Genomic DNA, 144179 nt, shown 5'->3' with positions numbered 1-144179 from the left:
CAATCTCATCCTCATCAGCCGACTGCAGGTCCATCGTCGTCACCTTTTGCGCCGGGATCTACAGTCACAGATGCTGAGAAATGGGGGACTCATGTGATGGGAGCACCTGCTGTGCCCACGTGCCATCCGGACAACAAAAAAGCAGCCTTGTGGGGCGCTTCTGCTAATAATCAGGATCAACACTATCATCATCCTTACCTTCAGTACTCTCCCGTTGAGAAACCAAGCAGTAGTCCCATGGAATCCATTCTCAATGTCTTCAATTCTTGGGGCAATAAGGCTGAAACCATGGCCAATAATATTTGGCACAATCGTAAGTTCAAAAATAAATTATTACTTTTATTAGCTTCATCAAAAGTTCCGTACTCTTTTAATTAACATTGTTTCTGTTGCTTGCAGTTCGAACGAACTCATCGGTGCCTGAAGCTGCGTGGGGCAAGATGAGCCTGAACGCGAAAGCATTAACAGGAGGTGGATTCGAGACGATATACAAGCAAACTTTCACAACATATCCGAATGAGAATCTGAAGAAGACATTTGCCTGTTACCTGTCAACATCAACTGGACCTGTAGCTGGAACTCTATATCTCTCAAATGTTCATGTAGCTTTCTGCAGTGATCGTCCCTTGTCTTTTACAGCACCTTCCGGCCAGAAGACTTGGAGCTACTACAAGGTATAGCAATTTTTCAATCCATATACATGAACATAACCAGTATGAAATATATGTTTAATTTTATTTGAGTCCAGTTATATCTATTAACAATGGTTGGTTTTTGAATTACAGGTTATGGTACCTTTGGCCATGATTGGCACCACCAATCCTGTGGCGATGAAGGAAAATCCATCAGAAAAATACATCCAGATCGTTACTGTTGATGGACATGATTTTTGGTTCATGGGATTTGTTAACTATGATAAAGCATGTCGGCATCTTTCAGAAAGTATCTCAAATTTTGTAGCACATGGGGTACCAGTACAGCCAACTTCCTAGATCATTGTTTCAGAGCTTCAGTTTCTGTTATTAATGATTTGTTTCTTGTATTTTAGTATTCCCTTTTGAGTATGTAAAATAACATGGATTTTCTTGATTAAGTTTTGTAATTATGTATTAATTTGATTATTTTACTTGAAGAATCTTCAAATGTCTTCTTCATATTTTCGCCAGATTTCTGCTGAATAACACAGATACTGTAATGTCAAAAAAAACATAATTAGCCCACTGTAATCACAACCCAAATTACCTCTAGCAACTCACTCAGTATGAATGCTTAATTACTTTCAAATTGCATGATAAACAGAGGCAATAACTTTTCAATTGAGGTGACACACTTAACTTCTTAAGTATTACAAAGATTGCTATACCTATACTTGCTCTTAATCATCAGAAATAAATTGATTCTCCAGCGCCCAATATTCAAAAGTAGAATACTAGATGTGGGAACAACATTTGATCCCCTGCATATTGTAGGAGTAACAGAGCAGAGTTATCCAACAGAACATAGTATGACATTGAGAGAACTGTTTACTAGTTAAAAAAGTAATATTGGCTAAATATTTTTTAGAGAAAAAAATTATATCATTTACGACATTAAGAATGAAATTAGTAGAATAGACTTGAAGATGATAACGTACAAAATAAGTAATACTGGCGATATTTAAGGGGGTTAATGTACAGACTCTAAAATGAAAATTATAATAACAGCAGGAAATTTTTTTATTTCAGAAACCTCAGGGGGGTTATTGTACTAACTCCGAAATTAAAGGGGAAAAAAGAAAGCAGAAAACTGTAATAATGGTAGAGAGGTTTTATTATTTTAGAAACTTACATTGGGAATTTTGTTATTTAATAAAACTTCAAGGGGCTAATGGATAACTCAAAAATTAAGAGGAAAAAGAGTATCGCCGTTGCCAGGGATCGAACCGCGTGACAAGCGGAAATACTCACCACTATAAATATTGGCCAAACGACTCATGCATACCCAAAGTTTGCCGAAACAACAAGTTGGTACCCAAAAAGTTTTGAAATGACAAATAGGTACCTTCCGTCATGTTCTGTTAGTGATTTTCGTTTGATAATAGTGAAAAGACTAAAATGCCCTTGAAATTTTAGTTTTTTATAAATTTAAAAATTTCTAAAAAACCTCATAGGTTTGCTAATTTGACTAAGTACCCCAATATATAAAAATTTTATAAAATAACAAAAACACCCCCGTCACCCGCAGTGCTAGATTCCAGCCACCACCGCCGGAATCTGGTCAAAAAATTGTGTTACGACACAGACCCGTCGGATCTGTGTCGTAACGCGTAGATCTGGCATTTTCTGGCAAGATTTGTGGCTGGTCTGGCCGGAAAAGGCCAGATCTGTGGCCAGATCTGGCCGTCGAGGCTGGAATCTAGCCGAAAAATTGCGTTATGACACAGACCTGTCGGATCTGTGTCATAACACTTCGATCTGGCATTTTTCGGCCAGATCTACGGCCAGATCTGGCTGTCGAGGCCGAAAAAGGCCAGATCGACACGTTACGACACAGATCCAACGGGTCTGTGTCGTAACGCAATTTTTCGGCCAGATTCCAACGGTGGTGGCCGGAATTTGGCACTGCGGGTGGCGGGGGTGTTTTTGTTATTTTATAAAATTTTTATATATTGGGGTATTTAGTCAAATTAGCAAACCTAAGGGGTTTTTTAGAAATTTTTAAATTTATAAAAAGCTAAAATATCAAACTTTCAAGGGCATTTTAGTCTTTTCACTATTATCAAACGAAAATCACTAACAGAATATGACGGAAGGTACTTATTTGTCGTTTCAAAACCTTTTGGGTACCAACTTATCGTTTCGACAAACCTTGGGTATGTGTAAGTCGTTCTGCCTATAAATATTTTATAAATTAATAAAGTTTCATTTAATGTAAAATAAATCCAATTTAATCTATACTGAACTTATGATTGGGATATGATTTTGAATGCCATACCTTTTATAGTTAGATGTATTAATTGTTTAGGTGTAGATGCCATATATGAGAAAAAAAACTTAATTTACTTAATGAAATTGCCATATATACTGTGTGTTAAGGCTTGCATTTACTCTTTTAACAAATGTCTCGTTTCTTAATGAAACACCTGTTTAATATACCTTTAACACAAGTTATCTTTCTCGTGATGTAATTACCACAATTTTACCTCATTAATTATTCAAAATATTTCGCATTGGTTTTGGATAATTACAACTTACTTATTGGAGATATGAAAAAAAATTAGGAATAAGAAGTTATATTACTCATTTAAAAAAAAAAAAAAAAAAAAAAGGAGAGTAAGGAGGATTAATTCTTACAACTTATACATGAGTTGCATCAATCATGGTTAATTAATTAATAATTTAATTGAGTTAATGATATTTACTTCAATAATTGTTGTTAACATCATGGAGTGTGTTGTATCCAAAAGTTATATATACGAATATACAATTTTCATTTTTTTTTTTTTTTTTGGTAACCGAAATATCGCTCACCTCAACATATTTGAATGATTTATAATTAAGACTAAAACTCTCTTTTAAGTAAATAATTTATTAGGACAGGAAAATTTTCACTCAAACTATTTACATATATTTTTTTCTCTTTTAATTGGATGTCTCCTATAATTTATTACACAGCTTCGTAACACATAGACTTTCACACGTGCATACACGGCTGGTTCTTTTGCACTGAGTCCGAATCTCCAACCCCCAACTCGAGAACCCAACAAACGAGTCAACTCACTTTCACAATCTCTTCTACCCTATAAATACCCTCACTCCATAACCCTTCCATCTCTTCTTGTATCATTTTTCAACTCCAATGGATATTCCTCCTTGGTACACCTTCCTTCTCAATAACCCTGAAGCTCCCATCCCTTTCCCTTGGGAGCGACGCTACGATGTTCAGGTTTAATTTCTTTTGTATAGAAAAGAAGGCTAGCTATATATTCATTCGTCTTGTTATGCGAAATCATTTTATATACTGAAAAACAATATTTTATCCAGTAAACTAATGGTTTATTTTCTTGGGTTGAATATTTTGCAGAATCAAACTTTGCATTACAGAAATGTAATAGATGGAACTGTAATATTTGATCTAAGGCCAATCGTCAATGTTGGTGGCAGTATGTTTTACGTAAACGACTACTGGGACGAACTGAGGAGGGCATATTCGTTTAACAATATTAACTCTCCTCTTCTTCATCGCCAGATGAACCATAGTGGTGATTATCTTGTTCTTGTACCAGCAACCTGTTGTGGCCCTAACGTTTATTTGATTTTGCCCGAGCCCGTCTTCCAGTGCCCGTTTTGCTACGCTTTGCTTCGTCGGATTATCATCGCTTACACATCTGATTCTGATTAAAACTTACTTGTTAGGTTTTAGTTTTATCAGGTGTTGGTCGATCTGTTTGTTTTCTTTTTCTTGTTGTTTATTTTCTTGGGGTCATGCATGGCGTTTGATGTTGTTCCTGTCGCCATAGCTTTTGTTGAAGGGAAGGATCGAGTGTAAGAGTGATGTGATTGATGATTGATTGTGAAAGAAAAGGGGAAATGGCAACTCGACTGGTCTGGACCAAGAGCTCGACTAGGGATGGAGACTATTCCCGACTTTCACAATATAATAATATAGTTTTTATATATGCGAAGATTGGTCAAATCCATTGCTTGCATGAATGTGATCTACAATGACTTAAAAGTGTTTTTCTAATTAATTCCAAAATATATTGTGTGCTTATCATACTTAACGTCTGTATATCAAGAAATCTTGACGATAGTATTCTTCATATGCAATGGAATGAAAAAACAAACCCTGGATAAAATTGATTATATAGAAGCACTTAAAAAAAATTCTTAATTTTGAATAAAAATACATCTTTCTAAAAAGCTAGTCCAATTTGTTGTTTGGAATTCATAAATTTCACCTGACAATACAGATTTTTCATCAAGTAAACTTGGGCCGTTTTTCAACCAGTTTAATGAAAGTATCCTTATTTCTGGTGACTTTGTCTTCCTTCATAATTAGTTGTTAATTGTAAATATTTTATTAATATTATGTCATTCAATTAAAGACTATATATATATATAATATGTGTGTGTGTGTAAATCTTGCTCATATATGCATAAGAATGATTATGATTGAATATGCTGGTTGAATTTCTGGCCATTTATTGTACAAAGTGTCAATAATATGTACTGTTTTGAACCCGGACCGACTAGAAATCGGCCTTTGACTTCGGTTCAATCTACAGTAAAACCCAGCTTTGCATTAAGACCTTCTTTGGACCGGTAATCGACTGGTAAAATAGTGCCAAACCGTCGATTTGACTGGCCCAATGGGTAAACCGGGTCACTTAAAACCCTCGAGAAATTGGATGGATGTATTTGAATTCAAGATGAAAGTGAGAGGAAGTTCTAAAATTAAACTATTCATCCCAAAAATTATGTCAATAATACCATATACAACCATTTTTCTAATTAAATAAACTTTGGCTTATATTTCACATAATCTCCACTTTTTATTCACTGGAGTGATCAACTGGCTTAACTTGTACGATTTAGCTCATATATGCGTAAGAAGAATTACGATTAGTATGTCGCCGTCGGTCGTATCATAATGGTCATGTGTTCGTTTTCTTACCCATTCTCAACCCGTGTCATCCATTTCCAGAGTAAATTCATTATTAAGCATTTATGACACAATCCTAACATTATTTTCATCGAATGAGTTTATGTTGTGTTAATAGCATGAGATTTTATCCAATCTATTATTCTTAATACTATACGTACAAAATGTTCATTCAAAGACTTGTATTCAAAATGACGATAATATAAAATAAATGAAAGTTTGAACATATAAAATCAGGATTGATATAAAATAATTTTTTATTACTTTAAATATAAGAATTTTTTATTACTTCAAATATAAGAATTTGCAATGGAATGAAAAAACAAACCCACTTTCCATCCATTTTCTACCCCACCCGCCACTCCTCTCTCCACCTTCATCATCCATCCTCCACCTTTACCATCAAACACCACCTTTTCCTCTGACCCGACGCCATCATCAACTCCATCACATTCTTCTTTTCACGTTTCCTTCTCCAATCTTCATTTTTTCCCTTTTTTTCTTCCACTTTTTTCTGCTTGTTTTTCTTTTGAGTTTATTCTGGTGTGTTTGCTGGGGTTTTCTCTTTGGAGTGTCTTTGTTCTCCTGGTTTTTTTGGTTCTTTTGGCTGTAAGTTTGGCGTTTGTTCTTGGTTTGTCTCGGCTCTTGTTCATTTGTTGTGGTTGGTAACTTGGTTGGTGCTCGGGTTTTGGTCTTTGTGTGTGGGTTGTTTGTTGTGAGGTTCCTTGTTTAAATAGCAGCAGAACATCCATTAACAGACAACCGGCTGTGAGTTAATGTCTATCGACCACAAAATAGGAGTATAAAGAATATCCATCCATTAACATATTAAAGACCGGAGGATTCAGAGTATTATGCATTATTTGGTGATAATCCTCTGAGTTTATGGTACCCTAATGGAATCTCATCTCATCTGGGTAAAATTGAAACTGTGTACATAGTTGGAATAAAATTTTCTCATTATTTGAGTCTCGATTAGATCTAAAACCCATGCAGTGTTGTGGCCGTTACATGTGTATCACAAGAAGCACACTGTGAACCTGATTGTTCTTGGTCTCTTCACTGTCTCAATAAGCCTACCTATTGCTGTGACCTGCGCTAATAGCCAGGTTTAGCATAATATCTTTTCCTTGTAAACTTTCTCAACTGTGGTAAATGGATATATAATTAGGATATTTTGTAGTTTGTTTTCAAGTCAATAAGGATATTGTACGTAGGCTTCTGGTGAATATGTGCCAATAAAAAACTGGCATATTATTAATTATTTGCCTGCCCCTTAAACAAAACTCAAGTTCCAGTCAGGTGCTTGCTCTAGTTAATTAATGTGTTGAATGCGCAGCGGCTGGGGATATTGTTTTTGACACATAGAAGTTGTTTCTTCATTTCAAAAGTCACTAGGTGCTTCTCACTCAAGGGACAAAAATTTTAACTTTTTATGGCCATCTAGGAGACAATGTCATATAGAGCCTATTGCTGTCATACAATAATGTCATATAGAGTCTATTGCTGACATACATTAAAAGGTAAGCACTCATTAATGCCTTTCTCACCAATTGAATAAGAAATGAAGAAGTGTCCAAAGATGTCATGGAAAAAATCCATATGTTCAGTTGTTTTATTTATCTAGTAGAGCATCTCGTGTTTTGATAAAAACCTATGCCAATTTGTTCTTGTTTCTGATGCATGGGAACACGATGATGGGTTGTATAAATTTTTAACTTTTAACAGGTGGGTTGCCTGCTTGTACTTTCCCAGTAAAATATGTTGTAGATAAAGGACAAATTTGAATTGTTATGAACTTTTACTGAATGCATAATTACTTTGTGAAATCAGGAACAACAGGAGTTGAATGTTTTTTTTTCTGGTGGGGGAGGACAGGATCAAAGGAAGAACTGCAGATTGTATTTGAACTGGATTGATGATGGTATACAGGATTAACAAGCTTATTGATTCGTTTGGAGTTTGTTTGGAATGGATGGCAACATGTTGCTTTGTCTTTGAAGACCTTCAGCGAGAAATTGATGGAATTGAGACAAGTTATACATAGCTGATTAGATTTGATGTTCAGCTTGGCAGCAACCCTGACTAATTTTTTTTGTTTGGCCTGCAATATCTGGTTAATTGGAAGTATAACTGGTTGTATTCACATTCCAGTTTATTTAATCTGTGGTTACTGGTTGGATTTGTCTGCTCATTACATTCTGCATTTTTTTTGTGCTAGTATTTGCAGTGTTGATTTGGATGGAAGTGATGTTGGTTTTTGGGTGGTACTGATGGTGGAAGTTTGCTGGTGTGGTTCTGGCGTATTTTCCGTAGATTTTTGTTGCTGCAGTGTTGTGTTTGGTGGAATAAATATAAAAGACTTTTTGAGTAAATGTAAAAGTCTTTTTTCATTTCTGTGCATTTTTTGGTGGAGTAAACGTAAAAGATCCTTTTCATTTCTACGCACTTTTTGGTCGAGTAAATGTTAAAGACTTTAATTAGTCTTTTTTTTTTTTTTTTCTGCAAATTATGAATGAGCATATACCAAATCTTGACACATTTGTGGGAAAACAGAGGACCCTGTGCAGGAAATTTGTATAACTTCTGTTGGTTTATAGTTTCTTGTAACCAGGAAGCACTAAGGCTTCTTTTTGTTGCCCTTTTCAATAAGACTCCTTTTTCAGTAGTAGGTAATTGAAGTCATATTATGGTGGAAATAAGCAATGGTCTAAACTCTAAAGTTGTTTGTAACCACATTAGGATTCCGGATACTATAATTTAAACCCAGAAAAGCAATTATTTTTAGATGAAGATGGCTTTGAAAACACGAGACTAATCTATCTGTCCATCTTTGCATAGATACACAAGCCAAAATGCAGCCTCACTGCTATAAGCATTAAGCAATCAGAAATCAGAATACACACTAGGAAATATATCTATAATACTCAAGAATAGAAAGACAACACCACCCCTCAAAAAAAAGTCCATCACCTTACACAACCAAAAAATTAGAATATCAGTGAGGCAAAGATCCTATCATTATGACACGTTCGATATATGCCGAATTGAAGAAAGCATCAAAGCATACAGCAGGCAAAGATCCTCTGCCGTTGTTTGTACAGCATTTCATAACATATCATGCTCTGTCAATGAACTTTGGAAACTATGATCAAGTGATGCAGAAACAATTTAGATTTATAACAAAAATTAAACAAAAAAATACCAATTGCTTATTTCCACTATAATATGACTTCGATTACCTGCTGGACAATTACAAATGGCTCAATTTTTTGTCATGAAACTTAAAATGAAAAATACGTTCAATGAACTACAGCAGTAGCATTGTCATTCAACATTAATTTGTTCAATTGCATACCTTACAAATGGTTCAATTGCATTATAAAAACTTGTACACAACATACATTACAGCAGCAAGAATATAAAGTGATGAAGTGGCTGTTTTGATCAGTATCAGTACTCTCCTTTGATGAATATGTCGGTTTATTTTTCGTGGCATATGTTATCGAATCCTGGCCATCCTCTCCCAATGGTTTCTCCTGCTAAAGATTTACAACATCACTCTAAATTATTCATTGACATCAAATGAACTAGTTAACAAAATTTCAAAAGTATAGTAGAACTACATTACCTTCACTGGGCCGGCACCATATTTTGATAAAAAAATTGTACTGCAGGAACTTGATTTTGCATCTCAATCTTTAGGAGTTTGATTTTGAGCTACAATCAAGAACTAAAAAAATTAAACAGCTACATTCATAAACATTTGAACTAACACTAAATTTATAAACATTTGAGGGAAAAAACAAGTCAAAATTACCATAAACTGTAAATCTTATCTGATACATCATTACAGACCCCTGAAAAAGGTAACCAGCTTGAAGTTTGACTATATTTCAATTGCGCGACACTTTTGTCTTGTAAGCTTCACCAAAACCAGGAATATATTAAGAACAATTCAACTGAATTAACATAGAAGCAGACATGAATAAGTGCTTGCAAAGAAAAACATCCGTTTAACTTAGTTCAATGATATCATATTTCAAGGATTACATTTCTTAAATTTGCTAAACAAATTTATAACAACATTATGCAATAATAGTGGTCATATAATTGATTTTTCCAAGTAACAATAGAAAATAATGAATAAATGAAGTACCCTTATTCTGGAAAACCAATCAACATGTTATAAGAAAATTTAAATTTTATTCTTTAAATATTTGTTTCACGGCAAAACAAAACTATTAGGCACATGCTTTGATGAAATATAAATCTTGGACTTATGTTGAATACGTAGGTGCATGCATCAATGAGATGAATTTGTTCAATTCTACTGGGACCAATTCAAGAAACTTTCACCAGGGTTGGTATTGAAACAATTACTCTCATTGACATTTATCAAATCTGATGCCAATAATTCAAATCTAACCAATAACCATACCCGATAAGTAAATCAACATTCTTGTTCCCAAGTAGGCCACCAATTAGTACCATTGAAAGAGTCTCTTCAACACCCAAGTTACCAACCACTGACACTCCTACAAAAAAGCTAATTAGACCTCTAAACTAAACTACGTATTCAAAATGCTTCTCATATAAACTGAACGACATATTTCATTACTAGCGTTTCAATTCGAACACCCAATTCCTATCAAACCAGAAAAATGACACACATATAAATCATAAGGCACTACCACACAATTGGCAAAATCATAACGTGCCACACCACACTAGTTTGTCTGTAGAGTTCGTATTCATAACATTATTCTGAATGAAAACATCATTGAAATCAGAGGTCATATGCGTCCAGAAACATTATCGGGCCAGACAACAAAAAACAGTAACATTTACCAAATATTTAGTATCACAATTTATATATTATCCCCAATTTCATATAAAATGTTACAGGTATGGATGGCATTGCTCATTATTGGACTGATTGTTGGAAATGTACCTAGCATTTCCCATCAAATCATCATACTTACGGAAACAAATAAATAAACAAATTAAACGTACCAATTTTCTCCTCTTCAGGCGTCGCAACATAGTTGCAAACATCAATGTGTTTAGCTTGAAGCGAAATGTTCTGCGCTCTTCAATATGACATTACAAAAAAGAAAAACCTATTAATTAAACTGATTTTATTTAGAGAAAAAACAACATATGGAATAAGTGAGTAAGGGGAGAGAAAAATGGAACCCAAATGAAAAATTTGTGGGAAAGTTGTATTCAAACAAACAAATGGGTCACTCATTTCATTTCATTGTTGTTCCAATTTCTCAGCGTAGTAATAGACGGAAGAACTTGGAATTGATTTTAGTTGGAGCCAGAAAAGTCGAGGAAGAAGAGATGATTGAAGAGGAGAGGCTGAGTCAGAGACATGTTTTGACGAAGAAGAAGAAAAAGATGCCCATAAACTAATGCATGATCATTGAAGCTGTTAACTATCAAGGCCATTATATACTTTGAAGAGGAGAGGTTGAGTCAGAGACATGTTTTGATGAAGAAGAAGAAGAAGAAACAGCTGCTCAAAAACTAATGCATGATCGTTGAAGTTGTTAACTACCAAGGCCATTATATACTTTTCAATAAAAAAAAACGAAAAAAAGAACACTGAAAGGCATCCAGATGGCTAAAATTAATTCCAATCTACCAACCAGAAACAGAAACACTTATAAGCCAGTATAAAGAATAGATCATCCGTCTCAAAGTGTATCAACTTAAACAATATACGCAATCTAAAAATTAAAAAAAAAAAAAAAATACAATAAAAGATCCATCTGAACAGTAGCCTGGTGCAGGGTGGACGTTCGGCGACTTGGTGCGACTCGGCTGACACTCGTCATGGTGGTGGTGTGGTGGACGGTCTGCGACCTCTCGGTGGGCAACGATTAAGATTGGCAATGGTGGTGAAAGAGGAATATTGGAAGTGAAACCTGTTTGGGATGGTGGACGGCGGCGAGCTGATGGGGGTGCGATCAGAGAATGTGGAGGCTAGGTTTTCAAGATTAAAAGGAAATTTGGGGGTGATTTTATTAAAACGCCATTTAAAGTTAAAATTTAATTAAAAGCCTATATAGTTTGTAAATATTAACTAAATAGCCTTGTTTTTTGTTAAACTTAATTAAACATGATTAGGGGTTAATTAAGATTAATGAATAATTGTGTAATCTTTTAAAAATTATAATATGTCTCTAAAGAGTCGAAAATCTTGTAAACAAACCCAAACACCTTCTTCTTTTTCCTCCCGTCACATTAACGCATTCCTTCGCCATTACCATCTTCTCCAACACAGATTCTCCTCCTCCTAACATTTCGTCCATGTATGTGTATCTCTCTTTTCGATTTTATATTTTGGTTTACAAAGATTTAATGATGGATTGGGTTTGGGTTATGATTTTGATTTAGTTGTTTAGGTTATTGGGTTGTGTTTGATGTAATGGAAGTTGAAAGAGTGAAATTTGTTGAAAATTTTCTTGCATTGTGGGTAGCTGAGGGTGGTAGCACCGATTGTAGGTGGAGATGACTGAAAACGTGTTCTGGATATGATGGATCACTTAAGCGATCTAGTACGTCTAGTAATGCGGCAGATAGATCGCTTAAGCGATTAAGTATGTGGCATAAGATCGCTTAAACGATCTGCTAAAAGTCTGGTGTATAGCAACAGATCGCTTAAGCGATCAGTAAATGGCATTATATCGTTTAAGCGATCCATTATATCGCTTAAGCGATCCAGTAAACGATATAGCAGATTGCTTAAGCGATCCAATAAATGATATACCAGATCGCTTAAGCGATACACCACATCTGTCAAGCAACTCTGCAATTGCTTTTTAAAATATTTCAACCCTTAGTACATCAGTTAAGAATATTTTTTTCTTATATTATAGGTAGTTAGCTATTATTAGACATGAGACAAGTTGTTTTGGGTGTTGAATATTTTGGTGAGTGGGTGGAGGAAGAAAGTAGCTGGAGGTGGATTAGGAAGAGCAAAGAAGTTATACCAATTGTTGTGAGCACAGAGGTTAGTTTTGATGAGTTGATTGATGAAATAATTAGAAGAGGTGATTTGAGTTGCTCACATAGCGATATAGTTGTGAAATATGTTTTAAGCTGAGTTCCTGAACATTATAAGGTACCTCCTACTATATTAAAGTCAGATGAAATTGTGAAGTTATATATGATTGATGTGGCCGATAATGGTTCGAAGCCGATTTTAAGGGTTTCTTTCATAGAAAAACCGTTGGAAGTTGGTTCAAAGGAAGGGGATAACAAGGAAGTTGACGGAGATTTGCCTAGTTTTAATTTGAACTACGAGGGCATTGATTTGTTAGCTGAAAAATCAAGAGTAAACGGTGAATTGGGTGGTGAGGAGGACACTGTAGAAGAGGTTGGTCATAGGCAGCAGAATGAAAATGTTGAGGAGGAGGACCCCGTACATGTTCCCGTAGATGTAAAGATTCCTTTAAATACAGATTATGCAGAAGGTGTAGTTTGTGAGGAAGTGAACACTATGGTCATTTATGCAGGTTCAGAGGGGGCAATTGCAGGTAGTAGTGAATCAGCTCATGTTTTTATGGATGGATCGGAGTTGCGCATAAGGTATTTATTTGACAACAAAGAAGAAGTGGTGAGGAAGCTAAAACTTGTTGTCATGAGAGGTAATTTTGAATTCATTAACAAAAAGTCAAATTCATTGGTTGTGACGGTTGCATGTCATGACCGAAAGTGCAAGTGGCGAATTTATTGTAGAAGGTTGGCAGAGTCGGAAAAATTTATTCTTAGCACATATACCCGTGAGCACAAATGTGGTTTTGGACATATTTCAGGTGAGCATCGACAAACCTCTGTTGATGTTATTGGACAATTTGTCAAAAGTCAGCTCATTGAAGGGAAATGTCCATCTCTTAAAGACATTCAGAGACTTGTGCACACAGAGTTGAGATGTGCTATTAGTTACTAGAAATGCTAGAAAGGGAGACAACGTACACAAGATTTTGTGAGGGGCACGCCGGAGCACGGGTACGCAGTATTAGAAGCGTACCGTTATATGCTTGAGTTGACAAACTAAGGTAGCAAGATGACTTTGAAGTGGGACAGGAATATGATGTTTACATATTTTTTTTGTTGCCTACGGTTCTGCTATAAGGGGTTTTGTAAACATGAGAAATGTGTTGGTTTTTGATGGTTGCTTTTTGACAGGAAAGTATAGAGGTACATTATTGGTGGCCACTGCACAGGACAGCGAGAATCACACATATCCTGTTGCATGGTGTGTGGTTGACTTTGAGAATGACAAGTCATAGACTTGGTTTTTTCAACAATTACGTACGATAGTGCCTGACAGTGACGAGTTGTGCATAGTATCCGATAGGCACAACTCTATAAAGAAGGGGATTGCCACTATTTACCCTCAAGCATATCACAGATTCTGTATGAGACACCTTGGTAAGAACATAAAACAAAAGTTTAAGTGTGCTGGCATTCTTCAGACATACTACATGGCAGCAAAAGCTTATTGGGTTGATGAGTTCAAGGAGCACTTCCAGCAAATCAGAATCAAGGATGATAGAGTTGCTAAGTATCTTGAGCATGATGTTGGTTTCGAGCGATGGAGTAGAGCTTACTTTCCTGGAAGAAGGTTTGATGTCATGACCAAGAACATAGCCGAGTCCATCAATTCGAAGTTGTTAATAGAAATAGAGTTTCCAATAGTTGCACTTTTTGATGCAATCCAGAGGACATTGTCACGGTGGTTCCATGAGCGTCGTACAGAGTCAGATAATTTTACTATGACCCTCGTTCCATCAGTTGAAAAATTATTGCGAGAACGTATGGAACTATCAAATGCACTGTTTGCCTATCCTCTTAATGCTCAAGAGTTCACTGTGCGTGGCTATGGTCCGAATGCCTTAGTTAACCTTGTTAGTAAAACTTGCAGTTGTAAAGTGCTTGACATTCCACGTTTACCTTGTCCTCATGCACTAGCAGCACTGAAACACCAACGAAAGCCAGATTTTGGTTCAAAAATTTACATGGAACTTTGCTCCCCTCTCTATATGGCAAATCACTATATGCTAGCTTATTCAGAAACAATATATCCAGTGCCTATAGAAGAGCAGTGGGTAGTGCTGCCAGAGTTGGCTGACATTATCATCCATTCGCCATTCCAGAAGACAACAAAGGGGAGAAAAAGAGTTAAGCGTATTCCATCAGCCTCTAAGGTTCCCCGTAAGATGAATAAGTGCTCAATTTGCAAGCAACCTGACCACAAGAGAAGCAGTTGCCAGAAGTAATCACATGCAGATCCAGAAAATTAGGTTCGAAGAAGGATGAAATTCAGGGAGTTGCCAAGGCCAATCGTTGATGAGTTATTGTTTTCGATTATTGATATTTTAAATTTTATTGTTACATTGAATAAATCATTCTTTTATATTTAGAATTCTTGTTGCATGGCCTAAATATGTGTTAGTAATTTTAGTTTGGAATTAGGTTGTCAAATTGAGGAGAAAGTATGGAATTAATATGTTTTGATAATTTTAGTTTGTCAAAATTCAGGAGAATAGATGGAAAAGTATGTATTGCTCATGATGGCTTAAATGACTAAGTATATTGCTTAAGCGACAAAGGGTTTTTTCATAAAGGATCGCTTAAGCGATATCATGGATTGTTTAGGTGATCGTGCACCTGGGTAGATATTGATTTCGCCCATCACATGATCGCTTAATTGACCAAGTGAAAAAGAGAAGAATCGCTTAAGCGATATCACAGATCGCTTAGGCGATCATGCACCTAGGCAGATATTGATTCTACCTTGGACTTGATCGCTTAAGCGACACTTTGTAAAAGCAAAGAATTGCTTAAGTGAGACCCTAAATCGCTTAAGCGATCTTGCATCTGGTAGATTGATTCTGTGTCGGACTGTGTAAACGAAGTTTGAATGACTAATCAACAGATTGTTTGTGCAAATGGTTTTGCAGAGTTACAACTCTGTACATAAAATTAAATTATCTACAATTATTATATTACTGTTGTTAGTCCCTTTTTATTTAATATTTATTATTATTAATTATTTTTTTCATTTCAATAGAATGTGAAAATAACACTTCGGTCTTTGTCGGTCAACACCGTACATAAAACTGAAAGATCTATTGTTATTCTATTATTTTTGTTAGTTGTTGGCAATAAAGTATTCTTTATTGAACGAATCGTACGGAGCTGTAACTCTGCAAAACCATTTGCACAAACAATCTGTTGATTAGTCATTCAAACTTCGTTTACTCCTTAAAATAACAACTCTTTTAAAATCAGACCAAGAAGAATCTCAAAAGAGTGTAATATTTATCAATGCTCTAAAAATTTCACCGTCTTTTTCTTTATCCATATCTTAACTCTGAAGCCATTTTCTTGCTCGAACTCTTAACATATAGGGTGTACGATTCATTCAGTTGACCATGACCGTTATTATATTTTAATTAAACATATAGTTCTTGTACATCTATATCAAACATATATGGTGTAGAATGTTTACGTCTATAATAAACATATGTCCATAAATTTGGAAAAGAAATATTAAAGTAAATTACCCTTAATCACTTAAGCGATCCCGTTTATTTAGCCTTGGTCGATTAAGAATGTTACAACAGTTGTGTTGAAAACCTTATTGTGATAACAGGAGCCGTTGTTCATAGTGAAAAAGTTTCTGAAAAATTCTGGCACTCTCTTGGTCTACAGAGTGCAGAGCATATGGTTACAAAGTTCAATTTTATATTATTATTATATTTTTTATATATTACTTTCTTGCCAAGAACTAACAAAAATAATAGAATAACAATAAATCTTTCAGTGTTAAGCGAGACATTAAATCGCTTAAGCGATCAAGCGAATTTCCTTTTGTAGAATAATCATTGTCAAATACAGGATCGCTTAAGCGATGTTATATATCGGTTAAGCGATCCTATATACATAAGCCATGATTTGCTTAAGTGATATCTCGCATCGCTTAAGCGATCATGCCTAATTTTCTTTGTACTATACAATAATCATTCTCAAATTCAAGGCTAGAGATTTGGGTTGAAGAGAACTAGATAACCATGCAAGCTTAGTGAACATATCTTCTTCTTCTTTCTTCAGAACATAAAGGGTGCGTTTAGTTGAATATTCCTATCCATATTCCCAATCCTATTCCCAAAATATTTGTTTGTTTAATTATTTAGGAAATATTAGTATATATTTTTTAATTATTTTAGACCCCTTAAGTTTATTAATTTCATTAAATACCCCCAGAAAATAAGTTTAAAAATTAACAAAAACACCCCCATCCACCCATACTTGCGAGATTCCGGCAACCACCATCGGTGGTAGCTGGAATCTGTTACAACGGCCTACAAACGACCGAAACTGGCCCATAATTCACTGATGTAGCCTTTTCCGGCCAGATCCACCAGAAAAGGCCACATATGATGGCCAAAGAAATGGCCGTCGTTGACCAACAACGACGGCCAAATCTTGGCCATCGTTGACCGACAACGATGACCATATATTTGGCCATCTTGATGGCTATTTGGACTTTTGCGGCCGTCGACGGCCAGATCTGGCTGTAAATCCAGCCTTTTCCGGCCAGATTCGTGGTCGATCTGGCTGAAAGGCCATATCGATGCTCTACCCACTAAATTCGACCGGTCTGCATCGTAGTGCCCTTTTTCGGCCAGATTTTGGTGGTGGTGGTGGTGGTGGCCAGAATCTGGCACCATGGGTAGGTGGGGGTGTTTTTGTTAATTTTTAAAGTTTTTTTCTGGGGGTATTTATGAAATTAATAAACTTAAAGGGTCTAAAAGTAATTAAAAAAATATACTAATATTTCCTAAATAATTAAACAAACAAATATTTTGGGAATAGGATTGAGAATATGGATAGGAATATTCAACCAAATGCACTATTTATGTTCTGAAGAAAGAAGAAGAAGATATGTTCACTAAGCTTGCATGGTTATCTAGTTTTCTTCGACCCAAATCTCTAGCCTTGAATTTGAGAATGATTATTATACAGTACAAAGGAAATTAGGCATGATCGCTTAAGCGATGCAAGATATCACTTAAGCAAATCATGGCTTATGTATATAGGATCACTTAACCGATATATAACATCGTTTAAGCGATCCTGTATTTGACAATGATTATTCTACGAAAGGAAATTCGCTTGATCGCTTAAGCGATTTAATGTCTCGCTTAACACTGAAAGATCTATTGTTATCCTATTATGTTTGTTAGTTCTTGGCAAGAAAGTAATATATAAAAAATATAATAATAATATAAAATTGAACTCTGTAACCATATGCTCTGCACTCTGTAGACCAAGAGAGCGCCAGAATTTTTCAGAAACTTTTTCACTATGAACAACGGCTCCTGTTATAACAATAAGGTTTTCAGCACAATTGCTGTAACCTTTTTAAGCGACCAAGGCTAAATAGACGGGATCGTTTAATTGATTAAGGGTAATTTACTTTAATATTTCTTTTCCAAGTTTATGAACATATGTTTAATATAGACGTAAATATTCAACACCATATATGTTTAATATAGACGTAAGAGAACTATATGTTTAATTAAAATATAATAACGGTCATGGTCAACTGAACGAATTGTACACCCTATATGTTTAATATAGACGTAAATATTCTACACCATATATATTTAATATAGACGGAAAAGAACTAATTTAATTAAAATATAATAACGATCATGGTTTACTGAACGAATCGTACACTTTATATATTTAAGATAACGTTAATCGCTTAACTGATCTTCTGAAACACAATAAAAATAATCCAAATATAGTGGATCGCTTAAGAGATTTCATTTCTCGCTTAAGCGATCCTATGTATTTAGACTTAGTTGCTTAAGAGATCTGGTGGTATTTATGATATCGTTTAACCGATTCTAAACTTTGACACTTGGTTGCTTAAGCGATTTACAATCGCTTAAGCGATGGCAAACAAACAATACATAAGTGCCCACACGAGGCAGAATCGGTTCATCGCTTTTACTGTTGGTCGCTTAAGCGACCATGTCTGAGGCAGAATCAACATATGCCCAGATGATAGATTGCTTAAGCGATTAATCGTTTTTTCTCATGGCCGCTTAAGCGATCAATATCGCTTAAGTGACCATGTCCGAGGTAGAATCAACATATGCCCAGATGATAGATCGCTTAAGCGATTAAATGTATCGCTTAAGCGATTCATCGTTTTTTCTCATGGTCGCTTAAGCGATCAGATGATAGATCGCTTAAGCGATTAATCGTTTTTTCTCATGGCCGCTTAAGCGATCAATATCGCTTAAGCGATCAATATCGCTTAAGCGGCCATGTCTGAGGCAGAATCAACATATGCCCAGATGATAGATCGCTTAAGCGATTAAATGTATCGCTTAAGCGATTCATCATTTTTTCTCATGGTTGCTTAAGCGATTCATCATTTTTCTCATGGTTGCTTAAGCGATCCGCTTAAGCGACCATGTCCGAGGTAAAATCAATATATGCCCAGATGATAGATCGCTTAAGCGATTCATCGTTTTTTCTCATGGTCGCTTAAGCGATCTAGGATCGCTTAAACGACCATGTCTGAGGGAGAATCAACATATGCCCAGATGATAGATCGCTTAAGCGATTCATCGTTTTTTCTCATGGTCGCTTAAGCGATCAACTTGATCGCTTAAGCGACCATGTCCGAGGCAGAATCAATATATGCCTAGATGATAGATTGCTTAAGCGATTAAATGTATCGCTTAAACGATTCATCGTTTTTTCTCATGGTCGCTTAAGCGATCCTTGATCACTTAAGCGATCATGTCCGAGACAGAATCAACATATGCCCAGATGCAAGATCACTTAAGCAATTCATCGCTTTTACTCATGGTCGCTTAAGCGACCATGTCCGACACTGAATCAGCATCTGCCCAGATGCAAGATCGCTTAAGCGATTTAGTGTATCGCTTAAGTGATTCATCGCCTTTACCGTTGGTCGCTTAAGTGATCATGTCCGAGATAGATTCAGCATCTGCCTAGATGCAAGATCACTTAAGCGATATTTTGTATCACTTAAGCGATTGCTCACTTTTACTCTTGGTCGCTTAAGCGATTTAGGTGATCGCTTAAGCAATCCTTTCTGGAAAACTCTTTGTTGCGACAGCGATATATTTGGTCGCTCATATATTGCTTAAGCGATCATGGGCCATACAGATTTTTCGACCTTACATGCATTATGTAATAATCTCTCTTTACAGATCTAATTTCTAAATTACTGTGATTGTGATACATTTCGACCTCTCTCATTTTCATTAATATTGATATCAGTTAACATTTGATTCTACTTCCTTTCTATTGCGATGAAATCGGTGCATTCGAGACTGACAAGAGAGTATTTTGCACAACATAAAATTAATGAAATTTGACAAAGATTTGATTGGCCACCAAATCAGATGAATCAAGTACTCTGTAAATTCCTCTCAAATCCGAAAAGACTAAGCAGCAAAATTAAGTAATTTATATCAAGCTAATTCATCACAAATCAAAATATAAGAGACATCAATGTAATTGATAGTTTAAACTTAAAATCATCCATAATAGTGCCAAGACACAATAAATCCAATTCCAAGTACCATTTTTTCCTCTCATTACCCTTCCATACATTATCATCCATGACTCAATGCAAACTAAAATTGTTCCAACAGCAAAACAAAAAGGATTAACAAAATATAGTCTTACGATAAACTTCAAATACCAAAAACCCACACTACTATGACACCCTAAGCCACTTAGAGAAGTTTTTGAATTATGTATAATCACTGTCTGAGATCATTGTTTGGTACCATGCCTTGCCAGCAGCCTCCTTTGACACCCCAAGCCAGTTTGAGAAGTTTTCAAATTTTGTATAATCACTGTGTGAGATCATTGTTTGGTACCATGCCTTGCCAGCAGCCTTGATTGCAGATGCCTCCTCCTCGCCAGTAGCCTTGATTACAGATGCCTTGCTGGTAGCCTATTGTGACACCCCAAGCCACTTTGAGAAGTTTCCTCTCATTATTTGCCAGCAACCTGCAAAATTTTCCAACACACATGCAGCCACAAACAGGTGCTTTTATTGTGTAAAATTTTTGCGTCCAAAAAGGATAAGTTATGGAATGCAAGATTGAGAAGTTCACTGAGTCCGTCTCTTTCGGTAAAGTTATATATAAGCATGACACCTGTAGCACCAGCACCACAACCCAAGTATCAACATCAACATCAACATCACATAAACTACAAAATTCAAAGTCCAATCTCCATACCTTTTTATTAGGTTTTGGTCACTCAAAAGGGATCCATATGCCCATGGAAGCACTCAACAACCCAGCACTCCCGACAGTTGCTCATTGTTTTGTCATTCAAGCCGTCCATCGGGGTGTTAGTCATGTCAAACTGAATAAATTTTAGGGCATATGCCCTACAATCAGCACTACAATAGGAAGAAGACATTAGCATTAGAATCAGCTTATAGAACAATTGTATTATGTAAGTTAGTTTTATACAAAATTTATCTTGACTCATTTGTTGGGATAGGAAAGCGCTTGAGTGACCATTTTCCGGTTAGTACTTGATCATCGAAGTCCTCAAACATCCCGCTGTTGTGCAACAGTTGCGGGAACAACACGGACAGTGGCTCCAACTCGGTCTCCAACTGCTTGTCTCGACAAATAGTTGGGTTGCAGTCAAGGATCTTCAGCAACCCTTCCTCTAGAAGTGCGACGACTGTTATCCAATGCATATCCTTGATGTTGATGATGCAGTAGACTCTTTTAACCTTTGCCCAACTGTGGCCATATTTGGGCCTTTCCCCCCGTACATACTGTATGATCCTGTCATCAAACTTAAAATCATGAGGGACGCAATCTAAGTCTTCTGTGCCCAATCTTTTTCGCTCAGCTCCTTTTGTTGCACCTTTACCAATGACCTTTTTCATTAAACTGTGATATGTCGTTATTAGCATTTGGCTAAAGGCCACATCGGTGATGGCACAATGATACAATAGATCACCATTATTGGTCTGTTATAGCCTCATCAGTGCCAATACCTCATCGATGTGCTGCATCAAATAAAAACAACATGATAAGTATACAATACCTCATGGAAAACATAAACAAAAACCAGGAAAATTAAGCGAAAATAACTCACCGAGTAGTCAAGCCATCTGCCCATCGTCAACATCTTTTCAAACCAGTCCCGAGGATAATCCACGGTCTTACACTTTATATGGGCATCACTTCCAGATTCATTGTAATAGGCATAGAAGAGTTTTTTCTTTTCCTCCTCTATTGGCCTATACAAATCGACCTTTGACTCCATTTTCGCTTTCCTACTTCCTCCCCCTTCCTCCATTTGTACATCCCCACTTCCTTCGCCTCCCGCCTTACCCTCCTCCATTATCACTGCCCCATTTCCTCTAGCAACCTCCTTAACCTCCTCCATTTTTGCTTCTTCCTCAATTTTTTTCTTCATTTTCCTCTTCTTTTCATGTGTTACTACAGTGTAAGGCGATTTGACAAACTTGCTCTTTCGGCTCTCTCTTTTCAGCCCAGGTTGCACTTCAACCGCCTTTAATACTCCACTAACTTCCTCCTCCACCCTACCAACTTTCTCTACCACCTTATCCACTTTCTCCTCCACCATTTTCATCCGCTCTTCCATCTTCTCAAACCTCTCATAAACAGCTATTGTAAAACTCTCAAACAGACCGTTTATGAGGTCAACCACCTCATTCTCCTGACCCTGATGCCTCGACAAAGCGATACTTGTTGTACTGATTTGCTGAGGCATACGAACCTATTCCTCCCTCTCCTCCTCCCTCCAGTCGATTGGAGCTTCATCATCCTTGGCGTCAACCATATTCTCAAGCAGTGGCCTTACAACTGCCTTCACATGTGTGACCCCTTCTAGGTACCGCATCAGGCAGTCTATCCCTTCATCGCTTTCATCCTCTAGTGGTTGGAAAGATGTGTGACATAATGCTATTCCGTTTCACCCCTAGTAGCAGTGAGGAAGGGACGGACGACTCCCTGCAATAAGAAACAAAATCAATCAAATTTAAGCGACATTTTAAAGCAAGTGCATATTCAAAAGCTTAATCCTTTAATCTTACCCAAGCTGCTTGAATTTCAATGTCTGTTTGGTCGTAATCCCAATGGGTACACTTCTCGATGTGCCACCGCAACATCCTAGGAAATTGTTGTCGCACATCCGAAGTCTTCATCCTCCCCCCCGCCTTAGCGAAGACAAGGACGACCTTATACATCCAAGCCTACATTGTAAAAAAAAAATCCATATCATAATTCAAACACATATATTATAAAAAATATAACAAAAAGCTATTAATATTTACCTGCATTGCCCATGGGAAGCCAAACAAATTGTACGTGCTCGGTCTATTCTTCCTGGTCCATTGGGAGTGCTTTAATGCCATGTCTTTTACTTGCAGGGACTCCATGGTTCGCTTAAATGATACCCATCCCCACGGATAAGCATTAAAGAAGTCCAAGTTGCTTGCAAACATCACCCAATCAATATCAATGGCTTTTGTTGAGTCAGCAGCCATTAGGATCGAATGTAAGAACAATACCAAGCACAATTTGAACTTCTCTGAATTGGTTAACCCAACTACTTCTAACCTCTCCTCTAAATCGTGTCCCGTAATAGACGCTTGCCCTTGCAAAACCTTGTTAGCCAACCTTATGGTTGCCCTACTCTCCTTTATTCTTTTTTGCTCAACCGCATCTGGCAATTCCCCACATCTTAAGCCTGTCACCAAGGCATATTCCATCATCCCAAAACATAGTGGCTTTCCATCCACCACGAACCACATTTCTTGCTTTTTTTTGCTTTTTACTGAGTGCAGCAACATATAATGCACTCCCTGCCCCTAGAACGCCTTTTTTCCAATTTGTTCCGATATCTAAAAAATTACCGAAACAAGTCTCTTTGAATCGGTCTTCACTATTCCTCACTCCCTTTAAAATCTCCTTTATTCTCATAAAAACTTCCCAACTCGACCTGATTGTCACCCTTACAAGGAAGTATGGTACCTTATTGCTTACAATCTCCAACCCATAGTCTTTATAGTTTACGCTTCGGAAAATCTGCACAATCGATATAAACAAAATATCAGCAAAAAAAAAAAAAAAAAAAACCCAAAACAACTAATAGGCTGCCAACATACTTTGTAAACAAAGAAAAAGCATCATACAATCAATTTAGAAATTCGCTCTGTAAAGAGAGATTATTACATAATTCAAGAGAAAAGTAAGAAAAATCTGTTTTGACCATGATCGCTTAAGCGATATATGAGCAACCACATATATCGCTTAAGCGACCAAGAGTTTTCCAGAAATGATCGTTTAAGCGATCACCTCAATCGCGAAAGCGACCAAGAGTAAAAGCGAAGAATCGCTCAAGTGATCTTAGATGTGGGCAAATGTTGATTCTGCCTCGTACAAGTTCTCTTAAGCGATCTAAAATCGCTTAAGCGACCAAGAGTAAAAGCAATGAATCGCTTAAGCGATACAAAAGATCGCTTAAGCAATCTTAGATCTGGGCAGATGTTGATTCTGCCTCGAACATGATCGCTTGAGCGATCCTAAATAGCTTAAGCGACAGTACAGAGCAAAGGGATCTTATTTCATGGAATATTATGATTGCTGGCTATACTCAAATGAGCCACTACAAAGAAGCATTAATGTTATTTCGGCAAATGCTACGATCAGATGTACAGCCTAATGATGTCACCTTTTTATGCATTCTTCTAGCTTGTGGTTATTTAGGTGCGATTGATCTTGGCAAATGGATTCATGCTTATATAGACAAGAACTTCCAAAAACTAAACAATATATCCCTCTAGACAAGTCATGTTGACATGTATGCTAAATGCGGAAATATAGAGGTAGCAGCACAAGTTTTTGACACCATGAGTTCCAAAAGCTTGCCTTCACTTTCTAAAACTTAAAAATCAGGCAACATAATCCCCCCCAGAAAATGCCAATGACCAAAGCAACAACACTAGGCTAAAATCAAGCTAAACCATAGATAAAGTTAATCATCTTTATTTTTCCCATGTGATAAAGCTAATCATATATTTTCGCTATCAATAAGAGAACTCTAAGAAACTTTGAATGCAGGGGTATAAAATCAAGTTTGATATTGTTTGGTTTGGTTGACCCAGGATTTTATAACCGATGGAAGATTGAGGTTGGCCTTGACTTATATCTACTACCTACTTCGCAAGTCTAAATTCCATCCTCTGAGACACGACACTCCAAAATGACCCACAACACTTCCAATAAATCTGAAACCCCTCGGTCCGAAGAGGGTGTGCCAAACAAAATTCCATGTTCTTAAACCTCTCGCGCAACAAAATTCCCCCAAATTCGCACAAATCATCCATTTTCTCATCCAATTAAAAAAACAAGTAAAAATACGTACCATTTCTTCGTCGACCTCCTCTTCCTCGCCTGAATTCTTGCCGGTGTCCTCCTCTTCAAAACCGTTTTGCGATTCTTCTCTCTGTTGTTGTGCCGCTGTCGTCTCCTCTACCTGTGGACCACCTTCATTGATCGGATGATCCACCGGAGTAGCCATTGAACTGCTTGCACCGCTGGACTTTAGGATTCGAAGTGGTGTTGGGTTTTCCTCCTCATTGTGAATGTCAGCCATGGTTTTAAGAAAGGAAGCTTTAGGATTGAAAATAGATCGAAAATTTGCAGGAATGTGGGACTATAGTCGTCGGAAATCTCAGAGAATAGGTTTAGGGTTTGTCAGTCAATTTTTGCCTAATACATTTCGATTAAGCAATTTGAATGGGTGGGGCTCATTTTCAAATTTCAAATTTTAAATAACTTTCATTAATTATACTTTGCCCACATATGTTTGAATCTTTTCATTTTAACCCATTTTACATGTTTAATGAATCCTAACTATGCCACGTCAGCTTTTCTAAATTAAAAAATAAATCAAAAAAATGAAAAAGATTTTCAAGGCCATTTTGTTAAATGGAAACTTGGGATGTCCGAGGAGTTAAATTTTCTCAGAAATTTGGGCAAAACTTGTGCTGGGTTTGTTTTTTTGAGAAATGTTAGCCTTAAAAAGAGAAATAAAAAAAGGGGGCATACAAATCAACGTGGCAACTGATGTGGCAATACCACATCACCTGCCACGTCATTCACTTGCCACACAATCAATTTTTTTTCTTTCTAAATTCTCTTCTTCAGTTCTTCTTTCTCTCTCCCCTTCTTCTTCATCTCTCTCTCTCTTTTTCCCTTCTTTCTTTGATTTTTTCTTCTCCTTCCTCTCTTCCCTCTCTCTTTTATTCTCTCTTTACCAATTAAAGAAAACACTGCAGCCATGATCGTATTTGTCTATTTGAGCAAGGACGAGCATGGGTCGCTGCCATGGAAGGTCACAGAAGAATGGCAGCCTGTCACGGCTTGATCCAAGCTCAAGCCTTCAAGTTGTGACTATACTTCTCTTCTAAGTCGCCACACTCAGGTCTTGTGATTTTTATTTGAAAAAAATTATGGCTTCGTTTGTTACGCTCTTGTGAATACTATTATTAGTATTCCCAATAAAGTTAAACAGTAAAATTAACTTATTTTCAAAATATTATTCTATATTATTCAATTTCTTTTAAACCCCCCCTAAATTTGTTAATTTACTAAATACCGCCAAATATTTTTTTTAGAAATTGTAAAAACAGCCCAGCAACCCACATTTACAGATTCCGGCTATCACTGTCAGAAGCTGGCCAGAATCTGGTATAATGGCGCACTATTGGCTGAATCTGGCCAATAATGCGCCGATCTAGCCTTTTCTTGCCAGATCCACGGTGGATCAGGCTAGAAAAGGCCAAATCTATGGCCAAAGATCTGGTTGTCAACGACAGCCAAGATATGGTTGTCATTGACCATCAACGACAGCTGTATCTTTGGTCGTCAACGGCCAGATCTAGCCATAGATCTGGCCTTTTTCGGCCAGATCCACTATGGATCTGGCCGAAAAAAGCCAGATCTATGGCTAGATCTAGCCAACGACAGCCACAAAAGGTCATCTTTGGCCATCGACGACAGCTAGATTTGGCCTTTTCCAGCCAGATCTATTATGGATCTGACCGAAAAAGGCCAGATCGATGAATTACTAGCCAGTTCTAATCATGGTGTAGGCCGTTGTAACAGATTTCAGCTATCACTGATGGTGGTTGTCGAAATCTTGCATGTATGGGTTTAGGAGGTGTTTTTGTTAATTTTTAAACTTTTTTTCTGGGGGTATTTAATGAAATTAATAAACTTAAAAGGTTTAAAAATAATTAAAAATATACTAATATTTCTCAAATAATATATCAAACAATATTTGGGGAATAGAATTGAGAATATGGGTAGAAATAATGTGACAAACACACCCAAAGTTTATCAGTATTTTAAAACAATACAGACATTACCATTTTAAGTATATTAATAAAAAATAATTAAATTTTTTGACTTTTTAAATCTAACACAAGTATAACATTAACAAGGAGATGTGTTGGCATATTTGTCTTGTCTCCTTTAGTCATTGGAAAATAATTCAGTCATCGATAATAGTACATTAAATTTAAACATCAAATGAAGTAATAAAGTATTGATTATTGATTAATTTTAATTTAATATTAATGAACGATTAAGATTTTGTTATGTTGTGTAATTTGTTGTACAAATTCAATGTAATACCGTGGATGACAGCAACATTACTCTTAGTCATTGCGTTACTATTTAATCACAAGCCAAAACCCTCTCACCCCCGACCAACAATGCATGCAAAAACTGACTCAGAGGGGACCAGCATTGACGCCTCATGGCTGCCGAGGTCTCCAAGGAGGCCCATATACTACGTCCAGAGCCCTTCCAACCACGACGTCGAGAAGATGTCATACGGCTCCAGCCCCGCCGGCTCCCCTGCCCATCATTACTACCACTGCTCGCCCATCCACCACTCTCGTGAGTCCTCCACCTCGCGGTTCTCCGCCTCCTTGAAGAACCCCAGAAACCTCTCCCCTTGGAAACACGTGCAGCTTCATCAAGACGACGACGACGACGAAACGGACGGTCGCTATGGAGGGTCTACTGATAAAGTCAGATTGTACTTGTGTATTGGTTTGTTCTTCGTTGNGATTAGTGGTATCTAAAAACACTTTCAAGCCCACTTAAATCAACATTATCATGTCTTGTAAATTAGAGCAAGGACCACATTACTACACATGAAGTGATATATTTATTTAATAATCTAAATCAATTATGTGGAGGAGATGCTCATATCATAGGCTATTATTTAGTAGACTTTTGTCGTTTGTAGCAACTGTCCAGATTATGCATTGTAGTGATTTATATCGTAAATTACAGTTGATAAAGCAGCTTAATTATAAATTAGTGTGTAAATTAGTCACGTTATAACTTATAAGAACATATTGATAAAATATATTGAATTCACATGGACGAGAATCATTTACAATCCAACCATATAATTTGAAAGGCTTTTAATATAAGGGAAGAGTATGCAATAATTGTCACTACTTCGCTAGCTACAAAGTAGTAAGACAAGATTCTGGGTAAAGAGTGATTACAGCGTTTCACCAACCGAATTAGTCGTGGGCTCAACTATAATAAAATCACCAACCTTTTTTTTTTTTTTTTTTTTCCTTTTTCTAATTAAATGCGGGACATTAGCTCACGTTGCTATTCGTCATATAAATTGCAAAGAATACAAATGTTAATGATAACCATAGCAACATGTACATATATATTAGAGTAATATTACACTTACAACCCAATCTCACGACTCCTAAGTGATAGCTTCCAAATTTTTACTAATGAATTCCCCAAAATTCAAAATTCTTTCAAAAGCTTCCATGTAAGGGTTGTGTAAGAGTTAGTGAGAGTTTAATAATAGCTGATTTACTTGCAAAAATTTCAAGTACAAGAAACCCAGAAGCTGTTCGAAGCACTTGTTAGAATAAAATTATTCATATGTTGCTTCAAACTGCATCAAGTTTGAAAGATCCAGATAAAAAGCAGTCGTGTGAAATACAAGCTTGTTGCTACATGGTTTAAATCCAAAAGATTTTCTCATTAACAGAAATTGGATGTGCGCATTCATAGAATTATCTTAAGTCAGAAAAATATAGACATCAAACTTACATATAGTCTAGAATCAAGGTTACGTACAGCACCTATTTGACACCTAGAATACAAATTGGAAACATGAAACACTTCGCTGAGACTTATGCAATCCATGAAAAACTCTAAAAACTCTAAAAATAAATTATCAATATCAATTTTTAAGTTAGACAGCCCTGGAATAATAATACAGATACCCCTCAACCCAGAATATTATGGGGCCAAAAGAAAGGGCCACAAAAAGGAAAAATCTGAAATTATACTTATCTATTCAGCCTTTGGTTCGCATAATTGTGATGCTGCCTTTTCCTCCTTCAGTGCGAATTTTAGTTTTACCAACCACAGGCTTCCCAGAAAATGCCGAAGTGGGGTAGGCAGCAGGATCTTCAATATTTTGCTTTGATTTTGATGGAGTGTGGATCCGCTGGTTTATGTCCTTCAGAGTAACATCTCCTTGGACACCACATGGTTTTATGAAGGCAAACGGATAGGCAACCGAAGAAGCTAATTTAGTTGGAGTCCTTATGATAGACTTTCTACCTAAAGCAAGCAGAACGAAAACAATTAAGAGTGAAGCATCAGCATGACAAAGATAGGATGCTCAATTGGAACGAACAACAAAGAGAAATTATCAAGACCAGAGAAATACCTCTAAAAACAATATTTTGTGGCGTTCTAGGTGCATGCTGTTGAACCATATTAGCATCACATGCAGGTGGTGGATTGTTGAAATCTACAATGGTGAAACACTTATGTAAACTTAAAAACAGGGGGAAAAGGAAGTAACACAAAAAATTTGTAGATGGGTAGCAGGAGAATGGGGCGAAGAAACAGCAATAAACAACAAATGAAAAAATTATCTCATGCACCTGAAATATCAATCTGTCCATCAGATGCCCCAGAGAAGTTCCTGAGACTCGCATGACAAAGTAATCAGATTATAGTGGAATGGGTATAAAAATAAAAAGTAATAGTCCAAAGAAGCATACATATTATCAGGGCTAAAATTCATCTCAGAATCATTTAGGCATTGGGCAAGCCATCCTTCAAATGACTGATCAATGCCCTCAAAACTGGAGCCAGGCACATCCGCTGACACATGTTAATTATTGATTAGAAAAAAGAAGTAAAAATTTCTGTTCATATTTGTATGAAAACAGATCTTGCAGTATACAAACCTGAAAACCCAGAAATCCAAGGTGACGCTTCAGGTAAAACCTCATCTACTGGGTTCTCCCTCTCCTAAACATATAATAAAGAACATAAATATGGGCTACATTGATGGCACAAGTCATTTCCTATTTGCATATAAGAGAAGACAGCTATGTATTAATAATACAGAACAGGATATTAATACACCAATTCTTGAAGAAAGGACACTATTTGGCAGAGGTTCAGAAAAAAAATAATTCTATATTCTGCAATGTCAAATTTTTCTCAAATTGTTAAATATTTCAATATACAATTTATCATTATTTTATTTCACGACCATTCCTAAGCACAGATCACCTAAAAATCTACCATAAATGCTGTCCAGTGCCTTTCTTATGATGGCATTTTTTGTAAGTACTGAATGAAAGTATATATTATGCTTGGCATTCTGCACATATATAACAAGAATCATTTAGCATGCTAATGAATTGGAAAAAAAACAGTTTTTAAACTTAGTAATGTTTCGAAGTTCTCAATCATTAAATATGTATCCAGCGGGTTCTGGTATTTGATACGTGTACAATAAGGATACAGCAGGTACTTATAAATATACATGCTTCATAGTCTGACAGTAAGTTAAGTTCAACACAGTTCCAAGATATCTACTGTTCACCAGAAATACAATTACTTTATATCTCCTTCGATACTAATTCCACTTGGCTGTCAATATGAATAAAATGATATTTGAAAGGGACCAATGCATAGAAAGTAATGAGTCCAGCACATTAAAAAAAAAGGAACTAAGCAAGCTATGAAACTAGTTAACAGCCTATTATTGTTCTAACATGAAATTGCTTCATGTTAAAACAGTAAACCATATTCAAACATTAACATAACAAATCTATGTCAAATGAGTTATATATGGATCCACATAACATGCAGCAAATGACAAATGTTCTACAGGATAGCTTAACAAAGTTCTTAGACTTCACAAATTTCTGGTCCCTTCTTATCAAGTTCTGTTTTCTAAATTTTAATCCATGTCAATTGAGTGAAACGAAGACAAGGCAAATGAAACTGATGTCAGTATAAAAATATCATTGAAGAAAAGAGTTGCCAAGCACTACTGACATTTGGTGCTAGAAATGCAGATGGCATCTCATTGCTGAATAAGGATGAATCTGCTACTTCAGTATCAAACTGTAGCATTCTTCGCCTCTTTACTTGTGAAGATGTCTCCCTTCGTTCTATTTGTTCCTTGTCTATGTTATCTGAAATCCACTTTCAGATTAAGAAAACACTGTCCAACAACTTGGTCTTTCAACAAAGTGAAAAATATTGAAGTCAAGAAACAAACCCCTACCACTATGAGTAGCATGATAAGCCAATTCCTCACATGCCTTAACAGGGGTAGTTACATCATCAAGCATGTAGGAAAGATCTTCCTCATTCAAAGTCACTTCATTCCATTGGCAATCCGACATGTCTGCTGAAAATAATAACACCCAACTGAGAAACATTACTACTGTCTTATCCTTCCTTATATCTTTGCCTGAAGAGACCAATATTATTGAAATATTTGGCTTAGAAGTCAACTGAGAATAGGGGGCCGTGTACTCACCAAAATTCGAACCTTTTTGGAGACAATATTCCTCTCTTTGCCAATTTCGAGGCTCAAGACTGTACAGATATGAAAAACGCAAAGATTGAATCTCAAGGAATAGCCAATAAGGAAAACATTCACAAGGAAACACAGAATCTTATGACAAAAACTGGAACCTGTGCTACATACTATTAGCATTTATTAAAATCTCAGTTGGCTCAATGGAAACATTCAAAGTCCAGTTAATAAATAACAAAATGACAAACCATTATACTCAAAGTTTGCATCAACATCAAGTAATTTCAATAATCACAAAAAAAAAAAAAAAATGGCGCAATCTATCTGGATGCTGCGCTACCTCAAATTTTTTGTTGAAACTTCTTTAATGACTAAATTACGTTTTAAATTAATCACATGTTACTCGACCACAGTACATAAAATATCATTGCAGAATCCACGGCAGGTAATGTATCCGCATCAGTGATCAGCGGCCTGTATTTAACAACGAATTTTTTTCTTCGCATGAGCCATACATTAACACTCTCGATTATAATTTAAATTCTAGATTTTATCAAATAATGACAGAAGAATCAAAAGCATGAACTTGAAACACCAAATCAAACAACTCAAAACCAAACTACGCAAATCTGAAAAACACAAACAACAGCAAACAAAAAAGAAACGAAATTAACAAAGATCAAACAAATCTGCAAATTCTTATAAACTTAACATACATCTCGTTTGATCCACCGGCAGGACCTCTAGTTGTTGACATTCTCATAGATTTCTAGGGTTTTGGTCACTCTCATTCCTTCTCTGTCACTACTAATAAGCACTCACTGACTGAGCCACGCCCAACGGCACTATGACGACCAAAGAAAAAAATAAAAATGTTATTATTTATTAGAATTATCTAATGCTGCGCGCCTGCGCCTAGTGTTGTGTATTACCTTTATGAACTCCCACGTCACTCGCACCATCAGTAAGTTAGCTGAACGTAAGGGTAGTTTTGGTAATTCAGGTGAAATAGCTAGATTCAAGTCACTTGTTTACCAACGTGTCTGTTGGATGCCGCGTGTTTTGGGTCTACTCTTACGCGCGGAAATGAAGGGTCAGTTTATGGGAGTTGGCGCGTGGAGTAAAGTAAATTTGGTAACTCGGGATATAAAAGGGTAAAAGTGCGTTAAGTGGTGCCATTATTGACGGTCGATATCGATTTACGGGCAGAAATCAAGCGGTTACAGATCTAGTATCCATATTTCCTTATAGGCTCAGATTCTTGTTCAATACACCTAGATTACAAATTCAATCTAAATTTTTTGGTAAAACCCGTCATTGTTTTAAAACCCGGATACGAGGGCAATGTGTTTTACTGTCTGGGTCACGAGTCAACTGATTGGATGATGATGTCAGTAACAATTTTATTTTTAAAAAATTACTATTAATCCCTTAAATTTTAATATATTACAAAAATTCTCCTAAAAAATGTTTAAATTAATCCTTAAAATTCTTATTTATTTCAAAAATGCCCCTAAAAAATTATCAATTATTCCTTAAACTTTTGACATATATCTAAAACACCCTTATAAAATTACAAATTAATCCTTATAATTTTAAAATATTACAAAAACTCCCCTAAGACCTGAACCGGACCAAAAAAGCTATTGAGTCCCGGTCCGACTCGCCAGTCCGATTTTTAAAACAGAGAGACCCGTTGGATTTTACATGTGTTTACAGTTGTAATTAAGTAAAAGATTTTTTTCCCACCCAAGGTTTGAATGATGTGCATGCACCACCCCTGGTTTCAGTAACTGCAAATTTGAACCCTTAAATTAACAACGTCACTAACGTTTGCCCTCTAACACAGGTGCAGAGGGTCTCATTACCAAATTACCCTTGAGCTTTTGACTTTTTATTATTTGATAATAAAATATTGAATGAACATGTGAAAAACCAAGAATGCCCCCATAATTATTTTTATGTACCCATAATGACCTTGTATGAAAAATAACTTAATTAAGTGAAAATACCATAATGCCCCTTTCTTTTTGAAAGTTTGTTTTTTAAATGAATGTCTAAGGATATTGTATAATGGTAATTGTTCAAAAATTTCAACTTCTTCTTCTCCATTACTACTCCTTCATTACTTCTTCTTCTCCATTACTTCCAGAAAGACATCTAGGACACACCAAATACAACCTCCATAAACACATCCTGTGCACACCTAATACAACCTCCACAAACACATCTTGGACACACCTAACCTCTGTATACACATCCTGGACACACCTAAACACATATTGTCTAACTTTTTCAAAAATCACGAGGATAAAAAAATTGTAGCACCTGGAACTCATATAGTATAATCAAGATCAATAAACATATCACATTAAAAAGTAATACTCCATACAAATATATTAAGCCATAAACAGGCCAGTAATAATGTAGATTACATCAAAAAACCCTCTGCAACAGTGACAACCTTTACAAAAACAACCTGAAAGACCATTTCTATCTACATGCACATGTCTATCTACTGCTGCACATTTCTACAAGTTGTTGCACATTTCTAGAAGTTGACGCACCACATTCACCAAACTGTTGCACCAAATTCACCCAAAAACCGCTGTACCACATTCACCATGGAAACCCTCCACATTTCAAGTTCCATGTGAGTTAATTTTGTGGACCAGTAGCTCCACTACCTATAACAATCATAAACCATGTATTAGAGCCCTAAAATTGTAAAACAAACCATTTAACAAGAATTTGAAGCACAAATGTAATACTAACCTGCTACCTTTGACTGTTGCCAAACACTTGAACGTTCACCCGCTTGACTTGCTTAGGGCGATAAAATTTGTCCTCTTTAAAAAAGGCAAACACACATACATAACAGCATATGAGAGTCCAAATCAGAAAATTGGATGTAATAATCAGAATTAAAAAAAAAAAAAAAAAAAAAGCTTTAAATTACCTTTTGCTTCTTACCGTTGAGAGGATTTTACAGGCAACTCCTCCTATTATGTCCCAGAGTTTTAAAAAACCCACACCTCAATGTTGTAGCTCTGGTCAACCTTGGTTCTTCATCAACATCTATCTTTCTAGCCTTTTTAGATCTTCCAATCTTGTTATGCTTGATAGGTGGGTACAACTTGCGACTCCCAATATCAGGCTAACTAAGTGGGTCAAGTATAGGGAAAAAAAAAAAAGAAAAAAAAATAAAAAAAGAAATAAAAGAAAAAAAAAAAAAAAAAAAAATTTTTCATATTTGTGAATCTTTTAAAAAGTAGACAACTCACTCGATGCACACAAGGGACTCTAGAGAGCTGCCACATTCCACAATCACAAGTTTGAGATTGTATATTTAAGATGTGACGTCTATTGGGAAGAATATTGTTATCCTTGACTTCAAACTCCTCACTTCTTGGCCAGATAACATCAGCACTCATAACATCCTCAAATAAACTATTGATTTTCTTATGTATCATAGAAGGTACAATAGTGACCTAATCAACCCCACATTTTGCCCTAGCTTGCATCCTTTTTATAACCCTCTTCCTATAAAATTCTAACAAGCTTAATATAGGTAATTCTTTATTGTCTCCCAACTAGCTATTAAAAACTTCACACATATTATTTGTAACATGATCAGACTTAGATTCAAGGTCAAATGCATGCATTGACCAGCTAGTAACCTCATTATCAATCATCCACCAATGAGCATTCTCATCTACGGCTCTAACATCATTTATGGCCTGCTGAAAATCAATGGGTATTGGCAGCCCTATAACAACCCAAAACAATTTCCTCAACTGTAGCCTAGGGAAATTTTTCCTAAAGTTAGCATATACATGCCTAGCACAATGTCTAACCCTTTTAATCCATGTCAATTGAGTGAAACGAAGACAAGGCAAATGAACTGATGTCAGTATAAAAATATCATTGAAAAAAGAGTTGCCAAGCACTACTGACATTTGGTGCTAGAAAGCAGATGGCATCTCATTGCTGAATAAGGATGAATCTGCTACTTCAGTCAAACTGTAGCATTCTTCGCCTCTTTACTTGTGAATGTTCTCCCTTCGTTCTATTTGTTCCTTGTCTATGTTATCTGAAATCCACTTTCAGATTAAGAAAACACTGTCCAACAACTTGGTCTTTCAACAAAGTGAAAAATATTGAAGTCAAGAAACAAACCCCTACCACTTGTAGTAGCATGATAAGCCCATTCCTCACATGCCTTAACAGGGGTAGTTACATCATCAAGCATGTAGAAAGATCTTCCTCATTCAAAGTCACTTCTTCCATTGGCAATCCGCATGTCTGCTGAAAATAATAACACGCAACTGAGAAACATTACTACTCTCTATCCTTCCTTATATCTTTGCCTGAAGAGACCATATTATTGAAATATTTGACGAGAAGTCAACTGAGAATAGGGGGCCGTGTACTCACCAAAATTCGAACCTTTTTGGAGACAATATTCCTCTCTTTGCCATTTCGAGCTCAAGACTGTACAGATGAAAAACGCAAAGATTGAATCTCAAGGAATAGCCAATAAGGAAAACATTCACAAGGAAACACGAATCTTATGACAAAAACTGGAACTGTGCTACATACTATTACATTTATTAAAATCTCAGTTGGCTCAATGAAACATTCAAGTCCGTTAATAAATAACAAAATGACAAACCATTAACTCAAAGTTTGCATCAACATCAAGTAATTTCAATAATCCACAAAAAAAAAAAAATGGCGCAATCTATCTGGATGCTGCGCTACCCATCAATTTTTTGTTGAACTTCTTTAATGACTAAATTACGTTTTAAATTAATCACATGTACTCGACCACAGTTCATAAAATATCATTGCAGAATCCACGGCAGGTAATGATCCGCATCATGATCAGCGGCCTGTATTTAACAACGAATTTTTTCTTCGTATGAGCCATACATTACACCTCGATTATAATTTAAATTCTAGATTTTATCAAATAATGACAGAAGAATCAAAAGCATGAACTTGAAACACCAATCAAACACTCAAAACCAAACTACGCAAATCTGAAAAACACAAACAACAGCAAACAAAAAAGAAATGAAATTAACAAAGATCAAAACAATCTGCAAATTCTTATAAACTAACATACATCTCGTTTGATCCACCAGCAGGACCTCTAGTTGTTGACATTCTCATAGATTTCTAGTTTTGGTCACTCATTCCTTCTCTGTCACTACTAATAAGCACTCACTGACTGAGCCACGCCCAACGGCACTATGACGACCAAAGAAAAAAATAAAAATGTTATTATTTTTAGAATTATCTAATGCTGCGCGCCTGCGCCTAGTGTTTTGTATTCTTATGAACTCCCACGTCACTCGCACCATCAGTAAGTTAGCTGAACGTAAGGTAGTTTTTGGTATCAGGTGAAATAGCTAGATTCAAGTCACTTGTTTACCACGGTCTGTTGATACCGCGTGTTTTGGGTTACTCTTACGCGCGGAAATGAGGGTCAGTTTATGGGAGTTGGCGCGTGGAGTAAAGTAATTTGTAACTCGGGATATAAAGGGTAAAAGTGCGTTAAGTGTGCCATTATTGACGGTCGATATCGATTTACGGGCAGAAATCAAGCGGTTACAGATCTAGTATCCATATTTCCTTATAGGCTCAGATTCTGTTCAATACACCTAGATTACAAATTCAATCTAAATTTTTTGGTAAAACCCGTCATTGTTTTAAAACCCGGATACGGGGCAATGTGTTTTACTGTCTGGTCATACTAATGAATTCCCCAAAATTCAAAATTCTTTCAAAAGCTTCCATGTAAGGGTTGTGTAAGAGTTAGTGAGAGTTTAATAATAGCTGATTTACTTGCAAAAATTTCAAGTACAAGAAACCCAGAAGCTGTTCGAAGCACTTGTTAGAATAAAAGTATTCATATGTTGCTTCAAACTGCATCAAGTTTGAAAGATCCAGATAAAAAGCAGTCGTGTGAAATACAAGCTTGTTGATACATGGTTTAAATCCAAAAGATTTTCTCATTAACAGAAATTGGATGTGCGCATTCATAGAATTATCTTAAGTCAGAAAAATATAGACATCAAACTTACATATAGTCTAGAATCAAGGTTACGTACAGCACCTATTTGACACCTAGAATACAAATTGGAAACATGAAACACTTCGCTGAGACTTATGCAATCCATGAAAAACTCTAAAAACTCTAAAAATAAATTATCAATATCAATTTTTAAGTTAGACAGCCCTGGAATAATAATACAGATACCCCTCAACCCAGAATATTATGGGGCCAAAAGAAAGGGCCACAAAAAGGAAAAATCTGAAATTATACTTATCTATTCAGCCTTTGGTTCGCATAATTGTGATGCTGCCTTTTCCTCCTTCAGTGCGAATTTTAGTTTTACCAACCACAGGCTTCCCAGAAAATGCCGAAGTGGGGTAGGCAGCAGGATCTTCAATATTTTGCTTTGATTTTGATGGAGTGTGGATCCGCTGGTTTATGTCCTTCAGAGTAACATCTCCTTGGACACCACATGGTTTTATGAAGGCAAACGGATAGGCAACCGAAGAAGCTAATTTAGTTGGAGTCCTTATGATAGACTTTCTACCTAAAGCAAGCAGAACGAAAACAATTAAGAGTGAAGCATCAGCATGACAAAGATAGGATGCTCAATTGGAACGAACAACAAAGAGAAATTATCAAGACCAGAGAAATACCTCTAAAAACAATATTTTGTGGCGTTCTAGGTGCATGCTGTTGAACCATATTAGCATCACATGCAGGTGGTGGATTGTTGAAATCTACAATGGTGAAACACTTATGTAAACTTAAAAACAGGGGGAAAAGGAAGTAACACAAAAAATTTGTAGATGGGTAGCAGGAGAATGGGGCGAAGAAACAGCAATAAACAACAAATGAAAAAATTATCTCATGCACCTGAAATATCAATCTGTCCATCAGATGCCCCAGAGAAGTTCCTGAGACTCGCATGACAAAGTAATCAGATTATAGTGGAATGGGTATAAAAATAAAAAGTAATAGTCCAAAGAAGCATACATATTATCAGGGCTAAAATTCATCTCAGAATCATTTAGGCATTGGGCAAGCCATCCTTCAAATGACTGATCAATGCCCTCAAAACTGGAGCCAGGCACATCCGCTGACACATGTTAATTATTGATTAGAAAAAAGAAGTAAAAATTTCTGTTCATATTTGTATGAAAACAGATCTTGCAGTATACAAACCTGAAAACCCAGAAATCCAAGGTGACGCTTCAGGTAAAACCTCATCTACTGGGTTCTCCCTCTCCTAAACATATAATAAAGAACATAAATATGGGCTACATTGATGGCACAAGTCATTTCCTATTTGCATATAAGAGAAGACAGCTATGTATTAATAATACAGAACAGGATATTAATACACCAATTCTTGAAGAAAGGACACTATTTGGCAGAGGTTCAGAAAAAAAATAATTCTATATTCTGCAATGTCAAATTTTTCTCAAATTGTTAAATATTTCAATATACAATTTATCATTATTTTATTTCACGACCATTCCTAAGCACAGATCACCTAAAAATCTACCATAAATGCTGTCCAGTGCCTTTCTTATGATGGCATTTTTTGTAAGTACTGAATGAAAGTATATATTATGCTTGGCATTCTGCACATATATAACAAGAATCATTTAGCATGCTAATGAATTGGAAAAAAAACAGTTTTTAAACTTAGTAATGTTTCGAAGTTCTCAATCATTAAATATGTATCCAGCGGGTTCTGGTATTTGATACGTGTACAATAAGGATACAGCAGGTACTTATAAATATACATGCTTCATAGTCTGACAGTAAGTTAAGTTCAACACAGTTCCAAGATATCTACTGTTCACCAGAAATACAATTACTTTATATCTCCTTCGATACTAATTCCACTTGGCTGTCAATATGAATAAAATGATATTTGAAAGGGACCAATGCATAGAAAGTAATGAGTCCAGCACATTAAAAAAAAAGGAACTAAGCAAGCTATGAAACTAGTTAACAGCCTATTATTGTTCTAACATGAAATTGCTTCATGTTAAAACAGTAAACCATATTCAAACATTAACATAACAAATCTATGTCAAATGAGTTATATATGGATCCACATAACATGCAGCAAATGACAAATGTTCTACAGGATAGCTTAACAAAGTTCTTAGACTTCACAAATTTCTGGTCCCTTCTTATCAAGTTCTGTTTTCTAAATTTTAATCCATGTCAATTGAGTGAAACGAAGACAAGGCAAATGAAACTGATGTCAGTATAAAAATATCATTGAAGAAAAGAGTTGCCAAGCACTACTGACATTTGGTGCTAGAAATGCAGATGGCATCTCATTGCTGAATAAGGATGAATCTGCTACTTCAGTATCAAACTGTAGCATTCTTCGCCTCTTTACTTGTGAAGATGTCTCCCTTCGTTCTATTTGTTCCTTGTCTATGTTATCTGAAATCCACTTTCAGATTAAGAAAACACTGTCCAACAACTTGGTCTTTCAACAAAGTGAAAAATATTGAAGTCAAGAAACAAACCCCTACCACTATGAGTAGCATGATAAGCCAATTCCTCACATGCCTTAACAGGGGTAGTTACATCATCAAGCATGTAGGAAAGATCTTCCTCATTCAAAGTCACTTCATTCCATTGGCAATCCGACATGTCTGCTGAAAATAATAACACCCAACTGAGAAACATTACTACTGTCTTATCCTTCCTTATATCTTTGCCTGAAGAGACCAATATTATTGAAATATTTGGCTTAGAAGTCAACTGAGAATAGGGGGCCGTGTACTCACCAAAATTCGAACCTTTTTGGAGACAATATTCCTCTCTTTGCCAATTTCGAGGCTCAAGACTGTACAGATATGAAAAACGCAAAGATTGAATCTCAAGGAATAGCCAATAAGGAAAACATTCACAAGGAAACACAGAATCTTATGACAAAAACTGGAACCTGTGCTACATACTATTAGCATTTATTAAAATCTCAGTTGGCTCAATGGAAACATTCAAAGTCCAGTTAATAAATAACAAAATGACAAACCATTATACTCAAAGTTTGCATCAACATCAAGTAATTTCAATAATCACAAAAAAAAAAAAAAAATGGCGCAATCTATCTGGATGCTGCGCTACCTCAAATTTTTTGTTGAAACTTCTTTAATGACTAAATTACGTTTTAAATTAATCACATGTTACTCGACCACAGTACATAAAATATCATTGCAGAATCCACGGCAGGTAATGTATCCGCATCAGTGATCAGCGGCCTGTATTTAACAACGAATTTTTTTCTTCGCATGAGCCATACATTAACACTCTCGATTATAATTTAAATTCTAGATTTTATCAAATAATGACAGAAGAATCAAAAGCATGAACTTGAAACACCAAATCAAACAACTCAAAACCAAACTACGCAAATCTGAAAAACACAAACAACAGCAAACAAAAAAGAAACGAAATTAACAAAGATCAAACAAATCTGCAAATTCTTATAAACTTAACATACATCTCGTTTGATCCACCGGCAGGACCTCTAGTTGTTGACATTCTCATAGATTTCTAGGGTTTTGGTCACTCTCATTCCTTCTCTGTCACTACTAATAAGCACTCACTGACTGAGCCACGCCCAACGGCACTATGACGACCAAAGAAAAAAATAAAAATGTTATTATTTATTAGAATTATCTAATGCTGCGCGCCTGCGCCTAGTGTTGTGTATTACCTTTATGAACTCCCACGTCACTCGCACCATCAGTAAGTTAGCTGAACGTAAGGGTAGTTTTGGTAATTCAGGTGAAATAGCTAGATTCAAGTCACTTGTTTACCAACGTGTCTGTTGGATGCCGCGTGTTTTGGGTCTACTCTTACGCGCGGAAATGAAGGGTCAGTTTATGGGAGTTGGCGCGTGGAGTAAAGTAAATTTGGTAACTCGGGATATAAAAGGGTAAAAGTGCGTTAAGTGGTGCCATTATTGACGGTTGATATAGATTTACGGGCAGAAATCAAGCGGTTACAGATCTAGTATCCATATTTCCTTATAGGCTCAAATTCTTGATCAATACACCTAGATTGCAAATTCAATCTAAATTTTTTGTTAAAACTCGTCATTATTTTAAAACCCGGATAGGAGGGCAACGTGTTTTGCTATCTGGGTCACGAGTCAATTGATTGAACCGATGATATCAGTAACAATTTTATTTTAAGAAAATTCTATTAATCCCTTAAATTTTAATATATTACAAAAATTCTCCTAAAAAATGTTCAATTAGTCCTTAAAATTCTTATTTATTTCAAAAATGCCCCCAAAAAATTATCAATTATTCCCTAAACATTTGACATATCTCTAAAATATCCCTATAAAATTACAAATTAACCCTTATAATTTTGAAATATTACAAAAACTCCCCTAAGACCTGAACCGGACCAGAAAAGCTGTCGGGTCCCAGTCCGACTGGCCGGTCCGATTTTTAAAACATAGAGACCCGTTGGATTTTACATGTGTTTACGGTTGAAATTAAGTAAAAGATTTTTTTCCCACCCAAGGTTTGAATGATGTGCATGTCACCACCCCTGGTTTCATTAACTGCAAATTTGAACCCTTAAATTAACAACGTCACTAACGTTTGCCCTCTAACACAGGTGCAGAGGGTCTCATTACCAAATTACCCTTGAGCTTTTGACTTTTTATTATTTGATAATAAAATATTGAATGAACATGTGAAAAACCAAGAATGCCCCTATAATTATTTTTATGTATCCATAATGACCTTGCATGAAAAATAACTTAATTAAGTGAAAATACCATAATGCCCCTTTCTTTTTGAAAGTTTGTTTTTTAAATGAATGTCTAAGGATATTGTATAACGGTAATTGTTCAAAAATTTCAACTCCTTCTTCTCCATTACTACTCCTTCATTACTTCTTCTTCTCCATTACTTCTAGAAACACATCTAGGACACACCCAATACAAACTCCACAAACACATCCTGTACACACCTAATACAACCTCCACAACACATCTTGGACACACCCAACCTCCGTATACACATCCTAGACACACCTAAACACATATTGTCTAAATTTTGCAAAAATCACGAGGATAAAAAAATTGCAGCACCTGGAACTCATATAGTATAATCAAGATCAATAAACACATCACATTAAAAAGTAATACTCCATACAAATATATTAAGTCATAAACAGGCCAGTAATAATGTAGATTACATCAAAAACCCCTCTGCAACAGTGACAACCTTTACAAAAACAACCTGAAAGACCATTTCTATCTACATGCACATGTCTATCTACTGCTGCACATTTCTATCTACTGTTGCACATTTCTACAAGTTGACGCACCACATTCACCAAATTGTTGCACCAAATTCACCCAAAAACCGCTGTACCACATTCACCATAGAAACCCTCCACATTTACCATAGAAACCCTCCACATTTCAAGTTCCATGTGAGTTAATTTTGTGGACCAGCAACTCCACTACCTATAACAATCATAAACCATGTATTAGAGCCCTAAAATTGTAAAACAAACCATTTAACAAGAATTTGAAGCACAAATGTAATACCAACCTGCTACCTTTGACTGTTGCCAAACACTTGAACGTTCACCCGCTTGACTTGCTTAGGGCGATAAAGTTTGTCTTCTCTAAAAAAGGCAAACACACATACATAATAGCATATGAGAGTCCAAATCAGAAAATTGAATGTAATAATCAGAATTAAAAAAAAAAAAAAAAAGCTTTAAATTACCTTTTGCTTCTTACCGTTGAGAGGATTTTACAGGCAACTCCTCCTATTATGTCCCAGAGTTTTAAAAAACCCACACCTCAATGTTGTAGCTCTGGTCAACCTTGGTTCTTCATCAACATCTATCTTTCTAGCCTTTTTAGATCTTCCAATCTTGCTATGCTTGATAGGTGGGTACAACTTACGACTCCTAATATCAGGCTAACTAAGTGGGTCAAGTATAGGGTGAATGTGATCAGCATAAGTCTTCATGTAGGAGTTGATGGCCAATGAAGAGTCTATATACTTTTTTCATATTTGTGACTCTTTTAAAAAGTAGACAACTCACTCCATGCACACAAGGGACTCTAGAGAGCTGTCACATTCCACAATCACAAGTTTGAGATTGTATATTTAAGATGTGACGTCTATTGGGAAGAATATTGTTATCCTTGACTTCAAACTCCTCACTTCTTGGCAAGATAACATCAACACTCATAACATCCTCAAATAAACTGTTGATTTTCTTATGTATCATAGAAGGTACAATAGTGACCAAATCAACCCCACATTTTGCCCTAACTTGCATCCTTTTTATAACCCTCTTCCTATAGAATTCTAACAAGCTTAATATAGGTAATTCTTTATTGTCTCCCAACTAGCTATTAAAAACTTCACACATATTATTTGTAACATGATCAGACTTAGATTCAAGGTCAAATGCATGCATTGGCCAGCTAGTAACCTCATTATCAATCATCCACCAATGAGCATTCTCATCTACGACTCAAACATCATTTATGGCCTGCTGAAAATCAATGGGTATTGGCAGCCCTATAACAACCCAAAACAATTTCCTCAACTGTAGCCCAGGGAAATTTTTCCTAAAGTTAACATGTACATGCCTAGTACAATGTCTAACCCTAGCATTTGGCCCACAAGCTTGTACAACATCCACTAAACCTTTCTACCTATCACTCATGAAAATGATAGGGTCAATGCCTATTAAAAATTCATACAATAAAGTCATAAAGTATCTCTATGAATCTTTGTTTTCTATCTCACAAATGCCTATTACTAATGGGAAAATGCCACCGTTAGCATCCATAGAAACTGCTGAAAGTAGTACACCACCATAAGAGCCTTTAAGGTGACACCCATCCACACCTATGAAATGCTTACAACCTTCTATGAACCCTTTCTTTTGTGCTGCAAAGCCTAAGAAACACCTGTGAAACTTAAAAACTTCAGGAATCCCCTCTAGACTAATTGTCTTGACACTATACATAAAACCTGGATTGGTGTGTTTCACAATGTAATCATATTTTAATAGCCACGAGAATGACTCTGCATGGTCCTTGTCTAACCTCCATTTTGCCTGCCTATTAGCCCTATAAAGTTTATGTTTAGACAAATCTAGATAGTGTTTCCTGCTCAACTCCTCATACAAAGGCTTAATTGATGATCCCTTTTGTGATCTGATAAAGTCTCTCATTTTCTCAGCCACCCAAGTACTTGTTGCACCAGGATTATTGTAAACCCTCAAGCAAGTATGTGTTTCTATGTACTTCCTAATTTGATAAGATATTTTATCAGTCATCAGAGTAGCGTATATATGAAAGGGACAACCAGGTTGTTTACATTTTGTCTTAAATCTTATTTTCTCATTGTGTATCTTATCCACAACAAACCCTCTCTAAATTAAGCAATCCTGAAACACCTTCCTAAAATAATAAACTCCTTCAAACACTTGACCAACTTTGAATTGGATTTTCCTACCAGCCCCATATGCAAACTATTGACTCTTCATATTCTTGCTAAATCATCATCCTTACTAGACCATGACCTGACTACATTCTCACTGTCCTCTTGGTATTCAGATAAATTCCCCCCCCCCCCCCCCCCCCCCCCCCCCCCCCCCCCCCCCCCCCCCCCCCCCCCCCCCCCCCCCCCCCCCCCCCCCCCCCTTCCCCCCCTTCATGCCTTTTAACCTAACCACTTTGATTCTCTTCTACCCCACCACTTCTCTGCCCATCTTAAGCACCGTGTTCATTCCTCTCCTCAGCACCAGTTCCCTCCCTGCCCAACCTCATTATCTCTATCATCATCACCTAGATCACTTGAGTATAACTCATCTGCAACACCCCCTTCATCTAGATTAGCAGTTTGCCTCACAGGAGATTCAGACTCACTATCATTCTCACATTGATTAGGTGCTTCTAATAAGCTTATACCTTCAACACATTCTAATGGTTTGACTTCTACATAAACCCTAATTGTTCTCATGCATTTAATCTCATATTCTTGAAAAATGAAGTTCATATAATTATCTCCATTCAATAAGTACATAGCTCTTGATAAGGGTAACTCAACCTCAACCTTGAACTCTTCATCAGGGTACAATTGGACAACCTCATTCTCATCAACCACACAATGCTTCATATATTTAATAAAACATATATAACTATATTCTTCTGAATCAACATTCAATATCTCTTATTCAGAACCAAACACTTGAATTTTAAGGTCAAACGACTTTGGTTTTAGCCTAAATAAACAAACACAAACAACAAAAACATAAACCAAACATGCAGTAACAACATAACACAAACATGCCTAAAAAGATTTCTAAGTATGCGGCATTATTACACCAGAGGTTGTCAAGATCTGCTAGGTAGTTTTTAAGACAATCATTGGTTTCCAACCAAACTACCCTTAAAAACATAAACATGCAGTAGCAAAACTGAACCTAAACATGCAACATAAATTGAACTCAAACATTCAACAATAACATAAACCAAACATTTAGCAAAAACATAAACTTGCAGCAATAAAAACATAACCCAAACAAGCCAAAAAATCTAACATGCATCAGCATCATAACAGAAATACCCAAAAGGATTTCTGGGTATGCGGCATTGTTACACCAGAGGTTGTCAAGATCTACTAGGCAGTTTTTAAGACAATCACTGGTTTCCAGCCAAACTACCCTTAAAAACATAAACATGCAACAACAAAAACTGAACTCAAACATGCAGCAAAAACTGAACCCAAACACGCTGCATAAACTAAACCCAAACATGCAGCAAAAACATAAACATGTAGCAGCGAAAGCATAACCCAAACAAGCCAAAAAACTTAACATGCAACAGCAACATAAAACAAACATGCCCAAAAACATTTCTAGGTATGTGGCATTGTTACACCAGAGGTCATCAAGATTTAGTAGGCAGTTTTTAAGACAATCACTCATTTCCAGCCAAAATACCCTTAAAAATAACCAACCACTACCCTAACACCACCACTACCAAACACTAACCACCAACGGTAACCCTAATCTACCAACAAAATCACCTAACATCACCACCACTGTACCACCACCATACCATCATTTTGTCAGCCACCAACCATTGCCTTACCATTACCCTAACACCACCACCACCACCACCACCATAACCCTAACACTGTGACACAACCACCATCACCACCATACCATTACTCTGCCACTATCCTGCCACCATCATCACCATACCAAACACAGAGCACCCACAAAATCACTTAACAATCACCACGAACACTACAACAAATCCCCAAACACAGATATAGACATAAAATTAAAAAAAAAATGGTGATGCAATACACTTAAATGCAGACCACATCGTCATAGCCTGCCGGTTGAAGGAGGTGGTTTTCATTTACGATTCTGGTTTAGGGTTATTTGTATTGCCAACGCCTACAGTCGTCTACCGGTTGATGGAGGAGGTTTTGGTTGTCGTTTACGATTCTAGTTTAGGGCTTTTGTCGGGTTTTGGTCTACTCGTGTCCACGATTAAAAAAGGAGGTTTAGGGCTGTCATTGAGTTTTTTGGGTTAAGGTTGTTTAGTATCGTTAGGTTTTGCTCCACTCGTCGTCCACGATTGAAGGAGGAAGTTTAAGGCCTTCGTCGGGTTTTATGGGTTAGAATTATTTGGTTTTGTTGGGTTTTGCTCCACTCGTCGTCCACGGTTGAAGGAGGAGGTTTATAGGTATTGTCGAGTTTTCTAGGTTAAGGTTGTTTGGTGAAAGGGTTGAGACCTTGAAGGAGAAGGTGAAAGGGTTGCATCATTTTTGTTTTCCTCAAGAGTGCGAATGAGAAGAAAGAGATAGAGTTATGGTTGGGTTAAACGAGAAGAGACACAAACATTTAATTCAACTGCCAAATCCTACACGTTTTGCTACGTTTTCCTATGGTTGAGTTGACATTTTAATTCAAATTAAAGTTAATTGATTAATCCGCTCTTCCACTGTTAACAGAAACGAGATTCTATTTATTTAAGGGTTCAGATTCGCAATTAATGAAACTAGGCGTGGGAACATGTAGATCATCCAAACCTTGGGTGGGAAAATGTCTTTTACTCGTTGGAATTATTAAATTACCTTTTGCTTCTATGTTGAGAAGATTTTGTAGGCAACTCCGCCTGTTAGTCCAGAGTTTTCAAAAACCCACACCTCAATGTTGTAGCTTGGTCAAACCTTGGTTCTTCAACATCTATCTTTCTAGCCTTTTTGATCTTCCAATCTTGTTATGCTTGATAGGTGGGTAAAACTGCGACTCCCAATATCAGGCTAACTAAGTGGGTAGGTTGGGGTGAATGTGATCGCATAAGTCTTCATGTAGGAGTTGATGGCAATGAAGAGTCTATATACTTTTTCATATTTGTGAATCTTTTAAAAAGTGACAACTCACTCGATGCAACAAGGGACTCTAGAGAGCTGCCACATTACAATCAAGTTTGAGATTGTATATTAAGATGTGACGTCTATTGGGAAGAATATTGTTATCCTTGACTTCAAACTCCTCACTTCTTGGCAGATAACATCACACTCCTAGCATCCTCAAATAAACTGTTGATTTTCTTATGTATCATAGAAGGTACAATAGTGACCTAATCAACCCCACATTTTGCCCTACTTGCTACTTTTTATAACCCTCTTCCTATAAAATTCTAACAAGCTTAATATAGGTAATTCTTTATTGTCTCCCAACTAGCTATTAAAAACTTCACACATATTTTTGTAAAATGATCAGACTTAGATTCAAGGTCAAATGCATGCATTGGCCAGCTAGTAACCTCATTATCAATCATCCACCAATGGCATTCTCATCTACGCTCAAATCATTTATGGCCTGCTGAAAATCAAGGTATTGGCAGCCCTATAAAAACCAAAACAATTTCCTCAACTGTAGCCCAGGGAAATTTTTCCTAAAGTTAACATGTACATGCCTAGTACAATGTCTAACCCTAGCATTTGGCCCACAACTGTACAACATCCACTAAACCTTTCTACCTATCACTCATGAAATGATAGGGTCAATGCCTATTAAAAATTCATACAAAAAGTCATAAAGTCTCTATGAATCTTGTTTTCTATCTCACAAATGCCTATTTAATGGGAAAATGCCACCGTTAGCATCCATAGAAACTGGAAAGTAGTACACCACATAAGAGCCTTTAAGGTGACACACCATCACACTATGAAATGCTTACAACCTTCTATGAACCCTTTCTTTGTGCTGCAAAGCCTAAGAAACACCTGTGAAACTAAAACTTCAGGAATCCCCTCTGACTAATTGTCTTGAACATATACATAAAACTGGATTGGTGGTGTCACAATGTAATCATATTTAATAGCCACGAGAATGACTCTGCATGGTCCTTGTCTAACCTCCATTTTGCTGCCTATTAGCCCTATAAAGTTATGTTTAGACAAATCTAGATAGTGTTTCTGCCAACTCCTCATACAAAGCTTAATTGATGATCCCTTTTGTGATCTGATAAAGTCTCTCATTTTCTCAGCCACCCAAGTACTTGTGCACCAGGATTATGTTAAACCCTCAAGCAAGTATGTGTTTCTATGTACTTCCTAATTTGAAAAGATATTTACAGTCATCAGAGTAGCGTATATATGAAAGGACAACCAGGTTGTTTACATTTTGTCTTAAATCTTTTTCTCATTGTGTATCTTATCCACAACAAACCCTCTCAAATTAAGCAATCCTGAAACACCTTCTAAAATAATAAACTCCTTCAAACACTTGACCAACTTTGAATTGGATTTTCCTACCAGCCCATATGAAACTATTGACTCTTCATATTCTTGCTAAATCATCATCCTTACTAGACCATGACCTGACTACATTCTCACTGTCCTCTTGGTATTAGCAGATAAATTCCCCCCCCACATCAGCGGCCTGTATTTAACAACGAATTTTTTTCTTCGCATGAGCCATACATTAACACTCTCGATTATAATTTAAATTCTAGATTTTATCAAATAATGACAGAAGAATCAAAAGCATGAACTTGAAACACCAAATCAAACAACTCAAAACCAAACTACGCAAATCTGAAAAACACAAACAACAGCAAACAAAAAAGAAACGAAATTAACAAAGATCAAACAAATCTGCAAATTCTTATAAACTTAACATACATCTCGTTTGATCCACCGGCAGGACCTCTAGTTGTTGACATTCTCATAGATTTCTAGGGTTTTGGTCACTCTCATTCCTTCTCTGTCACTACTAATAAGCACTCACTGACTGAGCCACGCCCAACGGCACTATGACGACCAAAGAAAAAAATAAAAATGTTATTATTTATTAGAATTATCTAATGCTGCGCGCCTGCGCCTAGTGTTGTGTATTACCTTTATGAACTCCCACGTCACTCGCACCATCAGTAAGTTAGCTGAACGTAAGGGTAGTTTTGGTAATTCAGGTGAAATAGCTAGATTCAAGTCACTTGTTTACCAACGTGTCTGTTGGATGCCGCGTGTTTTGGGTCTACTCTTACGCGCGGAAATGAAGGGTCAGTTTATGGGAGTTGGCGCGTGGAGTAAAGTAAATTTGGTAACTCGGGATATAAAAGGGTAAAAGTGCGTTAAGTGGTGCCATTATTGACGGTCGATATCGATTTACGGGCAGAAATCAAGCGGTTACAGATCTAGTATCCATATTTCCTTATAGGCTCAGATTCTTGTTCAATACACCTAGATTACAAATTCAATCTAAATTTTTTGGTAAAACCCGTCATTGTTTTAAAACCCGGATACGAGGGCAATGTGTTTTACTGTCTGGGTCACGAGTCAACTGATTGGATGATGATGTCAGTAACAATTTTATTTTTAAAAAATTACTATTAATCCCTTAAATTTTAATATATTACAAAAATTCTCCTAAAAAATGTTTAAATTAATCCTTAAAATTCTTATTTATTTCAAAAATGCCCCTAAAAAATTATCAATTATTCCTTAAACTTTTGACATATATCTAAAACACCCTTATAAAATTACAAATTAATCCTTATAATTTTAAAATATTACAAAAACTCCCCTAAGACCTGAACCGGACCAAAAAAGCTATTGAGTCCCGGTCCGACTCGCCAGTCCGATTTTTAAAACAGAGAGACCCGTTGGATTTTACATGTGTTTACAGTTGTAATTAAGTAAAAGATTTTTTTCCCACCCAAGGTTTGAATGATGTGCATGCACCACCCCTGGTTTCAGTAACTGCAAATTTGAACCCTTAAATTAACAACGTCACTGACGTTTGCCCTCTAACACAGGTGCAGAGGGTCTCATTACCAAATTACCCTTGAGCTTTTGACTTTTTGTTATTTGATAATAAAATATTGAATGAACATGTGAAAAACCAAGAATGCCCCCATAATTATTTTTATGTACCCATAATGACCTTGTATGAAAAATAACTTAATTAAGTGAAAATACCATAATGCCCCTTTCTTTTTGAAAGTTTGTTTTTTAAATGAATGTCTAAGGATATTGTATAATGGTAATTGTTCAAAAATTTCAACTTCTTCTTCTCCATTACTACTCCTTCATTACTTCTTCTTCTCCATTACTTCCAGAAAGACATCTAGGACACACCAAATACAACCTCCATAAACACATCCTGTGCACACCTAATACAACCTCCACAAACACATCTTGGACACACCTAACCTCTGTATACACATCCTGGACACACCTAAACACATATTGTCTAACTTTTTCAAAAATCACGAGGATAAAAAAATTGTAGCACCTGGAACTCATATAGTATAATCAAGATCAATAAACATATCACATTAAAAAGTAATACTCCATACAAATATATTAAGCCATAAACAGGCCAGTAATAATGTAGATTACATCAAAAAACCCTCTGCAACAGTGACAACCTTTACAAAAACAACCTGAAAGACCATTTCTATCTACATGCACATGTCTATCTACTGCTGCACATTTCTACAAGTTGTTGCACATTTCTAGAAGTTGACGCACCACATTCACCAAACTGTTGCACCAAATTCACCCAAAAACCGCTGTACCACATTCACCATGGAAACCCTCCACATTTCAAGTTCCATGTGAGTTAATTTTGTGGACCAGTAGCTCCACTACCTATAACAATCATAAACCATGTATTAGAGCCCTAAAATTGTAAAACAAACCATTTAACAAGAATTTGAAGCACAAATGTAATACTAACCTGCTACCTTTGACTGTTGCCAAACACTTGAACGTTCACCCGCTTGACTTGCTTAGGGCGATAAAATTTGTCCTCTTTAAAAAAGGCAAACACACATACATAACAGCATATGAGAGTCCAAATCAGAAAATTGGATGTAATAATCAGAATTAAAAAAAAAAAAAAAAAAAAAGCTTTAAATTACCTTTTGCTTCTTACCGTTGAGAGGATTTTACAGGCAACTCCTCCTATTATGTCCCAGAGTTTTAAAAAACCCACACCTCAATGTTGTAGCTCTGGTCAACCTTGGTTCTTCAACATCTATCTTTCTAGCCTTTTTAGATCTTCCAATCTTGATATGCTTGATAGGTGGGTACAACTTACGACTCCAAATATCAGGCTAACTAAGTGGGTCAAGTATAGGGAAAAAAAAAAAAGAAAAAAAAATAAAAAAAGAAATAAAAGAAAAAAAAAAAAAAAAAAAAATTTTTCATATTTGTGAATCTTTTAAAAAGTAGACAACTCACTCAATGCACACAAGGGACTCTAGAGAGCTGACACATTCCACAATCACAAGTTTGAGATTGTATATTTAAGATGTGACGTCTATTGGGAAGAATATTGTTATCCTTGACTTCAAACTCCTCACTTCTTGGCTAGATAACATCAACACTCATAACATCCTCAAATAAACTGTTGATTTTCTTATGTATCATAGAAGGTACAATAGTGACCAAATCAACCCCACATTTTGCCCTAACTTGCATCCTTTTTATAACCCTCTTCCTATAGAATTCTAACAAGCTTAATATAGGTAATTCTTTATTGTCTCCCAACTAGCTATTAAAAATTTCACACATATTATTTGTAACATGATCAGACTTAGATTCAAGGTCAAATGCATGCATTGACCAGCTAGTAACCTCATTATCAATCATCCACCAATGAGCATTCTCATCTACGGCTCTAACATCATTTATGGCCTGCTGAAAATCAACGGTATTGGCAGCCCTATAACAACCCAAAACAATTTCCTCAACTGTAGCCTAGGGAAATTTTTCCTAAAGTTAGCATATACATGCCTAGCACAATGTCTAACCCTAGCATTTGGCCAACAATATAAGCATCCACTAAACCTTTCTACCTATCACTCATGAAAATGATAGGGTCAATGCCTATTAAAAATTCATACAACAAAGTCATAAAATATCTCCATGAATCTTTGTTTTCTATCTCATAAATGCCTATTGTTAATGGGAAAATGCCACTGTTAGCATCCATAGAAACTGCTGAAAATAGTTTACCACCATAAGAGCCTTTAAGGTGACACCCATCCACACCTATGAAATGCCTACAACCTTCTATGAACCCTTTCTTTTATGCTGCAAAGCCTAAGAAACACCTATGAAACTTAGGAACTTCAGGAATCCCCTCTGGACTAATTGTCTTGACACTATACGTAGAACCTGGATTGGTGTGTTTCACAATGTAATCATATTTTAATAGCCACAAGAATGACTCTGCATGGTCCTTGTCTAACCTCCATTTTGTCTGCCTATTAGCCCTATAAAGTTTATGTTTAGACAAATCTAGATAGTGTTTCCTGCTCAACTCCTCATGCAAAAGCTTAATTGATAATCCCTTTTGTGATATGATAAAGTCTCCAATTTTCTCAGCCACCCAAGTACTTGTTGCACCAGGATTATTGTAAACCCTCAAGCAAGTATGTGTTTCTATATACTTCCTAATTTGATAAGATATTTTATCAGTCATCAGAGTAGCGTATATATGAAAAGGACAACCAGGTTGTTTACATTTTGCCTTAAATCTTATTTTCTCATTGTGTATCTTATCCACAACAAACCCTTCTAAATTAAGCAATCCTGAAACACCTTCTAAAATAATAAACTCCTTCAAACACTGACCAACTTTGAATTGGATTTTCCTACAGCCCATATGAAACTATGACTCTTCATATTCTTGCTAAATCATCATCCTTACTAGACCATGACCTGACTACATTCTCACTGTCCTCTTGGTATTCAGATAAATTCCCCCCCCCCCCCCCCCCCCCCCCCCCCTTCCCCCTGCCTTTTAACCTAACCACTTTGATTCTCTTCTACCCCACCACTTCTCTGCCCATCTTAAGCACCGTGTTCATTCCTCTCCTCAGCACCAGTTCCCTCCTGCCCAACCATTATCTCTATCATCATCACCTAGATCACTTGGTATAACTCATCTGCAACACCCTTCATCTAGATTAGCAGTTGCCTCACAGGAGATTCAGACTCACTATCATTCTCACATATTAGGTGCTTCTAATAAGCTTATACTCAACACATTCTAATGGTTTGACTTCTACATAAACCCTAATTGTTCTCATGCATTTAATCTCCTATTCTTGAAAAATGAAGTTCATAATATCTCCATTCAATAAGTACATAGCTCTTGATAAGGGTAACTCAACCTCAACCTTGAACTCTTCATCAGGGTACAATTGGACAACCTCATTCTCATCAACCACACAATGCTCATATATTTAAAAAACATATATAACTATCTTTCTGAATCAACATTCAATACTCTTATTCAGAACCAAACACTTGAATTTTAAGGTCAAACGACTTTGGTTTTAGCCTAAATAAACAAACACAAAACACAAAACATAAACCAAACAGCAGTAACAACATAACACAAACATGCCTAAAAAGATTTTAAGTATGCGGCACTTATTACACCAGAGGTTGTCAAGATCTGCTAGGTAGTTTTTAAGACAATCATTGGTTTCCAACCAAAACTACCCTAAAAACATAAACATGCAGTAGCAAAAACTGAACCTAAACATGCAGCATAAAATGAACTCAAACATTCAGCAAAACATAAACCAAACATTTAGCAAAAACATAAACTTGCAGCAATAAAAACATAACCCAACAAGCCAAAAAATCTAACATGCATCAGCATCATAACAGAAATACCCAAAAGGATTTCTGGGTAGCGGCATTGTACACCAGAGGTTGTCAGATACTAGGCAGTTTTAAGACAATCATGGTTTCCAGCCAAACTACCCTTAAAAACATAAACATGCAACAACAAAAACTGAACTCAAACATCAGCACAAAAACTGAACCCAACACGCGCATAAACTAAACCCAAACATGCAGCAAAAACATAAACATGTAGCAGCGAAAGCATAACCAAAACAAGCCAAAAAACTTAACATGAACACAACATAAAACAAACATGCCACCAAAACATTTTAGGTATGTGGCATTGTTACACCAGAGGTCATCAAGATTTAGTAGGCAGTTTTTAAGACAATCACTCATTTCCACCAAAATACCCTTAAAAATAACCAAAACCACTACCAACACCACCACTACCAAAACACTACCACCAACGGTAACCCTAATCTACCAACAAAATCACCAACATCACCACCACTGTACACCACCATACCATCATTTTGTCAGCCACCAACCATTGCCTTACCATTACCCTAACACCACCACCACCACACCACATAACCCTAACACTGTGACAACCACATCACCACCATAACATACTACCATATCCTGCCACCATCATCACCATACCAAACACAGAGCACCCACAAAATCACTAACAATCACCACGAACACACAACAAATCCCAACACAGATATAGACATAAAATTAAAAAAAAAATGGTGATGCAATACACTAAATGCAGACCACATCGTCATAGCCTGCGGTTGAAGGAGGTGGTTGTCATTTACGATTCTGGTTTAGGGTTATTGTATTGCCAACGCCTACAGTCGTCTACGGGTGATGGAGGAGGTTTTGGTTGTCGTTTACGATTCTAGTTTAGGGCTTTTGTCGGTTTTGGTTACTTGTCCACGATTAAAAAAGGAGGTTTAGGGCTGTCATTGAGTTTTTGGGTTAAGGTTGTTTAGTATCGTTAGGTTTTGCTCCACTCGTGTCCACGATTGAAGGAGGAAGTTTAAGGCCTTCGTCGGGTTTATGGGTTAGAATTATTTGGTTTTGTTGGGTTTTGCTCCACTCGTCGTCCACGGTTGAAGGAGGAGGTTTTAGGTATTGTCGAGTTTTCTAGGTTAAGGTTGTTGGTGAAAGGGTTGAGACCTTGAAGGAGAAGGTGAAAGGGTTGCATCTTTGTTTTCTCAAGAGTGCGAACGAAGAAAGAGAGAGATAGAGTTATGGGTGGGTTAAACGAGAAGAGACACAAACATTTAATTCACGCCAAATCTACACGTTTTGCTAGTTTTCCTATGGTTGAGTTGACATTTTAATTCAAATTAAAGTTAATTGATTAATCCGCTCTTCCACTGTTAACAGAAACGAGATTCTATTTATTTAAGGGTTCAGATTCGCCAATTAATGAAACAGGCGTGGGGAACATGTAGATCATCCAAACCTTGGGTGGGAAAAGTCTTTTACTCGTTGGAATTATTGGACCTAAGAAATTGATTTAACTTTGTTATAAAATATTACCCGATTAGATTAATGCCATAATGACTAAAAAAAAAAAAAAAAACAAAGTAATGCCAAGTAGTCAGAACAAAGAAAAGAGTGGTCTAAAAGTTTCTGCTACTGCAATGGCACTGCTACTGAAAAGTTTCTAATCACATTTAAATGTCTTTTTCAAACAGTGCATGGCCTAGGTGTGACTCATTCGGGACTTTCCTCGAGCTTGTTTTCCTCTCATTTACCGCTTGTCCTTGACATCGAACCCTGATTTAAAAGCAGAATCACATATAATATGAGTTAATATTGGCTATCTTTGTCTTCCCCACCAGAACTAATCAGATTTTAGTAAATGGTTTATACATTTAAATTGATAAATTTACAATAAAATATATGCTAAAATAAAACATAAAAATTGTAATTTAAAAGTTATTCTATCAAATTATTATACTACAATTTGGGTTAAAACATCTAAATAGGAAAAGTGTTAATAATTCAAAATTTTGAGGGGTCAAAATTGTAAATCAATATATATAAAGATTTTTTTATTTTTTTAAAAAATTGAGTGGGTTCAAATGAACCCACAATTGTGTATGTGGCTATGTGCCTAATCCTGACACAACTTATCATGAATCAGTTTTAGTCAATAAAAGATTAATTTTTATGAGAACAATTAATAGGGTGAATTAAAGATACTTCATTTCTGTCAAAAGTTCGTTAGCTGAACCTATTCCAATTGACAACTTCGATAACAACCAACCACGCCTTGTAGTGAGGTGGACAATAGAGATTCTTAGATATATATTAAAAGATCTTAAGTTTGATATAAGGGTCGTCATGAAGGGTTTCTCGGTCATTAATTAACAAAGGGAGAAAAATGAAGTTCTAAGAACCAATTTAGGAGTTCATGGATGTGAAAAACATAGTCGTGTAGTATCATCTATCACTTTGCAACTACAATCGTACCATAAAGGGGACATTTGGATTATATAATGTTTATTATAGAAGAATGTTATATTAACAAAAGATAAATCACCTTGAAGACTGACAATGTTTAGAAAAGTTTTTGATTGGTTCAAATAAATTGGTAAATAAATTTGGTTGGAGGATAAATGGGTAGGTATGTTATAAAATTATTAAATTGTCTTCTTTATAAATATTAATATAATATATTTTAGAATAATTTTAACCCTTACATTTGAAATTTTACTAAAACACCCAAAAAACTTTAATTATAGCAAAATCACCCCCACCCACCCCAAGCCACTAATGGTAGCTAGCCACCACCGCGACAATCAACTGAATGGCGCACGACTGATCGTATATGATGGCCGTGCACCAACAAAGCCATTTTCGACCATGGATCACAAATCCATGGCCGTGAAAATGCCAGATCTTGACCATAAAACGCCATAGAAACGACCAGATGGTTGTTCTTGACACAGGAAAGACCTTGTTGGCCCACAACCGACTAAATCCCCCAATGTGCACCATTACGACGATGACGCTAGCGACCAACGATGGTGAGTAACTGTCGACGACGGTCTTGGGTGACTGGAGGAATTTTGTTAACTTTAAACTTTTTTGTGACTGAGATGTTTTAGCTAATTTCTTAATGTAAGAGGGTGGTAATTTATTGGGAGACATTTGGGGTGTCTGAAAGGTTTTTAATTATGGGTAAATAGGTATAAAAATCAGATTATCCTAATAATGTTTTAATCTCAGGTGTGGAGGAGGGGTGTTTTAATCCCAAGGGTGGGGGAGGGTATCGGATTTGCCCTCACATATTGATAGTAAACACTATTTGCAAAAAATATTCATGTAATATTTTATTACTGCAAACCAAATACCGAAATCTTGCAAAATCAACGAATATACTCAGTTATCTTATATGCCGCCGATTCAAATGCACCCAAAATGGTAAATTTAATTCCTAAGTAATACAAAAAAGAGGGTAGATGTAGACACTTTCGTTATTTCGAAAATCATGCAGACTTACCATTGCTTTCTCAGATGTTGAGCCAACACGCTGTTTATCATCTCCACTCAAGGTGACCTCAACAGTTTTTTCTTCTTTTCTGGCTCTTCCTCAATAGGTTGCTTCACTTAAATGGGCCTTTTTCTGCAAGTGTTTTGATTGCAGTCGTTTCGATTCACGGCTTCGCTTAGAAGAACCTGTTACTAACACTAATTAATAATTTTTCATACACAATAATTTTATTTTAGGCATAGATTGTAGTGCACTAACATGCAACAATTTGATTTTCATTACCATGATTGGTCTGAGATTGCTCTCGGTTTGGATTGCACTCACTAAAACCTGCATCAGTTTTATTTTTTTGGAGTTCCAAGCCATCAAGAATTTTCATCATTTCACCGAATGTGCTTGGGATGCCTTCGCTTTCCTTGTCTGGGAGTGTATCTTTTGCAAATTCAAGTAACATTGTACCGATATATCAGTCCATCCATATCGACGCTTAATCTGATTATTCTGTCAAGGAAAAAATCAACACTCATTCTCGTGACAGGAGCCTCTGAACTCTCATTGGGAACTTGACTATGTTCATTGTGCATGCTTGCCACGATTGAGACTTCTAAACCAAATCAGAATTGGTATCTGAAAATTAAAAATGAAATCAATATGCTTGCAATAGCAATGAGGATATGATACCCACTGGTCAAGAAATGAAAATACATTAGTAGATTATAACCCTGCAAAATTTAATGAGCAAAAAATTATTGTAATAAAGATCTCCACCAAAAAAAATTAAGAAGAAAACAACCATGGCCACACAACATGGAAAAAAAAAAAAAAAAGAGAATAGTTATGTTCATTAATTGTTGTAAAGTGCTAATAGGTTAATTCCATCTAAATGACCATATAAAGATGGTCTTGTAGAAATCAATTTTAAAGAGATTATTGTCAACTAACAAGACAAGTCTCAAAATTTTAATCACTCCGCCTTTACAGCATTCATGACTCCATAGTTTGAAATTATGACCACAATTCAGTTCAATATGTCCTTTTTTTACCATATTAAAGGTGGTCTTATCGTTTTAAACCTGGGAAAGCAATAACCTAGAGGCAGCTCATTTCTGAACTCCAATATAAACAAATGCAAAACATAGCTATTCCTGCAAGGAAAAATGTTCACCTTTAATTTGGCAACTCATTAGCCAAAATTAAGCATACAAAAAGGTGATAGAAATACTGACTGTCAAGTCAAATACTAATTTGAGGGATTCCTTATGACACTTTCGGAACTCTCCATTCAATGTAAAATTGCTTGCTGAAGAATCATGGGAGAACCTCAAGCTAACACAACATAACCACTCCAAGCTTATTCAGCACAATGTAGTAGGACTTTAAGTCACAAGTTACTGCTTAAAAATATAAACAAAAAGTCTCAGGACATGCAAACACTACTACCAAAAAGAAAGAGAAGTTTGCTTCTCATGGCCTACTTATTGTACTTGTTCCCTGTATCTAAGACATCAAACAGAATTTCAACATAAATCACTAAAATATGCAACAATCATTGAAGTAAATCCATGTTTCAAATAAATTGGCTTAAACAACAGCACCCAATACAAGAGAACGTCCCAGATAAATAAACATAGAAATAAAAAATCTAAATGTTTTATGCTATTGAAGTCATTTGTTTAGGCTAACCAATCAGGATATTGGTTGAATTAAATTACTATTCTTGCTTATGCTTGATGTAAAAATATAAAAAAGCCATTAGAGTTATATGGGTCATCAAAAAGCAAGCAAATGATAACAACAATCTTTTCTTGCATAAGTCTGTGTAAGAAATAGATTTGCATCGAGATTCTCCATTCAGGGGATTTTGGATTTCGAACCCATAAAATCCGAACAGACGCAAAAGAACAATAAGGTTTATTGCTCGGAAAGATACAAATCTTTGTTTTTACAAATAGACATACCAAAACATGATAGTGAAAAAGCATGGTTGGTTCAGAGTAGTCATATAGAATCTAGAAAAGCATTTATTTAAACTAAAAGTAAGAAACTATTCCGACTGTTAATTGAATATAATATTAAAAAGAAATATATATGTACATTTTTACAACCTGGTTCATAATTAACAGTCACGGCATGAAAAGTTAAAGAGAGGATAAGGAAAATCTTACTGCAGAAGCGAAAGCGCCAAGAGGTTGAAAAACGTGGGAAAGCAAGTAAAAGTGTAAAACGAGAACCAACTTTCTTATACAAGAGTGAGAGTAAGTACTAAAATTTTGCCCTAAATCTTTGAATTGCAACGACACCGTTTTGTTTTTACTTCAACTGGCTTTGCATTTTTTCAATAACACGAACTTTATAGATGGGCGGCGGGCCCATCAGTTTGCATTACTAAATATATAAGGAACCCGTTTGTCCATCGGATAAAATTTTAACATAAAATTTATTTTATTTTATTAAATGGTGTGTATAATATGAGCATTTATAAGGATAATTTTTGGTATGAAATCCTCCATTGGACAACACTGAACTAAATTACCAAAATACTAAGTGGGAAAGATTTCTTAAGTGAACATGTATTCTAACCTTGAAGATGATAATTTACATGAACATTATGACATATTAGCAGGAAAAAAAAGTTCCAGAAAATGCAAACATTCACAAGCTTTAACAATTGTTCATGCTAATTAAACAACTAAAACGGAAATTTTATTCTAAAAACTGAAATTTCAAAAGAACAACTTGAGTTTCTACGCCTTTGAAGCACGATAACGAAATAGAACCCACCAAAGATGATTTCAAAAGAACAACTTGAGTTTCTATGCCTTTGAAGCACGATAACGAAATAGAACCCACCAAAGATGATTAACCAACCTACCTGTCTCTCCAAACTACATCAATCTGGTCTTGTTCATAATATACCTCTGGGAATAGAAATGAGAAGTAAATTGCATTTACAAACTACTTGAGGTACAGAACAACAGTTAGTTCCTCCACTTGTACTGACGGTTGCAAATACAGAAGAGCTACATTGTATCAGGGAAACCCGCCATTTCCAGAAGAACTGATTTGATTTGTTTGGGCAACACATCCTGGCCTTCCCTCCATTGCTGATAAAGAAAGAAAAAATCAGTCTCTTGATCGTATTATTAGCCTGAGATGCTAAGCATTAGAAAACATGAATGATCAAGCCTCAGGCCACAAAACATAAGCAAACCCACGGTGGGCTACTAGGAGATGTAGATGTGATGATTGTTGATTTTGTAGCGCATAGTGTCCAGATCAGTTTATTATGCTGTACCAAAAGATTGGAAATGACTGCTGTTTCTAGATGATAAAATTGACAGACCATGATAACAATACTTACACCATGTTTGCTGTAATCAGTTTAATCAATGATAATTGATCATTGATCTTTAGAGAGGGCTGGGCATGAAAGAGAGGAGGGCAAGGAAATCCTTGGATGATCAATGGTATAAACAATCACTAGTTGCAAAAATTTAAGTTGAGAGAGAGAGAGAGAGAGAGAGAGAGAGAGCAACAAACATAAAGTGAGAAGGTTTATACATTATACTAGATGTAGCGTGCCAAAATCTGCGAGACTTACCAAATCCTCTACAATAAGGTCAGTAGAAATTATTACCCTCAATCATATGCTAATGCACCTATGCAAGTGCATGCAGAGATAGCACTTTATACAAGAATAAACTCACAGGGAACATCCAAGTAAACAATTATTCAATTAACTGTAGAATAATCCAAACTACTGGTTCAATATAGATAATTTCTGTGTGGTCATATGGGTTCAAACACAACAGACAAGCTTTCACCCACAATTTACATGTTCTCCATCATATTTGAGGAACAATTTTTATACAAAATTATTGAGTTTGAGAGATGTCAGTTCCCAGATTTATGTTAAACACGGCTAAATGAGCTGAATGTCAGAGGCTAGTTAAAAATTATCTTCCAGCTATGCATTATTATCAAAAAAAAGAATTTTGAAAAGGAGATGATAAAGAAGTGCACCTCTGCTCGGAAGACATCCAGTGCAAACCCATTGAAACAGCTGATGACAGCCTGCTGAATGTCCAAACCCAGGTTATCTAGAGCCCTCATGGTGGAGAGCAAAAGACCTGGTCTCCGGGCACAAAACATGTGGATGTTGACAGCCCTTCCTTCCCTTACCCTAACCTCCACCTAGACAATTTAGAATATCAAAAATGTATGATTTAGTACTTTCCTAATGCTGTCATATGACTGCTTAATTGCTCCAAAAAGATACAATTAATAATTGCTTTCAATTCCATGTCATATGAACTGAAGTATACATGTTGGGCAACATGATAATCTATCCATATCTATATTCAAGGTTGATACATGGTTGAATGGGAACTACCTTTTTTTAGAGTCCATGTAAAGTATAAGAGTCAACATAAAGTAGTTTGAATGCACAGGTCTCAGCAAAACCAAATTACAAGAAATAAAACACAGAAAAATAGATATAGGGAGGCTGCAGCCAAGCATTTATAAGAACCACAAGTATTCATCTACCCAAAGAAATGTATTATGCACAGCATCTCATGGTACAAATCTGGATAAAAAATACAAACAATTGATAAATAAACTCCGTCTATGTAATTTTATCTAACTAATCTTATAATATTCATCCCTAAACAGTATATCAAAATTTCAAAATCACTTATCCTCCAATCACCGAAAGTTTGTGATTCTATAACATGTGACCACTCATTGTCAGTTCAAGTCATTGTATAGAAAGGACTAAACATTTGGACCCCATTGTTCACCAAGTACATTCACATGCAGGCAGACACTGTTAAGGCTACTAAATCAACTCTGAACAAGATTGACAAAACCACTTCCATTAAACGATAAAACGTGGTGGAGTACAAATCCACATAACATGCTCGTTTCCCAGATTGAGAAAACTTATATTATGCATGCTAGACACCATTGAAAAACAAAAGAACACATTTTCAAAATTAAGACATTTCAATCAACATTAATTATCATGTTAATGTCCTAAATAAGTGTTAAATTAGGATACCAAAAAGAATACCTCCATTTATAACAGAATTTTCCTTGAGCATATAAGCATCGAACAGTTAAGAGAAGACAAAATAAAAGCCATTTAGCTAACATTTGGAATAGAATTACCCTTGCAGGTTCGCCTTTAGGACTCGGGCATAGCTCTTCCTTGACGCGGCAAGGAAGAGTAGGTGGAGTTGGGGTCATAGGCTGAATGCTTGTAGAAGGCAACGTCAAAGAACCAGTTGGTGTTGACTCTAATTCATTATGGAGATCATTGATCCTCTGAAGCAGCTCTTTCAAGTAATCAATGGCATCCCCGAGTATGGAAGCCCTATCCATCTGCCAACATAACAAACACAATCACATAATCTAACAAAAAAAAAAAAACATTAATAATGCATTTTAAAAACATTTTAAACAAAACCCATTACCTTGCTAATCTTGGGTACAACAGACCTGAGCATGTAAAGCCTGTCATTAAGCTTCTTCCTTCTCCTCCTCTCAGCCATCAAATTTTTTGCAGGCAAACCCTTCTTTTTCCCTTTATTATCCCCACCACTCACACTACTATTTCCATTCCAATTTTTCACACTCTCCTCAACCTTAGTAGTATACTCATCAGACTCATAATTCAAACCCGAAATGTCAATACTGGCCTCCTCATTTTTCTTACTCTTACTCTCCATCAAATTCCCTCCCAATATATCTAAATTTTCCAATTTACCAGAGCTCTGCCTCAACGCAGCTCGCTTCTCAAACAGTGTCGGCTGTGAACATACTTTAGACCTGTTAATGTTACTGTTGTTGTTGAAATATAAACCGTCAAAACCTTCAAAACAAGTAAAAGGATTAAACCCATGAAACTCAGAGTCAGGAGTAGTACAAATCTGAGGCGTTAAGCCCATCAAACTGGACCCTGGAGCCTGGTTCAACTGCTGAATAAAACCACCTTCACAACCCAAATCAAAGCCACTCACAAAGGGATTGTTGTTGCTGCTATTGTTGTTGTGATTGAGGAGAGTGAAAGCCTGCGAGTCCAAAGGCTGGAGAAGAAGATTGCTTTCAGAGAAGGCGTTTAAACCTCTGAGCTCTGGGTGAGTTTCCATGCTGGTGGCGTTGAGAGAATCTTGGTGAGGTGGTGGTGGGTTCAAAGTGGTGTTGATGAACCAGTCAGTGTCAAGCATAGGTTTGGAACCAGAGAGAGAGTCACCAGCCATAACTAAGTCGTCCACTTTAGGCGGTGGCTGTGCTTCGTCGATGGTGGTGTTGGTTCTGGGCCAAGGAACCGAGTGTTCCTGATCTTGACCTTCCATCCAAACGATGCCGTTTGGTCCCAAAACCATTTGAGAAGAAAAAAAAAAAGGGGAAGTGAGAGGGTGTTGAGGAAGAGAAAGAGGAAATGGACAGAAACAGGAACACAAATAGAATGAAATAGAATCCAAGTTTGAATGGAGACCGCTCTATGGTTATCTACTGGTTACTTCTTCCTCCAGTTTTGTTACGTTAACTTCTTTATTCAATTTATTTTTAAAAATATCTTCTGTTATAACTTATAATATGGCATTTTTTTTCTTTTTAAGAAGAGGGGGCGGGCGGGGGGTAGGGGGGTAATTGCATGATAAGAGTGAAATTTGAAGCAAAGAAAATTATTTTGTTTTTTGATATAATAGCTTCAATAAAAGCATGAGACAAGCCATCAGAATTATTTTTGGCACGTTTAAATTTAATAATGGGCATGAATAGTTGGAAACAAAGAGTTCAAAAATGATATACGGAGTAATAAAGTTTTTATTTAATGAAGTCACACACATGTTACGTTGTCCTAGCTTTCATGGATTTGCATCCTATTAATTGCATAATATCTTGTAAGATTTCAAATAATTCATGAGAGAGAAACAACAGTTATGAAAGTAGATACAATTTGTTTACTTTGGAATTCCACCACACATTAACTCTGGTAAAATTTAATCTCTATTGTCTTCTACTGTTCCAAATGCAGAAAGAAAACCTAAATATTTGAGATTTTAGATTAGAAGTAAGATTGAGATTTATTAATCATCAACTCGAAAGGGTTAGCCTAATGGTTAACAAGATTTGTTTATTTTATTGATTTCTTAAATTCGAACCTTTTGGTGTTACTTACGATATTGAATTTGTAAAATATTTAATAGATCCTAATGACTAATTTTGTGATTATNAAAAAATTGAGTGGGTTCAATTGAACCCACAATTGTGTATGTGGCTATGTGCCTAATCCTGACACAACTTATCATGAATCAGTTTTAGTCAAATAAAAGATTAATTTTTATGAGAACAATTAATAGGTGAATATAAAGATACTTCATTTCTGTCAAAAAGTTCGTTAGCTGAACCTATTCCAATTGACAACTTCGATAAACAACCAAAAACGCCTTGATAGTAGAATGGGACAATAGAGATTCTTATATATATTATTAAAAAGATCTTAAGTTTGATATAAGGGTCGTCATTGAAGGGTTTACTCGGTCATTAATTAACAAAAGGGAGAAAAATGAAGTTCTAAGAACCCAATTTAGGAGTTCCATGGATGTGAAAAACATAGTCGTGTAGTATCACCTATCACTTTGCAACTACAATGGTACCATAAAGGGGACATTTGGATTATATAATGTTTTATTATAGAGGAATGTTATATTAACGAAAAGATAAATCACCTTGAAGACTACTAAAAATGTTTAGAAAATGTGTTTGATTGGTTCAAATAAATTGGTAAACAATATATTTGGTTGGGAGGATAAATGGGTAGGTATGTTATATAAATTATTAAATTGTCCTTCTTTATAAATATTAATATAATATTATTTTTAGAATAATTTTTTTAACCCCCTACATTTGAAATTTTACTAAAACATCCAACCATATAAAACTTTAATTTATAGCAAAATCACCCCCACCCACCCCAAGCCACTAATGGTAGCTAGCCACCACCGCCGACAATCAACTGAATGGCGCACGACTGATCGTATAGGANTCATTTGCTTTCACCGCACCTACCACCCAATCAAATGCTTTGATTACTTTTCAATTCCCTCTCCTTCAATTCAAAGGTAGCTAGCTACACTTACACTTGTCCACTTATTCAAACTTTAACTCCCCTCTTAGCATTCCTGCGAACTCCAAGTTTTTATCAAAAAAAAAAAAAAAAAAAAAATCAAACCCAGCTGAGCTGAAATGCATATCCTCTGGTTGCGTGGCTAATTAATCTAAAATTCTGATTGGATTTGGCAACTTTATTACCTTCATTCACGTGATAACTCTAGGCATAAAACAAGTTTATAAACAAGTACACGTGGCAGACATGCAACTAGTTGGAGAAGGGAGAAGAGAAGTGGAGTGGGGGATGGTGATGAATGAAGGAGAAGGAGGAGGAGAAAGAAGCAAACAAATTCCATGGCTGTTCCCGCCGTTTAGTTGTGTTATATTATGAATGATGAATTATTATTATAAACTTGGCTGTTAGCTAAGTCTGACATGTGAAGAGGCTGGCCTCTCCATGTGGTCATGCCTACCTTTGTCTCTCAAACTCAAAGCTCTTTTTCAAGAACAAGTTTTGATGTTAAAGACATCACAGAGGGGACCATTACCATACATATTTTATCTACCATATTATTGTTATATTTATATACTGCTTCAAAAAAATTTAATCTGGGTTCAAAATATTAAGCATCAATCTCAATTTTCTGTGCCTTGGAAGTGAAAGTTGTCACCCAGCTAGCCATATAGTACATGTAGATTTGCAGTCCACTGAAATTGTCATTTTGATTGGGGTCCCTACAGATTATAAAAATCACACATGTTTTTCACTTTCAACAAATTGGGGAACAGATGCAACGTTGCAAGCTCATTTTCTTGGCAAACTGGAACAGGGCATGGGTGCTTGTCGTAGCTACTTGGGCTGTTGGGTCATTAATATCCAGGGCAACTCTCGTGACAAAAATTAAATCTTTAGATTCTATACAACTAACTTTTAATTATACTCATCACCAAACTTACAAATAGCGCCCTCTGTCATACCAAATCAAACAAAAATTTTACATCTCCCTAGAATTTTAATCTAATCTTTACAGCTTTTGAGATTAATGGCATTCATGTGATAAATATCATCATTAAAATTTCAAACCACACAGGTTACCTAAAAAAGATACCAAGTAATTTTGAAAGCTGTAGAAAAAGAACAGTAACATTACACAACCTGATCAGGAGAAGGAAAGTTTAGAGCTTTAAAGCAAGTGAACCCGCCATCCACAACAAGATTATGGCCTGTTATATATTTGGCTTCATCTGAGGCCAAATACAAAGCAGCCCTTGCCACATCGATTTCTTCACATTTGGCTCCCTTCAGCTCCCCAACCCCATTGATGATTTCAATTATTTGCTCTTCTGTGGCCCCTGGGTAAAATTTGCCTATGTTGGTCACTGCCATTGGGGTGGCTATTGGAGCTGGCGAAATGCAATTGATCCTCACTCCGGTTCTGCATAGATCACTGGCTACTGACTTCACAATTCCTGAAATGGCAAATTTTGAAACTGTGTATGGATGTGGGCCTAGCCCACCCATCAGCCCACTAATGCTTGATGTGCAAAGAATGGAGCCTGAGCCCATCGGAACCATCACTCGGGCTGCATGTTTTATCCCGGCCATTGTGCCACGGATGTTGACCTGCATCACCCGGTCAAATTCTTCTAAGTCGAGCTCTGCGATTGTCTGTAGGACCAACCGGCCTGCTGTTCCAGCGTTGTTGTACATGATATCAAGTTTTCCGTATCGAGACATAGCTGTTTCGACAGCTTCTGCAACATGGGACTCAACAGCCACATCACATTGGACGAAATGGGCTGCAGGGCCCAGGTCATTGGCTACTTTTGGGCCTATTTCAGAGTCAATGTCTGCAATGAAGACTTGGGCCCCATTTTTGATAAATTCTTGGGCCGTTGCTTTGCCAAGCCCACTTGCACCTCCTGTAATTAGGGCTACTTTACCTTCCAGTCTGTCCAAAACAAACCAATACTATTATTCATGGGGTCGAGATAGACACAAAACTAGTCGTTTCTTTTGAAAAATGCCAACGGACAAAGTAGATGAAAAGGTTTATAATGATTAGAGAGTCATTTATCAACGTCCAATCAAATGATTATTTTAGGCGGCCGGTGATGGAATGTGAACCAAACCTTCGCATTCATCATCAAACAAAATGCAGGTTTGAATTTTAACTCTTATAAATATTATCCTATATTATATAGTTCTAAAATGAAAATAAAATAAACTCTGAAGCCTGCAGATCTTGAGTTTCGCGAGGCATTAACGTTCTCTTTCCTACCATTGATTTTTTTTCCAACTATCTGTTATTGAATTAATATGAAAACAGTTGTGAAGTAATTCAGAGTCCTGGTTTGCTAGATCTGGGGATTGAGAACGTGCATAAACAAAGGAAGTTTGTCTCTGTTTAAATGAGGAACAAAAGGGAGAAATTTCCGGATTGTTTACTAAAATATATTACTAATCTTGGTCATATGTTGTTTGTTTTGTTCTTTGAATTTCACGTTTTGATGTTTTTGAGCTTGTCAATCTAAATTTATGCAGAATTTATTAGCTCGAGGAAGTTAAAGGAAGCAAACAGTATCGAATTATGTGGCTGATTGCACCTATCTAGTTGTGTTTGTGGCCATAAAAACAGAAAAAAGAGAAGCACTTTAACATGTTGGTAAACATTTTGTGAAAGCTAATACTAATCCTTTAACGAAGCAACTGTTTGACCATTTCTCATGATAATGTTTTAAAAAACAGCTGTGATAGTCGATCATAACTGTTGCAAAGAGAAGCACTTTAATCTGTTGATAAACATTTAGTTTCCTGATCTCTTCTTCATTTTGAAAGAACAAACAAACATCAAGAATGAAAATGCTAAGTAAGTACGTTCGAATTACATATCAAAACTTTGTTTTTGTATCAGAATTCTGAAAAAAGAATAACCAAATAATGGCGATATAATTGAAAAAAAAAAAATGTCATATCTATCAGAAATATTAGATTAAAACCACTAAATGATTTTGATAAAACTTTCAGTTTTCTGGCAATGCCCATGTGGTAAAAGCTTCAAGAGTTTGTTTTGCAGAGACCGAGAGACTTCATTCATTGTTTCTGATCAAGAAAAATATAAACACAGACGACTGCTTCCCTTCATATAAACAATAAATTACTAACCTTCGATCACCAACTGTGGAGAGAAATCTCGCACGCTTAGTGAACAAATCATCGGCAATAAACTTGAACTCTCTGCAGTAAAGAAATGGAAAAACTTACATGGTCTCAGTCAACCCAGAAAGTGAATAAATCAAATAGACAAATAGAATAAGCTTAAACCAAAGAAGAAAGAAAGCCGAACTAAAAGTTGTTCAACGACAATGACCTGGCTAATGATCTCAGCATATCTAAACACCACACAGAGATATAAATTGTGATGAGATGAAAGAGATAGCTAGCAAACTAGCTCTTGTCTGGATCTGCAATGAAATTTAAGAAAGAATTTGTAATCAAAGGTTGTGCAGTTTGTGTACACAAATCTCCATGCAGAAGAGAAGACACTCTCAACTAATAAGAGAGAAAGAGAGACGATGACTCTATCAGGAATGACCTGTCCTACTTATTTATTTAATGATCTTTACCATGAAACAGGATACCAAATTCATAATGTTTTTTTATTTAATTTTAAAAGGGAGCACTATTGGTGCCTTTAGATTTTATTTATTGCTTTCTTGCATGCATCACAGTTGTGCGGATAGGGATGAATTCAAACTTATTTATCATTACATTTATATGAGGTGCATATTACATAAGTCAAAAAATAAATTCATAAAGTATATACTTTTACTTTATACCTGGAATATGCAACATTATGTAACGGTTCATTTAACTTCGTTAATCTTTGACTAATGCTGCATAACTTTTTTTTATTAACCACTCCTGGATGGTCGAATGGTTCAAAAAAGACTCTTAGATGTAGTACGTAAGAGGTTTTGAGTTCGAATCACCCCTTGATTATTAATAGAAATAACAACTAGAGTTTTTATCCGACCAATAGTTTTAGAGTCCTAAAAGATTAGTTGAAGTATACGTAAATTAGTCTAGACATCCCCGGTCATTAAAAAAAAAAAAAAAAAAAAGCTGCATATTTTTTCTCTTTTCTGGGTTTGAATTATAACGAAAATATGAAGAATATAGAGTTATATCAATTTGCTACAGAAAATGAAATGAATTTGAGTATAAGCCAGCTGTAGCATATGAAATAATAAAAATTATTTAATTAATAATATATATAGTGAAAAGAGATCATGATTCATTATCAAGAAGATTTGGATTCTCACGCAAGAGAGAATGCTTGACCGACCATATATGTCAACCACATAGTTTATATAATTATTTATTATCATTAAGAACAAAATTAAAGGGAAAGTAACCTTTTTAAAAAGACTAATCTACACTTGTAGTACTCCTTTCCCATTAAATAAATTTCTCTTTTTATTTTTTCTTTGCTTTTGTACAAAGAAGTGCATGATGATGAAGAGAAAGAGACCATTAATCATGCGCTTCATAATTATATGAACCAGTGAACGGTCTAGATCAAAAGATATAGGAGCCACTGGGCAGTGAACCATGATGAATGAATTACATTGCAAGATTATTCAAGTTTCAACCCTTAACCATAAATTAACCAAAAATTAATACGTCTATGTACTGTAATTGCTGCATTTTTGCGTCATAACCCCATGTGAAAAACGTGGATAAATAGTAAATCAGTAAATCTAAATCTGGCTTAAAATTATACAATCAATAGTCAACTGAAGCCAACCGGTGATTACTGATAATAATGTAATCTGTTCAGATTTTTTTTTAAATTTAATTAATTTGACTTGTTAACAAAAAATCATTGTTTGTAGATATCCTAAAATATTCTTTTTCTTAATATAATAAATATTGATGCGATTTTCTTCATAATGTTTTTATCTGAACTTATAAAAATTAGCTTATAAGCAACAAGTATTTATAAACTAATTTTAGTTTATAAGCATTTGAAATTTTAAGTAATTATGGGTGCGTTTGATTTATTATTTTGGATAGGATTTTGAGAATAATATTGGGTAGTTGAATAGGAGAGTATTACGAGATAAAATTTAAAAATTTATAAAAAAAACCCCTAAGTTTGCTAATTTAATTAAACACCCCAACATATAAAATGATAAAAACATTCCCACCACCCGCAGTGCCAGATTTCGGCCACCACCGCCAGAATCTGGCCAAAAAATTGCGTTACGACACAGACTGGTCAGATCTATGTCGTAACGCCTCGCTATGACCTTTTTCGGCCAGATCCACGGCCAAAAGTGGCCGTCGACGACCCAAAAAGGCCAAAAAAGTCCATCTCAGATCGGTGAACTACCAACCATTTCTGGTCGTGGTGTAGGCCGTCGTATAGATTCCGGCTACCACCAACGGTGGTTGCCAGAATCTAGCAAGTCTGCGTTGATAGGGGTGTTTTTGTTAATTTTTAAACTTTTTTTCTGGATGTATTTAGTGAAATTAATAAACTTAAAGGGTCTAAAAGTAATTAAAAAAATATAGTAATATTTCTGGAATAATGTGTCAAACAATATTTGGAGAATAGGATTGGGAATATGGGTAAAAATAATGAGAAAAACGCATCCTACGTGTTTGGTTAAAGTACTTATAAGTGACTGATAAGTAGTTGACATGTTTGGTAAAATATGGCTTATAAGTACATTTTATTATAAAATGACTAAAAAGGGTATTACATTAAACAAGGGTATACTATGAAATTTTAAAATTAAATAAAGATAATGTAGTAATATATTTGGTTAAACTAGCTTATAAACAGAGTACTTATAAACAAAAAAAAAAAAAAGTATCTTCCCCCAACTTATTTTTTTTGGCTTATAAGCTCAACTTATAAGTTCAAAAAAGTTATAAACAAACATGTTAGCTTAATTTTAGAACTTATAAGCTAGTTTGATCAGCTTATAAGTTTAGACAAACACCCCCTAAGAAGTACATATGATCCGTGGTGGAATTTACTCATGAGTTTGTATTAAACTCATGATATTGATGCTGGATTAATGAACAAAATGAAAGTACAACAATAACACAAGAAAAAAAAAAATTAAGTGGTTCAAATGCTTGGTGTAAATCTTATGTCCACTATTTTTTACATTGTTTTCTTTGTATTTAAGTGTGGCTTGCGCAAGTTATGAATAAGCCTCCCTCAATCAAGGTAAAAGTAAATTTATATAGTGTTACAATGGTAGACTTACACATGGAGTAATCCTCACATAGAGTGACACATAGTCTGATTGACAACACATCTTTGAGAATTATTGAGAAGTAATCTTTGATAGACTTACAAATGAAACAACTCTTTCATAGAATAGAATGACATACAACCTAGATTTTAACATAACTCTGGGACACATTGTGTAAATCCATGCTGAATGAATTTACCACACCACAATAAATAAAACAAATGTATCGTATGTTATCGATGAAATCTCATTAGTGTTATATATCTCATAGGTATAGATAAAATGCTAATCTAAACATGATTTTAGTTTAATCTTCCCTTAATTACTATCTACAATGGATGAGTTACTATCATCTTTTTGTCTCATATATATGTATATAAGCATAAAGTAATCTGTCATCTCATCATATAATATTCAAATACCTTACGTAGTAGATTAATTAATCAGTGTTAATTAATTAAATCAACATTAATTAACAAACGAATGGGTTAAGTTTAAAGAGAGTAGAGTGGAGGGTCCGGGGTCCCACTGGTCTGAGCGCTGTTGGTGTCAACGGTAGCTTGCCTAACCAATAAAATGCAAAAACAAAGGCACGAAAAGAGACAGCCAGAATAAAATAACATTAAGCACATAACATAACACTAAATCATGTAAAGTAAAGAAAAAAAAGAAATAATAACAAGGTTGTCATCTTATTGAGACTGCGGAGACAACCCAGAGACAACTCAATAATCTAACGAGCTGGATTGTTTGATTAATGTCTGTTAAAACGAGATTATGTGGGTTTATTATAAAAAGTGTTTAAGCAGTGTATAATATAATTAGGGTTTGTGTGTTCACTTTAGGAGGAAAATAATTTAAGTGTTGTATAGTTGAGTTTGCATACGTGTGATCGGTTTTTGATCTTCTTTTAAATGGCTCCATGTGGATCCATGTGCTTCTGTGCAGGTTCTGCTCCTTCGACAAATCCAATCAATGCTCTTCCACTAAATAATGTTCACTTTTTCTGTGATTAATTCTAATTCAGATCATAATGTAACGGAACCTCTTGGATTTTGATTTAAATAATGCTCAATGTATATGATTTAAACTATCATATTATATATGGTATTGTACTTGTACTGATAGTTCGATTTTTGAATCATGTGACATGTGTCCAAATATCATTAATTTAATGGTTGACTTGTTAGATCCACATCATGCCGTGTATGTCGAGCACTGGAGCTTATGCTTAACCTTTTAATTATAATTTTATTTAACTTCGAAATATTAGCGTTCCAAACGTAGTACCATAAAAATCATTACATTATAGAAAACAAATTAGATCCTGTGATGTAGTTCCCGGGAGCCCATGTTTACGTTTACACCATTTTTATTTAAATTAATACGAGTTAATTTTTTTTTATTAGAAAAATATAATGCATTTGATATATGATGCTTGCTTAATTGTGCATTATTGTTGAAAGTGGTTAATTTATGAGGCACAGATAAGCAGGCAAATCCCTATTGTCCGTGACACTCTCCAATGAATATCTTTTTATTTTTATTTTCTATGATATGGGTGTTCAGACTAATTTACATATAGAAAAATACTATCATTACAAAGGCCTATACAAAGAGGGCTACAAATAGGGGTGCAGTCGAACCGAGTAGCTTGTGAGCTACTCGGATTTGACGAGCTCAGACTCGACTCGTTGGAGAACGAGTAGTTCACGAGTTCGAGCTCAACTTCAAGCTCATGAAAAATGTCGAGCTTTTCGGGCTCAATTCGAATTGTTCGCGAGCTGTTCGAATCACTCGAGACGTCATTCGAGTAGGAGAGCTTGTGAGATTGATCAGTAAGGTTTTAGCTCGCGTGTTCATATTTGCCCTAAAATCTGAAATAAAGTCATTCATTCGGCCGAAAACAGAGAGAGAGTCAAGGCCACTGACGTAGGTGCCGCATGAGAGGAGGTCGGAGGTAAAGCTGAGATCTCACGAGTTCAATGACGGTGGGGTGAACTCCGATGGTGGTGAGTAGTTTCCTCATGACGTGGCACATGCATCAGGAAGATCGACTTAAGATTATGACTGGGTGGAGATGAGGCGTTGGATTTTGGTCTCAGTAGATTCGACTGAGAAGTTAGTGGGAGGGGTGATGGAAGAAGAAGTAGGTGGGTTCAAAACGACGTCGTTTTCTTAAATCCTTATAAATAGCTGAGCCGAGCCGAGCTCGAGCCGTTTATTTTTTTAAACGAGCCGAGCTCGAGCTCGTGCGCCAGAGCTCGTCGAGCTCGAGCCTCATCCTAATACATTCGAGCCAGCCACTACTCGACTCAGCTCATCCCTAGCTACAAAGTGAGGTGAGAGAGAAGAAAAAAAAAAAAAAGAGCGGAGAGAGAGAGAGAGAGAGAGAGAGAGAGAGAATCATGAAGATCAAGGATGGTAATTGTCTTTGTATGCCCCTTTTGTATTTGTCTTTGTAAGGGTAGCACTTCTCTTGTATGCACCTTTAACTAATCTTTAAGATTCATTGAATATCTACCTTTTAGGGTAAACTATAAATGTGTTAGATGGTCTTAAAGTGATTAGAATTTTAAACCTAATAAATCAATGAAGGGAACAAACTTTTTTAACCACCGATAAATATCTAGTATCTATTTAGTTGGAGGTTTTATTTAGGTTTATATTAAACTTGTAATGAGTATTGTGATCTAATTACAATTTACACAATCTAAGAGAAGATAGTGTTAAATGTCATCACTGATCCCCTAAGCATTTCTGATCTCTCCTTTCTTTGTTTATTAGGTACAATTCATCTTCTTAAAACAAGATTAATACTGTTTAGAAAATGGACTGGCCTGAAATGTGCTTTGGGATCAACAATTGGATCATAATCCAAGGCTGATACCAGTCCGCTAACAATATTAAATCAGAAAATAACTTTGCAGGTTGAAATCTCGGTCGATTTCAATTGGCTTGGAGGATGAATGAAACAAACACGTGGCCTAATGGGTAAGGTTGATGAAGCTATTGACATCTCACTAGTGAATTAAAGAACTAATCATCTCTTAGGCTACTCTATAAATACTTTACATTCTATTTTTTCAGTTTATATATTTTAAAAGAGTTAACATTTTTTTTTTTTTTTTTAACTTATGCTATATAATCCTCACTATCTATATTTCTAAAATAAAATTTTAGATAATTAAATTAAAAATTTAGAAAAAATTAAAGCTAAAAAAAATCCTTACAAATAATCTCAATAACATAATAATAAATTTATATGTGAATCAATTAAAAATTTATAATTTTGTTTTGCTTGTAATTTGATATATCCCACTTTAAATATTCTTCATTCATGAAACTATCATTTCGTTCTAAGAATGATTTGAATAACATTAAAAAATTAAAGCTTATGAGATAATAATGGGTGTTAAAAGTATTTATAAAGAAGAGGAAATTAAAATAAAGATAAATTTGTTATTATGAAATTTATTAAAAAGTGAGGTGGGATACCAATAGATCCACGCATCAATTATATACTCAAACAGTTAGGCATAAGACGATGCCACATTCGGATGGAATTTAGGGAGACAAATTATCAGTGACCCCAGTTGATGAAGTATTCAATACACTCCCTGAACTGCACGTAAACCGATCTGCGTAAGGTAGGATCACGATGAAAACTGCTATTTTTGGGACTTTTAAACAGTTTAAGAAGACCAGGGGACAGCACTTGGAGAAGAAGAAAACATGATTAGCAGTAAATACATGCATAAAAATATGTAAATGAATCTGAGAAGTATTATGGTCTTGGACTCTTTGGAAGCCGTACCCTCAATTTGATAACCAACAGAGAGAGGGAAGGATGGGAGTCATAATAACGAGTTAATTAAATTAAAGCATCTGATGATGTGCATTGGATTTTGTAATATGCCTGAGAAATTGGATGCATACATTTCAGTATAAAACAGGAAATATGCATACTCTTGTAACAATATAATTCCATAAAATAAAACTATAACTAGGTAGTGAGTCAAATGGAGAAACTTGAGAAACAAGGTCCTGTTCAGCTGGAAATGCTAAACAAATATGCTACAGACTTAAACAAAATGGCAAAAGAGGTAAATTAATTGATCCTTCATTGCCTAGTCTTCAATAATTTAATGGTGTTCTCTCCTGGTCTCTGGCTGATAGAAATATGATTTCTTGTTTAGGGCAAGTTGGATCCTCTCATCGGAAGGCAACAGGAACTTGAACGTGTCATCCAAATACTGTGTAAAAGAAGGAAGAATAACCCATGCCTTATTGGCGATCCTGGTGTTGGAAAAACTGTAATCGTTGAAGGCTTAGCACAGAGGATTACAAATAATACTTCTCCAGTTAAACTCCAGAGAAAGAAGCTTAATTCTACACAATAATTAATGTTTAAAAGATTTTAGTCTTTTGTGTGAATATTCCTGAATTTCAGATATATCCCTTGGACATGGGGCGGCTTATAGCTGGGGCATCGAATCGAGGAGAATATGAGGAGAGGTTGACGAAATTGATAGATGAAGTAAAACTGAGTGAAGGATCCATCATCCTCTTCATTGACGAGGTGCACACTCTTATAGGTGCTGGTTCTTGAGGACAAGCAGTAGATGCTGCTGACATAATGAAACCTGCCCTTGCAAGAGGAGAATTAAGGGTGAATTAATTGAATATGATTCTCAATTCGTTTTTAAATATCATTATAATTTGCAATTTGCTTGGTGTAGTGCATTGGTGCCACAACATTTGATGAATACAAGAAGTATATTGAGAAGGATGCTGCCTTGAAAAGGCGGTTTCAGCAGGTTTTAGTGCCTGAACCATCAGTGGCTGGGACAATTGAGATTCTGCTAGGTTTGTGCTCAAAATATGAATCTCATCACAATGTTAAATACACATCGAACGCTTTAGCAGCAGCCGCTCAGCTTTCGCATCAGTATATCAGGTCAGGTCCCTTAGAATTTTGTTGCTCTAATTGTGTGTGTATATAATGATCTTGTAATAACTTGTGTATTAAATGTGATCCAGTGATCGGTTTAATCCCGACAAATTGATAGACTTGATTGATGAAGCTGGCGCCAAATTGGTTATACATCAAACAAAGGGATCACTAGGAACAAAAATGTTGATAACTGAAGATAATATAAAGGAGATGGTCTCTACCTGGACCGGAATTCCAGCGGAGAAAATTTCCAGTGAAGAATCTCACCAGCTTTTGCAAATGGAAAAGACTTTGCAGAAGCACATTATTGGTCAGGCCGAAGCTGTTGAAGCTATAAGCCGTGCCATCCGTAGAGCAAGAGTGGGAATCAGAGACCCAAGTCGCCCGATATCAAGCTTCTTATTCACTGGTCCTATTGGGGTTGGAAAAACAGAACTTGCAAAAGCTTTAGCAGTCGAATATTTTGGGTCGAAAGACGCCATGATAAGAATCGACATGAGCGAGTACATGGAGAGACATACTGTTTCCAAGTTTTTTGGTTCGCCTCCGGGTTATGTTGGCTCTGTAAATGGTGGCCAACTTACAGAAGCTGTACGCCACCGGCCTCACAGTTTGACCCTCTTCGATGAGATTGAGAAGGCTCATTGTGATGTATTGAATATTATGCTTCAGGTTTTAGATGGTGGTCGTTTAACAGATAACAAAGGGCAGACCGTGGACTTCAAAAACACCATTATAATAATGACCTCAAATATCGGTGGTAATTTGATTTTCAAGAAAAGTCATCTGGGGTTCGACCATGTGGAGATGAAAGTTGCAGAGTAACTGAAAAAGAATTTCAAGCCAGAGTTCTTGAACAGGATTGATGAAGTGATTGTTTTCAGGCCATTGAGTAACTCGCAGCTGAAAGAAATCGTGGAGATCATGCTGAAACAAGTGTACGAAAGACTGAAAGAAAAGAACATAAAGGTTGAAGTCACAGAGAGATTCAAGGAAGAAATTGTGAAAGAAGGTTATAATCCCAGCTATGGAGCGAGGCCTTTGAGAAGGGCAATTGGGAGCCTCTTGGAGGACAATTTGGCAGAGAGGATATTGAATGGAAGCATTAAACAGGGCGATTCAGTGACAATACATGTTGATTCAAATGGCAAAATATTGGTGCAGTACTAATTTAATGCAGTTCCCGTAATCAATTGAATAAATATAAGAAAGTTTAATAGGTTTCATCCAAATATTTTACTTGCATATTACGCTTTTACGCACGCGAAATTCATCCACCAGAAATCCATATTCGGAATTAACACGGAGAAACTTTCAGTTGCAAAATCTCAGCGACTTTTGGGAATGGAAAAGGCTCTCTGCAGAGGAATATAATTGGGCAGCTAGAAGCTGTTGAGGGCGTCAGCCGCGCCGTGCGTAAAGCTAAAGTGGGAATTAGAGACCTGAGCCAACCTTTATCAAGCTTTTTATTTGCTGGTTCTAATGGCGTTGGAAAAACAGAACTTGCAAAAGCCTTGGCAGTTGAATATTTTGGGTAAAAAAAATCCTTAATCAGGACAGACATGAGTGAATATATGGAGAGACATACAGTTTCAAAGTTCTTGCGCTCGCCTCCGGGCTATAGGGGCTACGAAGACGATGGTCAACTGACTGAAGCTGTATATAAGAAGCCTCATAGTGTGGTTCTCCTTGATGAGATGGTGAAGGCTCATCCTATTGTGTAGAATGTTATGCTTCAGGTTTTGGGTGATGGTCGTTTAACAGATAACAAAGGAAAGACTGTGAACTTCAACCACACTTTCATAAAAAGCTTATTGAGAAGGATGCTGCCGTGAAAAGGCGGTTTCTGAAGCAGCGAGCTAGCATGAATAAACAAGGGTAGCACTTGACCACACCTTTACACCTTTACAACTAATAAACAAGTCTCAATCTAGAAACTTAAATTGTGAAATCTGAAGAAAAATTTGAATAATGCATTGAATTGTTTCCAAAATGAAAAATCAGTTTATATAGGGTGACAACCAATGCTAACAAGAATCCTAATAACAAAAGGAAAATAAACTAAATCAATTAAAAAAGGAAAATCCGAAATAAAATAGGAAAAAAATGTGCAAATAACAAAAACAGCCCCGAATCATTAGAAAATGGTGGATTTTGACCTTGAAAATGACCTCCAACCAGCTAAAGCAGGTTGCCACATCGACAGGCTCTAAATGAGCTTTCCAACGATATCTTACAGGCCCCGTAACTCTTCCCGGATAAAAAGTTATGATTGTCTGAATGGGGCATGCTCATTTAAGCCCTTCGGGCCTTACGCATGGAGTTCTGACATTCGGGTCGCTCCATGAATTCGTCCTTCAGACATCCTGCATCAATCTAACTCGACGAGCTCTGAATGAGCTTTCCAACGGTATCCTACAGGCCCCGTAAATCTTCCCGGAAAGAAAGTTATGGCCGTCTGAATGGGACATGCTCATTTAAGCCCTTTGGGTTTTACGCACGGACTTCTTATGTTCGGCCTGCTCCGTGAATTAGACTGCCAGAGGCTTTTATGTTAGTCGACATCGATGGGCTTCTGATGGGCTCTGAATGAGCTTTCCAACGGTATCTTACAAGCCCCGTAACTCTTCTCGGATAAAAGGTTATGGCCGTCTAAATGGGGCATGCTCATTTAAGCCCTTTGGGCTTTACGCACAGAGTTCTGACGTTCGGCCCGCTCCATGAATTTGTTCATCAGATATCCTGCATCATTATATGTTGACGGGCTCTGAATGAGCTTTCCAACGGTATCGTATAGGCCCCGTAACTCTTCCCAGATAAAAAGTTATGGCCGTCTGAATGAGGCATGCTCATTTAAGCCCTTTGGGCTTTACGCATGGAGTTCTGACATTCGGCCCCCTCCATGAATTCGTTCGTCAGACATCCTACATTAGTATAGTCGACGGGCTCTGAATGAGCTTTCCAACGGTATCCCACAGGCCCCGTAACTCTTCCCGGAAAGAAAGTTATGGCCGTCTGAATGGGACATGCTCATTTAAGCCCTTTGGGCTTTACGCACAGACTTCTGACGTTCGGCCCGCTCCACTAATTAGATTGCAAGAGACTTGTATGTTAGTTGACGCTGAGGGCCTTCTGACGGGCTCTGAATGAGCTTTCTAATGGTATCTTACAGGCCCCGAACTCTTCCCGGATAAAAAGTTATGGCCGTCTGAATGGGGCATGCTCATTTAAGACCTTTGGGCTTTACGCACAGAGTTCTGACGTTCGGGTCATAACATGAATTCGTCTGTCAGACATCCTGTATCAATCTAGGTCGACGGGCACTGAATGAGCTTTCTAACGGTATCTTACAGGCCCCGTAACTCTTCCCGAATAAAAAGTTATGGCCGTCTGAATGGGACTTGCTCATTTAAGCCCTTTGGGCTTTACGCACGGACTTCTTACGTTCGGCCCGCTCCTCGAATTAGATTGCCAGAGGCTTGTATGTCAGTCGACACTGATGGGCTTCTGACTGGCTCTGAATGAGCTTTCCAACGGTATCTTATAGGCCCCGTAACTTTTCCTGGATAAAAGGTTATGGCCGTCTGAATGGGGCATGCTCATTTAAGCCCTTTGGGCTTTACGCACGGACTTCTTACGTTCGGCCCGCTCCGTGAATTAGACTGCCAGAGGCTTGTATGTTAGTTGACGCTGATGGGCTTCGGACGGGCTCTGAATGAGCTTTCCAACGGTATCTTACAGGCCCCGTAACTCTTCCCGGATAAAAAGTTATGGTCGTCTGAATGGGGTATGCTCATTTAAGCCCTTTGGGATTTACGCACGGAGTTCTGACGTTCGACCTGCTCCATAAATTTGTCCGTCAGACATCATGCTTCAGTCTAAGTCGACGGTCTCTGAATGAGCTTCCTAACAGTATTCTACAGGCCCCGTAACTCTTCCCGAAAAGAAAGTTATGGTGTCTGAATGGAACATGCTCATTTAAGCCCTTTGGGCTTTGTGTACAGACTTCTGACGTTCGACCCACTCCATGATTTAGACTGCCAGAGGCATGTATGTCAATCGACGCTGATGGGTTTCCGACGGACTTTGAATAAGCTTTCCAATGGTATCTTACAGGCCCAGTAACTCTTCCTGGATAAAAAGTTATGGCCGTCTGAATGGGGCATGCTCATTTAAGCTCTTTGGGCTTTACGCACTGAGTTCTGACATTCGGCCCGCTCTATGAATTTGTCCGTCAAACATCCTGCATTAGTCTAAATCAACGGGCTTTGAATGAGCTTTCCAACGGTATCCTAGAGGCCCTATAACTCTTTCCGAAAAGAAAGTTAAGGCCGTCTGAATGGGTCATGCTCATTTAAGCCCTTTGGGCTTTACGCACGAACTTCTGACGTTCGGCCCCCACCATGAATTAGACTTCCAAAGGCTTGTATGTCAGTCGTCGCCGATGGGTTTCTGACGGGCTCTGAATGAGCTTTCCAAAGGTATTTTACAGGCCCCGAAACTCTTCCCGGATAAAAAGTTATGGCCGTCTGAATAGGGCATGCTCATTTAAGTACTTTGGTCTCCACGCACGGAGTTCTGACATTCGGCCCGCTCCATGAATTCGTCTGTTAGATATCCTGCATCAGTCTAAGTCGATAGGCTCTGAATGAGCATTCCAACGATATCTTACTGGCCCCGTAACTCTTCCCGGAAAGAAAGTTATGGCCGTTTGAATGGGACATGCTCATTTAAGCCCTTTGGGCTTTACGTACGAACTTTGTAGGTTTGGCCCGCTCCATGAATTAGACTGCCAAAGGCTTGTATGTCAGTCAAAGCTAATGGGCTTCTGACGGGCTCTGAATGAGCTTTCCAACGGTATCTTACAGGCCCCGTAACTCTTCCCAGATAAAACGTTATGGCCGTCTGAATGGGGCATGCTCATTTAAGCCCTTTGGGCTTTACGCATGGAGTTCTGACGTTCGAGTCACTCTATTAATTCATCCGTCAGACATCCTGCATTAGTGTAAATCGACGGGCTCTGAATGATCTTTCCAACGGTATCTTACAGGCCCCGTAACTCTTCCCGGAAAGAAAGTTATGGCCGTCTGAATCGGACATGCTCATTTAAGCCCTTTGGGCTTTACGCGTAGACTTCTGATGTTCGGCCTCCTCCATGAATTAGACTGCCAGAGGCTTGTATGTCAGTCGATACCGATGGGATTCTGACGGACTTTGAATGGGCTTTCCAACGGTATCTTACAGGCCCCGTAATTCTTTTCGGATAAAAAGTTATGGCCGTCTGAATGGGGCATGCTCATTTAAGCTCCTTGGGCTTTACGCATTGAGTTCTGACATTGACCCATTCTATGAATTTTTTCGTCAAACATCTTGCATCAGTCTAAGTCGACGGGCTCTGATGAGCTTTCGAACGGTATCTTACATGCCCCGTAACTCTTCTCGGAAAGAAAGTTATGGCCGTCTGAATGGGACATGCTCATTTAAGCCCTTTGGGCTTTACGCACGAACTTTTGACATTCGGCCTGCTCCACGAATTAGACTACCAAAGGCTTGTATGCCAGTCAACGCCGATGGTCTTCTGACGGGCTCTCAATGAGCTTTCCAACGGTTTCTTACAGGCCCCGTAAATCTTCCCGGATAAAAAGTTATGGCCGTCTGAATGAGGCATGCTCATTTAAGCCCTTTGGGCTTTACGCACGGAGTTCTAACATTCGGCCTGCTCTATAAATTCTTCCGTCAGACATCCTGCATCAATCTAAGTCGACAGGCTCTAATTGAGCTTTGCAACGGTATCTTACAGGCCCTGTAACTCTTTCCGGAAAGAAGGTTATGGCCCTCTGAATGGGACATGCTCATTTAAGCCCTTTGGGCTTTACGCACGAACATCTGACGTTCGGTCTGCTCCATGAATTAGACTGCCAGACATCCTGCATCAATCTAAGTTGACGGGTCTGAATGAGCTTTCCAACGGCATTTTACAGGCCCCGTAACTCTTCCCGGAATGAAAGTTATGGCCGTCTGAATGGGACATGCTTATTTAAACCCTTTGGCCTTTACGAACGGACTTCTGACGTTTGGTCTGCTCCATGAATTAGACTACTAGAGGCTTGCATGTTAGCCGACGTTGATACACTTCTGACGGGCTCTGAATGAGCTTTTCAACGGTATCTAGCAGGCCCCGTAACTCTTCCCAGATAAAAAGTTATGGCCGTCTGAATAGGGCATGCTCATTTAAGCCCTTTAGGTTTTACGCATGGAGTTCTGATGTTCAGTCTGTTCCATGAATTCCTTTGTCAGACATCTTGCATTAGTCTAAGACGATGGGCTCTAAATGAGCTTTCCAACGGTATCTTACAGGCCCCGTAACTCTTCCCAGAAACAAAGTTATGGCCGTTTGAATAGGACATGCTCATTTAAGCCCTTTGGGCTTTACGCACAGACTTATGACGTTCGGCCCGCTCCACGAATTAGACTGCCAAAGGCTTGTATGTTAGTCGACGTTGATGGGCATCCGACGGGCTCTGCATGAGCTTTCCAATGGTAGCTTACAGGCCCCGTAACTCTTCCCGAATAAAAATTTATGGCCGTCTGAATCGGGCACGCTCATTTAAGCCCTTTGGGCTTTATGCACAAAGTTCTGACGTTTTTCCCGCCCCATGAATTCGTCCATCATATATCCTGCATTAGTTTATGTCGACGGGCTTTGAATGAGCTTTCCAACGGTATCTTACAGACCCCGTAACTCTTCCCGAAAAGAAAGTTATGGCCGTCTGAATGGGACATGATCATTTAAGCCCTTTGGGCTTTACGCATGGACTTCTAACGTTCGGCCTGCTCCACAAATCAGACTGCTAGACGCTTGTATGTCAGTCGACGCTAATGGGTGTCTGACGGGATCTGAATGAGCTTTCCAACGGTATCTTACAGGCCCCGTAACTCTTCCCGGATAAAAAGTTATGGCCGTCTGAATGGGGCATGCTCATTTAAGACCTTTTGGCTTTACGCACGGAGTTTTGATGTTCGGCCTGTCCTGTAAATTCTTCCGTCAGACATCCTGCATCAGTCTAAGTCGACGGGCTCTGAATGGGCTTTCCAACGGTATCTTACAGTCCCGTAACTCTTCCCGGAAAGAAAGTTATGGCCGTCTGAATGGGACATGCTCATTTAAGCGCTTTGGGTTTTACGCACAGACATCTGACGTTCGGCCCACTTCATGAATTAGATTTCTAGAGGCTTGTATGTCAATCGACGCTTATAGGATTCTGACGGGCTTTGAATGAGCTTTCCAACGGTATCTTACGGGCCCCGTAACTCTTCCCGGATAAAAAGTTATGGCCGTCTGAATGGGGCATGCTCATTGAAACCCTTTGGGCTTTACGCATGGAGTTCTGACGTTTGGCCTACTCCATGAATTCATCCGTTAGACACCCTGCATCAGTCTAAGTCAACGGGCTCTGAATGAGCTTTCCAACGGTATTCTACAGGCCCCGTAACTCTTGCCAGAAAGAAAGTTATGGCCGTCTGAATGGGACATGCTCATTTAAGCCCTTTGGGCTTTACACACGAACTTCTGACATTCGGCCCACTCCATGAATTAGACTGCTAGAAGCTTGTATGTTAGTCGACACTGATGGGCTTCTGACATGCTCTGAATGAGCTTTCCAACGGTATCTTATAGGCCCCGTAATTCTTCCCAGAAAGAATGTTATGGCCGTCTGAATGAGACATGCTCATTTAAGCCCTTTGAGCTTTACGCACGGAGTTCTGACGTTTGGCCCACTCCACGAATTAGACTGCTAGAGGCTTGTATGTTAGTCAACACCGATGGGCTTCTGACGGGCTCTGAATGAGCTTTCCAACGGTATCCTACAGGCCTTGTAAGTCTTCCCGGATAAAAAGTTATGGCCGTCTGAATGGGGCATGCTCATTTAAACCCTTTGGGCTTTACGCATGGAGTTCTGACGTTCGGCCTGCTCCATGAGTTCGTCCGTCAGACATCCTGCATAAGTGTAAGTCGACGGGTTCTGAATGAGCTCTCCAACGGTATCCTACAGGCCCTATAACTCTTCCCGAAAAAAAAAGTTATGGCTGTTTGAATGGGACATGCTCATTTAAGCCCTTTGGGCTTTACGCACGGACTTCTGACGTTCGGCTCGCTCCACGAATTAGACTGTCAGAGGCTTGTATGTTAGTCGACACGGATGGGCTTCTCACAGGATCTGAATGAGCTTTCTAATGGTATCTTACAGGCCCCGTAACTCTTCCTGGATAAAAAGTTATGGCCGTATGAATAGGGCATGATCGTTTAAGCCCTTTGGGCTTTACATACGGAGTTCTGACGTTCGACTTCCCCCATGAGTTTGTCTGTCAGACATCCTGCATCAGTCTAAGTCGACGGGCTCTGAATGAGCTTTCCAACGGTATCCTAGAGGCCCTATAACTCTTTCCGAAAAGAAAGTTATGGCCGTCTGAATGGGTCATGCTCATTTAAGCCCTTTGGGCTTTACGCACGGACTTTTGACGTTCGGCCCCCTCTATGAATTAGACTGCCAGAGGCTTGTATGTCAGTCGACGCCAATGGGTTTCTGACGGGCTCTGAATGAGCTTTCCAAAGGTATCTTACAGGCCCCGAAACTCTTCCCGGATAAAAAGTTATGGCCGTCTGAATGGGGCATGCTCATTTAAGCCCTTTGGTCTCCACGCATGGAGTTCTGACGTTTGGCCCGCTCCATGACTTCATCTGTTAGATATCCTGCATCAGTATAAGTCGACAGGCTCTGAATGAGCATTCCAACGATATCTTACTGGCCCCGTAACTCTTCCCGGAAAGAAAGTTATGGTCGTTTGAATGGGACATACTCATTTAAGTCCTTTGGGCTTTACGCAAGGACTTCTGACGTTTGGCCCGCTCCACGAAATAGACTGCCAGAGGCTTGTATTTCAGTGAACGCTATTGGGCTTCTAACGGTCTCTGAATGAGCTTTCCAACGGTACCTTATAGGCCCTGTAACTCTTCCCGGATAAAACGTTATGGCTGTCTGAATGGGGCATGCTCATTTAAGTCCTTTGGGCTTTACGCACGGAATTCTGACATTCGACCTGCTCCATGAGTTCGTCTGTCAGACATCCTGCATCAGTCTAAGTCGACGAGCTCTGAATGAGTTTTCCAACGGTGTCCTAGAGGCCCTATAACTCTTTCCGAAAAGAAAGTTATGGCCGTCTAAATGGGTCATGCTCATTTAAGCCCTTTGGGCTTTACGCATGGACTTCTGACGTTCGACCCCCTCCATGAATTAGACTGCCAGAGGCTTGTATGTCAGTCGACGCTGATGGGTTTCTGACGGGCTCTGAATGAGCTTTCCAAAGGTATCTTACGAGCCCCGAAGCTCTTCCCGTATAAAAAGTTATGGCCGTCTGAATGAGGTATGCTCATTTAAGCCCCTTGGTCTCCACGCACGGAGTTTTGACGTTCGGCCCGCTCAATGACTTTGTCTGTTAGATGTCCTGCATCAGTCTAAGTCGACAGGCTCTAAATGAGAATTCCAACGATATCTTATCGGCCCTGTAACTCTTCCCGGAAAGAAAGTTATGGCCGTTTGAATGGGACGTGCTCATTTAACCCCTTTGGGCTTTACGCACGGACTTCTGACGTTTGGCCCGCTCCACGAATTAGACTGCCAAAGGCTTGTATGTCAGTCAACGCTGATGGGCTTCTGACGGGCTCTGAATGAGCTTTCCAACCGTATGTTACAGGCCCTGTAACTCTTCCCGAATAAAACGTTATGGCCGTCTGAATGGGGCATGCTCATTTAAGCCCTTTGGGCTTTACGCACGGAGTTCTGACGTTCATCCCGCTCTATGAATTCATCCGTCAGACATCTTGCATTAGTCTAAGTTGACGGGCTCTGAATGAGCTTTCCAACGGTATCCTACAGGCCCCGTAACTCTTCCCGAAAAGAAAGTTACGACCCTCTGAATGGGACGTGCTCGTTTAAGCTCTTTGGGCTTTACGCATGGACTTCTGACGTTTGGGCCGCCCCATGAATTAGACTGCCAGAGGGTTTTATGTTAGTTAATTCTGATGGACTTCTGACGGGCTCTGAATGAGTTTTCCAACAGTATCTTACAGGCCCCGTAACTCTTCCCGGATAAAACGTTATGGCCGTCTGAATGGGGCATGCTCATTTAAGCCATTTGGGCTTTACGCACGGAGTTCTGACGCTCGACCCACTTCATAAATTCATCCTTCAGACATCTTGCTTCAGTCCAGATCGACGGGCTCTTAAAGAGGTTTCCAACGGTATCCTATTGGCCTCGTAACTCTCCCCGGAAAGAAAGTTATGGCCGTCTGAATGGGACATGCTCATTTAAGCCCTTTGGGCTTTACGCACGGACTTCTGACGTTCGGCCCGCTCCACGAATTAGACTGCCAAAGGCTTGTATGTTAGTCAACACCGATGGGCTTCTTACGGGCTCTGAATGAGTTTTCCAACGGTATCTTATAGGCCCAGTAACTCTTCCCGGATAAAAAGTTATGGTCATCTGAATGGGGCATGCTCATTTAAACCCTTTGGGCTTTACGCATGGAGTTCTGACTTTCTGCCTATTCCATGAATTCGTCCGTCAGACATTCTGCATTAGTCTAAGTCGACCGACTCTGAATGAGCTTTCCAACGGTATCTTACAGGCCCCGTAACTCTTCCCGAAAAGAAAGTTATGGCCGTCTGAATGAGACATGCTCATTTAAGCCCTTTGGGCTTTACGCACGAATTTTTGACGTTTGACCCGCTCCAGGAATTAGACTGCCAGAGGCTTGTATGTTCGTCGATGCTGATGGGCTTCTGACGGGCTCTGAATGAGATTTCCATCGGTATCTTACACGCCACGTACTTCTTCCCGGATAAAAAGTTAATGTCGTCTGAATGGGGCATGCTCATTTAAGCCCCTTAAGCTTTACGCACGGAGTTCTGACGTTCGGCCCCCTCCGTGAATTCAACCGTCAGAGATCCTGCATCAGTCTAAGTCGATGGGCTCTGTATATTCTTTCCAACGGTATCTTACAGGCCCCGCAACTCTTCTCGGATAAAGAGTTATGGCCACCTGAATGGGGCATGCTCATTAAAGCCCTTTGGGCTTTACTTTTGGAGTTCTGACGTTTGGCCCACTTCATGAATTCGTCCTTCAGACATCTTGCATCAGTCTAAGTCGATGGACTCTTAATGAGCTTTCAAACGGTATCCTATTGGCCCTGTAACTCTTCCTGGAAAGAAAGTTATGGCCGTCTGAATGGGCCATGCTCATTTAAGCCCTTTGGGCTTTACGTACGGACTTCTGACGTTCGGCCCGCTCCACGAATTAGACTGCCAGAGGCTTGTATGTCTATCGACGCTGATGGGCTTCCGACGGGCTCTGAATGAGCTTTCTAACGGTATCTTACAGGCCCCGTAACTCTTCCCGGAAAGAAAGTTATGGCCGTCTGAATGTGACATCCTCATTTAAGCCCTTTGGGCTTTACGCACGGACTTCTGATGTTCAGTCCGCTCCACGAATTTGACTACTAGAGGCTTGTATATCAGTCGACGCTAATGGACTTCTGACGGGCTCTGAATGAGCTTTCCAACGGTATCTTACAGGCCCCGTAACTCTTCCCGGATAAAAAGTTATGGCCGTCTGTATGCGACATGCTCATTTAAGCCCTTTGGGCTTTATGTACGGAGTTCTGACGTTTGAGCTGCTCTGTGATTCGTCCGTCAGACATCCTACATCAGTCTAAGTCGACGGGCTCTGAATGAGCTTTCCAACAGTATCTTACAAGCCCCGTAACTCTTCCCAGAAAGAAAGTTATGGCCGTCTGAATGGGACATGCTCATTTAAGCCTTTTGGGCTTTACGCACAGACTTCTAAGGTTCAGCCCGCTCCATGAATTAGAATGCCAGAGGCTTGTATGTAAGTCGACGCTGATGGGGTTCTGACGGGCTCTGAATGAGCTTTCCAACGGTATCTTACAAGCCCCGTAACTCTTCCCGGATAAAAAGTTATGGCCGTCTGAATGGGGCATGCTTATTTAAGCCCTTTGGGCTTTACGCACGGACCTCTGACGTTCGGCCCGCTCCATGAATTAGATTGCCAGAGGCTTGTATGTTAGTCGACGTCGATGAGCTTTTGACGGTGTCTGAATGAGCTTTCCAATGGTATCTTACAGGCCCCGTAACTCTTCCCGGATAAAAAGTTATGGCCGTCTGAATGGGGCATGCTTATTTAAGTCCTTTGGGCTTTGCGCACGGAGTTCTGACGTGCGGTCCGCTCCACAAATTAGATTGCCAGAGGCTTGTATGTCAGTCATGAAAGAACCAGCATGCATGAAGAGTGGTGGAGATGGAGAATGAAAGCATGGATTAAAAAAAGAAAACGGTTTACATGCAAAGCTTGGATATGAGATTATACCTACTCCTTTGCTTTGGATTGATGAAGATTAGCTTCAAAATGATGAAACCTCCACACTTTAACACCACCTTGAGAGGATTAGAGAGTGGCCGTGGCTAGGGAGAGAGAGCTTTTAGTTTGTGTTTGAGTGAACAAGTGAATAATGAACAAAAATGCAACCTTTTGCACTTATATATACTTGGGCTATTTTGCAATTATTTATTTTTCACTTCCAAGCCCAATAAAATCTTATTTTATAAAGGGACCCCACGAATTTAATATGCTACCCTTTGAATAATCAATATTATTCAAGGGCCCATGTAAACTAAACTAGTTTACATTAACAACCCATAAATTTACCCTTTTTACCCTTTAACTATTAAAAGGTTATTTTTGTTCATCTCATTAATCTTAACACTTTAAGATATAATAATTAAATATAATTAATTATTGCTTGACCATTTTAACCCTTAAAATGTCACAAATTGTTTTCTATGTAACTATTACTATAGAAATCCCGTTATTACCCTCGGAAGGTGCTAGCCCTCTTCGGATAATCATTTCTCTCTCTCATCATTCTCTAACTTCTCAAGGCTATTGGTGTGACCATGTAGGTCCACCGTGGATTAGCCGTGAGCCGGTTCTGGATGAATCCGGAAACCCGTCCGGAGGCCCAACGACTATGGTAAACATCTAGCAATGTGCCATAGTCCCTAAACCACGATGAAGAAATACTTCATCGAACCCATTTCAGATCATACGTACCATGCAGGTAAAGTCCCTCCATTGAGATATCCTAATCGAGTATGGATTCATGGAACGTCAAAATCCTAAACTCGATCTTCTACCGAATTGTCGATCAATATGTCCGGAACTTGTCATCACAAACTTACTTTTGTATGACTAATAATAGACTCTGGCCAGAGATTCAGTTTTCCGACATTTATCGATGTTCGTCTAGGAACTCGAATCCGGATGGAGTCAGCGGTACTCCCGATCCTATATTTCCGAGTCAATGGATCCCCTCTTGACCATCGTTCGTTTCCGCATATGAACAACGCATGACCAAATAGGCTTTATTGTACGAAACATGATTAGTCTCGTACTTATACACCGTATGAACCATACACATCCATATCAGATCCGACTACAATGTCTCAGGTCAAAGGACTACATCGTGCACTGATAAAAAGTTATGGCCGTCTGAATGGGGCATGCTCATTTAAGCCCTTTGGGCTTTACACGCGGAGTTTTGATGTTCGGGTCACTCCATGAATTCGTCCGTCAGATATCTTGCATTAGTCTAAGTCCACGGGCTCTAAATGAGCTTTCCAACGGTATCCTACAGGCCCCGTAACTCTTCCCGGAAAGAAAGTTATGGCCGTCTGAATGGGGCATGCTTATTTAAGCTCTTCGGGCTTTACGCGCGGAGTTCTGACGTTCGGGTCACTCCATGAATTCATCCGTCAGGCATCCTGCATCAGTCTAAGTCGACGAGCTCTGAATGAGCTTTCCAACGATATCCTACAAGCCCCGTAACTCTTCCCGAAAAGAAAGTTATAGCCGTCTGAATGGGACATGCTCATTTAAGCCTTTTGGGCTTTACGCACAGACTTTTGACGTTCGGTCCGCTCCGTGAATTAGACTACTAGCGGCTTGAATGTCAGTTGACGATGATGAGATACTGACGGGCTCTGAATGAGCTTTCCAACGGTATCTTACAGGCCCCGCAACTCTTCCCGGATAAAACGTTATGGCCGCCTGAATATGGTATGCTCATTTAAGCCCTTTGGGCTTTACGCGCAGAGTTTTGACGTTCGGGTCGTTCCATGAATATGTCCGTTACACATCCTGCAGTAGCCTAAGTCGACAGGCTCTGAATGAGCTTTCTAACGTTATCCTATAGGCCCCGTAACTCTTCCCGGAAAGAAAGTTATGGCCATCTGAATGAGACATGCTCATTTAAGCCCATTGGGCTTTACGAACGGACTTCTGACGTTCGGCCCGCTCTGCGAACTAGACTACCAGAGGCTTGTATATCAGTCAACACAGATGGCCCTCTTACAGGCTCTGAATGAACTTTCGAACGGTATCTTATAGGCCCCGTAACTCTTCCCGGATAAAAAGTTATGGCCGTCTGAATGGGGCATGCTCATTTAAATCTTTTGGGCTTTACGCGCGGAGTTCTGACGTTCGGGTTGCTCCATGAATTTGTATGTCAGACATTCTGCATCAATCTAAGCCGACGGGCTCTAAATGAGCTTTCCAATGGTATCCTACAGGTCCCGTAACTCTTCACAGAAAGAAAGTTATGGTCGTCTGAATGGGGCATGCTCATTTAAGCCCTTTGGGCTTTACACGTGGAGTTCTGACGTTCGGGTCACTCCATGAATTCATCCGTCAGACATCCTGCATCAGTCTAAGTCGACGGGCTCTGAATGAGCTTTCCAACGGTATCCCACAAGCCCCGTAACTTTTCCCGGAAGGAAAGTTATGGCCGTTTGAATGGGACATGCTCATTTAAGCCCTTTGGACTTTACGCATGGACTTTTCACGTTCGGCCCGCTCCGCGAATTAGACTACCAGAGGCTTGTATGTTAGTCGACGCTAATGGGCTTCTAACGAGGTCTGAATGAGCTTTCCAACGGTATCTTACAGGCCCCGTAACTCTTCCCGGATAAAAAGTTATGGCCATCTGAATGGGGTATGCTCATTTAAGCCCTTTGGACTTTACGCGCAGAGTTCTGACGTTCGGGTCACTCTATGAATTCGTCCGTTAGACATCTTGGATCAGCCTAAGTCGACGGGCTCTGAATGAGCTTTCCAACGGTATCCTGCAGGCCCCGTAACTCTTCCTGGAAAGTAAGTTATGGCCGTTTGAATGGGATATGCTCATTTAAGACCTTTGGGCTATACGCACGGACTTCTGACTTTCGGCTCGCTCTATGAATTAGACTGCCAGAGGCTTGTATGTTAGTCAACGCCAATGGGTTTCTGACGGGATCTGAATGAGCTTTCCAACGGTATCTTACAGGCCCCGCAACTCTTCCCGGATAAAAAGTTATGGCCGTCTGAATGGGGCATGCTCATTTAAGCCCTTTGGGCTTTACGCGCGGAGTTCTGACATTCGGGTTGCTCCATGAATTCGTCCATCAGACATCCTGCATCACTCTAAGTCGACGGACTCTGACTGAGCTTTCCAACGGTATCCTACAGGCCCCGTAACTCTTCCCGGAAAGAAAGTTATGGCCGTCTGAATGGGATATGCTCATTTAAGCCCTTTGGGCTTTACGCACGGACTTCTGACGTTCGGTCCGCTCTGCGAATTAGACTACCAGAGGCTTGTATGTTAGTCAACACCGATGGACTTCTGACAGGCTCTGAATAAGCTTTCCAACGGTATCTTACAGGCCCCGTAACTCTTCCTGAATAAAAAGTTATGGCCGTTTGAATGGGGCATGCTCATTTAAGCCCTTTGGGCTTTACGCGCGGAGTTCTGACATTCGGGTTGCTCCATGAATTCGTCTGTCAGACATCCTGCATTAGTCTAAGTCGACGGGCTCTGAATGAGCTTTCCAACGGTATCTTATAGGCCCCGTAACTCTTCCCGGATAAAGAGTTATGGCCGTCTGAATATGGCATGCTCATTTAAGCCCTTTGGGCTTTACGCGCGGAGTTCTGACATTCGGGTCTCTCCATGAATTCATCCGTCATGAAAGAATCAGTATGCATGAAGAGTGGTGGAGATGGAGAATGAAAGCATGAAAGCATGGATTCTAAAACCGGTTTTCAAACAAAGCTTGGAAAAGAGATTATACCTACTCCTTTGCTTTGGATTGATGAAGATTAGCTTCAAAAGGATGAAATCTCCACACTTTAACACCACCTTGAGAGATTAGAGAGTGGCCTTGGGTTTGAGAGAGAGTTTTTGGTTTGTGTTGTGAACTAATCAAGAAGAACAAAATGCATCCTTTTACACTTATATATACTTGGGTAATATTGCATTATTTATTTTTCACTTCCAAGCCCAATAAATCTTATTTATAAAGGGACCCCATGAATTTAATATGCTACCCTTTGAATAATCAATATATTCAAGGGCCCATGTAAACTAAACTAGTTACATTAACACAAAAAATTTACCCATTTTTACCCTTAACTATTAAAAGGTTATTTTTGTTCATCTCAAATCTTAACACTTTAAGATATAATAATTAAATATAATTAATTATTGCTTGACCATTTAACCCTTAAAATGTCACAAATGATTTCTATGTAACTATTACTATAGAAATTCCGTATTACCCTCGGAAGGTGCTAGCCCTCTTGGATAATATTTCTCTACATATTCTCTAACTTCCCAAGGCATTGGTGTGACCATGTAGGTCCACCGTGGATTAGCTGTGAGCCTGTTCTGGATGAATCCAGAAACCTGTCCGGAGGCCCAACGCTATGGTAAACATCTAGCAATGTGACTAGTCCTAAACCACGGTGAAGAAATACTTCATCAAACCCATTTCAGATCATACGTACCATGCAGGTAAAGTCCTCCATTGAGATATCCTAATCGAGTAGGATCATGGAACGTCAAAATCAAACTCGATCTTCTACCGAATTGTCGATCAATATGTCCGGAACTTGTCATCACAAACTTACTTTTATATGACTAATAATAGACTCTGGCCAGAGATTCAGTTTTTTGACATTTATCGAGTGTCGTCTAGGAGCTCGAATCCGGATGGAGTCAGCGGTACTCCGATCCTATATTTTCGAGTCAATGGATCCCCTCTTGACCATCGTGTTTCGCATATGAACAACGCATGACCCAATAGGCTTTATTGTGCGAAACATGATTAGTCTCGTACTATACACCGTATGAACCATACGCATCCATAGGATCCGACTACAATGTCTCAAGTCAAAGGACTACATGTGTACTGATATAATCAAACGATAAATCATTGACTACTTGCTTTCCAAGGTATTGTCGTTATTCGGTCACATTCGAAAAACAGTTCATCAAACCGTTAATCCATACCAATGCCAGTGACATGAATATCATCGTCATCCGTACTTATATCAACTCATGATATCTTTCGGAGCATCGGTATGCTACTGTACAATATAGTTGCCCAAATTTATATTGCTTCCGTAGGGAACCCTTTTCGATAATTATTTACCTATTAAATGAATCATTTGGACAATTCATATACATACTTTATTTTAATGCATGACTGAATAAAGGAAGCAATTTACAATATGAATTGAAGAACTCTTTTTCTATTATTATGTATATATAAGATACAAGACAAAATGCTCTGAAACCGACAAAAAATGGTTTCTAGGGCATACACTAATATACATAACAAACTCCCACTTGCACTAAAGCCATTCGATGTTGTATCTCATACCCATCTTCTCAAGATGATGGTCCAATTGCTTCAGTGTATCGCCTTAGTCAGTGGATCAGCTACATTTTCGTTGAAGGAGTCTTCAGAATCAAAATCTCTCAGCTCCAACGAATTCTCTCAAAATGTGATACTTACGCTGAATGTGTTTGGATTTTGGTGTGCCCTTGGTTCCTTTGCCTGGCAAAGCTCCAGTATTGTCACAGAACATGCTTATCGGGTAAGCCATGTTCGGAACCAACCAAGTTCAATTACGAACTTTCGCATCAAACAGCCTCATTCGCTGCTTCCGAAGCAGCAATGTATTCAGCTTCGTAGTGAGTCAGCTGGGTTGTCTGTTTGGAACTTTTCCAACTAACAGCACCTCCATTACATACAAAAATGGACCCTGACGTAGACTTTATATCATAATATCTGATTGGAATCGAATCTGGTATCCTTGAATGTTTAAACTCGGAACATCCAAACTCAGAACTAGATCTTAGTTCTTCTCAAGTACTTAAGGATCGTTTACAACCAATGTTTCTCCCTGGGTTTGACTGATATCTGCTCGTAACACTTATATCATAAGCTATATAGGTCTTGTACATAGCATTGCGTACATTAAGCTACCTACGGCAGACACATAAGGCACATTACGCATACTGCCGCTCTTCATCGGTCTTTGGACCATCTCCTTAGAAAGATGAAGACCATGAGTGAAGGGCAAAAGACCTCTCTTAGAGTTCTCCATGCTAAATCTTTTAGCATTTTCTCTATGTACAATTTTTGGGATAATCCAATTCCCTTTCGTTCTATCTCTATAGCACGAATGCCAAGGACAATGTCGCTTCTCCTAAGTCTTTCATCGAGAAGGTTTTGGACAACCAACCTTAACTCTGTCATCATGCTATATATTCCCATCAAAAGTATGTATCACATATAATATGAGAAACGTGATGGCATGATCTTTAAACCATTTAATACACAGGGCTCATCCGGATCTTGACAAAACCAAACGATTTGATATGTCGTCAAATCGAATGTTCCAGCTTCTTGAAGCTTGCTTCAATCCATAAAGGATCGATGCAATTTGCATACTTATGTCTTTCAGCAGAGGATACAAAACCTATCGGTTGTTCCTATAGATGTTTTTTTCAATAAACCCATTGAGGAAAGCCGTTTTGACATCATCTGCCAAATTTCATAATCATGGTATGCTGCGATGGCTAGCATTACACGGGGATTTAATCATAGCTACAGGCGAGAGTTTTCTCATAATCCAATCTTGTTTCTGAGATAACCTTTCGCCACCAGTCGAGCTTTGAAGGTCTCTACCTACCCATCCTTGCCAACTTTTTCTTGTAGACCCATTTAAAACCTATAGGAACTATTCCTAGGTGGATCCACAAGCGACCATACTTGATTGGATGCATTGATTCATCTCAGAGTCCATCGCTTCCAGCCATTTCCTGAATCTCTATCCAGTATTGTTCTTTGTAGCTTCTAGGATCATCGCCATGATCATCTAATCCCACTAAGTAAGATTCAAAATCTTGCTCATGTAGGAACCCATATCTTCTAGAGTTTCGACATTTAGAAGACTTTCGTACTGGAACCATAGTATTGATACTGAGGTTCGCTGATGGATGTTCCATCTTTAGAAACTCGGTTCTTGGCTTTCGAATCTCCTTGAGTTCAATATTTTTCAAGCCGCCTTCCTCCAAGAACTCGTTCTCGAGAAGGGCATTTCTCGCTCAAACTCTCTGATCACTTGGGAAGTAAAAGCAATATCCTAAACTATCTTTAGGATATCCAAGAACCGACCCTTCTCGGATTCAACATCAGCTTATCAGATTTAACCAATTTAACATAAGCTGGCAGCCCCAAATCTTCATATAATTCAGACTTGGACGTTTCCATACCATATCTCTCATCGGTGTTTTCTGGACAGTTTAGACGGGACCCTATTAGGATGTGCCACACGGTCTAGAGAGCGTACCCCCACAGAGACATAGTAAGTTTGTAAACTCACTATCGATCGTACCATATCCAATAAGGTACGATTTCTCCTTTCAGACACTCCATTAAGCTGAGGTGTAAAGGAGGAGTCAATTGTGAGATGATCCCTTTTCTTTAAGAACTCTTGAAACTTGTACTCAAGTATTCCCCCCACGATCTGATCGTAGTATTTTAATACTCTTTCCAGTTTGATTTTCTACTTCATTCTGAATTCTCTGAATTTTTCAAAGGATTCAGATTTGTATTTCATTAATACAAATACCCATATCGTGACATATCATCTGTAAAGGTAAGAATATTCAAACCTCCTAGCTAAAGTACTAAATGGTCCACACACATCTGTATGTATGAGTTCTAAAAGCTTTAGCTGCTCTCCTTACATCTTAAAGGGAGTTGGTCATCTTTCCTTGGAGACATGATTCAAAGGTTGGATAGGGTTCAGAACCCAATGAGTTTAGGATCCACTTTCTCCAAGCTGTATTAATCTTCTCTCTCTCCTATATGACCCAATCTATGTGCCATAGAATTTTAGGATTTGATTCAGATCGAGTTCTTTTATTAGAAATGGTATTGATTGAAGCATAGTCATTCAATTCTAAGACATATAAACCCTTGTATTCACAGCTTTACCAACTAAACATTTCCAAAATGTATTGAACATTCATTTCATTAACAGTACATAATAACCTGCCTTACACAAAGCAGAAATAGAAATGATGTTTTGTGGCCTTTTCAAAGTACAATACTTTAAACAAATTCAAAACATGTCCTGAAAGTAGTCTTAGTGAGCAAGTCCCATGGCCTCGGCTGCAACTGTGCCCCATTTGCCATCCTAAAATGATCTCGCCCTTTGTCACCTCGAAACTATTTTGAAGTACTGCAAAGACATAAAACATGAGATGTGCTGCTGAATCTAATATCCAGAAATGACTATCTGATTAACACTTAATTCATATTCAATCATAAGACATTGGTTCGTACCTGCTTTTCCTTTGCCTTTCTTCAGACTGTTCAGGTATTGAGGACAGTTCCTCTTCCAGGTCCATTTTTCCACAGTGGAAACATTTCCCTTGCACGGCCTTCTCTGCTTTGCCGCTGGCTTCTTGAAGCTCTTATTTTTGGGTCCAACTTTTGGACCTTTCTTTGGTAGCATGGGCTTTTATTGCCCTGCTAGTAGAGGCGGCAAAGACATCCTCATGTCCTTTCCCTTTCACATTCTGTCTGTGAAATTCTTTAGCTCATTAGCAGTTCAGAGAGGTTTCTCTCAATCCTATTGAGATTGTAGTTAGTTATAAACGGTTTAAACTTGGAGGAAGGGATTGTAGAATCAAATTCACTTTGAGGGGTTTGGCCAGACCACCCCCATATCCATCCAGTCGTCTAATCCATTGATCATTTAAGAGTATGATCAGGGGAGTTCCCCTTCCCTCAACTCATGCTAAAGAGGGATGCACACAATTCATACTCAACCACTTGGATTTTCGCTATACACACTTGTAGAGACTATGAGGATATCATAGCATTTGAAACCTCTTACTTAGTTTGAAGTTCTCTATTCATGGAGGCTAACATGTAATTTTTAGCCCTCCGTTATCTCCTCTCCATTTTTCAAGAGCATCAAGCTCAGCTTGTGGATCATCCGGTCCAATACCAAGTGGAAGAGATGCTTCAGGACATAGGCAATTCTTTCAAATCTAGAACAATTCTAAGATTTCTTAGTATTTTTAGGTTAGGTCGGTTAACATGTTATTGTCCATTATCCTTAGGGAACATTGTTGGCCATTTTTTTTTTTTTTTTTTGATTATTATCACAAAGATGAAACTGCAAAGAAAAGTAATTTTATTAGTGTCTTGTAATCTTTTAAACCTTCTAATGCATAATAAATAGCTCCCACTATTTTATTCGAGTCTACACTCCCTTAAATAGGATCCGGAATTTCGTTGGAATAAATTTCTTAGGGGGAATCAATTTCTCATCAAATTCAAAACCTCACATATAGAATTTGGTTAATTAAGTCTAATAAGTAGGAAACTCTTTTCCTTTTATATCACTATATAAGGTTTGATTCAATTCCTTGTTAGCTTCGGATACCTACATAATAATTCTGGTACCCTAGGCTAGTTAAATCCGAACCATTGTGCTTCTTTTAGGATGACATTTTCATCATGTCCTCACATAATAGAATTCTTGGTCAAGGTGGTAAATATCCATCCAAGAACAAGATCAACTTAATTCTATGATATAAAGATTATATCCCTCACATAAGAAATCTTGGGATTAAATTTATATCAAAGAATTTAGTTATCCCACAATGGGAGACTTGGATTTAATATTTTAAATTGGGGAGATTTAGGTTTAACTTTAGTTAATATTATTTTAGCATGCATGTTTAATTAACAATTCATACATATCACAAATTTGCATAAATTAAAGCATGTGGGTTGACCATGGGGCTTTTCGAAAATACATCCAAAGGCAAACTATTTACCAATACTATCTCGATTGGATCGTCATCGGATGATCTTCGGTTCCCGTCTAGCCGATTCCATTACATATGGATTTAGGCAGTAGGCCGATTAAAATAAAAAAATAAAATTTAATTATTAAAGTATTAATAAAAGAATATTACAAACACTTTTGAATATTTGAAAACCAAATGGCGCCCATGATCAACTCTAATCTAATATTCATTATCAATAAATAATATAAACATTCATACCAAATAATAAACAATTATTTAAAGGCATGATATAAATAATAAATATCTCATATATTAATAGATATTATATTATATATCATGTGGTAATTTAATATAACTTTGGGTCATGCAACAATTACACATTTCATAGGAATAATTACACAAACACTTTTGTATATTCCACCCAAGATATATATTATTAACTATTATCATCATTTCAATACTTTTCCAAAAGTCATGCATGGCATAGATAAATGGGATATATTACTCCAAGAGTAATCGTCTATGACACAAGTTACTTTTAACTAAAGTAATACTTTTTATGACACATTGTCTTTAAAGACAATCATGTCATCTTGCATCATCAATTTTTGAAACCTTCAAACAACCAAATTATTACATTTCAAAAATATAATAATTTATGTCATGCAATGATGCATATAAGATAATTTATCAAATTAAATATCCTACATTAAAATTACCACCATATATATAATATAATTCATATGAATGAATAATCCTAACTTTATGCTAACATCAAATTCCACCCACTAAACACTTGCAACATTTGCATACATCATGCAAAAATATACTTTAATCAATTAAAGGATAACACTTTTAGCATGTCAAGCATAATCATTTAATCAAAGTCATAGAAGAACATGCATGAACATTTTTTAATAAATCATCATGCAAAACACATCATCAAGCATACATTTCGACCCTTTATGGAACAAACTTCCAAAACACATTACAAACTTATTTATTAAAACAAGAATCAAATGAACAAAGAACATGCATGGCCGAATCTAGCAAGAAATTTCTATGCACTTATCAAGGCATGCATAACACTTTTGTCACCAAAAATATATATATTTATAAATTAACATATAATGATTCTTGCATGCTTCAATTAAAAATTAAAAACATCTTTATACTTTTATGTTATGGCGAATCTGATTCCAATGGAAAAATAATAAACATTTCATTATCATTACTAGGCCAAAACAGAACATGCATGTCACTTTCAACATGATTAACACAAGAACACTTGGAAAATGTCATTTTTGCTTATAAATTGACATGCAAGGAGCTTTTAGCTCTGATACCATTTGAAAGAATCAGCATGATGAAGAGTGGTGGAGATGGAGAATGAAAGCATGAAAGCATGGATTCTAAAACCGGTTTTCAACAAGCTTGGAAAAGAGATTATAATCCCTTTGCTTTGGATTGATGAAGATTAGCTTCAAAGGATGAAACCTCCACACTTTAACACCACCTTGAGAGATTAGAGAGTGGCCTTGGGTTTGAGAGAGAGTTTTGGTTTGTGTTTTTGTGAACTAGTCAAGAATGAACAAAATGCAACCTTTGCACTTATATATACTTGGGCAATATTGCAATATTTATTTTTCACTTCCAAGCCCATAAAATCTTATTTTATAAAGGGACCCAGAATTTAATATGTTACCCTTTGAAAATCAATATTATTCAAGGGCCCATGTAAACTAAACTAGTTTACATTAACAACCAAAAAATTTACCCCTTTTTACCCTTTACTATTAAAATGTTATTTTTTTCATCTCATTAATCTTAACACTTTAAGATATAATAATTAATATAATTAATTATTGCTTGACATTTTAACCCTTAAATGTCACAAATGATTTCTATGTAACTATTACTATAGAAATCCCGCTTACCCTGGAAGGTGCTAGCCCTCTTCGGATAATCATTTCTCTCTCTACATCATTCCTAACTTCCCAAGGCTATGGTGTGCCATGTAGGTCCACCATGGATTAGCCGTGAGCCAGTTCTGGATGAATCCGAAAACCTGTCCGGAGGCCCAACGACTATGGTAAACATTAGCAATGTGCCATAGTCCCTAAACCACGGTGAAGAAATACTTCATCAAACCCATTTAGATCATACGTACCATGCAGGTAAAGTCCCTCCATGAGATATCCTAATCGAGTATGGATTCATGGAACGTCAAATCCTAAACTCGATCTTCTACCGAATTGTCGATCAATATGTCCGGAACTTGTCATCACAAACTTACTTTGTATGACTAATAATAGACTCTGGCCAGAGATTCCGTTTTTTCGACATTTATCGATGTTCGTCTGGAACCCGAATCCGGATGGAGTCAGCGGTACTCCCGATCCTATATTTTTGAGTCAATGGATCCCCTCTGACCATCGTTCGTTTTCGCATATGAACAACGATACCAATAGGCTTATTTGTACGAAACATGATTAGTCTCGTACTTATACACCGTATGAACCATACGCATCCATATCGGATCCGACTACAATGTCTCAAGTCAAGGACTACATCGTGCACTGATAACCAAATGATAAATCATTGACTACGTTTTTTCCAAGTGATTTGTCGTTATTCGGTCATGTTCGAAAAACAGTTCACCAACCGTTAATCCATACCAATGCCCTAGTGACATGACTATCATCGTCATCCGTACTTATATCAACTCATGATATCTTTCGGAAGCATCCGGTATGCCTACTGTACAATATAGTTGCCCAAATTTATATTGCTTCCGTAGGGAACCCTTTTCGATAATTCATTTACATATTAAATGAATCATCTGGACAATTCATATACATACTTTATTTTAAATGCATGACTGAATAAAGGAAGCAATTTACATATATGAATTGAAGAACTCTTTCTTCTATTATTTATGATATATATAGATACAAGATAAAAAGCTCTGAAACCGACGACACGAATGGTTTCTAGGGCATACACTAATATACACTAACACGTCAGACATCCTGTATCAGTCTAAGTCGATGAACTCTGAATGAGCTTTCCCACGGTATCCTAAGAGCCTAGTAACTCTTCCCGGAAAGAAGGTTATGGCTGTCTGAATAGGACATGCTCATTTAAGCCCTTTGGCTTTACGCACGGACTTCTGATGTTCGGCCCGCTCCCCGAATTAGACTACAAAGGGCTTGTATATCAGTCAACGCCAATGGACTTCTGACGGGCTCTGAATGAGCTTTCCAACAGTATCTTACAGGCCCCATAACTCTTCCCAGATAAAAAGTTATGACCGTCTGAATGGGGCATGCTCATTTAAGCCCTTTGGGCTTTACGCGCAGAGTTCTGACGTTCGGGTCGCTCCATGAATTCGTCCGTCAAACATCCCACATTAGTCTAAATCGACGAGCTCTGAATGAGCTTTCCAACGGTATCCTACAGGCCTCGTAACTCTTCCCGGAAAGAAAGTTAATGCCGTCTGAATGGGACATGCTCATTTAAGCCCTTTGGGCTTTACGCATGGACCTCTGATGTTCGGCCCGCTCCATGAATTAGACTACTAGAGGCTGGTATGTTTGTTGATGCCAATAGGTTACTGACGGGCTCTGAATGAGCTTTCCAACGGTATCTTACAGGCCCCCTAACTTTTCTCGGACAAAAAGTTATGGCCGTCTAAATGGGGCATGCTCATTTAAGCCCTTTGGGCCTTACGCGTGGAGTTCTGACGTTCGGGTCACTCCATGATTTTGTCCGTTAGACATCCTACATTAGTCTAAGTCGACGGGCTCCGAATGAGCTTTCCAATGGTATCCTACAGGCCCCGTAACTCTTCCCGAAAAGAAAGTTATGGCCATCTGAATGGGACATACTCATTTAAGCCCTTTGGGCTTTACGCACGGACTTCTGACGTTCGTCCCACTCCGTGAATTAGACTACCAGAGGCTTGTATGTTAGTCAACGCCGATGGACTTCTGACAGGCTCTGAATGAGCTTTCCAACGGTATCTTACAGGCCCCGTAACTCTTCCCGAATAAAAACTTATGGCCGTCTAAATGGGGCATGCTCATTTAAGCCCTTTAGGCTTTACGCGCAGAGTTCTGACGTTCGGGTCACTCCATGAATTCGTGTGTTAGACATCCTGCATTAGTCTAAGTCGACGAGCTCTGAATGAGCTTTCCAGCGGTATCTTACAGGGCCCGTAACTCTTCCCAGAAAGAAAGTTATGGCCGTCTGAATGGGACATGCTCATTTAAGCCCTTTGAGCTTTACGCATGGACTTCTGACGTTCGGCCCGCTCCGTGAATTAGAATACCAGAGGCTTGTATGTTAGTCGACGCCAATGGCCTTTTGACGGGCTCTGAATGAGCTTTCCAACGATATCTTATAGGCCCCGTAACTCTTCCCGAATAAAAACTTATGGCCGTCTGAATGTGGCATACTCATTTAAGCCCTTTGGACTTTACGCGCGGAGTTCTGACGTTCGGGTCGCTCCATGAATTTATCAGTTAGTCATCCTGCATTAGTCTAAGTGGACGGGTTTTGAATTAGCTTTCCAACGGTATCCTACAGGCCCCGTAACTCTTCCCGAAAAGAAAGTTATGGCCGTCTGAATGGGACATGCTCATTTAAGCCCTTTGGGCTTTACGCACGGACTTTTGACGTTCGGCCCGCTCCACGAATTAGACTACCAGAGGCTTGTATGTCAGTCGACGCCAATGGCCTTCTTACAAGCTCTGAATGAGCTTTCTAACGGTATCTTACAGGCCCCGTAACTCCTCTTGGATAAAAAGTTATGGCCGTTTGAATGGGGCATGTTCATTTAAGCCCATTCGGCTTTACGCGTGAAGTTTTGACGTTCGGGTCGCTCCATGAATTCATCCATCAGACATCCTGCATTGGTCTAAGTCGACGGGCTTTGAATGAGCTTTCTAACGGTATCCTACATGCCCCGTAACTCTTCCCGGAAAGAAAGTTATGGCCGTCTGAATGGGACATGCTCATTTAAACCCTTTGGGCTTTACGCACGGACTTCTGACGTTTGGGCCGCTCCACGAATTAGACAACCAGAGGCTTGTATGTCAGTCGACGCTGATGCACTTCTGACGGGCTCTGAATAAACTTTTTAACGTTATCTTACATGTCCCGTAACTCTTCCAGATAAAAAGTTATGGCCGTCTGAATGGGGCATGCTCATTTATGCCCTTTGGGCTTTACGCACGGAGTTCTGACGGTCGGGCCGCTCCATGAATTCATCCGTCAGACGTCCTGCATCAGTCTAAGTCGACGGGCTCTGAATGAGCTTTCCAACGGTATCTTACAAGCCCCGTAACTCTTCCCGGAATGAAAGTTATGGCCGTCTAAATGAGACATGCTCATTTAAGCCCTTTGGGCTTTACGCACGGACTTCTGATGTTCGGCCCGCTCCATGAATTTAACTGCCAGAGGCTTGTATTTCAGTCGACGCTGATGGGCTTCTGACGGGCTCTGAATGAGCTTTCCAACGGTGTCCTACAGGCCTTGTAATTCTTCTCAGATAAAAAGTTATGGCCGTTTGAATGGGGCATGCTCATTTAAGCCCTTTGAGTTTTACGCACGAAGTTTTGACGTTCGGGCCGCTACATGAATTCATTTGTAAGACATCTTGCATTAGTTTAAGTCGACGGGCTCTGAATGAGCTTTCCAACGGTATCGTACAGGCCCTGTAACACTTCCCGAAAAGAAAGTTATGGCCGTCTGAATGGGACATGCTCATTTAAGCCCTTTGGGCATTACACACGGACTTCTGACGTTTGTCCCGCTCCATGAATTAGACTGTCGAAGGCTTGTATGTCAGTCGACGCTGATGGGCTTCTGACGGGCTCTAAATGAGCTTTCCAACGGTATCTTACAGGCCCCGTAAGTCTTGCCGGATAAAAAGTTATGGCCGTCTGAATGGGGCATGCTAATTTAAGCCCTTTGGGCATTACGCACGGAGTTCTGACGTTCGGCCCACTCTATTAATTCATCCATCAGACATCCTACATTAGTCCAAGTCGACGGGCTCTGAATGAGCTTTCCAACGGTATCTTACAGGCCTCGTAACTCTTCCCGGAAAGAAAGTTATGACCGTCTAAATGGGACATACTCATTTAAGCCTTTTGTGCTTTACACACGGACTTCTGATGTTCAGCCCGCTCCAGGAATTAGATTGACAGAGGGTAATATGTCAGTCAACGCTCATGAGCTTTTGACGGGCTCTGATTGAGCTTTCCAACGGTATCTTACAGGCCCCGTAAGTCTTCTCGGATAAAAAGTTATGGCCGTCTGAATGGGGCATGCTCATTTAAGCCCTTTGGGCTTTACGCATGGATTTCTAACGTTCAGGTCGCTCCATGAATTCGTCCGTCAGACATCATGCATCAGTCTAAGTCGACGACCTCTGAATGAGCTTTCCAACGGTATCTTACAGGCCCTGTAATACTTCCCGGAAAGAAAGTTATGGCTGTCTGAATGGGACATGCTCATTTAAGCCCTTTGGGCTTTACGCATGGACTTCTGACGTTTGGCACACTCCATGAATTAGACTCCCAGAGGCTTGTACGTCAGGCGACGTTGATGAGCTTCTGTCGGGCTCTGAATGAGCTTTCCAACGGTATCTTACAGGCCCGGTAAGTCTTCCCGGATAAAAAGTTATGGCCGTTTGAATGGGGCATGCTCATTGAAGCCCTATGGGCTTTACGCACGGAGTTCTGACTTTTAGCCCGCTCCATTAATTCCTCCATCAGACATCCTGCATCAATCTAAGTCGACGGACTCTGAATGAGCTTTCCAACGGTATCTTACAAGCCCCGTAACTCTTCCCGGAATGAAAGTTATGGCCGTCTGAATGGGATATGCTCATTTAAGCCCTTTGGGCTTTACGCACTAACTTCTGACGTTCGGCCCACTCCATGAATTAGACTGCCAGAGACTTGTATGTCAATCGACACTGATGGACTTCTGACGGGCTCTAAATGTGCTTTTCAACGGTATCTTACAGGCCCTGTAAGTCTTCCCGAATAAAAAGCTATGGCCGTCTGAATGGGGCATACTCATTTAAGCCCTTTGGGCTTTACGCACGGAGTTCTGACGTTCGGCCCGCTCCATTAATTCATCCATCAGACATCCTGCATTAGTCTAAGTCGATGGACTCTGAATGAGCTTTCCAACGGTATCTTACAGGCCCCGTAACTCTTCCCCGAAAGAACGTTATGGCCGTCTGAATGGGATTTGCTCATTTAAGCCCTTTGGGCCTTACGCACGGACTTCTGACGTTCGGCTCACTCCATAAATTAGACTGCCAGAGGCTTGTATGTTAGTCAACACCGATGGTCTTCTGATGGGCTTTGAATGAGCTTTCCAACGGTATCTTACAGGCCCCGTAACTCTTTCCGGATAAAAAGCTATGGCCGTCTGAAGGGGGCATGTGTATTTAAGCCCTTTGGGCTTTACGCATGGAGTTCTGATGTTCGAGACGCTCCATGAATTCATCCATCAGACATCCTGTATCAGTCTAAGTCGGCGGGCTCTGAATGGGCATTCCAACGGTATCTTACAGGCCCCGTAACTCTTCCCAGAAAGAAAGTTATCGCCGTCTGAATGGGACATGCTCATTTAAGCCCTTTGGGCTTTACGCATAGACTTCTGACGTTTGGCCCGCTCCATGAATTAGACTGCCAAAGGATTGTATGTCAGTCAACGCTAATGGGCTTCTGACGGGCTCTAAATGAGCTTTCCAACGGTAGCTTACAGGCCCTGTAACTCTTCCCGGATAAAAAGCTATGGTCGCCTGAATGGGGCATGCTCATTTTACCTATTTGGGCTTTACACATAGAGTTCTGACGTTCAGACCACTCCATGAATTCGTTCTTCAGACATCTTGCATCAGTCTAAGTCGATGGGCTGTGAATGAGCATTCTAACGGTATCTTACAAGCCCCGTAACTCTTCCCGGAAAGAATGTTATGGCCTTCTGAATGGAACATTCTCATTTAAGCCCTGTGGGCTTTACGCACGGACTTCTGACGTTCGGCCTACTCCGCAAATTAGACTACCAGAGGCTTGTATCTTAGTCGACGCTAATAGGCTACTGAGAGGCTCTGAATGAGCGTTCCAATGGTATCTTACAGGCCCCGTAACTCTCCTAGGATAAAAAGCTATGGTCGTATGAATGGGGCATGCTAATTTAAGCCCTTTGGGCTTTACGCACGGAGTTTTGATGTTTGGGCCGCTCTATGAATTTGTCCGTTGGACATCCTGCATTATTCTAAGTCGACAAGCTCTGAATGAGCTTTCCAACGGTATCTTACAGGCCCCGTAACTCTTCCCGGAAAGAAAGTTATGGCCGTCTGAATGGAAATGCTCATTTAAGCCCATTGGGCTTTACGCACGGACTTCGAAAGTTCGGCCTACTCCACGAATTAGACTACCAGAGGCTTGCATGTCAGTCGACGTTGATAGGTTTCTGATGGGCTCTAGATGAGCTTTCCAACGACATCTTACAGGCCCCGTATCTCTTCCCGGATAAAAAGCTATGGCCGTCTGAATGGGGCATGCTCATTTAAGCCCTTTGGGCTTTACGGACGGAGTTCTGATGTTCGGGCCGCTCCATGAATTCGTCTGTTAGACATCCTGCATCAGTCTAAGTCGACGGGCTCTGGATGAGCTTTCCAACGGTATCTTACAGGCCCTGTAACTCTTCCCGGACAGAAAGTTATGGTCATCTGAATGGGACATGCTCATTTAAGCCTTTTGGGCCTTACGCATGGACTTCTAACGTTCGGCCCGCTCCATGAATTAGACTGCCAGAGGCTTGTATGTCAGTCAACGCTAATGAGCTTCTGATGAGCTCTGAATGGGCTTTCCAATGGTATCTTGCAGGCCCCGTAACTCTTTCCGGATAAAAAGTTATGGCCGTCTGAAGGGGGCATGCGCATTTAAGCCCTTTGGGCTTTACGCATGGAGTTTTGACGTTTGGGCCGATCCATGAATTCATCCGTCAGACATCCTGCATCAGTCTAAGTCGACGGGCTCTGAATGGGCATTCCAACGGTATCTTACAGGCCCCGTAACTCTTCCCAGAAAGAAAGTTATAGCCGTCTGAATGGGACATGCTCATTTAAGCCCTTTGGGCTTTACGCATAGACTTCTGACGTTTGGTCCGCTCCATGAATTAGACTGCCAGAGGCTTGTATGTCAGTCGACGCTAATGGACTCCTGACGGGCTCTGAATGAGCTTTCCAACGGTATCTTACAGGCCCTGTAACTCTTCCCGGATAAAAAGCTATAGCCGTCTGAATGAGGCATGTGCATTTAAGCCCTTTGGGCTTTACGCACGGAGTTCTGACGTACAGGCCGCTCCACGAATTCATCTGTCAGACATCCTCAATCAGTCTAGGTCGACGGGCTCTGAATGAGCTTTCCAACGGTATCTTACAGGCCCCGTAACTCTTCCCAGAAAGAAAGTTATGGCCATCTGAATGGGACATGCTCATTTAAGCCCTTTGGGCTTTATGCACAGACTTCTGACTTTCGACCCGCTCCATGAATTAGACTGTCAAAGGCTTGTATGTCAGTCGACACTGATGGGCTTCTGACGGGCTCTGAATGAGCTTTCCAACGGTATCTAACAAGCCCCGTAACTCTTCCCGGATAAAAAGTTATGGCCGTCTGAATGGGGCATGCTCATTTAAGCCCTTTGGGCTTTACGCATGGAGTTCTGATGTTTGGCCCGCTCCATGAATTCATCCGTCAGACATCTTGCATCAGTCTGAATCGACGAGATTTGAATGAGCTTTCCAACGGTATCTTACAAGCCTCGTAACTCTTCCCAGAAAGAAAGTTATGGCCGTCTGAATACGACATGCTCATTTAAGCCCTTTGGGCTTTACACACGGACTTCTGACGTTCGTCCCGCTCCACGAATTTGAAAGATTCAGTATGCATGAAGAGTGGTGGAGATGGAGAATGAAAGCATGAAAGCATGGATTAAAAAAAAACGGTTTACATGCAAAGCTTGGATACTAGATTATACCTACTCCTTTGCTTTGGATTGATGAAGATTAGCTTCAAAAGGATGAAACCTTCACACTTTAACACCACCTTGAGAGGATTAGAGAGTGGCCGTGGCTAGGGAGAGAGAGCTTTTAGTTTGTGTTTGAGTGAACAAGTGAATAATGAACAAAAATGCAACCTTTTGCACTTATATATACTTTGGCTATTTTGCAATTATTTATTTTTCACTTCCAAGCCCAATAAAATCTTATTTTATAAAGGGACCCCACGAATTTAATATGCTACCCTTTGAATAATCAATATTATTCAAGGGCCCATTTAAACTAAACTAGTTTACATTAACAACCCATAAATTTACCCTTTTTACCCTTTAACTATTAAAAGGTTATTTTTGTTCATCTCATTAATCTTAACACTTTAAGATATAATAATTAAATACAATTAATTATTGCTTGACCATTTTAACCCTTAAAATGTCACAAATTGTTTTCTATGTAACTATTACTATAGAAATCCCGTTATTACCCTCGGAAGGTGCTAGCCCTCTTCGGATAATCATTTCTCTCTCTCATCATTCTCTAACTTCTCAAGGCTATTGGTGTGACCATGTAGGTCCACCGTGGATTAGCCGTGAGCCGGTTCTGGATGAATCCGGAAACCTGTCCGGAGGCCCAACGACTATGGTAAACATCTAGCAATGTGCCATAGTCCCTAAACCACGATGAAGAAATACTTCATCGAACCCATTTCAGATCATACGTACCATGCAGGTAAAGTCCCTCCATTGAGATATCCTAATCGAGTATGGATTCATGGAACGTCAAAATCCTAAACTCGATCTTCTACCGAATTGTCGATCAATATGTCCGGAACTTGTCATCACAAACTTACTTTTGTATGACTAATAATAGACTCTGGCCAGAGATTCAGTTTTTTGACATTTATCGATGTTCGTCTAGGAACTCGAATCCGGATGGAGTCAGCGGTACTCCCGATCCTATATTTTCGAGTCAATGGATCCCCTCTTGACCATCGTTCGTTTCCGCATATGAACAACGCATGACCAAATAGGCTTTATTGTACGAAACATGATTAGTCTCGTACTTATACACCGTATGAACCATACGCATCCATATCGGATCCGACTACAATGTCTCAGGTCAAAGGACTACATCGTGCACTGATATAACCAAACGATAAATCATTGACTACATGCTTTTCCAAGTGATTTGTCGTTATTCGGTCACGTTCGAAAAACAGTTCACCAACCGTTAATCCATACCAATGCCCTAGTGACATGACTATCATCGTCATCCGTACTTATATCAACTCATGATATCTTTCGGAAGCATCCGGTATGCCTACTGTACAATATAGTTGCCCAAATTTATATTGCTTCCGCAGGGAACCCTTTTCGATAATTCATTTACCTATTAAATGAATCATCTGGACAATTCATATACATACTTTATTTTAAATGCATGACTGAATAAAGGAAGCAATTTACATATATGAATTGAAGAACTCTTTCTTCTATTATTTATGATATATATAGATACAAGACAAAATGCTCTGAAACTGACAACACGAATGGTTTCTAGGGCATACACTAATATATACTAACAGGTTCTAGGTTCTGGGTTTAAGGTTCAAGGTTTAGGGTTTAGAGTTTAGGGTTTTTTAGGGTTTAGGGTTTAAGGTTTAGGGCTCAGGGTTTAGGGTTTAGAGTTTAGGGTTTAGAGTTTAGGGTTTTTTAGGGTTTAAGGTTTAGGGTTCTGGGTTCTCAATTCAAGGTTCTAGGTTCTGGATCCTAGGTTTAGGGTTCTGGGTTGGGTTTAAGGTTTAGGGTTTTTTAGGGTTTAGGGTATAGGGTTTTTTAGGATTTAGGGTTTATGATTTAAGGTTTTTTGGGGTTTAGGGTTTTTTAAGGTTTAGGGTTTAGGGTTTTTTAAAGTTTTGGGAATTAGCCAACAAGCCTTATGATGGGCAGTGTTCTGCAAGCAACAAAGGCTGCCTGCCCAACCTTGGCACCTCTCTATTTCAACATATATGTTACAGGAGACTAGGACGTGGACTCTTCTCAGGTGTACCTGCAGTCTAGTTGCAATGTTGTTTGTGGTTTGGGGAGAGCTCGGGCATTGTTTCTCATTTTTGGTGTGTTGGTTGCAAGAGCAGCCAACTACTTCCAAGTGCATAGCTAGGTGTGTTGCAGGTGATTTTGGGTTGGTTGTTGGCTGCTGATGTGAGCTTTGGCAAACCTGGTTTTGTGTCTTAGCAATCTATACAGTGGATGTTGCATCTTAGCAGCTTGTGCACTTTTTGATCAACCGCAAGGAGCTGATTTTTGGTGTTTCCGCGGGTGTTTTTGCTGGTTGTGTATAGGTTTTGTGTATAAAGGGTGTAAATCCTTTTGTTGCTCTTGGTTTTTTTGTGTAGCTTAGTCTCTTGTGCATGTCCTAAGAACTTGGTTCCTTTGGGGAATTCCCATTTCTTACTTTGTATCTTTTATTCTCTATAAAATTACCAGGTGTATATCCTTTTGGCTATTGAATAGTGATTGAAATTTCAAATATCATTGAATTTAATTTTGCATATTATGATGTTGAGTTAAGTTGATTAGTTATGTAAATCTAATGTTGAAAGTCTAGGTGCCGAATTTCTTGAGTTTTAATATCGCATTGTCTTCTTTATATACGTCTTGATATATATAAGGTGTAGATTGATGGGTTATGTCCCCTGTAAAAAAGAGGAATGGGTCGCAAGTGCAGTTTATGCAATGTTTAGTGGGCTGGTGGTGCAGGTTGTGCATTTGCAGTTGTGTAGTGTGTAAAGTGTTGGTTGTAGGTTATGCATTTGTAGTTTTTGTAGTGTGTAGTGTAATGTTCTTCTTGTTGGAGTGTTGGTTGGGCAGGTTGGAGTGGTAGCAGCAGCTTTTGTTATGCTGCATCCTTTTCTCTTTGTTGGTAGTGAAGTTGTTTTTTTTTTTTTTTTTTTTTTNAGTTATCTTACTAACACCCCTGACAGAACAGAGCATTCCCTTTAACACCCAAAATCTATCCAGGAAGCACACGTCTTGATCCAAACTAAGATGTTGAACAGAGCACTACCTTAAAAATTTGCAATCCCCTCAACACAATTCTTCTTTTCCAACTCAAACTCCATCAACAATTCAACATCAACACCAACTTTTCATCCTTCTTTCATACCAACCACTCTCACAACATTAACAATAAAAGATTTCAACTACACTTGGTTCGATCTCTTCACTCAAAATCAAACCTTTCCCTCAATCGTTCCATCAACTAAGGAGCTTTTAGTGCTGGAGAAAACATCACGGATGACCAGCACTTTCAGGTGCACATAAGAATATTTCTGTTTATTAATTTGCAGCTTCTGTGTTTGGAACTTATGGCTGATAAATTTGCATTTTTTTTTTTTTTTTTTTTTTTTGTGTGTAGTTTTTTTGCTATTGTTGGGATAACTGGGCAAGTTAGGGTGTGTCTTGTTTCCCTTGTTGGTTTTTTGGTAAAGGTTCTCAAGATGGTAGAGTTTGGTTGTCTTGTGTTTGTGTTGCTTTTGTGTATAAGGATGTATATCCTTGGTGGATGTTGTTTCTTTTTGCATTTCAATATTGCATTATGTGATTTTATGTTTAATGTCCCTTTCTGAAGAGCTGTTCCATTTCCCTGAAGTATCATTTACACAAGCAATTATCTTGTACATGTAACATAAAACACTACAATCGAAACAATGCATTTTGTGTATTTCTTTATTTCTTTTCCTCCCAAAATTGGGTAAGTTTACAAATCCTTGCATTAACCAAAAGCTCTCATAAAACTAGTAAAATAAAACTCTATAGATTACATCCAATAAGGCATCAGATATATAGAGTACACAAACAACTTGCACATGGATTCACTCGGCCACTTTACATTGCTCAACACCATCTTCAACATACATCATATTCAAACAATAATGCGCAAGGTCAGACATCAGACTTTCTTCTTGCTTAAGCTGACCTAGTTCAATTTTCAACTGTCATGAACAATCGACCAAAAATAAACAAAAACAAAAGAAAAAAACACTGTCAGAATGCAACTGGACTCCTCAAATGCTCGAATATACCTCCTCAAATGCACAAAAACAATGTCAAAATGCAGCTTGACTCCTCAAACACCTGGATATACCTCCTCAAATGCACAAAAACAGGTCCAGCCATCACTTCCAGCACACAAACACTACACCGAAAACACTTTTGGAATCTGCCTATAGTGCAACAATGTAGCTGCAACAGCTGCACCAAAAAATTCTGCATTTTCACCAAATCCAACCAATATGCAAATTTAAATTCAATGAAATTAACCTCCATACCCTGCATTTACTACACTCTCCACAGCAAAAACTCTCTTGGAACCAAACACCAAAACCCCACAAACAAGCGCCCCTAAAATGATTCCCCCTTTCATCAAAATCTTAACTTTCTCAAAATATGAATCCAAAACTTCATTTTTTTCACGACCCAGTTTTGCAATGAGTAATGACTTTGGTTATTTAAAAATGAAGATTGAGATATGTACAAGAACTTATGGGTTTTGGGATTGAATTTATTAGTGAAAGTGAAAACAGTCAAGGTACACATACAAGCAGTGGCGATGGCTGTGGTGATTGAGCTCTGGCGGTATGCGGCGGCGGTAGGAGCCGTTGAGAGTGGTAGTCACGAGGTAGGAGTGGTGGTCGCATGGTGGTTATCCCGAGTGAATTCAGTAAAATAGTTATGTATATCCTCTTTTTTGCCCTTAAAGCTTCTTCCTTTGCCACCAATGCGGGTGGATTGACAAGATCAATGGCTGGCTACTAGTCTTGTTTGTTAAGTGAAGCCGCTGCTCGATCAATGCTAAGAGATGTTGGAATAGGCAAGGATGCTGGCATTAGTCTCGCTGCTGGTGATGGCTCTTTAACAGATGCAACTCTTTTTTGTTGCTTCACCTCAACCAAATCAATAGGATCTTCTGTTGAGGGTGGCTTTTTGGGAAAAATTGGAATTTCATAAATTAATGGAAAGGTTGATGACGTAGGAATTGTAAAATTTGATTTGAGATGAAGATGAAATTAGGGAAGGGAATTTGATTTAGGTCGTGCAATGTGGGAACTGGGAAGTTTGGGTTTGAAATTATATATATATTTTAAATTTTTGGGGATTAAGAACTGTGGGCCACATGCCACATGTCATTGATACGCCACGGCGTGCCACGTCAATGCGTACGCTCTCTCTTTGTAAGAGACAGCGTACACGTAGTGTTGTTGTTTTATATTCTTATATTTTTTTAAAGTCGGTTTCAAACTCGGTTTGGTTAACTGGTTTAATATTACCCTTAAATTATTAATCAAATTGGAAAATTAGTTTAATAATTTTTAAAAACCAAAACCGAACTGACTAATTCGAAAACCGATTTTTTTGTCGGTTTTGGTCCGGTTTTCGGTTTTTTTTTTTTTTTTTCAGCCCTAAATTCCTAAAACAAATCACCTGTAAATACCTGTCAACGAAGGTTTCAAAACGACACGGTTTCTAGTTGAATATGGAATCCACGTTTTCTTCCTCACTTTTTCATCAAACCGATCTGTCAGCTATCCTTTTCTATTTTCCCCCTCATATTCTCAAGAAATTTGAATCCGCAACTGCCTTCTCCCTCTTCTTTCATTTCATCAAAATGACACCGTTTTTGTCGTATACATATGATCCCGCTTGGCATCTCTGTAGGTATTGTTTCCTTTCATGTTTTGCTGTAATTGTGTATTGTATATTTTTATTATTATTTTTTCTTACGTTTTAGTTGTATATGTTTTGGTGAATATTTTTCAGTACGTAGCATTTATTGATATAATTGATTTTTCGTAAGAAATGGGGGTTTTCTTGATTGATCCAAAGCAAAGTAGTAATCTAATGCTTGTAATTTATAATTACTGATTCTTGACAAACTTTTGGAATCTAGAACAAAAGTAAAGAATGGAGAGACAAGAGATTTCCCCTGAATTGCAAGTGGAAAGCCGTAGCATGGGAGACAAGAATTAGGTTGGGGATATTATTTTCTTGGAGGTTATTCTTTGAATAGAGTAAAATGTCAACATTGAGTTTTAAAGTTGCTTTAGCTACATAGTAGAGGAGAAGAGGTAATATTTGGTTATTTCTACCTTCCTTGAATTGAAACTCTCTTTATATATTCCGTGAAAGGGTCCTTTTGGTATAGATATAGGTTTTTTATTATATATATGTGTGTGTGTGTGTGTGTCTATATATATATGTGTGTATATATGTGTGTGTGTGTGTCTATATATATGTGTGTGTATATATGTGTGTGTGTGTGTGAATATAATCCTTAAAATTAGTCAAAAAATGGAAAGCAATCAAAAGTCGTTTACACAGTTTTCTGTAATTTTTAATTTGAAAACAATTTTAAATATTATATCAAACAGATCGAGTGTGTGTGTGTGTTCAAAATCTGTTTGTGAATATAATCCTTAAAATTAGTCAAAAAATGGAAAGCAATCAAAAGTCGTTTACACAATTTTCTGTAATTTTTAATTTGAAAACAATTTTAAATATTATATCAAACAGATCGAAGCTTTTTTCTATGAGATTATCTATTTTGAACTTTTAGATTAAGAATTTTTTGTTAGCTAGAATTTTTGTAACCCTTATATTCACAATTCTTTTTGATAGAATCTCTTTTTGGTTTCTAATTCTCTGTGATTCAAATTATAAAGTTAAGTTTATTTTGACTTTTGCTAGAAGGACGTTAAGCAATAGAAGAAATGGCTGAGGAGAAATGCAATATGGAAACTGAAACGAAAGACTCTAATGCTCCATCTGTGGTAGAAATAAAGAAGCAGAGGGGTATTGTTTCTCATATTTGGAACAGTATCTTTAGACTTAGGAGGGATGATTTTGAGAAGAGATTGCAATACATTTCTAAGGAAGAAGCTGCAGTTCTTGCCAGATTGCAAAGGCGATCACAGACTTGGAGGAGGATGACTAAGCATCTTATCATATTCACTGTCATTTTTGAGGTGTCCTCTCCTTTTCACTTGTTTCTTACCTTTTTATACCCAGTATCTACAGTGTTTTTTCCTTTTCTTTTCCCTAGTAATTCAATGTCACTTTCATAACAAGTTGTGTTAAAATTGACTGTTACCAGTAATAGGTGCTTTTATGATTGATAAACAGTCTTAGTTGAAATTTATTGTTTCTTTAGCAAGCGACTAAATGAAATTAATCATGTCCATCAGAATTTTTTTTTATTTTTTTTTTTAAATTTTGCTTGCTTATTTACTTAGAAAAAGGTGTTTTAATATTTAGATGTCTAATTGCTATGATTCTGCCCAAATGGGAAGCTTGTCTTATCTGAGTTTTAATATTTGATTACTCTCATGACAAATCCTCCATTGCCAAATAAGTTCCAGTGGTAGAGTTGTTTATCGTTGTTTATCTAATTTATAAGAAATTATAGATTTGGTATTGATAGTGAAAATAAGATGAAGTTACACAAGTAGCCTAAAAAACCGTAATGAGAACTAAGATCTTATTGAAGAGCTGATTACCTTATGCAAAGATAATAAATACAACTTGTCTTCATCTCCAATAGAACCAGCCCCCCAAGAATTTTAATCTGTACAATAAGCAAATCAGAACTCCTTCATTAATAAGATTTATTAATTTCTCTTAAGCCAAAGCCATAAAAAACTTGCATCTTATGAGGGACTTTGCCTTTCAAATAATATTGAAAGGGCTTAAGGCTACTGATTAAGAGTCAACTATCAACCCACTCTTTGATGTAACTTGCAAGAATAGTCACCTGAACTCTTATCTTCCAAGTCATCCTATCGCCTTCAGGAAAAATATGCTGTACTAATACAGGAATTGGGGGACTTAGGATATTTCATATTTAGGAAATTCATTTGATTATTTATTTATTTTTTTTATAATGCTTTATTTATCTTTTCAGGTATTGAGATTAGATTTCTATTTTGATAGGCTTATCATAGTTCATCTAGATAGTTGATTTTCTTTACCATTTTAATCTCTGCCTAGTTTCTTCTCTTATTTCTCCCATTTCTTTTTGATCTGTATGTACTCTCATATTAGTGTGTTATTTTAGTGACTTGATGGGCATATGGGTTAGTTTGCAGGTGGTCTAGTTTATATTTATCATTTGCATTCACTTAGTTTATAATTATCATTTAGTAGATTTTGTCTAATTTTAGTAGCTATTTTCTACTCCTATTTTACAAAAAGAGCCATCGAGACCTTAAACAATCTACTTAAACAAACAAGACCAAATCAACAACCAACAAGCACAATTCAATGCCCTTACAAATGCTGTGAACAACTTTAAACAAATGATAGACTAATGAGATAGGAGTTTTGATGCTCTCAATAGCTAATTGGATGACTATATATTTTGAGAATAATTATCTGGGATATTTGATTTAATGACTATATATTCCTAGAATAATTATCTGGATAATCATTTTAATGACTGTATATTCCTAGATAAATTGTATACCATGTAAGGCTAAGGTTTGGTCCTATAAGTAGAGCCTTACTTCACTGTGGAAAGACAACTTTTGGATGAAATAAAAAACTTGTTCTTCCTTTCTAATTCTCTCTCAATTTTCCTTCCCTTTCTTCGAAGCTCTCCCTCCTTTCTCTTCCCTGATCTACATCATAATGGGAATTTCTTTATAATCCTGGGACTGTTGTAGTCTAAAGTTTGACTTAAGTCTTTTCTCTAGCCCTACTCTACTGCTCTATACCAAGACCCTATGTCTATACTGTCGGAGTATGTTATGAAATGCTTTCTCTTATAGAAGCGTCTCTCTTCTTGTTTCTCATTTTCTTGCAATGTCTGCGCCACCAATTAACAGACTTCTCAATACCTCTTCCATTCTTCTCCAGTCTTAAGAGTCTAATTATTGAGGGATGATAATCCTCTGTAAACCCCTACCTCCACTTCTGAAGATGCCAATGAAGGTTCTTTTTTGCTACTATATTTCTGAAGCCACACCAAGGCCCTTCTAAATGCTGTCAAAGTATTTTGTGATCTCTCCTCCATAACTTCTAAGATTTACCCCTAAAATCTATTTCATGCAGTCCCACTAACAGAATTCTAGAGATTCTAAACTTGACTTCTCTCTTAAAGTTTGACAAGACTCCCTTTGCACTCACCATCCTCCTCTAGCCAAAAAAAAAAAAAAAAAAAGAGACAAACAACTTGCTCAATCTTATGTAATCTAGACAAAGGATTAAAATCTCATGATTCTTACGGTGCAGAGTTTGAGCCTACCAGTTGAAATGCTCTTTCTCAACAAATAGGTCTTTTGACTGAGAAGTGATGAACTGTTATTACTGCAGGGCTACAATCACTATCTTGTTTATTTTCCTTCTAGCTCATGCTTAGATTTAATCATTACTCTTCTTACTGTTATGATTGTATTTCCTTTTGGCTCCACCTAAGATTTATTAATGTCTGGAAAAAAAATTAGTGGATAATATGCGATGGGAACATGAAAAGCAAAGTGGCTATATTTTTTAATACAATCAGAACAGTAGGGTTGGAAGTTATTCTCTTGTCCAACCATTCTCTTAACTTGATGGCGGTCTTTTGCATTATTTGATTGTAAAGGGATAGAAATTCATTTATGATGCTACATACGAAGACACTAAAATTTTATGGGACAGGGCCATTTTGTTTTGCTTATCTTTGGGTGTTAGTTTTTAATGAATTCAAGGATTCCTTTGTTTTTATTTAGGATAATTGGGGAGCTCTAGTTAGATGACCTTCGGTTTGGGTTTCCTTTTGTACCTGTAATGGATTTTTTTTTCCCCTCTAGTGGACTATTAGACCACCTTTTCGTGATTCTTTTTTTTTTTTATAATTAAAATTTCTTTTTCTTATAAAAAATTAAGATAACTATAATAGTAATAGTTCTCTTTAGTTGATGTTGGTACTTTTTCGATATGATTTTTTTATTGATTTTCCAAATTTGATCGATTTTCAGGTTATTGCAGTTGGTTATGCCATCATGACAACAAGATCAATGGACTTAAATTGGAAAATGAGGGCATTTCGAGTTTTGCCGATGTTCCTTTTGCCTGGTTTATCTTCTCTTGCATATTCGGCATTTGTAAGCTTTACAAGGATGTGTAAGTGTTTGACTTTGAAATTGATCTCATTTATTGCAATTTTTTTTGTTAGAATACTTCAGTATTTTGTTGGTCTCTCCTCTGTCTTCCTTTAATTACTGTGCATTGAAACCTATATGCTGCGCATAATTTCCACATATGCTTGTTTCTGTTGAATAAATTTGGATAGTGACCTGTTTCTGGGCAATTTCTAAGTCATTGGAATGAGAGGTTTTGAGTTTATTTAAGATGGTTTTCATTTGTTTTGGAAAGAGTTCATATTTTTGTTGAATAAGATAGTGACTTGTCTTTGTGGACTTTGGTTTTTAAACACTTTTGGACATCTTTCTTTTTATTCAAAGAGATTGGGGGGCTGTGTTTCCTTGGTTATTATTTTCCTCTGTGCTTCTTTGTATTATCTTTTTAATTTTCATCCAGTGATTTCTGGTACACTAGATCTCAGATCTTATGATTTTTTCTTTCAATAAAATTGTTATTTCTTATATCCCACAATAATATAGAATTAAAGAAAAGGATGGTGACTGCCATGACTACGTCCTATACTATATCTATTAGGATTGATGTATAAATGAACCTATGTTGTCCTTTTATGTTATAGGTGATCACAAGGACCAGAAAACTCTGGAAAGGCTTCAGGCGGAGAGGCAAGCAAAAATTGATGAACTTAAAGAGAGGACTAACTATTATACCACTCAACAGCTCATTCAGGTAGGTTATAAGCTAGTTATATTACCCATATATGTTGTTTGAATTGGTAACTTAGTCATAATTTCAGAAATTGAAGAATTTTGTGTTCTCTAAAATGAGGCTGAGAGTCATTAGTTCTCTGTGTTCTCTTCCAAGTAATGATCAAGGACACTGTTAATTAGAACCTGGTCAAAAGAGATGAACAAATGTCCTCTTTTTTTTGAGTTCTTAATTTACCACAAGTGTTTTTTATTTAACTTCTGAAGGCATACTGTTGACTGAAAGAATGGGCGTGTCTTTTGCAACCGTATGATAATTTTTTTACAATTAATTGTACCAAGTGTAAGCTCTGTTATGCAGAGATACGATCCTGACCCAGAAGCAAATGCTGCTGCTGCAACTGTCCTGGCATCTAAGCTGGGTACAGATTCAGGCTTGAAAGTGTAAGAACAACATGTATGAAGAGTGGTGGAGATGAAGAGTGAAAGCATGAAAGGTTGGATTTCAAAAACAGTTTTCAAACAAAGCTTGGAAAAGAGATTATACCTACTCCTTTGCTTTGAATTGATGAAGATTAGCTTCAAAATGATGAGACATCCACACTTTAATACCACCTTGAGAGAGTTACAGAGTGGCCGTGGCTAGGGAGAGAGCTTTTTAGTTTGCTTTGAGTGAACTATGTGAATAATGAACTAAAATGCAATCTTTTGCATTTATATATACTTGGGCAATTTTGCAATTATTTGTTTTTAAATTCCAAGCCCCAATAAAAACTTATTTTAAAAGGGACCCCACGAATTTATTGTGCTACCCTTTGAATAATCAATATTATTCAAGGGCCCATGTAAACTAAACTAATTTACATTAGCAACCCATAAATTTACCTTTTTACCCTTTAACTATTAAAATGTTATTTTCGTTCATCTCATTAATCTTAACGCTTTAAGATATAATAATTAAATATAATTAATTATTGTTTAACCATTTTAACTCTTAAAATGTCATAAATAATTTTCCATGTAACTATTATCATAGAAATCCTGTCATTACCTTCGGAATGTGCTAGCTCTCTTCGGATAATCATTTCTTTCTCTCATCATTCTCTAACTTCTTAAGGCTATTGGTGTGACTATGTAGGTCTACCGTGGATTAGCCGTGAACTAGTTCTGGATGAATCCGAAAACCTGTCCAGAAGCCTAACGACTATGGTAAACATTTAGCAATGTGTTATAGTCCCTAAACCAAGATGAAGAAATACTTTATCGAACCCATTTCAGATCATACGTACCATGTAGGTAAAGTCCCTCCATTGAAATATCATGATCAAGCACGGATTCATAGAACGTCAAAATCTTAAACTTGATCTTCTACGGAATCGTCGATCAATATGTCCGGAACTCGTCATCACAAACTTGTTTTTGTATGACTAATAATAGACTATGGCCAGAGATTCTGATTTCCGACATTTATCGACGTTCGTCTAGGAACTCGAATCCGGATGGAGTCAGCGGTACTCCCGATCCTATATTTCCGAGTCAATGGATCCCTTCTTAACCATCGTTCATTTCCGCATATGAACAACACATGGCCAAATAGGCTTTATTATACGAAACATGATTAGTCTCGTACTTATACACCGTATGAACCATATGCATCCGTATCGGATCCAACTACAATATCTCAGGTCAAATGACTACATCGTGCACTGATATAACCAAACGATAAATCATTGACTATATGCTTTCCAAGTGATTTTTCGTTATTCAGTCACATTCCAAAAACAGTTCACTAACCGCTAATCCATATCAATGTCCCAGTGACATGACTATCATTGTCATCCATATTTATATCAACTCATGATATCTTTCGGAAGCATCCGATATGCCTACTGTGCAATATAGTTGCCCAAATTATATTGCTTCCGTAGGAAACCCTTTTCGATAATTCATTTACCGATTAAATAAATCATCTGGACAATTCATATACATACTTTATTTTAAATGCATGACTGTATAAAGGAAGCAATTTATATATATGAATTGAAAAACTTTTTCTTCTATTATTTATGATATATAGATATAAGACAAAATACTCTAAAACCGATAACACGAATGGTTTTTAGGGCATACACTAGTATACACTAACAGAAAGTGTATGTGGGGAATGAATCTAAACTCAATGTTCTAATAGGTAAGAGCAATGATGTCGAGGTTGTGCAATCTAGCGGTCTTCGTAAGCGAAAGCAATCACTCACAAGATCAAATAATGCGGGTAGCAATCCATTGCATCATCCTGATGAGGAAACCCCCCATTCCATCGAGACTGAAGGTCCTCAAACATCTGGTTATAGTCAACTGGTTGTCAATCATCATGATCCTCAGGGGTCTACCTTGAATAACGGAGGATGGATTGCTCGAGTTGCAGCATTACTTGTAGGGGAGGATCCTACACAATCTTATGCTCTGATATGCGCCAACTGCCACATGCATAATGGTGGGTTGATCTATATTAGTAAGGAAAATGCAACCCAACATGTATACCAGCAAATGCATTGACACATCCCTACATTGAACTATCCTTGGTAAAAATTTGGTGGCTTGAAAATAATCTTGTGTTTTTTTGTATTTATGTAGGACTTGCCAGGAAGGAGGATTTCCCATATATTACTTATTACTGCCCACACTGCCATGCCCTAAACAAGCCAAAAGAATCAAAAGAGTTTGTTTCTAGCTCGCCTAATACGAGCACCTTGACAACGGATTCGATCATCAGTGCCAGTAGTTCGGTGAGGGAGAGCGAGGAAGTTGCAAAGGTAAGAGTAAACGCATATCTTTAGTTATTGGGTGAGATATTCTGTTCTATATGTTCTATAGGTATTGGCTTTCACTTTGGGGGTTGTTAGGGTCGAATTCATAGCGGTTTTCCTTCTTGGGTGTTTGATATTGGCTTCTAATTTTTCTGGTTTGGGGATTTAATTCTTTGTTGGTTGGGTTGCAAAAAGGGTTGAAATTTCATTTAAAAAAAAAAAAACTACTGTGCTTTATGATGAAAGAGTGTATTTTTATCAGAAATTATAGGCTTCAAATACTATCCAATGCTGTTGCTATATCCTTGATTAGCGTTATCATAAAAAGAAAACTTTTAAGTGGATGATGTTGTAGTACCTTAATTGAATTTATAAAGGTAGAGCTCTAATGAAAAGAGAAAAAAAGAAATTGTTGGTTATTGAGTGTATACATTGGAGGGACCTCTATATTAGTAATTATTTTTGAAAGAAATTCTTTGGATTTTGAAATATATTAATAATAATGTTTTAAAATTATTAACAAAAATGGAAAAATTGGTTGGCGGATGGCAACCGCCAGTTGGGAATCGTCGCCAGAAGCTGGCTGATGACTGCTAGTTAGTTTAAGTATTTAATTTTTTTTATTTTAAAATTTATTTATACGAAATTAGAATTTATATTTAATTAAATTACAACTTATATTTAATCTTAGGGTATTTTTGTAATTGATTTTTCTAAAATCTGATTTTGAATTTCAAAAGCGAAAAATACTTGCTTTTAGAATCATTCAATAAAATAAATTATGGAAGAAGTAGATTATTCCATAATTATTTTTTAAAAATGTTTACAAAACATATTTTAGATCATTGTTTAAAAACATAAGCGATTATGAGCAGTGTTTTAAAACCTGGCTCGACCCGGCCAGTTGAATCGGTACCTAGGGTTTTCATAGGTCGGGTTACCAATTTTACTAGTCATCAAAAACCTTAGAAATTAGGATGACGATCGGCAAACAACTAAAGATTAGGATGTTGGGGGTTTTGAAGAGGAAGGGTTAGTGAGTGGAAAGGTGATAACGGAGGTGATTTTCGGTGAGTGAAACGACTGAAAATCGCAAAAATAAATCGGTAGTAACAATTGGTTGGTGTCGGCGATTGGCAAGGCGAACAAGGGTGGAGTGAGATGGGTTTTGGTCAAGAGGTTGAGGAGAGAGTTTTCGTGGTGATGGAGTGTGTTGTCAACGCCGGAAATAGGCCCTATTTGGCTTGGGTTGTTGACACCAACAATGTAATTGGGGTGTTTTTGTAAGATTTCAAACCTATAGGGACTTATAGTAATTTTTATTGGTGTCTTTGTTGGCTTTCAAACTTTTTACCTGTTGACGTCACCGGTTTGACCCGCTAGTAGAACTAGTTCAACTGGTCAACTTGAGACTTGGCCACTTTGTCAGATTGTACCCCAAGCCGAGTTTTAAAACCTTGATTATGAGAGACTCCAAACTCACCCTCAATATGTTAAGTACGTAGAATTAAGGAATTTCTATACTTTTAAGCTATATCATATTAAAGGATGCAATTACATTGTCAAATTTGGATTATATAAACATCATTTATTTGGCAATAGATATATGTGGAATGTTCTTTATATTACATCATAGTATGTTTTTGTTCAAATTCTAATGCATTTATAGAAGTGGTTCCAACTATACATATACTCTCTCTACTATTGTCATAAAATTGTGACTTAGTACAACGAAAACTTATAAACCTAATTCAAGTTTATCATAAACCTAGAAGGTCCTGGACCGTGAGGAATTACCAGAACAAAGGCGAATTTCACTATGTAAATTAAAGTTTAATCGCAAAAGGTAAATATAATACAATATCGTATCAAGCATCATATTATATTTGATATAATTTTATTATTAAGTATTATCCAAGACAATATCATACTTAAGGATGGCAATGATGCGAGGCGGGCCGAGGATTAGAATACTTGTCCCCAAAAATTAGGCAACCCTATCCATTGTAAAGTTGGGATCAAGCCGGGGATCCAGTCGATCGTGCACCATTACGGTGACTTTTGGCCACCCTTCGACGGTGGTGATTGACTGGACTATTTTAAAAACTGGACCGGATCGGGAACCGGTCACGTGTCCGATTCGAGTCAACATTAAAACCGTCATTATGCATTAAACCGCTTTAACCCAGTCAAAACCCAGATAAAGTCAATGAACCGCCGGTCCAACCGGACCGGCGGATAAACCGGTCTGATTTCAAAAAGCCCTAACACTACGCAATCGCACTATCGCAGCCCATTCCATTGATTTCCTTTCTCTGTTTCTCAGCTTCTTCTCTTTCTCAGTTTCTCTACTAAAATTTCTTAGATTTCTCAACTTCTCTTTGAAAATTTCTCTCTGAAATCCCACTCAAATCGCAATCATCTCCACTCCTCAAGTCTGAAATCGCAACCATTCGGCATTCACCAAATCGCAAGTCGCAACTGAACTCCCTCGCCGGAAATCGATGACGTCTTCCTCCCTCGCCGAAAATCGACGACGACGGCTCCGTTCCTCGCTGGAAATCGACGGCAACAGCTCCATTCCTTGATCCAGGTAATAAACACGTCATTCCTTGATCCAGCTTCAATAATGATTTCATTGCAAACTTTATCTAGAGCAATGTGTATGTGCATGTATTTTTTGAATTCACGTGTCCTATTATATCTTAGGAAATATTATGTTCAAATTAGTAGAAAAAGTGGTGTGAATCAGCTATATAATTTGTGGATGAGCAATTTTGTCAATTCTGTATTGACTGAATGATATTTTATTCTATTGAAACCTATATACAATTCAGCTATCAAAGAGCTCTCTTTTTCAATGGAAAAGCAAATAAATTGAAAAGGCAAGGCTCTTGCAGTTTTGATCCTTGAAATCGAGTACCCTTTTTTTTAGTTTTCTTGATGGGTTCTCACTCTTTTACCTTGTGATCTTGCTTTATGTATCTGGGTTTACGTTGTTGCTTTGGATCAATGCTTGGTCTGGTCAGAAAGCTGTGATTTTTGTGATCAAGATCTGGTTTTTGTGTTCATTCGAGCCTTGATCATGTTCATATCGTTTGTTTTGATGATTTATGGTTTCCAGATTAAGTAGCTAAGGTTTGTGTATTCTAGTTCTTGGCTGCATGCTTCGTGGTATCAATTCTGATGGACTCTTTGCCAGAATCAGCTAAAGCCTCATACGCGTCCTTCCGAGGTTCAATGGATGCTTCAAGCAGACCCTACGGAGCAATGGATTCTCCAGTAGAAATTACAGAGGTGCAAACCAACAGGATCCCCTAGTTTTTCACGGCAAAGGTGCAAATAAAATTTAGTGTGTAAACTGTAAACCAACAATTTTTGTCAACATGATTTTCCCAATCCCGTGTGTATGCTGAAGTGTTGTATTTTAATTGTTCATACATTTTATTGAATGAAATCATTATTCTTTCTATTGTAAATCTCACCTTACGAGTATATTTGATTTTGGAATGTTGTCCCTGCCGTATTTTGGTTATATTCTCTAACCTTGATTCAGAAATTTCATCATCAAATTATAATTTGATTACCTTTATGTTAAGTGGCTTCTGATCTGGGAATTATATTCGTACTTATTATATATTTTGTCATATATAACATCATGTTTGGATTTGGACTTTGGATTGTTGTTAAATACTTAAATTATATTGAGATTGTTGTTGAATTTGAACTTTGAATTATGTTGGACAGTAATTAAATTGTTATTGTCTTATTAAAAAATAGAAATCTAAAAAAAAAAAAAAACAGGTTTTTTTAAATATATGTTGACATCATCATGATGTATGATGACGTCATCGATCCAACCGACGGTCCAACCGGTTGGACCGGTTGAACCGTGACCTAGGCAGTAGAGCGAGTTGCCCTCCGGTCCGGCTTTTAAAACAGTGACTAACTATCAGCTTTTAATAGGTGGATGAGGGTGTTTTTGTTAGTTTTTAAAGTTTTATTGTAATGAGTGTTTAACTAAATTAACAAACTTAGAGGGTTTAAAAATAGTTTAATAGAATTGGATTAAATTTTGATAATTGAGAATCAAATATGTATTTTGAGTAGAATAGGAAAACAAACGGAGCCTGGTACGTTTGTTTAAATATCTTATTCATATTCCAAATCAAAATGCATATTTGTTTCCCTATTCTCAAAATACTACTCCAAATTATTCAACTACCTTTAATTTTTAAATTCTACTTCGCAATAATTACCCAACTACCTTATAATAACCACCTAACTTTACTTAACAATAATATTTTTAAAATACTACTTTAAATAACTAAAATACGCGTTTGTTTCCTTTTCCTATCCGTATTCCAAATCTTAATTCCTTCTGAAATCACTTAGACGCTTACGACTTCCCTATTTCTAAAGGTCCAATGACATTAAATATACGATGGAGTTGTACAGGCAATGATCAATAGAAATTTTAGAAAAGCAAAAGGTGATATATGACACTGAAAAAACAGAAACGGAACACCCAAAATCTATTACAGTTTGTGGTTGCCACTTACATCCTCAATGTCTAAACAACTCAAAAACTAGTAAGTGACAATAAAATGATTTCAAACTGACCATTTTGAAGCATGTATCTTACACAGGAGACAAAATTTTCACTACGAAAAGTTTGGAGGGAACCTCCTGTTAGAATTGGGTTTCTCTCGCGAATGCGGATTGGCCTCAACCCCAAATATTGTATGCGCACTTTTCTTGTTTCCGCCACTGGCCTGCTTGAGGAGCAATAAAAATGAAGGCAAAGCTTTGCCACCCTAAATACTGCATATATAGACCAATTTAGCATTGACACCTGCAACAAGTTTTTCTTCATAACACCAACCTGAAATCAACAATATACCAGTAGTTAATAACACACTTTTGGAAACATTGAGTGATAAAAACCAAATTAAATACTACTATTAACATAAATCATACAGGAAATACAAAGTTGAAAGAAGAAATGCCCTCAAACTGCATAGATATTATAAACATTTTGAGTTGAGGACGTTCAACAAAATACTTACATAAAATTTATAAAATTCATGTGATGCAATAACTGAACAGTCAAGTGCCCTCATCTAGATCGTCAACCTCCTCTAGGATAACATATTTTGCAGAAACGTTTGCTGTGGGTGAACTCAAAATGTCATCTTCACTTGCATGACCCTTCTTTAGCTTCTGGTATCTGAAAGAGGATAGCATCAACAAAAATAAATAATTAGAAAAATATTAGGAAAACTTGACTGGAAAGCAAAATATAGCAATAAGTTGCCAAGCTTATGTAGGTAAAAAATCAAAATTTTCCATTTTGTACCTTCCACAACTAAATATATAATTCACACATTTTATTATCTATAAGCTCAAAAACCATGAAGTGAACTTTAAAATTCTACCAATTTAGGCTTATCAAGAAAAATATCGATACCAAAAATGAAAAAGAACTAAATAGAGAGCTGATAAAATATCAATTCACGTTGCCATAAGAAAAAGCATAGAAGCATATAATTCTAGTTCAAAACTATATTACGGACTTACTTGAACCAGTTGAACAAACTGACACCAACCATGATTGTAAAGAGACCAATGCCCTTTAACCAAGTAAACTTGTCATGGAAGTAGAAAACTGCAACCTACACGTTTCCAAATTGAAGTCAGCAGAAGTATTTTTTTAATGAAAACTTGATACTTTGCAACCATTAACACAAAGATAACATGAAACTAAAGAGGAAAATCTTTACAATGCATCTATGCAAACATTTTCAGATTGACTGATAACCAGACAAACGATACAGCATAGACAAAGGCCAACATTCTGCACAAATAATTTGTAAGAATAGAGGTTTAGAGAAGAGCTTTACCAATATTGTTACAGATTCCTTAACAACACCTGCTATTGTTACCGTGACAGCACTTGTTACTGAGACAAGTACATATTCTGTCAATACCTGAAACAAGAGTTAATAGCTTAACTCCTTGGGCACCCATGAGAGTCAGATAAAAAGAAATGTGTTTAGCATAAAAGCTTATCAGACAGAACATGAAAAGCATCCAATATTTGCCAACTACTATGTAAAACTTTCCCACACCCCTTTCATGCAAGAAAAATAGAAGGTTTAACTGAAATTCATACCATGAAAAAGGCTAAAGTTCCACCAAAAAGCATCAGCAAGCAACTTCTAGTGACATGCCACGAGTTATTGAAGTAATTGTTCTCTCTGAATTCATGCCATGGATCCAAAAAAAGGGAAAGAAGAGCAGTCACCACTGCCATCACAGGAGTCAAGTAGCTCATCAAGGTAAGTGGATTTTTAAGACCTGAAAGTAGAACAATTTAGAAACAAATTCTTCAGTTAAGCATACAATTGTGACAAAATATTTACGAAAGAAACATGATAAATATTATTGTGTACATGTGCAGTCAATTAAAGCACTACATGCAAATCTAATCACAAGAAATATCAGCTAAAACTTCAAATCAAATGGAATAGTGAGAAATAGCACCTACCATAAGCTTCTTTCTGTATGTACATTTCCATTTCACCATGCACCGCCAACAGAAAAACAGTAAATTGAAGTCAGATTGTATAACTATGGAATCAAAAGTATTGGAGTTATGCCTCAGATTATATAAACTCATTAGATAATGAAAATTGAGGAAACAACTAAACAATACCTGTAGAAGAATTTGAGTCATGCACCAGCGAAACCCAGACATCACAGCAGCAAGCATAACAAAAATAAAACCCCAAAACTCAAAGTCCGTCTCCTTTGCAACTAGTGTTTGAAGTGATAAAAAAGAGCATATCAGAACACTCAGTTTTTTATTGGGGGCATTATAATGCTTGAGAACTGCAATAAATTTTAGCAAGGACCCTCCCAATGCCCACACCTCGAAAAAAAAGAGAGGAGGGGTGGGGTGTGTTCACGGCCAATAATAGTAATGATGGTGGAGGTCACAGGAAAAGCTAGGAACTTCCATCAATACATAATTGTAAAGTAATACAATCACAGATGATCAAACTCATCAAACCTAAAAGCCAAGTCATTTGTGAAAGATTATTGCCTTTCCGCTTCCTTTTGGCCTTTGGTTGCTTAGAAATTTTAGGAATTTTTTTCTTCATTCGTCTCAATTAAGGAGTTTTCAGTTGATTTTGTATAAATTGCGGACATTTTTGTTCTGGGAAGGAACAATTACTGTAGTTTATAGAAACATTTTGCCTCCCATGGTATTTTTGATACTTGGTAGACATCTGATTGCTGCATCTCCTCACCCTTTTTTCATTAATATAAAATTCATAGTTTCATATAAAAAATGGTGTCATGTCATTTAATTGTTGTTAGAAGTTGAATTTGTCCCACATCGTCCCAATTTCTAAAGGTCCAATGACATTAAATATACGATGGAGTTGTACAGGCAATGATCAATAGAAATTTTAGAAAAGCAAAAGGTGATATATGACACTGAAAAAACAGAAACGGAACACCCAAAATCTATTACAGTTTGTGGTTGCCACTTACATCCTCAATGTCTAAACAACTCAAAAACTAGTAAGTGACAATAAAATGATTTCAAACTGACCATTTTGAAGCATGTATCTTACACAGGAGACAAAATTTTCACTACGAAAAGTTTGGAGGGAACCTCCTGTTAGAATTGGGTTTCTCTCGCGAATGCGGATTGGCCTCAACCCCAAATATTGTATGCGCACTTTTCTTGTTTCCGCCACTGGCCTGCTTGAGGAGCAATAAAAATGAAGGCAAAGCTTTGCCACCCTAAATACTGCATATATAGACCAATTTAGCATTGACACCTGCAACAAGTTTTTCTTCATAACACCAACCTGAAATCAACAATATACCAGTAGTTAATAACACACTTTTGGAAACATTGAGTGATAAAAACCAAATTAAATACTACTATTAACATAAATCATACAGGAAATACAAAGTTGAAAGAAGAAATGCCCTCAAACTGCATAGATATTATAAACATTTTGAGTTGAGGACGTTCAACAAAATACTTACATAAAATTTATAAAATTCATGTGATGCAATAACTGAACAGTCAAGTGCCCTCATCTAGATCGTCAACCTCCTCTAGGATAACATATTTTGCAGAAACGTTTGCTGTGGGTGAACTCAAAATGTCATCTTCACTTGCATGACCCTTCTTTAGCTTCTGGTATCTGAAAGAGGATAGCATCAACAAAAATAAATAATTAGAAAAATATTAGGAAAACTTGACTGGAAAGCAAAATATAGCAATAAGTTGCCAAGCTTATGTAGGTAAAAAATCAAAATTTTCCATTTTGTACCTTCCACAACTAAATATATAATTCACACATTTTATTATCTATAAGCTCAAAAACCATGAAGTGAACTTTAAAATTCTACCAATTTAGGCTTATCAAGAAAAATATCGATACCAAAAATGAAAAAGAACTAAATAGAGAGCTGATAAAATATCAATTCACGTTGCCATAAGAAAAAGCATAGAAGCATATAATTCTAGTTCAAAACTATATTACGGACTTACTTGAACCAGTTGAACAAACTGACACCAACCATGATTGTAAAGAGACCAATGCCCTTTAACCAAGTAAACTTGTCATGGAAGTAGAAAACTGCAACCTACACGTTTCCAAATTGAAGTCAGCAGAAGTATTTTTTTAATGAAAACTTGATACTTTGCAACCATTAACACAAAGATAACATGAAACTAAAGAGGAAAATCTTTACAATGCATCTATGCAAACATTTTCAGATTGACTGATAACCAGACAAACGATACAGCATAGACAAAGGCCAACATTCTGCACAAATAATTTGTAAGAATAGAGGTTTAGAGAAGAGCTTTACCAATATTGTTACAGATTCCTTAACAACACCTGCTATTGTTACCGTGACAGCACTTGTTACTGAGACAAGTACATATTCTGTCAATACCTGAAACAAGAGTTAATAGCTTAACTCCTTGGGCACCCATGAGAGTCAGATAAAAAGAAATGTGTTTAGCATAAAAGCTTATCAGACAGAACATGAAAAGCATCCAATATTTGCCAACTACTATGTAAAACTTTCCCACACCCCTTTCATGCAAGAAAAATAGAAGGTTTAACTGCAATTCATACCATGAAAAAGGCTAAAGTTCCACCAAAAAGCATCAGCAAGCAACTTCTAGTGACATGCCACGAGTTATTGAAGTAATTGTTCTCTCTGAATTCATGCCATGGATCCAAAAAAAGGGAAAGAAGAGCAGTCACCACTGCCATCACAGGAGTCAAGTAGCTCATCAAGGTAAGTGGATTTTTAAGACCTGAAAGTAGAACAATTTAGAAACAAATTCTTCAGTTAAGCATACAATTGTGACAAAATATTTACGAAAGAAACATGATAAATATTATTGTGTACATGTGCAGTCAATTAAAGCACTACATGCAAATCTAATCACAAGAAATATCAGCTAAAACTTCAAATCAAATGGAATAGTGAGAAATAGCACCTACCATAAGCTTCTTTCTGTATGTACATTTCCATTTCACCATGCACCGCCAACAGAAAAACAGTAAATTGAAGTCAGATTGTATAACTATGGAATCAAAAGTATTGGAGTTATGCCTCAGATTATATAAACTCATTAGATAATGAAAATTGAGGAAACAACTAAACAATACCTGTAGAAGAATTTGAGTCATGCACCAGCGAAACCCAGACATCACAGCAGCAAGCATAACAAAAATAAAACCCCAAAACTCAAAGTCAGTCTCCTTTGCAACTAGTGTTTGAAGTGATAAAAAAGAGCATATCAGAACACTCAGTTTTTTATTGGGGGCATTATAATGCTTGAGAACTGCAATAAATTTTAGCAAGGACCCTCCCAATGCCCACACCTCGAAAAAAAAGAGAGGAGGGGTGGGGTGTGTTCACGGCCAATAATAGTAATGATGGTGGAGGTCACAGGAAAAGCTAGGAACTTCCATCAATACATAATTGTAAAGTAATACAATCACAGATGATCAAACTCATCAAACCTAAAAGCCAAGTCATTTGTGAAAGATTATTGCCTTTCCGCTTCCTTTTGGCCTTTGGTTGCTTAGAAATTTTAGGAATTTTTTTCTTCATTCGTCTCAATTAAGGAGTTTTCAGTTGATTTTGTATAAATTGCGGACATTTTTGTTCTGGGAAGGAACAATTACTGTAGTTTATAGAAACATTTTGCCTCCCATGGTATTTTTGATACTTGGTAGACATCTGATTGCTGCATCTCCTCACCCTTTTTTCATTAATATAAAATTCATAGTTTCATATAAAAAATGGTGTCATGTCATTTAATTGTTGTTAGAAGTTGAATTTGTCCCACATCGTCCCAATAGTGAGTTGTTATGGTGTATATAAGTGATTGGGCTCCCTCCTCCTTTGAGCTAGCTTTTGGGAGTGAGTTCTACCCAAGCCCACTTTATCAATTGTAAATCCCACATAAATAGACACATAGATTTCTAAAGTTGGAGGGATCTGGATACTTTTATCACTCAAGCAATTCGCAGAAAAGTAACAGAAAGTCCTAGTTTTTTTTTTTTTTTGGTAAGTGGAATTCCTAGTTTCCCTACTAGTGTAATCTCCCAACTCTGCATCTCATGAAATAAGCATATATAACTATATAAATGTTATTTGTAGTCATTCATTACAAACATTCTATGCCTCAAAGGCTATTCGTTTTCACTTTACCCAGTTTCAGATATTTTGTTGCAACTGAGAGATTTAAACAAAATAAGGAAGAAAATAAATGTTATTCAAATCCTGATATTACACAACGTGAAAGAAAGAAAATGATTACACTGCATACCTGTTAATAAGATTCCAACAGAGATAACCACTGTGATACCTAAAAGTTTAAAGCTCGGAGACTCCAGCCTACAAAAGGTAAAATGAAAGATGGCAGAGAATTCTGTGTCATAATATTTTGCATTAAATATCAAAAGTTCGGGGAAAAAGCATATAATTTTGTACACCTTTGCAGTCAAATTTATAAAACAAAGCAGCCTTATTCTCACACATTTTGTACTTCATAACCAGATTAGGCATTCCCAGAACACAAATCTCTATTAGAGTAGGCAACCAAGAGGAATGAAACAAGGCAAAGGTTTAACAATAACCATCATGCTCCAAACACATCCCTGTAACATCTATATGATGGTTAATGTGCAAAACACCAGTTCTGAGGGAGAGTTGGAACCCACTCCTCAATCAATTCAGATAAAGCAGAGATCAAACACTTTAAGCAATAAAAATCAGAATATAAGGCTAACAACGGGAAACACCAGAACTGAAGAACCTATCTATATATATATATATTAACAAAAGAAGAGGATAAAAGCTATACCAAGAAGGAATTAGACAACCTCAATCCAAACATGAAAGAAAAATAACAAAACAGACAGAAAAAGATTAAGAAACAGGCTGAACTTCCGAGGGTCAGCATCCTCCCCTGTTTTCCCTTCCAATTTTCCAGATATCCTCCTCTCCTTTTACCTCCCTTTTTATTCTCGTTTCTATCTAACAAAATCCTTCTCCTAATCCACCTATTGCTGCCATCTGTCCACTCAATAACTAATTTTTAACACCTCACTCAGCCGGATCTGCTTGTTACAATGCTATAATCCCCTACTTGCCTCTCTTGGACTTCCTATTGTACACCACAAATCTGACAGTCTCATCAGAAAGCAGGGGAAATGAAGGAGATATTTTTCTTTTGATCGCTAGTAATATAGTAAAACAAGGGGATATCATTTATAAAGTTTAAGTGCCAACAAATGAGGATATTTGAGCAAAAAATGTTAATGATCCGCAACGGAACATTATTTTTGAAAAGCGCAATCATTTAATTCTAATTTCTAAGGTAGCTCCAATAAAGACTTTGGGATGCCAGTAAATAATTAATTCATAACTTCCTCCCCCCTCCCCCAATTTATTTATTTTCTAATATACAAGACTTTAAAATTATATTAATAAAAAGAAGGGTATAATGTGGATCAAATGTCTACTCATTAGCACAAAGACTCATGATTGGGGTATGAAAAGCTATTCAAAACCGATATAAAAAACACTTCCCTCAATTAAGATGAATAAAGAAAAATATGTATCCTGGAATTCTTTAGGGACCAACCTCCATAGAGAAGTGAAAAGAATAACTCTGTCCCAAAATGATTAATATCTTCCTCTCTTCTATCCTCAAAAGCAAAAATGTTCTCCATAAGAGTCAAAAGAACTCATATTAACCCACAAACCCAACTTCAATTAATTAAGTCCATGCAGACTAAACTAATGCTTTCTCTAATATCTTCAAACTCATTTTTATTCCATACTTCCTTTTCCGCTAATAGTGCCTCCCTAACCCTTCACTTTACAGTCTCCATGTCAGCACGATAGAACATGAGATGAATAAGGGAGTATCATAACTTTCTGACACATGAGCACAATGATATTGATAGCATATATAATACATGTGTCACACACATACAGGCATACACAGCAAGGGCACATGCAAAGATTATAGGCACATATATACATAATCCAGGCATACATAAAAACACACTCATAAGTTTAACATAATAAGTTTTCGTATGTATGTATTAATAAAATACTCATAAAAGACAACACTACATTCACGTGAGATATTTATATTGTTAACAGTAAAATTGGTGAGATTGGCAAAAACTTGGATGATTAGACATTTACCTGAATGCGAAAGCAAATAAAATGAGGAATATAGGAGCAGCAGATTTACACTATAAAACAAAACAAAGATTGAAGTCAGTAAACATTCAGCATGGCATGAAAAGGAAGTTCAAAACTAATTTGACAGAGAAATACAACCGACCATTGTGGCAAAAGTAACAGAGATGAAAACAAGGGATGCATTGCTCAAGTTAACATCCAGTGCTGTTGCTAGAGCCGTTGGTACAACTGTTAAAGGCAAAGTCCATCTGTAGCATTAGCTGATAGAAAAGTTAATAAGTAATAAAGAATTCACCAGTAGAAGCATGGAAGGAAAGAAGAATAGCATTCACAAACACTAGAGGTTGGTTAAAGGGAGATGATACACAACAAGTTTAAATGATAAGCATTTAGATCAAAGATGGATACCAAATACTTTAATAGATTAAGAAAATAAAAAATAAAAAAAAAATCAATCAAATATTTTGAATGTTAATATCACCATGTATGCAACTGGTGACACAAATGTGATTTGGAACACTTTTGTCTCAGCACTTATTATTCAAAAGCATTGATGATTCATTCTTTCTATTATCACCTCATAAAATCTTAATTTGAATTCACATTTGTACAGTGAATGTTTACTTCCCCTCTACAATCAGTACTAGGCAAGGTCGACATTTTCAAAATAGTGTTGTTAAAAGAAATAATCTGATAGACAAAAACAACATAGCATTACCCACATAAAAAAAAAAATGAAAAATTAATGTCAAGGAAGCATCAACCTCCCAACCATTCCTCTCTCTGCTTAGTATTACAAATAAATAATAAGCAACAGATTAGTTGGCAACAATATACCAAAGCCATAAGAAAAACTTGCTAGTTGCATTGGCGTGATCTAAAAAAAGTAAAAACAACAATGACAACAAGGAAAAGAAGGATAGAAATTTGTTGAGGTTACCTCTGAAAAGGTAATCCCTCCATGACATAGCAACAGAAGGTTGAAACCTATGAGACCAGAACCAAGTGATTGCTTTTGATAAAACAGCTTGCATTGTAAAATGGACAGTATTCATCAATAAAGGAGCAGGGAACTTTCCCATATCATCTCCCAACAGAGTTTTGTTATACCTACAGAGATCAACCAAAGAAAAGAAAAAAGAATAAGCTCACAACAATAAAACATATGCACTATAAGTCCCATGATTGAGTAAAGCATGAACTTACAAGGTCAAAAATGTGCTGAAAGTGTACCACATAAGTATGAAAAACAATGTCTTCAACACATCAGCGGCAGAAACATAGCTCCTAGAATGTGGTGGCAATGTTCCATTATCACCACTCGATCTGGGGCCATCAACACCAATATTTGATAAGCTTATCTCCCTTACAGAACCATTTTCAATATCAAACGGCACATACTTTTCATCTCCACTCCTTTTATCAAGTACGGAATCATCAACCATAGTATTCCCTCCATTCAGCTTCATCCTTTTTTCTAACTCACCCTCTTGAAGCGAAGGCAATTCAAAATCAGAGTCTTCTACACTTGCTTCAGAATTTTGAAGCTGACGATGCATATGTGGTAGGTCATGTTCTTCACACCAGCCCGAGAACGAAGGCTCCCTAGGAAGTAAAGAAGCTTGGTTTGCGCTATCAATGTAATAAACTTCTGTAATATTCTCAACCTTTTCTGGATCTAAAATACCCTCTACCATCTCCTAATTCCTCATCTAAAAGCCATATCCCAAAACTCGAATTGTTAATTAAAACTCAATTTCAATTATTTTCGAGTTTGAATTGTTAAGATATTATGCTTCAATCAAAATTGCTACCTGTTACAATTAAAAAAAAAATTCATGACTCAGTGACAACTTAAAAATTAAAAACTCAAGCAATAAACCCACTAAAGAACCAGACAACCTCCGAAAAAGCTGGATTGATTCTTGATGGCGTTAATAAAAATTGAATGAACCAATTACAAGCTAAAAGAAAAACAAGTAATGAAAGTTAACATTAACAGAGTCGAGATCATATCATGAAATTAAAAACGGAATGTAAAAAATTGAAAATAGAGAGGAAGAGATTGGATTGACCTGAGATTGGATTGTTGAATGAGAGAAGAGAGATCTGATCTGGGTAATTTAATGGGGTTTGGTTAAAGTAGAGTCAAAGGATGTTTGGTTTCGGTTCGGGGGTTAATGTCATTTCTTGTCCAAATACTTAGGTTTCAAGGCAAAGCTGATATATGTTGAATGAATTTCCATTTTTCTGTTTTCTGTTTAAGATTTTAAAACCATGGGATAAATACCTATACGTTGAATGAAGTTTCATTTTTTTTTTTTTAAATCTCCAGCAATATATATATCAGTCTTGAATAATTCATGATATATTAGCCCAAGCCCAATCCATAATAGAGTCAAACGGATCGAGCTGATGCGAGTATTCGACCCGGTCAGTCAAATTGGGTCAAGTTGATCCGATCAAAGGACAAATGGGTCAAATCGACCGAAGTTAGGATAAGTTTAGGGTCCAACGCGTGTGGGATGCAGTCGGCGCATATCGACGCGTTGGATACTATTTCCTGAGCATGCGGTTCTAATAGCTATTTTCCTTTTTTAAACGAAGAAATGCATACTTGGTTGATATTTGGGTATATTTTTAGTTTTTGAGTCATAAATACGTGTAAATATATTATTTGTCAAATATGTTAACCTTTATTTGATAAATGAATAGTTTTTTTTTTTTTTTTTTTTTTTTTTTTTTTTTTTTTTTTTTTTTTTTTTTGTATTTGTTATAAAAAAAAATGTTAAGTTATAGACGTGTGAGTATGCTAGGGTAGGGACCAATCCCAACCAGGTTCGGGTTCGAGTTCGGGTCTGGGCCCGAGTCCCATTTGGGACCAGTCACTCATGGTCCCAGGCCCATGAGAAATTTCAGAGGGCCCAGACTAGTCCTAGGCCCATAGGACCGGTCCCATGGGCTTAGAAAATTATTTCCACCCCCAACTTTTTTTATATTTAAGGGGCCAAATAAAATTATGTAGGGGGTTCATGTAATTTTTAGGGGCCTGGAAAATTTATTTCCACCCAAGGGGCCATTTTTTTATTTTGTAAAATATCAATTTGACCTTCAATATTTTTGTCAATTTCAAAATTTATAGGGGTTTTGGATATTTACCAAGGGAATTTTTTGAAAAAAAGCAAAGGGGTTTGGGATCCGGCCTAGGACTAGTCCCCGGCTCGGGCCTTGGAGGGGGGCCCAATCAAGCCTGGGACCAATCTAGGGATCGGTCCCTCCTCCATGGGCTTGGTTCGGGTTTAGGAAGATGCCTCCTAGGACAGGTCCTTGTGAGGACCAATCCTAGGACCAGTTTTTTTGGACCAGTCCCAAATGCCCAGGTCTACGTGTGAGGGTTGCTAAAACACCCGCTCAGAAGGAAAGAATAATGAGCATAATTAGAACTCTACAAACTCACACCTTAATGTAAAAAGAAACAGAGGATGAGTTGATGCAACTATTGAATCATTTCATTCATGTGAATGAAAAGATCCAGGAAATTGTCTGGCAAGGGAAATTAATTAGAGATGAGATAAAATACAATGTCTTTAGAGATACTCTTAATTACCCTAGTCTCGTTGGTCTCCTTGATCTGGTTTGGAACAAGCTAGAAGATCAAAACCCTAAAGATGCTAATAAAGGTTATAGACGTTTAGTTAACAAATACATCAAGCAGTACATAGATTGGAGTGTCAGAAAGATGGCTGGTGCATCTATTGGAGTCTTAACTCGTAAAGGACATCACAAGAAATTAGGAGTTCATTTGCCTAGAATAACTTACAAGTTAGATAATGGCCTTAGGATAAGGCTTCTTAGATCCTTCCCAGTTCGTGGGAAGTGGCATTACATTTAGTTTTTAATTTATTTATTTTTTGGACGTTTGATTTAATGTCAATACATGTTGAATTCTATTTATGCAATGAAATTAGTTTTATTTACTCCTTTTTATTAAAAATTGAATTTTTTTTTTTTTTTTTATTGTTCCATGTGAACTTATATTGGTTTATATGAATGTTTATATGTTTTTTATATGCATTTATGTTGATTTAGAATTAATTATATCTATGATAGTTAAAGATTATAATTTTGGATAATGATTGTTGACATAGTTAACTCTTGATTCCAAATCTAATATACAATTATTATTAATATAATTAATTAAGGGAATGTATGTATGTTCTGAGCATTGAATAATGTGCATTATCCAATGTGTATATTTTTTTAGAAATGGCATCTACATCTAAGAACATTGTCGCCGAACTTAATAAATGAGAAAAATTTAACAGCGAAAATTATGAGATATAGAGTATAAAAATCCAATATGTCTTAGAAGAACAGGAGGTTCTTAAAGTTCTTACCACAACCATGGAAGAGCCTAAAGAAGGAGCCATGGCTCAACATAGAAGAGACCGTGCGGCTTATGACATGTGGAAGAAAAAGAATTCCACTACTCGCATCACTTTGTTGAGCAACATAGACAATGATCTCATGAAAAAGTATCAGGAATATGAATTAGCAAAGGAAATGTGGTCTGCCCTTGCTACAAAGTTTGGAGGTACATCCATTACCAAACTTCGGTCACTTATAATCAAGTTTGACACATATAAGAAAAAGCTTGAACATACTATGAGAGTACATTTAAGGCACTTTAAACATGATTAGTGAGTTGATAGACGCAGATCATATCCTAACTGATGAATAACAGGTTCCAGCTATCATAAGATCATTGCCTCAAAATTGGGAACACATGAAGATACACCTTACCTACAATGAGGGCATAAAAAATTTAGAAGATGCCACATGACATCTAGAATTGGAAGAAGATCGTCTTAATGATAGTAAGACAAATACTGATGTGTATATGATTGGTTCCAGTTCGCATGGTGGGAAGGGATTTAAGCATAAATTCCAAGGTGGATCCCAAAGAAGAGGCAATAATGATAAGGCTCAAGGAAAGGAAAGAAAGTTTTATAAACACAGAAAAGGAAAACATCCTACCAGACAGAAAAACATAGCAAAGGTAAAATGCTATAACTGTGGAAACAAGAGACATTTTGCTCGCAATTGTTGCGAGCCGAAAAAGGTAAATTACTTGTTTGCCAAGTAATTTCTATAAATATTTCCATTTCTGGTTCTCTAACTAAATCTTATCATTTGCGAACTGTAGATTCAACAGCCATAGACCATATAGCGAAAGACAAGAGTGCTTTCATGGAATTTTGACAAATACCACGGGAAACAAAGTGGATATATGTAGGTAACAATTCAAGAGTGGAAGTTAAAGGGATCGGCACATGCAAATTGACCATGCATGGAGGTCGAATCATATACCTACATGACATATTATATGCATCCGATATTCGTTAAAGTTTGATTTCCGTGTTAGAACTTATTAAATTAGGTTTTAATTTACACTTTTCAAGTATTGGTGACCATTTATTTTTGGACACAAATTACTATGGTTGCGGTTACATTTCCGATGGTTTTATTGTACTAGATATTGATTATAATTATAGTTATGCTTGTTTTTCCTTCATTACATATTCCAATAATGATAATGTGAATGTATGAAATGCACACTTGACCATATTGGCCAACAACGAATGAATATACTAGCAAGAGAATGCTTGTTAGGAAACTTAACAAAAGTAGACTTGTCTACTCGTGAACATTGCCTAGCTAGAAAAACAGCAAGAAAACCATTTGGAAAAGTGATAAGAGCTAAAGTTCTATTGCAATTAATTCATTCTGACATATGTGGTCCAATGAATGTGAAGACTAGACATGGGGCTATTTATTTCATCACATTTATAGAAAATTTCACTCGATATGGTTATGTCTTTTTTATCTCTCATAAATCTGAAGCTTTAAAATGTTTTAGGAAGTTTAAAAACTTATTTGAGAATCAATTAGATAAAAATATAAAAGTTCTACGAACCGATTGAGATCGTGAATATTTATCTGATCAGTTCTAAAATTTTTGTAATGAAATGGGAATAGAACATCAATCAACTATTCCAAGAACTCTGCAATAGAATTGTGTTGCCAAAAGAAGAAACATAACCCTACTTGAAACGGTGAGCTCTATGATGGCACAAGCAAATTTGCCAATCACCTTTTGGGGTGATGACTTATTGACCGCCACATACATACTCAACCAAGTACCTTCCAAATTTGTTACAACTACATGTTAGGATTCATGCATTTTGGACATAGAAATGGAGAGAAAATGATGATCAAGATGATGGACATAAGGTAGAAAACAAACCATCATAACATTAACATATTAATGTAAGAAAATGATAGAAAATTACCAACTCCTTTTGCTATTAAAAGCTTGATGTTGAAACTTGGAGTCTAGATTCTTCAAAAGAGAATGAAGAAACTCAAAATGAAGTCCACCCAAGCCAAAGATGAGAGAGCCGAGAGAGTGAGAGATTGCTTTTTGTTTCAATTGATTCAATTGAATTAAAATGGTATAAAACTTAATTTATATACCATGGGCACAAAGTGTAATTTTAAATTGTTTTGGGAAGGCCTCAAACAATTTAAAATTAACTTGAGAATAAACATTTATGTCAAGTCCTTGGTTTTATGGTTAATTCATAATTAGACCAAATTTTAATTCTATTAAATATTCTAACCCTTTAGAATAAAACCAATGCACTTTTGCCCCTATCATTGAATCCAATTCAATAATAATATTTAATAAATCCTTATTACCCTTGGTTAGTGCTAGCTATCCATGGATAATCATTTCTCACCAATACATTGATTCGGATGCAACCGTTTACATCCGAACATCATTAATCTGATTAATGATATGTATTACTTTCTCTCCTTGAGCTTAGTTTTATGTGTAACCATTTTGGTTCACTGTGATCTAGCTGTGGGCCCAATATCTGATTTTGATATGTTTCGTTATAATTCTTTATAATCAAAACTCCCAATGATTATGGTTGACGTCTAGCAATGTTCCATAACCCCTAAACTAAAATGAAGTGTAAACTCCAATGAACCGATTCTGATCGTATGTACCGTGTAGTCAAATCCCTCCGTTATCTAATCCTAAGTAAGAATGGTTCATGGTATGTCGAAATATTTAACTTAATCTTTAATCAAATTGTCAATCGATACAATAGAACTCGTCAACATGAAACTACTTTTCATCTAACATTCATTATACTCTGGCCAGAGATTTCCCTTTTCCAATGTTTATTGACATTCATCTGGGAACTCGAGATTGAACTATTTTGAGTTAACGGATCCCATCTTGACCATCACTTGTCCTACCGGCTTATTACACAAGACATGACTAGTCTCGTGCTTATACACCATATGAACCATATGCATCATATGTTGAATCCAACTGTGATGTCTCAGGTCTAAGGATCAGTGGTACACTAGCATGATCCTACGATGCATCATTGACCATATCCATGTGATTCATCGTAATCGGTCGTATTTGATAAACAGTTCACTATCTGTTTATCCATGCTAATGCCTTTGTGACATACCTCTTATAATCACCCACACTAATATCATCACATGATATTCAATTGAG

General features: G+C 37.3%; 10 protein-coding genes across 17 annotated transcripts in view; 4 read left to right on the top strand and 6 right to left on the bottom strand.

Annotated features, from left to right (window-relative positions):
- The window catches only part of LOC116111271 (GEM-like protein 5), a 1306-nt gene extending 213 nt beyond the window's left edge, over positions 1 to 1093 (top strand). Inside the window, exons 1-3 of the mRNA XM_031397468.1 lie at positions 1 to 313; positions 400 to 674; positions 786 to 1093. The exon at positions 1 to 313 is cut by the window's left edge and continues 213 nt beyond it. Of these exons, the coding sequence (XP_031253328.1) occupies positions 1 to 313; positions 400 to 674; positions 786 to 992 (795 nt within the window). The 3' untranslated portion in view covers positions 993 to 1093. The remainder of the gene's footprint in view (positions 314 to 399; positions 675 to 785) is intronic.
- Positions 1094 to 8853: 7760 nt separating this feature from the next.
- LOC116111272 lies at positions 8854 to 11677 on the bottom strand. 6 transcript variants are annotated; one of them, XM_031397473.1, is made up of 6 exons: positions 11410 to 11677; positions 10660 to 10736; positions 10085 to 10181; positions 9464 to 9568; positions 9275 to 9376; positions 8854 to 9182 (listed from the first exon to the last, which is right to left on the bottom strand). In XM_031397473.1, the coding sequence occupies exons 1-5, from the start codon at positions 11487 to 11489 to the stop codon at positions 9370 to 9372; spliced, it is 366 nt and encodes a 121-aa protein (XP_031253333.1). In that variant the 5' UTR covers positions 11490 to 11677; the 3' UTR covers positions 8854 to 9182; positions 9275 to 9369. The 6 variants fall into 6 exon arrangements, 4 of the variants coding, with proteins under 4 accessions (XP_031253333.1, XP_031253330.1, XP_031253329.1 ...); XM_031397470.1 differs by having other exon boundaries at positions 8854 to 9185; positions 9275 to 9363; XM_031397469.1 differs by having other exon boundaries at positions 9275 to 9363.
- A 15828-nt stretch (positions 11678 to 27505) lies between these two features.
- Positions 27506 to 27880, top strand: LOC116111302. The gene has a single exon (XM_031397500.1). The coding sequence runs from the start codon at positions 27506 to 27508 to the stop codon at positions 27878 to 27880; it is 375 nt and encodes a 124-aa protein (XP_031253360.1).
- A 1106-nt stretch (positions 27881 to 28986) lies between these two features.
- LOC116111278 (protein XRI1-like) lies at positions 28987 to 32525 on the bottom strand. 2 transcript variants are annotated; one of them, XM_031397480.1, is made up of 9 exons: positions 32358 to 32525; positions 31642 to 31700; positions 31384 to 31506; positions 31152 to 31291; positions 30047 to 30110; positions 29858 to 29957; positions 29738 to 29778; positions 29518 to 29601; positions 28987 to 29408 (listed from the first exon to the last, which is right to left on the bottom strand). In XM_031397480.1, the coding sequence occupies exons 1-9, from the start codon at positions 32402 to 32404 to the stop codon at positions 29140 to 29142; spliced, it is 927 nt and encodes a 308-aa protein (XP_031253340.1). In that variant the 5' UTR covers positions 32405 to 32525; the 3' UTR covers positions 28987 to 29139. The 2 variants fall into 2 exon arrangements, with proteins under 2 accessions (XP_031253340.1, XP_031253339.1); XM_031397479.1 differs by having other exon boundaries at positions 31384 to 31509; positions 32358 to 32524.
- Positions 32526 to 37830: 5305 nt separating this feature from the next.
- LOC116111276 (protein XRI1-like) lies at positions 37831 to 41369 on the bottom strand. Of its 2 annotated transcripts, none has more exons than XM_031397478.1 (9): positions 41202 to 41369; positions 40486 to 40544; positions 40228 to 40350; positions 39996 to 40135; positions 38891 to 38954; positions 38702 to 38801; positions 38582 to 38622; positions 38362 to 38445; positions 37831 to 38252 (listed from the first exon to the last, which is right to left on the bottom strand). In XM_031397478.1, the coding sequence occupies exons 1-9, from the start codon at positions 41246 to 41248 to the stop codon at positions 37984 to 37986; spliced, it is 927 nt and encodes a 308-aa protein (XP_031253338.1). In that variant the 5' UTR covers positions 41249 to 41369; the 3' UTR covers positions 37831 to 37983. The 2 variants fall into 2 exon arrangements, with proteins under 2 accessions (XP_031253338.1, XP_031253337.1); XM_031397477.1 differs by having other exon boundaries at positions 40228 to 40353; positions 41202 to 41368.
- Positions 41370 to 61024: 19655 nt separating this feature from the next.
- On the bottom strand, positions 61025 to 64954 carry LOC116111311 (transcription factor ICE1-like). The gene is made up of 4 exons (XM_031397508.1): positions 63880 to 64954; positions 63575 to 63787; positions 62426 to 62596; positions 61025 to 61506 (listed from the first exon to the last, which is right to left on the bottom strand). The coding sequence occupies exons 1-4, from the start codon at positions 64789 to 64791 to the stop codon at positions 61423 to 61425; spliced, it is 1380 nt and encodes a 459-aa protein (XP_031253368.1). The 5' UTR covers positions 64792 to 64954; the 3' UTR covers positions 61025 to 61422.
- A 2515-nt stretch (positions 64955 to 67469) lies between these two features.
- LOC116111301 (short-chain dehydrogenase reductase 2a-like) lies at positions 67470 to 68787 on the bottom strand. Its single transcript, XM_031397499.1, has 2 exons — positions 68753 to 68787; positions 67470 to 68475 (listed from the first exon to the last, which is right to left on the bottom strand). The coding sequence occupies exons 1-2, from the start codon at positions 68785 to 68787 to the stop codon at positions 67671 to 67673; spliced, it is 840 nt and encodes a 279-aa protein (XP_031253359.1). The 3' UTR covers positions 67470 to 67670.
- Positions 68788 to 76821: 8034 nt separating this feature from the next.
- Positions 76822 to 79480, top strand: LOC116111300 (chaperone protein ClpC1, chloroplastic-like). Its single transcript, XM_031397498.1, is given in 7 exon segments — positions 76822 to 76905; positions 76999 to 77163; positions 77253 to 77471; positions 77542 to 77759; positions 77843 to 78919; positions 79075 to 79290; positions 79381 to 79480. Coding segments are annotated over 7 exon segments (2079 nt in total).
- Positions 79481 to 116912: 37432 nt separating this feature from the next.
- LOC116111299 (uncharacterized protein At2g24330-like) lies at positions 116913 to 123965 on the top strand. The gene is made up of 7 exons (XM_031397497.1): positions 116913 to 117167; positions 120159 to 120303; positions 120902 to 121011; positions 121351 to 121431; positions 123138 to 123483; positions 123624 to 123802; positions 123864 to 123965. Exons 1-7 carry the CDS (start codon positions 116913 to 116915, stop codon positions 123963 to 123965), a joined length of 1218 nt encoding a protein of 405 aa, XP_031253357.1.
- A 4380-nt stretch (positions 123966 to 128345) lies between these two features.
- Positions 128346 to 138850, bottom strand: LOC116111298 (probable sugar phosphate/phosphate translocator At1g06470). The gene is made up of 20 exons (XM_031397496.1): positions 138652 to 138850; positions 137783 to 138390; positions 137517 to 137686; positions 136719 to 136804; positions 136577 to 136626; positions 134685 to 134752; positions 133516 to 133616; positions 133348 to 133360; positions 132973 to 133157; positions 132701 to 132787; positions 132378 to 132472; positions 131915 to 132027; positions 131623 to 131682; positions 130515 to 130753; positions 130347 to 130359; positions 129972 to 130156; positions 129700 to 129786; positions 129377 to 129471; positions 128866 to 129026; positions 128346 to 128681 (listed from the first exon to the last, which is right to left on the bottom strand). The coding sequence occupies exons 2-19, from the start codon at positions 138271 to 138273 to the stop codon at positions 128906 to 128908; spliced, it is 2259 nt and encodes a 752-aa protein (XP_031253356.1). The 5' UTR covers positions 138274 to 138390; positions 138652 to 138850; the 3' UTR covers positions 128346 to 128681; positions 128866 to 128905.
- Between the last annotated feature and the right edge of the window lie 5329 nt (positions 138851 to 144179).

Source organism: Pistacia vera, unplaced genomic scaffold (assembly GCF_008641045.1).
Source record: "Pistacia vera cultivar Batoury unplaced genomic scaffold, PisVer_v2 Contig630, whole genome shotgun sequence".
In the NCBI taxonomy this organism is placed as follows: domain Eukaryota; kingdom Viridiplantae; phylum Streptophyta; class Magnoliopsida; order Sapindales; family Anacardiaceae; genus Pistacia; species Pistacia vera.
Note: the sequence above shows the minus strand (reverse complement) of the source record. Positions and strands in the feature narration are given on the sequence as shown.

Excerpts from the sequence above, each read along its gene's own strand:
- LOC116111272 (XM_031397470.1), bottom strand. The coding sequence starts at position 11,489 with ATGACGAGTGTCAGCCGAGTCGCACCAAGTCGCCGAACGTCCACCCTG. Across the intron at positions 10,737-11,409 it reads GTTCAGATGGATCTTTTATT|AGCGCAGAACATTTCGCTTC; the intron begins GTATTTTTTTTT and ends GTCATATTGAAG. Across the intron at positions 9,569-10,084 it reads AATGTTGATTTACTTATCGG|CTTACAAGACAAAAGTGTCG; the intron begins GTATGGTTATTG and ends GTTTTGGTGAAG.
- LOC116111278 (XM_031397479.1), bottom strand. The coding sequence starts at position 32,404 with ATGAGAATGTCAACAACTAGAGGTCCTGCCGGTGGATCAAACGAGAT. Across the intron at positions 31,701-32,357 it reads GCCGGTGGATCAAACGAGAT|TCTTGAGCCTCGAAATTGGC; the intron begins GTATGTTAAGTT and ends ATATCTGTACAG. Across the intron at positions 31,292-31,383 it reads TTATCATGCTACTCATAGTG|ATAACATAGACAAGGAACAA; the intron begins GTAGGGGTTTGT and ends AGTGGATTTCAG.
- LOC116111276 (XM_031397477.1), bottom strand. The coding sequence starts at position 41,248 with ATGAGAATGTCAACAACTAGAGGTCCTGCCGGTGGATCAAACGAGAT. Across the intron at positions 38,623-38,701 it reads AATTTTAGCCCTGATAATAT|GAACTTCTCTGGGGCATCTG; the intron begins GTATGCTTCTTT and ends TGCGAGTCTCAG. Across the intron at positions 38,253-38,361 it reads ACAAAATATTGTTTTTAGAG|GTAGAAAGTCTATCATAAGG; the intron begins GTATTTCTCTGG and ends TGCTTGCTTTAG.
- LOC116111311 (XM_031397508.1), bottom strand. The coding sequence starts at position 64,791 with ATGGTTTTGGGACCAAACGGCATCGTTTGGATGGAAGGTCAAGATCAG. Across the intron at positions 63,788-63,879 it reads TTGTACCCAAGATTAGCAAG|ATGGATAGGGCTTCCATACT; the intron begins GTAATGGGTTTT and ends TTATGTTGGCAG. Across the intron at positions 62,597-63,574 it reads CTAAAGGCGAACCTGCAAGG|GTGGAGGTTAGGGTAAGGGA; the intron begins GTAATTCTATTC and ends TAAATTGTCTAG.
- LOC116111301 (XM_031397499.1), bottom strand. The coding sequence starts at position 68,787 with ATGCCTCGCGAAACTCAAGATCTGCAGGCTTCAGA. Across the intron at positions 68,476-68,752 it reads CAAGATCTGCAGGCTTCAGA|ACTGGAAGGTAAAGTAGCCC; the intron begins GTTTATTTTATT and ends TGTTTTGGACAG.
- LOC116111299 (XM_031397497.1), top strand. The coding sequence starts at position 116,913 with ATGGCTGAGGAGAAATGCAATATGGAAACTGAAACGAAAGACTCTAAT. Across the intron at positions 117,168-120,158 it reads TATTCACTGTCATTTTTGAG|GTTATTGCAGTTGGTTATGC; the intron begins GTGTCCTCTCCT and ends ATCGATTTTCAG. Across the intron at positions 123,484-123,623 it reads CAACTGCCACATGCATAATG|GACTTGCCAGGAAGGAGGAT; the intron begins GTGGGTTGATCT and ends GTATTTATGTAG.
- LOC116111298 (XM_031397496.1), bottom strand. The coding sequence starts at position 138,273 with ATGGTAGAGGGTATTTTAGATCCAGAAAAGGTTGAGAATATTACAGAA. Across the intron at positions 136,805-137,516 it reads GAGGGATTACCTTTTCAGAG|TTGTACCAACGGCTCTAGCA; the intron begins GTAACCTCAACA and ends TGCCTTTAACAG. Across the intron at positions 129,027-129,376 it reads AGTTTGTTCAACTGGTTCAA|ATACCAGAAGCTAAAGAAGG; the intron begins GTAAGTCCGTAA and ends ATCCTCTTTCAG.